The sequence below is a fragment of the Gopherus flavomarginatus genome, chromosome 20 (genome assembly GCF_025201925.1).
Source record: "Gopherus flavomarginatus isolate rGopFla2 chromosome 20, rGopFla2.mat.asm, whole genome shotgun sequence".
In the NCBI taxonomy this organism is placed as follows: domain Eukaryota; kingdom Metazoa; phylum Chordata; order Testudines; family Testudinidae; genus Gopherus; species Gopherus flavomarginatus.
Window position 1 is genome coordinate 31,142 of NC_066636.1, and position 121,896 is coordinate 153,037.

Sequence of the window (121,896 nt, forward strand, 5' to 3'; positions counted from 1 at the left end):
AAGAAGAACAGGAGTACTTGTGGCATCTTAGAGACTAACAAATTTATTTGTTACCATACACAATCAGTTAAGGTGAGCTATTACCAGCAGGAGAGAAAAAAAATTTTGTCATGGTAATCAAAATGGTCCATTTGCAGCAGTTGGGTTGTGAGGAACAGTGTGTGCATGTGGGGGGGAAATAAACATGTGGAAATAGCTTTGATAGAGCATTTTGACCCACTTCTAGCATACAGGCCTTTGGGGCTTATAATATATTACTCAGCAAACTGCCCACACACATCCATGTTAGTAACCGCTTGCTCATACACTTGGTATTGCAATGAAATGTTCTCTTCTTTGATATGTGTCACTTAACTGACAGTGAGCATGTTGGGATACTAGTATGGCTGGGATGTAGTAGCCTGACACCAGCAGAATAACACTTAGAGACTGGTATCATGGTGGGAGTCAGAGGTTTATAATGTTCTTGCATTTTAGTATTTGCATTGTTGTGAGGAAATGATAAGGTTTGTGTGTGCATATGTGTAATCTTACTACATGTAAAGTTGGACATTAGGAAAAAGGTCCTAACTGTCAGGGTGGTTAAACACTGGAATAAATTGCCTAGGGAGGTTGTGGAATCTCCATCTCTGGAGATATTTAAGAGTAGGTTAGATAAATGTCTATCCAGGATGGTCTAGCCAGAATTTGGTCCTGCCATGAGGGCAGGGGACTGGACTCGATGACCTCTCGAGGTCCCTTCCAGTTCTAGAATCTATGTTCCATATAGTGATTATTGCTAACTGACAATAGACGATTATCTGCTTTCTCCTGCCCCAGTGTAAACAGAAACAGTCACCTGAAGCCACTTGGGAAATTTTCAAACTACATACATGTTTACAAGCCATTTGTGACTTTGAAAATCTCCCCAACAGAGATACTGCAGCTTTACATCATTGCACCTCAAAGCAGAATTTGGCCTGCCATAACAGTGAATCAAACATCCAGGTGCTGCACATATTAAAGCAAAGAGCTGCCCTACTTCAGATCCTTCCTTAAAACTCTCTTCTGCAAAAACAGCTACAAAACACTCAGCCCCAATAAAGCAACTGAGCAGCTGAGACCACTGCCCATCATGCTGACCAGTTCCCTCGTGCTCCCCCATCTGTCTGTCTGTATTTATCTGCTGTCGCTTAGATTGAATGCTCTCTGGGGCAAGGATTGTCTTTTTTGTTCTGTGTTTCGACAGCATCTAGTACAATGGGATCCTGGTCCAGGACTGGAGCCTCTAGTTATAAAAATAATAAATAATCTTTGAGTATTTACTTATACAGCTCAAAGAAACATTCATTAAATGAATCACCAATGTAACAGTCTTAATGTCCTGGAAAAGTTAATTCATTCTGTAACCCAGACAAGTCCATCATTCATGTAACTAAAGCTATAGTTAACTTTACTTATCAATTACAAACCTGCTTGAGACAGGAGATTTGAGAGGATCACAGCCCTAGCAGGGATGATGGGGTTTTGTTTTCTCCAAGGCAATTATACACAGAAAACCAAGCCTCCATCTCAATGGCACCATCCCCAATCTCAGGTTCCCTCAGTGCTACCCTTACCCCTCAGGCAAAGAGTTTTGGCTGTGTCTGGTCTGCAGTCAAGTGAATTACAAATATTTTATTCACATTTTTGTCTTCCCTTAGAAAAGGGAAGTTGCTAACAGTTCTGGCCTGGCCTTTTTTTAAGGTGTGCTGGTGTTGCCACAGCTCACTTCTTTGTCATTTAGCAGATAGTGAAACGCAAATCACAAACCACAAAGAGGAAAAAACAAAAGCTCAGCAGCCGTGTCTGCACAAAGGTGTGAAAATAATACTGGTATGCCTGCTCTGCAGCTTTCCTGCTGACTGCCTGCAACTGGAAAGGAGGCCTCAACAGGTGCTAAGATGAGATGATAACAAGCCACATATCGATAAAGTAAAAACATTTCACGCTCTGAGGTTAGAGTCGGCGCTTCTGACTCTGCTGCCAGCAGTGTTCCTATTATTAGTGAGTTCTAGCACTGGGAGTTGGCGCTTTTTGGCAGTTAAGTAAAACCAGTCCGCGCTCTGTGTCAGGGCTGATCTTAGACACTCTCAACCCGAAAATTACATAGCTACCTCAATATTGATACCTACTCAAGCTACCAGTAGCAGCTGCAACCCTCAAAACTGAAAGGAGTTTATTTTACATTGTGACTGCCCATTTCTTTCTAAAAGCTCTGCTCTCACTCAACCACAGTTATTGAGCTGCATGTAGGCATTGCTGGCTGTGACGCTCTGGCCTGGGTTATGATGGACTATTGATTAGATGGACAGAATGGTCCCTTCTGGCCTTCACATCTAGGGGAATTTATTTCTGTAGATTTTTGGTCTACTATTTTGCCGATGGCCCATCTGTTAGTTTCATTTACTTACTTTCAGACCCTGTAAACCACCAGTGCAGTGCCGACTGGATGCCTCTCCCCCACTCAATACAGTGCCATCATTGCCCTCTGGTTTATTGTGCTTCAGTTCACATAACACCTCTTTATAAAAGCATATACTGCACCACAGCCACAAGCATGCAGGATGCAGGAATCATTGAGTGCGAGTCACTGGGCTGGACAATGCATGAAGTCAGATTAGATGATGCTAATGGTCCCATCTGGTCTTAATATCTGTGCAGGAGCAGTTTCCAAACCTGTCTGACTCATTTTGACAGTGGAAATTTCCTGAGACACTATTCACATGAAGATTTCTATGTTTTGAGACCAGAAGGGATCGTACTACCATCTAGACTGATCTCCTTTGTAACCCAGGCCAGAGAACCACACACAGCACCTTCTGCAACCAGTCCGATAATTCATGGTTTAACTCAAACATGTCTTGTAGCAAGAGACGTCTGAGCTAGATTTAGAAACCATGACTGTTGCAGAATTCACCACCGACCTGGATAATAACTGAAGCACTTTATTATCCTCCCTGTTAACAATCTGCATTTCACTTCCACTTTCCTCTTTGCTGACTTCAACTTCTGGCTGTGAGATCTCACACTGCTTTTGTCCGCGAGAGTAAAGAGCCCTCTGCTCTCCCCATGTCAGTACCTATAGATGGGGGTAAAGTCAGCTTTGAACCATCTCACTGAAAAACTAGATGATAATCTACTGGTTTATACCTCATCTGTAAACTCCTGGGGCAAGGGTTGTTTTTAGGGGGGGAGAGGAAGTGCATACCATAATAGGGCCCTGATTTCTGTTTGCTGCTGCTAGGTGCTACTATTAGTCAAATTAATAACAACTGCTGAGAGGTGTGGTCCCAAGACCTTGAATCATCACTTTCATTATGAGATTTATTATAATCCCAAGAGATGGCTGTAGCAGGTTATCTTCAGTCACTAATGCTTAATTCATACCATTGCCTCTGATTCACTATCCCCGGGCAAGGGACAGAAGTAATAGCATATTAAACAGTTTGGGCCAAGTCCTGCCTTTACAGCACAGCCATGAGACAGCGTGAGTGTGGAGGGGGGTGGGGGCTGCACCACTCTACAGGAGAAGGCAGGGTTTGGGTTAGGGTGGGGGCAGTCCCTGTAGACAGGAATGTGCAGTGACTGCAAATGTGGCTGTGCAAGGCAGAGACAGGCTCAGGGCAGGAGGTGGTAGTGGTGAAGGCTCCTTCCTCCTTCCACTCCTACTCCCCACATACTAACTAAGAGCAGCTACACTCCATCCCCGGACTAGCCTTTGTGCAAGGCTGGACAATGGGGGAGGTTCCTCATCTATTTGTAAGGGCTGTCCCAATCTCTACACCTGTTCCAGCTTGAATTAATTTTTCTTAAATATAGGAGATCAGAATTGTACACAGTATTCCACATGAGGGCTTACCAGACAGAGCCTTTTATAACAGTACTAACACTTCCCTGTCTCTCCTGGAAATACCTCACCTGATGCACCACAGCCACATCACATTGGTGGCTCATAGTCATCCTGTGATCAACCAATACACCTAGGTCTTTCTCCTCTTCTGTCATCCTCTGGATGAAGATTGGGAAATATCCCCTGGCAGCAAGAGTTATCAAGCTGGCAGCAGGGAGTTCTGGGAGCTTCATTGCTTTGGACACTTGAACAAAGCACTAATAAATCCACATGAAGGAACAATCCTTCACTGCTCCCTGGGAGACTACTTAGAAGGGACTCAACAGCTACCTCCCAAAATCTTGTGCTTCTACAACTCACACAAAGAGGTTATATTCAGTCAATCACTCTGCCCCCGCACCTCACATTTCAAACAGAAAGTGCCATGGGTAGCTTGCATGTTCCATTAGCCATGGAAACACCATCATGACAGCTGAGTAATGCTAACTCTCAAGCAATAGTCACGGTGCCACTGGTTCTGTTCTGCAGACACTGTCCTGGAAAACTAGTGAACAACTTCACTAGAAGGGCACTCAGAGCAGTGATTTAGTTAGTCACACAGCAACAATTACGCAGCTGACTAAGGAAGAGAAACCTGTGCTTCACAGAAATGGCATTTCATTTCCCTTCAAATTAAGAGTTTTATCCTCTTGATAAATTATACAGTCAACTGCTTCACCACACCTTGGTTCATTATGAAATATATTCAAGAGACCAATTAACCAATATGTCAGCCAAGTTTACTGCTATAAGTCAATAATAATAATAATAATAAAGTATAGGAAAAAGGTTCAGTACTATACCAGTCTCTGAGGAGCTGTCCCGTGCAGCACTGTTACATGCATAAAAGGGTCTTCAGCTGGATAAAAAGGGAGCCTCTCCACCTCCAAAGATACCTGAAAGAAACTGGAACAAAGGACAGTGACTGCAGGGGGGACAACCTGCCAACCTGAAACATATTCTCACCAGTAACTGCACACCGCACCATAATAACTCTAGCTCAGGAACCAATCCATGCAACAAACCTCGATGCCAACTCTGCCCACATATCTACACCAGCGACACCATCACAGGACCTAACCAGATCAGCCACACCATCACTGGTTCATTCACCTGCACATCCACCAATGTAATATACGCCATCATATGCCAGCAATGCCCCTCTGCTATGTACATCGGCCAAACTGGACAGTCTCTACGGAAAAGGATAAATGGACACAAATCAGACATTAGGAATGGCAATATACAAAAATCTGTAGGACAGCACTTCAACCTCCCTGGCCACACTATAGCAGACCTTAAGGTGGCCACCCTGCAGCAAAAAAACTTCAGGACCAGACTTCAAAGAGAAAATGCTGAGCTTCAGTTCATCTGCAAATTTGACACCATCAGCTCAGGATTGAACAAAGACTGTGAATGGCTTGCCAACTACAGAACCAGTTTCTCCTCTCTTGGTTTTCACACCTCAACTGCTAGAACAGGGCCTCATCCACCCTGATTAAACTGACCTCGTTATCTCTAGCTTGCTTGCTAGCATATATATACCTGCCCCTGGAAATTTCCACCACATGCATCTGAAGAAGTGGGTATTCACCCACGAAAGCTCATGCTCCAAAACGTCTGTTAGTCTATAAGGTGCCACAGGATTCTCTGCTGCTTATACACAAAAGGGGTGGTCCCAAAGTTATGCCCCTAAAGCCATCTGTTTATAGCCTACCTGTTTATATGAACAAGAAACGGTGTAAATCAGTTGAAATTACAGTTTACAAATCAGATTTCTACCTTGTTTTTCTGTTACCATGGTGAACAACATATCACTGTGTTCTGAACATATGCATTCCAAAAACCAAGGGGTGTAAGGGCACCTCCTGGCTTTGTATTAAGGTAAAGCAATCCTGTCTTATCCTCTTCCTTTGAGACATTCTAGTACTGGCCTGGGAGAACTCCCTAGCTCTTGCTATGATAAAATAATCATATGTCCTAATCCTGTCATCTTTCCTATTTACTTAATGTAAAATCTACTTCAGCTAATTCAAGGGATTATGGGACACTTAGCATAAGTGAACAGGATTAATGATCAAGTTGTAGTCCAGTTTACGCTCTACAACTGCTAAAAATTGTGCTTAATGCTATTTGTACTAATGCATGCTAATATGTATAGGTGTGGATAATACACATTTTATATAGATATAAATGTGTATTATTCACACCTATACATATTAGCCCAATTGGCCCCAGCACCAGGCTAAGCTGTGAAGACCCCCCGAGTGCTGGGTCAGCCCCAGCACCAGGCCGAGCCATTGTCCCCCCTTCCCTAAAGGCCCTCCCTTGCCTGACCTGCTGGACCCCACCGCCAGCACAGGGGCGAGCCACCAGCCCCTCAAGCGCCCGGCTGGCCCAGCACCAGGTCAGACCTGCCTCCTGCCAGCCTCTGCCTTCCCCAGACAAGCTGCTGGCCACCAGTGCAGGGCCAACCACCAATCCCCCAAGGGCCAGGCCAGCAACCCCAGAGACATCAGCCCCTCCTGGCCCTGAAGACCCTCTCCTGTCAGAACTGCTGCCCCCCTTCCCCCCAGCACTGAAAGCACTCACTCCTCCCACTCTTGAAGGCCCCACTCACCCCACCGAGCCACCAGCCCCAAAGCACCCAGCTGAGTCTTCTCACTCCATCAGCTGCTGGCTCTCCCCGTCCCAAGGAGGAGGGACATGGCAAGCAGCGGGGACTGGGGGGCAGAGTGCGGGAGGCAGTGGAGGTCTCATGGAATGGGCAGGGCCACTGCGGCAGCAGGTCAGCGGCAGCACCAGGGAAGGCTACGGCTAAACCTTCCCTGGCCTATTATACCCGCAGACCATGAACACATCCCTAGGAAAGGCCCAACATGCATTGTATGAAATTCAATTTATGACAAATTTAGGCCCCAGTCCTGCAAACCCTGATGTACATATTTCACTTTATGCACATGACCACCATCTGCTCCAATCAAATGCACTGGAAAATTCATGGGTACAGCAGGGTCTGCAGAATTCGTGGCTTTGACATTCTCCAGACTGACATCTGCCTCTTTAGTCTCTTTTCTCTCTGTAATGGAACACTAAACTGTATTATATGTTTCTGCCACTATGTGGCACTATGTAAAATAATGTATTTGAAGCTAATTTAGCAATACCTGGCAAAGCACTAAAGGATCTTATGAGGAACGCATTTGGTGTGTGTATAAGCAATCTCTGCGCCAGTCCATAGCTGGTACAGCCGGAAATGATACACTAAGGCAAGCTCTATGATTTTGGCCTCTCTTGCTCAGTGGGAGGGTTCACCTCTGAGTTTGTCACATCATCTCACACCCCAGAGTTGCCTCTTCTGCACCTGGCAAAAAAGTTTCACCAAGTGGCAGAGAAACCAGCTTAAAGCAAAAGGGTATCTCATTCCCCTCCCACCCAGGTCAGGAAAAAAGAACTGCTTCCCAAGCCTAGGCAGATCTTGTTCAACCAGGAGCAAAGTTTAATTGTCATTAGTGATACTAAATAACTGGGAGCTTACCTGGTTTCCATGAGTGAGATCAAAAATCTGCTCTTGATGAAGTCAGTGGACTTACAGAGCGGATGGACTGATTTAAATCACTGATTTTAATCAAGTTTTAAATCAGTTAGCTGGAAACTTTGATTTAAATCACTGCATTTAATCTTATTTTGCATTTGTACTTTTAATTATTTTTCTTAAAAAGTCATTGGTCACCATTAAAATATGTTGATTTCCAAGTAAATACAGTCTTTTCACTAAATTTAATACGTCTTTTGGGGCTGATAGTCTAAGCCATACAATGCCCAGGTGAAGTTGCAAGTCTGGAAACAGAGCAGAGAAATAAAGCCAAACCCAGCGTTTTCTAGCTAACCTGGCAGCTGAGGTCTGTTGCATTGGACTCCACTGGATTACATCAGGCTCCTTCCTGCGGTCCCTCCCCACTGTAGGGGGCATTGCCAAAGGATGCTGCATTTTGGCAATCCACAGCTACTCTAAACCAGCCGTTCTCAAACTGTGGTCCGTGGACCCAAGGGCACTCCAGTGAGTCTGCGAGTCATATCTGGGGCCACCGGCCCTGCTGATCAACTCCTCCCCCTCCCTCCCTGCATGCTGTGGAACAGCTGTTCAGTGGCGTACAGGAGGTGCTGAGAGGGAGGGGGAGGAGCGGGCAAGGGGCATGCTCAGGGGGAGGGGGTGGAAAGAGGCAGGGAAGAGAAGGGGCAGGGGTGGAACGGGGGCAGGAAGAGGTGGAGCAGGGGTGGGGCCTTGCGGGAAAGGATGGAGTTGGGGCAGGGCCTGGGGCTGAACGGGTTTGAGCTCTCCCAGGGAAAATTAGAAGCCGATTTGGGTGTCCATGAAAAATTTTAAATCAAAATGGGGGTCCTCGGGTTACTAAAGTTTCAGTACCACTGCTCTAGACTATACAGGGGCCAAACCTGCGACTGGGGGTGGCTTAAAGTAATATCCTCAGCCTTCTGACTCATCTTCCCAAAGCGCCAGGCCTAGCTGTGAAAGCCTCCCTGTAAGCCTTAACATGAACCTGGGTGAATGTACTTCTCAGGAGCACTGCCAGCTTTTTTGCCGGCCTAGGCAGTGGAAGGTCCCACCCCTGAAATGCCAACGACGACCGGGGCAGCCGAAGATCCGTCTGCCACGGTCGCCGCCCCCCAAATGTTAGTGCCCTAGGTGACCGCCTAGGTCATCTAATGGGTTGCGCCGGCCCTGGTACTTCTTAGGAAGGCTAAATGCCACAGCTTGTGCTGCTTGTCTGGGGATGAATGTTTGCTTCGACAATTTGGGTCATATAAACAGCGTTGCTTACAATGGAAAACCAGAGAGGGTTGCAGTTGTTACAGAGTTCAGGAGATGGGGATTATTTTGCACAATACCACTTGCTATATTTGTGCATTTTCAGAGATTCTAGAGTGTTTGCAACAATATAGACTCGAAGCTCAGGCAAGCACAGAACTGTGGAGTGTCTGAGAGAAATGGTCATGTCTGTCTCAGTGCTCCCCGTATTTCCCAGTACACCTCAGCAAGGGGATTAATTTGTAACTAATACAAGGACTGCAGTCAGGGCCAGCTTTAGGAAGCACGGGGCCCCAGCAGGGACAACTAAAAAAAAAAATGCAAAAAAAAGCCTTTCATTTCTTAGCAACCAGTTCCCTATAAAAAGTTCTGATTTAAGGGCTGTGCCACAGTATGTATTTTTTGTACCAATAGAGTTACCGTATGTCTGTATTTTCCCAGGAAGAATCCTGGATGGCGATCCAAAAAGCCTGACATGTCTGGGAAAATACAGATGTATGTTAATTCTACCTAAAGTTCTTTTTTAAAAAGATGGGCCTGAACTAGAAATGGGCTCCGTTTCACATGTGTGGATCCCCACCATGCTCTGGGGGTGTGCTAGGGTGACCAGATGTCCTGATTTTATAGGGACAGTCCCAATTTTTGGTTCTTTTTCTTATATAGGATCCTAATACCCCCCACCCCCGTCCCGATTTTTCACACTTGCTGTCTGGTCACCCTAGGGTGTGCACATGTGTGGGTCCCAGCCGCTCCATGCCCCCCTCATTGAAGCAGGTGTGCAGGGTTACTGCCCTGGGAACTGCAGGGCACCAGTGGACATGGGGCTGGCTGGAGGCAGGGGCTGGCTGCAGGCAGGGCAAGGGGTGCAGGACTGGCTGGAGACAGGGGTGTGGGGTGGGCTGGCTGGCTTCAGGCAGGGTTGCAGGAGGGTGCAGCATGGGTTGGCAGGGCTGGAGACACAGAAGTGCAGGACTGGCTGGCTTCGGGCAGGGGGGTGCAGCAGGGGTTGTCTGGAGACAGGGCAGGGGGTGCGGGGCTGGTGTGGGCAGGGCAGGAGATGTGGGACTGGTGTGGGCAAGACAGGGGGTGCAGGGCTGGTGCAGGCAAGGCAGGGAGTGCAAAGCTGGTGCAGGAAGGGCAGGGGTGGGGGCAGGGGCTAGCTGGAGATGGGCTGGCTGCGGGCAGGGGGTGCAGGGCTGGCTGGAGACAGGGCAGAGGGTGTGGGGCTGGCTGGAGACAGGGGCTGGCAGCGGGTAGGGGGTGCAAGGCTGGCTGCAGGCAGGGCACGGGGGTGCGGGGCTGGTGTGGGCAGGGGGTGCAGCAGGGGCTGGCTACGGGCTGGGGGTGCGGGTACAGGGGGTACAGCCCATCCTGTATAGTGAGTGCCCCCTCCTCCTCCCTCCCCCACCAGGGTAGCAGCAGCAGCCTGGGGTTAGGGGGCTCCAGCTGCCTAACCCCGGTCCTTTAAATAGCCGCAGGAGCCCTGGGAAAGCGGCGGGGCTCCTGCGGCTATTTAAAGGATCAGGGCGTCAGAGGCAGCTGGAGCCCGCCCACTACCCCAGGGCTCTGGGGGCTATTTAAAGGGCCCGTGGCTCCCCTGCTTCTACCGCCCTGGCCCTTTAAATTGCCGCAGGAGCCCTGGGGAAGCAATGGGAGCCCCAGACTTTTTAAATAGCCGCCAGAGCCCCGCAGCCCTACGCCAGGGCGCCAGCAGTGGGGCTCTGGTGGCAATTTAAAGGGTCCCTGCTGGGAGCCCCAGGCCGTTTAAATTGCCCCCTGGGGAAGACAGGTCACCCCGGTACAGTGCACCGGCTCTTGCCCATACACAGTACTGGGGCTTGGGCGCGGGGCCCTCTTAGGGGCAGGGCCCGATTCAGGGGAATTGGCTGAATTGACCTAAAGCCGGCCCTGACTGCAGTGATCTCAGAGAGTTTCATTTACCATACTGTTGAGGCTCGCCGGGACATTCCTTTGCCTCTCCCTAGCACCTCACCCATGTACTAAGAGGAAGGAAATACAGTTCAAAGTTAAAGTTCCATCACAAGTGATGCAGCATTTGCATTAAAATTACAACTTCCAGCATTGTATTTTTGCTTCAGAAATCCTTCCAAGCACAGGCTCTGATGCAAACAGACCAGATGGCAGCTCACGCCAAGCCCCCTAGGTCTCAACTGAACAGTGACAAATACAAAGCTGGAACCAGTCTGGCTCACCAGTCTGTTATTATTGTTAAAATAGGTTCTAAAGTTATAAAAATGTGCTTATAGTCTTTAAACTTTATGGAATGCTTGTAAATTGCTACATGCATTAATCTCACAGACTTTAAGATCAGCAGGGACCATCATGATCATTTAGTTCAGGTGTGGGCAAACTTTTTGGCCCAAGGGCCACAACTGGGTATGGAAATTGTATGGTACACCACAAATACTCATGAAATTGGGGGTTGGGGAGGGGGTGAGAGCTCTGGCTAGGGGTGTGGGCTTGGGGGTGGGACCAGAAATTAGGAGTTCAGGATGTGGGTGGGGGCTCCAGGCTGGGGCAGGGGACTGCGGTGCGAGGGGAGTGAGGACTCTGGCTAGAGGTGTGGGCTGTGGGGTGGGGCTGGAGATAAGGGATTTTGGGTTCAGGAAGATGCTTCAGGCTGGGATCGAGGGGTTCAGAGGGTGGGAAAGGGATCGAGGTGTTGGAGCATGTGAGGAGGTCAGGGGTGTAGGCTTTATGCGGCACTTACTTCAAGCAGCTCCTGGAAGCAGCGGCATGTCCCCTCTCCAGCTCCTATGCAGAGGCACGGTGCTGGCCAGGCAGCTATGCGCACTGCCCTGTCCACAGGAGCTGCCCCTGCAGCTCCCATTGGCCGTGGTTCCCAGCCAATGGGAGCTGTGAGGGCAGTGCTTGGGGCTGGGGCAGTGTGCGGAGCCTCCTGGATGACCCTACACGTAGAAGCCGGAGTGGGGACATGCCACTGCTTCCGGTAGCCGTGCGCCATAGTGTGGAAGTCCCAGACCATCCTCTCCATAAATTTATCAAGCTCAGTCTGAAGCCAGTTAGATTTTTTGCCCCCACTGCTCCCCTTGGAAGGTTGTTTCAGAACTTCACTCCTCTGATGGTTAGAAACCTTCGTCTAATTTCAAGCCTAAACTTGGTGATGGCCACTTTATATCCATTTGTTCTTCTGTCCACACTGGCACATAACTTAAATAACTCCTCTCTGTCCCTGGTATTTATCCCTCTGATGTATTTATAGAGAGTGATCATAGCTCCCCTCAGCCTTCATTTGGTTAGGCTAAACAAGTCAAGCTCTTTGAATCTCCTCTCATAAAGTACAGTTTCCATTCCTTTGATTATCCTAGTAGCCCCATCTCTGCACCTGTTCCAGTTTGAATTAATTTTTCTTAAATATGGGAGATCAGAATTGCACACAGTATTCCACACGAGGGCTTACCAGAGCCTTTTATAACAGTACTAACACTTCCCTGTCTCTCCTGGAAATACCTCACCTGATGCATCACAGCCACATCACATCCTGTGATCAATCAATACACCTAGGTCTTTCTCCTCTTCTGTCACTTCCAACTGATACATCCTCATTTTATAGCAAAAATTCTTGTTGTTAATCACTAAATGAATGACCTTGTGCTTTGCACTATTAAATTTCATCTTATTTCTATTACTCTAGTTTACAAGATTGTCCAGATCATCTTGCATGATATTCCAGTCCTCCTCGATATTGGCAATACCTCCTAACTTTGTGTCCGCTGCAAATTTTATTAGCACACTCCCACTTTTTGTGCAAAGATCATTAATAAAAGTGTCAAAGAAGATTGGTCCCAAGACTGATCTCTGAGGACCTCCATGGGTAACCTCCCTCCAGCCTGTCAGTTCACCTTTCAGTATGACCCATTGTAGTCTCCCTTTTTACTAGTTTCTTATTCACCTTTCGAGTCTCATATTAATCCTCACCTTCTCAATTTACCTAATAATTCCCCATGTGGAACTGTACCAAATGCCTTACTGAAATCTAGGGAGTTTAGATTTACGACATCTCTTTTGACTAAAAAAATCAGTTATTTTCTCAAAGAAGATCAGATTACCTTTTATAAAACCATGCTGTATTTTAACCCTATTACCATTCATCACTATGTCCTTAACTATTTTCTGTTAATTTGTTCCAAAATCTTGCATACAATTGAGGTCACACTAACAGATCATGCTTTTCCCAGATCATACTTTTCCCCTTTTTTAAAAATTAGGAACTATCTTAGCACTTCTCCAGTCATAGGGTATAACCTCTGAGTTTACAGATTCATTAAAAATCCTTGCTGTATCCCATGTTATAAGATAGTATTTAAGGATTTGTTCTGTAACTGTAAATCACCAGGCAGGAAAGAATCATTAACTACTGTAAAATATTACTTTGCCACAGGAAGTGTTATTTCCTGCTCAACATGTGACCCTCTATACCTCAAAGTAGGATCCTGGAACCCCCATATTCACCAATGTCATATGATTATATGTTTTGTACAATACATGCCTTGTGAGGTACCATTTTAAAAGTCTTGGTCTATTGAACCTTAATATCCTGGTGAATTGTATGTGCTATCATTGTATGTGAAGTCATGAAGTACTGCTACTTACGTTACTAAAATATGTTGTGAGGTTGGGAGATGCCCACAGCTGGCCTTTCAGGAACAACAAAGGGGAACCATCCCTGGCCAGACAGGTGTTGATGGCCCATTACGAAGAATCCATGCTCACAGAGGCTCCTTAGAGAAGGCATGTACGCAATGAGGACTGTCTGACATGCCCCCACATCACAGCAAGGGTCTTTCTAGAAGCTGGAAGAAAGTATAAAAAAGAGGAACAGTGTCATCATCACTTGGCCCCTCTCTCCCCCCCATTTCAACACCTGGAAGATTGTCTGGAAGACACAGATTTTGAACTCAAGAGATTGGTCCCAGGCTGGAAGGCAGGTCAGTCTAAGGCCCATCTACACTGGCAAGTTATGTGCAGTAAAGCAGCTTTGACTGCTGTAACTCCCAAGATGTACACACTGCCAAGCCACTTAGTGTGCAGAAACTGCGCAGATGCAGCACTCTAAAAAAACCACCCCAACGAGAGGTGTACAGCTTTCTGCACCAGGGCTATAGTGCTGTGGTGCCAGTGGTGATTACAGAGCTGTGATTGGCCTCCAGGAAGTCCCACAGTGCCTGTTCTCACCTCTCTGGCCATCAGTTTGAACTCCACTGCCCTGTCCTCAGGTGACCAACCGTCAGCCCCACCCCATACATTTCTTTGCAAATTTGAAAGTCCTTGCCAGAAGCAGGCAATCTTGGATGAAGAGTAGGAGGGGCAACCAGAGGCAGAGGATGACTCGGAGGCCAGAGATGCATGCGGTCAGGAGCTCTTTTCTACCCTGGAGGAGCCTAGCCAGTCACAGCAGTCGAATCTTGGCAAAGCACAAACAGGAGAGGAGGCCCCTGGTAAGTGGATCTGATTTAAGGAATTGTTGAAGAGAGTTGTTGGGGGCAGGAGGGTAGCAGAAAGCAGGCTTGTCTCCCACCTCATGCCTAGTTTGAGCGGCAGACCAGGCTGTTGATACATTCCCTCACTTCCTGGTCATCTCTCTCAGAGATTTCCAGGAAACTCTCATGGAGATACTGGGCAATTCTCTGCCGCAGGTTCCTCGGCAGAGCTGCTTTGTTTCTTGCTCCATTAAAGGTAACTTTCCCATGCCGCTGTGCTGTCAGGGCTTGGGGGCGGGACAACCATTGCTGCACACAGGTGAGCCGCATAGGGGCCAAGGTGGAAGCCGCAGGCCTGGAGAAAACACTCCCTTGATTCCCTGCTCACCTTCAGCAGCAAGATATCCTCCATAATGATCACCTCCTGTGGAAAGTGTGGAATGATTATCAGGCCCATCCTACAGCGCTGGCTCTCCCCAAGTGCCCAAGAGCCATGTGCCCAGTGTACAGCAGGGTCCGGGAACAATGATTTACCCTGCCCCTGAGGCTACTCACCATTTTGGGGGTCTTGTGGCTTATGTCTGCTTGCCTGGGGTCAGCCAGTTAGTGACACTGGTTAGTAACACCAATTAGTGTGAATATTGGCTGTGTTTTAAAGCACTGAAACCCAGTTGTCTGTGTTGTAAACAATTCGGCTTCTGTAAAATGTTGCATTTAAACTTCATAGAGATGACCTTGGAAGCACAGCCTACCTCTTTGTTATTGGTGGCAGAACGGTTGCGAAGAGTTAGGAAACATCCAAGAAGAACTGAGGAGGACTTTATGCGTGAGGTTCTGATGCACTCCGCCGCTGAGAAAAAGGAATTGAAGGAGTGGCAAGACAGCGAGAAGAGAGAACAAAAGGAGAACACGGCACACCAGAAAGAAGCCACAGAGCGGCTCTAAACAGTTATGGAATGTCAAGCGGACACGCTCCAGGTGATATTAGCTCTTCAAACTGACCAGCTCTGTGCCCACCCTCCCCTGCAGCCGCTGTCACAAAACTTTTTCCCATGTGCCCCCACACACACATACACAGCCAACACACTCTTATCAACCTCCTGGCTCCACTCTCTACATGCAGCATTCCACTCCTCTTTCCTCACAGTTCAGCAGTGTGGACTCCCAATACCCACTGCACTCAACACTCATCCCTCTGCAGTTTGGCCCTGCTGAAGTACAGCACCTGCTGCATCGGACTCCAAAGGAGAAGGTTGGGTATAATCCTTGGACATGCACAAATCTATAGCCATCCCAAGACCCCTCCTCCTCTTGAGAGCTTCCATTCCCCCATCCCCCTCCCGGCTGATTATTTTTTTAATTTGACTCTCCCCTCTGGTTGTTGTCTTTCAATAAAATAATTGTGTTTGTTTGAAATCAATCTTTATTTTATTAAGCGAAAGCCAAAAAAGCACTGGAAAGCAACATACAATTATGTTAAGGCCCCGTCTTGCATCATGTGCACCAATCACCTCCTAGCGTTACAAGCACTGCAATCCTGAGCATAGCAACAAATACTAGTGGCTTTTAGCTTCAAATTGCTGATCCGTATGGCCCCACATTGTGCCCCTCTAATAGCCCTGGTCTCTGGCTGTTCAAACTCAGTCTCCAGGCACTGAGCCTCTGTGGTCGAGCTCTGAGTGAGGCTTTGACCCTTCCCTTCACAAATATTATGGAGCGTACAGCCCACGGCTATAAGCATAGGAATATTGTCATCGGTCATGGCCAGCTTCCCATACAGGTAACGCCAGTGGGTTTTTAAACGGCCAAATGCACACTCCACAGTCATTCAGCACCTGCTCAGCCTGTTGCTGGACCACTCCTTGCTGCTGTCAAGTTGCCCCGTGTATGGCTACATGTGCCATGGCATTAATGGGTAAGTGGGGTCTCCCAGGATCACAGTGGGCATTTCGACTTCCCCTACGGTGATCTTCTGGTCTGGGAAAAAAGTCCCTGCTTGCAGCTTCTTGAACAGGTCAGTGTTCCAAAAGATGCGTGTGTCATGCACCTTTCCAGACCAGCCTGTGTTAATGTCTGTGAAATGTCCATGGTGATCCACAAGCACCTGGAGAATCATTGAGAAATTCCCCTTGTGATTAATGTACTCGGTGGCTAGGTCGGCTGGTGCTAGAATTGGAATATGTGTGCCATCTATCACCCCTCCACAGTTAAGGAAACCCATTTGTGCAAAGCCATCCACAATCTCATGCACGTTGCCCAGAGTCATGGTCTTTCAGAGCAGTATGCGATTAATGGCCCTGCACACTTCCATCAACACGACTCCAGTGGTCCATCTTCCCACTCCAAACTGGTTAGCGACCAAGTGGTAGCACTCTGGAGTAGCCAGCTTCTACAGTGCAATTGCCACATGCTTCTCCAGCGACCGGGCAGCTCTCATTCTTGTGTCCTTGCACCGCAGGGCTGGGGCAAGCTCATCACACAGTCCCATGAATGTGGCTTTTCTCATGAGAAAGTTCTTCAGCCACTGCTCATCATCCCAGATGTGCATCACAATGCTATCCCACCATTCAGTGCTTGTTTCCTGAGCCCAAAAGTGGCGTTCCACTGTGGTCAGCACGTCTGTGAATGCCACAAGCATTCTCGTGTCACAGCTACAATGCGTGGTGAGATCAATGTCGCATTCCTCTTGCCTTTGTAGTTTAAGGAATACTTCCACTGCCATTCGTGACGTGTTGGTCAGTGCAAGCAGCATTCAGGTCAACAGCTTGGGATCCATTCCTGCAGCCAGAAAAAGGTAGGGCAGGGTGCGCAGTACACAAACCATTGAAAGATGGTGCCAAATGCGGACGGTAGCACAGGGATTGTAAAGCAATACATTACAGGGCATTGGGACAGGACCCAGAATGCCATACGACTCCTTCCACCTTCCCACAAGTCTCAGCGGCAAAAGAAAAAGAGGTGCTCTGTGGGGATAGCTGCCCAGAGTGCACCAAGTGTGAACATGCTTTTGTGCAGGCAGCTGTCAGTGTGAACACACAATAGCAGTTTTCCGTCAGCACTCTCTGAGCCGCGCTGTAACTGCCAGTGCTGTAACTTTGCAAGTGTAGACATGCCCTAAGCATTGAGAACTGTGAGTTACCTGTACCATCTAGTAGGGTGAGAGAACACTTGATTCAAATCTTGCTTAATCTGTAGAATTTAGGCTGTGAGTTTATTCTTATTTTTTATGTAACCAACTCTGAACTCTATGCCTGCTATTTGTAATCGCTTCAAATCCATCTTTCTGTAGTTAATAAATCTGTTTTATATTTTAGCTAAAACAGTGTGGTTTTGGTTGAAGTTCTTGGGGAATCTCAGCTCAGGTTAACAAGGACTATTTTATGTCCACTACTCTTTTGTAGGAGCGGGGAACCAATGAATGAGCAAGGAAGTCTTGAGCAGTGTAAGATGGTATATTTCTGGAGTGCGAGGCTGAGGACTCGGGTGATTTGCTGGTGCCTCTCTCTGCATGACTCTTGAGTGGCTTAGGGAGCATTCATACAATTTAGCTGGGTGTGGGGCTCCACATGCCGATGGCTGCGTGATCACAGTACCTGGAGGGGTTTTTCTGCTTACCACCGGCATTGCATTGTGTGAGATAACCCAGGCTGGAGAGGTAAGTGAGTACAGTGGTCCCACAGTTCCAGGTTGTACGCCAGGGATCCCATCACAGCCACAGTAGGTGTTATCCCCTGCTCAACTAAAGAAAGCCCATCAACTCCAAACAAACAACTGTGGAACATCAGAGGACAAAAGACTTTGTTGATTGCTCTTTTTCCCCTGGGCCCCATGAAGAGAAGACGCGCAACTGAATTCCTCCCAACTGCTGAATTTGCAACTTGAAGCAGAACAGGGGAAGGAACAAAAAACCCTAAACAAGGAGAAACTATCTTTTATGGTGCTTGGACTTTGAGGGGCAAGAATTATTGAGCATAAGCAGAAGATCCCCAGGGCTTGGCCTGGTTAGCCCTAAAAGACATATAAAGCTTGCTTATGAGAGAAGCTTCTATTACTTTTTGAAACTTAAGATTGTAATCTTGGCATATATATATACTTCTATATGGGTGGGTTTCTAGACCAGGAAGGGACACTTCTGGGGGCCAGCAGACATGTCAAGTCTCACTTCTTTGGTGAGACACCCTCATTAGCATGCTATCTCACTCTCGCGCACATTCTTAAGCTTCTCTCACCCATTTTGTGTAAACATAAAGATTTAAAATAATTTTACTCAGGTGCTGAAATGGACAACAATATATCCAAGGCCTCAGCCATAGGACTTAGAGCTTGGAAAGCTGCTTCCCAAGCTTGTGTACTGTGGTACCCATGGAGATTACAGATCTGTGTTCTATACACTCATGAGCAATATGAGGACTTTTGTGTCTGTGTGTGTGTGAATACTTGATAGTCAAAAAAAATATGAGTTTGCCCGAAAAATGAGGAGGACTTGACTGAAAGTTTGCAGATTCTGCAAAATACAGTTCAAAATTATAACCACACTGGACAAAATTCATGGTCCTTCATTGTCCTGGTAGCAGGCAAGAAACCTTCTTTCAAATATACACTGTTGCTGGGAGCTGTCCTAGTTTGCTTTGCATAGAGAATTCTCACATGCCCTAGACTTTAGCTCAGATTGGAACATTTAAATGTTGCATATGCAATATTAAGCAGTGTACATTTTAAAACAAACTATTAAGTGCTAGTTGGATTAAAAACCTGGACTACTGGATGTCACCAAGGACCAAAGAGGAGAGTCTCTATGTTAAGCAATGACTAACACACCACCTGGAAAGTCTCACTCTTTAGCCTTGCATCTCACTCTTTGGAGCTGTAACTGTTACTTTTGAGGATGGCCAACCTTGGAATCTCTGGGCCAGTGCAATTGGCATTTACATGGGCTGCTGTCCATCCTATTCCTCTGTGGTGGAGTGAAAGCCCCCATGCTCCTTGACCATCAATCCAGCAATCTTCCTGAGCACTACAAATGTCCGGCACCACCTACCCAAGGGCTTGAAAGCGTTTTAGCAATGCTCACAATCCACACTGGCCATTCTTATCCAAGGCACACTATGGCACAAGGAGCAGTGGCCCATCTCTGCCAGGGTATGTATCACAGAGCAGGGCAAAAACCCCAGCTCTCTGGATGGTCACTTCTGAGCTCATCTGCATCTGTCACTGAACAGCGGAGACATTGAGAACGAGTGTGCTGCTTCCTTTCAGCCACTCCGAGAAAGAAAGACTGTGTCACTCAAACTTCAAACCACAGATACTTAAAGTCTACGCAGAATCAAAGACCACTGCAGTTCTCTCAGAAGCCCGACCCATCCAGCACTTTATGCTAGAAAGGTGCCACATCCACAACCATGAGTGAATTGGTGAGTTTCCATTTGATAAAATCATTGGGAAAGGTCTTTATTTTATTTACAAATGTGGGGGGTGACAGGGGGCAGTTTAAAACCTCAAGAGAATATGGAGGGGCTTGTACTAGAAGAGACACTTATGTCAGAAATGTTGTGTTATGTCAAGTTATCAGTAAGATTTGCTCAAAAAGTCTAATTCCAAAAGTGAAAAAATGCATTTAAAATCCTTATCCTTCAGCTAAATAACAAAATATAAGCACCTAGAGTAGATAATTTAATCTAATAAAGATTTGATTACACAGACAAGTCAATTAAGTGTTGGAATTAACTTTTGAAAATATCCCAAACTGAGGTTATTACAAAAGAGAATAAATGTATAAATCCTTTTAAACTGTGCATCCTTGGCGTGGTTGGAAATATTAACATTCATACATAGAAGAAAAATGTTCTTAATTAATTTCATTCTTCTAAACACTAATTTTGACCAACTGAAGTCTCTGAACAGAGAAGTTAAAGTGAAAGGCATAAATGTGAGTAAAAGCAAAGATTCTAACTCCACTTTTCACTGACTTGTCAGAAAGTTTCCTTTCGGGCTGAAATTTTCTGTGCTTGTTACCTGAAATCTGGGGTGATTTTTTGTTTTGTTTTGCTTTTTGAAAGTTTGAGGAAAATCCCTTTGCTGTTTCTGAATTATGAAATGAGAAATTAAGTTTCTCAATCCTTCAGAAAATGAATTTAGCTCGTTCTCTGTAATTCCAAGCAGATGAACCTCTAAAGAACCACCACAGTGGGTAAAATGACCCATCTAGAAAAGAAATCACTTTAGCTATGGGCAGTTTGAATTCTAGATGTCTGGAACATCTGAAAGTGCCTTAACCAAGCACAGGACACAATTCAGTATGACTCACCCCTGTGCTGCGAGGCAGTGCAAGGATTGCGCTTGGGGCGACATTCATCCTTGCTGTTAAAGTCAGTGAGACATCAGACTCTGATAGCACTTAGGTGCGTTTGAAAAGCAACAAGTCCAAAAGCACAAATGGCAGAGCTGAGAACTGAGTCCCAAGCTAGCACACCGGCACTTCTTGGCAGAGTCACCATAGACTAAAGGGCTTTGGATACAGCATTCTCTTTCCCATCCCCACGGGCCAAGCCTATGGGAGGACGGGTTGGGAGGGGTGCTTGTGCTGCCACAGGCCAGGCTGCAGATGAACAGAGGACTTTAGGGCTCTCAATCTGGCATCTTTTGGGAGCACTGTATTTGCATTATTTCCTGGAGGCTGAAACGCCAGCGGCTGCATGAAAGCAAAGGCTAAGGGAAGGCTCTCCTGTCGCATTGTCATTGTTCACTACTGGGGAGATAGTAAACATTAACTGCTGGACAGGCACCATGAGCACGAGCCATGGCAATGAGTGACAGTCCCAGTGTCAGCAGAACAACCTGGGCTTTCACCTTCCCCGCAGCCTCTAGCTTGCAGGGCTCCTGGCGAACAGGCATCAGACTATTATACCCAGACATGCACATTGCTCTTTAATAACAATAAAAACAGGTGTTTCTGCAAGGACACACAGCTTTGTGTATCCCAACTCAGGCAACACCAGCATTCCTGCCAGGCAGGGTATTCCCTCACCATCTGCTTCCAGCTCATTCTCCCAGGGAATGCTTTGTACACTTGAGGACACTGGGTAAAGGACAGGGGCTGTAACCTGGGCTCCTTATCAGCCAAGACAAACTCTCTGAAGTTACAAACACAGCACCTGGGCTTTGTGGTCACCATGCACACCCATCAGCAAGGAGAGACAGCTAAGACTGAATTCAAATCATAGCGGGAGTGGGGGTAGCAGGACTGAGCAGCAACTCCATGGAGGAGGCAGTAAAGAAATCTGCTGATTCGGGTCAGGTATCAGGCTGTGTCGAGACAATAATTGTTAATCCAGGCCAGGGATGGTCTGCAGGGTGTCTGAAGGTTCGGGGGTCATGCAGTTAAAGAGGGAATTTGTTGAAGAGTGTGGCGAATAAGGACATTGGCTCTATTGCTGAAACCAAATGTGCAAGTGGGGAAGCATTCAGGCCTCTGTGTTATTGGGAGGGTGATTTGTAGGGAAACGGAGTGTACAGTTCTGGGATGCAAAAGTCAGTAACAAACAGTGGCCTGAAGGAGGAGAGCTTGGCTACAGAGCACATTCAGGACCTGGTGCCATCATTAACAATTTCTTCCCTCAGTGACTAGGCTTTAAGAGGAAGTGTCATTCTGAGAAGTTAAATTGCTGGGATCTGAGCCATCAAAGTCAATGCAGAGCACAAGGTGCTGGTTTTCACACCATGTGCCAGGGCAGCGTCTGCCCAACCTCACCAGCCAAGAGAAAAGCAAACATCTGGGGTCAGATTTTCCAAAGTGCTCTGCACCCCAGCAGTTCCCAGAGGGGCAAGGGGAAAGGGAGCAGCTAGTGGGGGAAGAACTGCCTGGCTCTCAACAGGGGCAGAGGTGGGAACTCTCCCCAGATCTCAGCAGGACATGGGGCAATGGGGGAGAATTGCATCCTGCTCCCACTGGGAGCTAACATCTCTTCATATCTATAGAAAAAAAAAACATCTCGTTTATACAAACACAAGGCAACAGCGCAGATTATGCCTTCCACTGCCCCTGGGGCGGGCGTGTGTGTGCATGCGTGCGCACAACGCAACCACCTTAAAGTGGATGATGTTCAGATGCTCCCTGGGGGATGGTTTTTCAGTCACCTTTGCACCCGGTATTTCCATTTTGCAGAGCCTTCTGACTTTTTGAAAAATTTCCATTCCAAATCTGAACCAAAAGCTGAAATTTCAACATTTCTTATTAAACAAAAATTATGAAAAATATCCATTTGGGACAGTCAGCATGGTTTGTACGATATTAACATTTTAAATATTATATGCCTATGTAATATTTTAATACAAAAGTCAAAACAAAATGTTTAGACTTTTTCCTGTCAAAAATAATTCATGGAAATCAAAAGGTTCCTGCGACACCTTTAGATTTCAATGAAACTGCATTTTTGACAGCAACTGTTCCATCAGAAAAACGCTGACTGCCTTTAGTGACTTTACATCGTCTCAACGAACCCATCCAACTCCCAGCGACACCACTGGCCAAACTCCCACTGAAAGCAGGACTGGCCCCTGAGTTCACAGCCCCTTACCTTAACCCTCTCTCCCTGTAACCCTTTCCTCAACCCTCACCCAAGCAATTACCCCCTTCCACACTAGTCTTGCAACTAGAATTACATTGCAGATCCCCTTCACTCCCCGCGGGCTCTGTGGCCCTGGAAAAATAATAAACACAATAACAACATGCTTTGTGTCATTATATCCAGCATGTAACTTGAATACCTCACTGGGCACTAAGACATACCTGGGACTGAGTGCAAATACCCCTCTGCAAATAGTTCATTCCCAAAAAACTGCAAGTGGGTTTCAGAGTGACAGCCGTGTTAGCCTGTATCAGCAAAAAGAATGAGGCGTACTTGTGGCACCTTAGAGACTGACAAATTTATTTGAGCAAAAGCTTTCGTGGGCTAAAGCCCACTTCATCAGCTGCATGCAGTGGAAAATACAGTAGCAAGATATATATATCCGGAGAACATGAAAAAATGGGGGTTGCCATACCAATTCTAATGAGACTAATGGATTAAGGTGGGATATTAGCAGCAGGAGAAAAAATACTTTTGTAGTGATAATCAGGATGGCCCATTTCAAACAGTTGGCAAGATTGTCACATTGATGGGGGTAACGTTACGGTAGCAGCTAGAGGCCTTGACAGAGATCAGGGCAACCAGGCACTGCACAGAGTGAGATGGTTGCTGCCCCAAAGAACTTACAAGCTTCACAGCAAGGCAGGGAAAGGGCAGTAGGGGAAGCAGATCCAAACAGAGGGGGAGATGATTTGCCCAAGGTCCAGCAGGAAGTCAATGGCAGGCCGGAAATAGAACCCAGGAGTCCTGCTTCCAGTCCACTGTCTGAGCAATTGGACCTTGTTGCACAGATAACGTTAAGTGGTACTTGTACACCAAGAGCGCTGCAGATTTCACTTTTGCCCAGTGTGCCCAGGGAATAAGCTGAAGTATCCCAAAGGCTGCAGCCCTAAGGAGTCCAACCCCTCGCAGACCAGCTGCAGAGAAGAGAGCTGCTGTAGGCAGCCCCAGACACCCCCAGCCAGTAACAGAGAAACCAAGGGTGCAGAGTGAGAATAACCCTTTGACTTTCACATGTCTCCTTTCCTGTCTAGGGTAACAGTGCACTTACCTTCAGCGGAGATGATTTCTCCTACCTGTTGGAGAACATCAGCTTCTCCCCCGACTACTACAACGAGAGTGACACCTGCTGCTCTGTGCCACCCTGCACCTCCAAGAGTATCCAGGCCTTTGACAGGGTCTTCCTGCCAGTCCTCTACAGCCTGCTATTCCCACTGGGGCTATGTGGGAACTGCATGGTGATGGCTGTGCTACTGCAGTGCAAGAGGTCTCTGGCTGGGACCGACGTGTTCATCCTCAACCTGGCGCTCGCCGACGTACTGCTGGTGGTGACACTCCCCTTTTGGGCAGTTCAGGCTGTGCACGGCTGGGTCTTCAGCACTGGCACCTGCAAACTGGTCGGCTCCATCTTCAAGATAAATTTCTACTCCAGCATCTTCTTCCTGGTGTGCATCAGCTTCGACCGGTACCTCTCCATTGTCCATGCCGTGCACATGTACAAGAGGAACAAGTCACATCTGATGGTGGCCAGCTGCCTGGTGGTCTGGGGCATCTGCGTCCTCTTAACCATGCCAGATTTCCTGTACCTGGAAGTCAAGAAGGACTATCGCCTCAACATCACTTTGTGCTCGCACAACTTTTCCATCAACACCTCCCGGCACTGGAAAACGGCCCTGAGCATGTGCTACCACGTGTTGGGCTTCTTCCTGCCCCTGGGAGCCATGCTGTACAGCTACACCTGCATTATTCACACTCTGCTGCGCTCCCAGGGCTTCCACAAGCACAAGGCCATGCGGGTCATCCTGACAGTGGTGGTGGTTTTCTTCGTGTGCTGGACACCTTACCACCTGGCGCTGCTGGCAAACACGCTGATCGACCTGCAGGTGGTGGGGCGGGACTGTGCCAGGGAGGCCAGCCTGGACATCGTCATGTCTGTCACTGCCAGCCTGGGCTACTTCCACTGCTGCCTCAACCCGCTGCTCTACGCCTTCGTTGGCATCAAGTTCCGCAACAAGTTCCTGGAGCTACTGGGCCACGTGGGCTGTGTGAGCCATGAGTTCCTGCGCAGACACGTACAGACACCGAGCCAGCGCAAGGACTCCACCTGGTCGGAGACCACTGAAGCATCCTACTCAGGGCTCTAGGGGCGAGCTGGGGCTGCAAGGGGCAAACAGCTCCCCAAGGGGGCAGGGAAGGGGAGAAGGGGCGGCAAGGAGTGAAACATTCCCCAAGGGGCAGGGAAGGGGAGACAAGCAGTCACTATAATCATAGCCAGACATCTGTGGTTACTCAGCCTCCTGTGCAGCTCACCCACAAGCAGGAGTGCAGGAGCTGAGAGACTCAGAATGAGCTGGGAAGAAACAGTAGATTTCTGATGGGCTGGTGCGATCACCAAATCTCTGTGGATTGTAGGTGCAGATGCCAGAGGTTGTACATGTGGTTTCCGAGCAGGCCATGGGTCTGTCCCTTCCCCTAAATCAGTTACCAGGTGCCAAGTGCTGAGCCATGTCAGTCAATGCAGCAAGGTTGCATTTTCAGGACCTTCAGATCATCATAACAAGAGAATCTGGAAGTTTCCTACTGAAGATATTAGTCTGGCTGGAACAGATGGGGCCAGGTCCTGCAGCACAGGCAAGCCAATGCTGCAATGTAACATCCCCGGTACATACTGGCTGCACACACCAAAGGGACTCAGTGACCTCCCCCCAAAACAGCACTTGGATCAGAGTCCCCGACTCTCAGCCTAGTGTTCACTCCTCCAACACCGTCCCTGCTCTCTGCATCACTTATGCTTACAACAGCCCCACTAGGTGTCTAACCGTAGCATCTAGGAGCTCTAATCATGGACACACTGTACAAACACAGAACAAAAACAGTCCCTGCCCCACTGGCCAATGACTTTCCTCTTCCAATTCAAGTCCTTGCTGAGGTGCTCACAATCAACAACACACCCAGGCCTACATAACCTCCCCAAAACACACACACTCCTCACAGCCCCACATCTCCCCTAAACACATTCATCTCCCCCAACTCCCACTCCCCACTGCCCCCAGTAGGCACACCCAAATAATGGCAAGAGGCAATCCCCATGCTGCTTGTTGGCGCAACAGCCTTTGGTGCGTTAGACCCATCCTGTCTAACTGAGAGGGTGAGCTCTGTGGAGCCAAAACACCTTCTGCATTTGTGCAGCTCCCCAACCCCCCCAATCAAGGTGTCTTGGCACAGCCTCCTCAGACTGCTCCGCCACTGGCAAGTGCTGCATTAACACTTAAGCGAAGCTTTTTGCTGCAAGAATAGTTTACGTTCTCTAGCCAAACTCAGCATTACTGAGAGAACATTCTGCACCCTTCCCTTCTCTGTCCCTCATCCCATGGGACTGGGTTACTCTGCACAGGCCCCTGGCAGTACTGAGAGTAGAAGCATCAGCTTGTAGCCCAGACAACAGTGACTTTGCTCCCGGTTCAGACTGTTTGTATTTCATTAACAAATGCAAACAGGCTTCAGCCTGAGCTGAGCAAAGGAGCCCCTGCAGGTGACTCCCTCCTGCACGCCCCTGGGGTGAACAGGGATGATTCTCACTGGCTGTTTGCCCAGTCTTAGGAAGGATACCCTATAGGCAGGCAAAGATGACTCAGGGCTGCTATTCTGTGCAAACTTCTCCAGCTGTAGCGAAAGGATCCAGGAATGGCAAGTGTCAGGGACTCTGCATCTCCCAAGGACGTGGGAACGCTCCAGGAGAGCATGATGCTGCAATAGCATGAACACAGGCACATTGGCAATGTAAGGAGAGCAGTGGGGTGAAGGTGAAGCAGCATAAGAAATTCCGCAGCCACCCAAAGCCCAGCAGGGGTCCCCTCTCCTATCAGGAGCAATCACTTTATATTCTAGTGCTTTGTAGCATGTGTTCCTGCTTGAAAGGTTATTTCATACGACTCTTATGTTTCACTTTCACAGAGGTTTATAGTGTCTTGTGCATTTTATTCCCAATAAAAATAATAACCATTCTCATCTGAGACAGAGATTGTTTGTTTTCTAAAACGCATTTATCAGCGAACTTGTTTGAGCAATGCAAGGAGCAATGGTCTACAGGTGCTTTCAGGCAGGAAAGAGTGAGTTATCCTGTTTCTCACTTAGGGGTTATTGCAGAGAGTGGAGTCTGCACGTTACACCTCTGTGTGCTGCTGGAATAGAAACAAGAGCTTGTGACAGAGTGGCTAAAACACCGGCAGTCCCCTGGAGCTGTCTCAGCGCATGCTCCCAGCAGTGCCATCAGGAACAATGCTGAGCTGTGAAATCAACGGGGGACAACTTTAGCCAAGAAAGTCATAGAGGGAACAGTGACCCTGAGCTGCAGCTTGTCTCCCCAATTCGTCCCCTGCTCAGGAACCAGCACAATCTCTGGCCAGATATTCCTCAGTTCCCAAATTGCTCCTAAAGAGAGTCAACAAGAGCCAGGATTAGCCCCAGTGTTAATCCCATTATGGCAGGCAGGGATCAGAGACAGGCCTCCTTTTCTGGGCTACTTTAGTACCATCTTATGGGCTGCATCAGGCCCTGCCGGTCCCTAAGCCATATTATCTATCGTGTCCCCTGGGTGCCTCAGTGCTCTGCAGAAAGAGGAAACCACTGCCCGCCCCAGGGAGATTTCACTAGTACATCAGCATGTGCTGCACAAGTCAAAGTGCATTACTGACAGGAGTGTCTTGAGACTCAAAACCACAGACAGCCCCAGGGGGAAGAGTTCATCAGGACAGCAGCCGTTTTGGTAGGTAACGGCAGGAACTTTATGGTTTGTTTCAGGTTTTTAACTGAAATGTTAACAGATTCATTAAAAATGTCAAAATAAACCATGGGCAGCCTGGGTGAGCAGCACATGCTGGAGCCAATGGCAGGGTCTGTGGGGCAGACAGGGGTCCACGGGCTGTGAGACAAGGTGGGGTGAGCGGGGTCTGTAGGGCACAGGACCCAGAGACATGCGTCAGGTGGGAAGCAGGGTCCATGGGGCACAGAACACTGAGACAGGCTGGGGGAAGGGGGAGGGAGCCATATGACATGCTCCCCTGAGCTTCTGACAGTCCCTCTGGGTGACCAGTTTGTGACTTCATAGGAGGATGGCAGTGCAGCCAAGCTGCTGAGACAGGGAGGAGTGTGGGCACCCTCTTCCCACCACAAAGGTTAGCGCTGGCTCGGTAACATTAACCACATGATCCACACCCACCACCCCTGGAGTGTGGTATGGGGACAACAGCAACCCAGCCTGAGCTCGTGCCTCTGCAGGCACAGACAGTAGGCTCCTGACAGCTTTGTACTTTCCCTGGTGGGCAGGACGATGGCAGAAAGTGACAAGTGAAGCCAGCAAGGCTCAAACATTCTCCAGGCCATTATTGCCAAACCGTTCACAAACGACATTTGCCCTGGGAAGCATCCTGAAAACGGATGTAACACGACTCTTGCTAGCATGCATGATCTAACTACTTGACCATGCTAGCCACAACTAGCTGTTCTGTAGTTAACACCCAGCCCATGTGCCTCACATTTCCCCAAGAAACCAGTGTGATGGTCATATCAGCATGTGACCATATCAGCATGAACATTTCCTCTCCCATGGTTTAAACCTGTTGACAAATGACCTAGCCTGGAGTGGGGGGGAAGGGAGAGGAGCGGGTTATCACTCCACCTTCTCTTCAGGGGTAACCTCTGAAACAGGAACTAGTGAGGGGGAAACAGCAGCAAAGAGAGAGAAAAGCCGCTATATCAGCTTGAGGGGAAAGCGAGTGCCAGGCAGAAAGGTGACATCCCACATTCCACCTAGACTAGGGATTTCACCTACAGGCTAGGGACCTGGATGCAGCCTGCAGCTGACTGTCCACCTAGGACATGTGCAGCACCTGGACACTATGGGAAGGCTGTGATGGCTCAGCAGGCTACACAAAGCATGTGGTGCCTCATCCTAACTCCTACTGAGTTGCCCTAACATAAGATCCAACATTGGGCCATTCCTTCCCAGCCTGTCACCCGCGATGGGGCTCTTCCCACTCAACCTATCATGTCTCAAACAGGGCCCTCCCACAGATCCTAACATGTCCTCAATCACACATGAGCAGCATCCCCAATGGGGCCCTCCCACAGATCCCAATATGTCCTCGATGACACATGAGCAGCATCCGCAGTGGGGCCTTTCCACTGATCCCAACAATTCCTCAGTGACACATGAGCAGCATCCTCAATGGGGACTTCCCACCGATCCCAGCACATTCCCAACAACTCGCCAGCAGCATCCCCAAGGGGGCCTTCTTGCTGAACCCAACACATCCCTAATGGGCTCTTCACACTGGACCTAACATGCCCACTATGATGCGCAAGCAGCGACTCCAGTGGGCTTTCCCGCCAAGCCCAGCAATGCATACAAGTAACAATATTCACATGCACAAACCTTTGCAAGCTCTTTGGGGCAGGGACTGTCTCTGTCTGTGCAGCACCCAGGACAACAGGACCCCAGTCTGTCCTAGAGCCTGCACAGCAATCTGCAATGCCATCCTCCCTGGCACAATGTGGGCTGAATCTCACCTGGGGTTTGTGCAACACCCAGTGCAATTTCCCCTTCCCTCCTCCAATCTCAGCATCTATATGATGCCCAGTGCAGTAGGGGGGTCTTCAATTGGTACTGGGACCCTCGAGGCACATCCATAACCCAAATTATTAAATCCCAAATTGATCCAGCCCTAGATCTACCCAGCCTAGCACTGCATTAGCCCACAAAGATGAAAGTGGAGGTGTGTACAGCAAGGATGATGTGCCTTCCATGAGACATGCTGATAACGAGAGTGTGCTCAGGGCTGATTGCTTGTAAAACAAAAGCACACCACAGTTTCGGAATCAGAGCTGCTCGGTGTTTAGGTTGGCATTTTGAACAGTTACACTGACACACACTGAGGCAAAGCCAAGCCAGCTCAGTCAATGGTGAGTGATATTATACTGACAGCTCAGGAATTCCTGCTAGAGACCTCCAGTGGCAGCATGCTGCAAATCCTATTTTGGGACCTGCTCCCTTGCTATTGAATGATCATCAGTAAGGTCCAGTCTTTCCTTATGTGCCCTAAAGACAGCGATGTGGCCTATGCCTCTAGCTCCACAGCCCTGCAATGGAGGCATCTGCCTCATTCAGACAAGAAAACAAACAACTGCTGGCAGCACATCAGAAACACACATCATCAGGAATCAAGACTGCAGCTCCCATTGCCACCAGAGCAGCAGGGTTCACAGAGTGCATCAAACTGCACAAGAGGCCGCTTCTTGGGGAGAATAGGTTATGGCCTGTTGTCCAATGCATGCCACCTCCAGGCACAGATGCCCCAGATCAAATCTTTCTTCCCCTCCACCTAGTACAGCCTTGCAAATTAAAGCTTTCCTGTCCCCTACCCCTTCCTCCAAAGATCTTATTCTCCAAGCAGACATCCTACTTCCAGTTTGGTGGAAAAACAGATTCCTTCATTAAAACAGTCATAGGGCAGCCAGGACTCTAGGAATCAACCTCACCTACATGGACCAGAGATTTAATCATTTACCAGACACACAGACGCTGGTGTAAGTTATGGGAGACAGAAGGCATTCCCTAAAATCTTTGCAATAGGGGGGCCCTGCTAGTCTGCACCAAGCCTCATAGTTCTGCCTATCTGTAGTTTCTTTCCCTGACACAAACAGTTCTTTCATCACTGGAAGCTTTTCTATTAGTTACAAGATTACTTGCTGGACAGTTCTGCTTTTTGCTACAGGTCTCACCTTTAGTTTCAGTGCATGATCAGGGAGAGTCTGGGCAGCAGCAGAATCAAGTCCATGGGAAACATGGGCCTCACCACAGTGTATGACAATTTTTCTGAGGTAAGTGTTTTCCAAAGCTCAATTTACTGTCTATAAATTTGTCACAGGCAGGGGGTCTGTGACAGAAAGTTCCCTGAGCCCATACCCTATACATTATTGCAATAATATTCGTACAAGGTATGTCTTGTAAGATATCATTTGAAAACTCATAATTTGCTGTCAATATTGTCCTGATAAAAAGTATGTGGCAACCTTGGATGTGAAGTTATGACAACATCCTTCAGGGAAATCGTATAACCATAAAGGGAAGGGTAACAACTCTCCTGTATACAATTCTATAAAATCCCTCCTGACCAGAAGCACCAAAATTCTTTTACCTGTAAAGGGTTAAGAAGCTCAGGTAACCTGCCTGACACCTGACCCAAAGGACCAATATGGGGACAATATACTTTCAAATCTTGGGGCAAGGGTGGGGGAGGCTTTTGTTTGTGCTCTTTGTTTTGGGTGGTGTTCTCTCTTGGGACTAAGAGGGACCAGACATCAATGCATGTTCTCCAAATCTTTCTGCACAAGTCTCTCATATTTCAAACTTGTAAGAAACAGCCAGGCAAGACGTGTTAGTTTTATTTTTGTTTTCTCAACTTGTAAATGTTCCTTTGCTAGAGGGAGCATTTTCCTGTTTTGCTGTAACTTTGAAACTAAGGCTAGAGAGGGTTCCTCTGGGCTCTTTGAATCTTATTACACTGTAAAGTTATTTCCATCCTGATTTTACGAGATAAACTTTACCCTTTTTTTTTAATAAAATCCTTCTTTTAAGAATCTGATTGATTTTTCATTGTTTTAAGATCCAACGGGTTTGGAACTGTGTTCACCAGGACTAATTGGTGAGGGTATACTCTCAAGCCGACCCAGGAAAAGGGGTGTAAGGACTGAGGGGGAGTAATTAGTCTCAAATCTGCCCAGGAAAGGGGGGGTTAGGGACTTGGGAAATATTTGGGGGAAGGCAGAGTTCCAAGTGGCTCTCCCCTAAAATTTGGAACATGCTTGGTGGTGGCAGCTTACTGTTAACCTAAGCTGGTAAATAAGCTTAGGGGGTCTTTCATGTGGGTCCCTACATCTGTACCCTAAAGTTTAGAGTGGGGAAGGAACTCTGACAGATGTTATTAACATGTGTTCCAAACTGAGGTTTGTCTCAAACAAAGGAATGTGTGCTGTGCTTAATTTGCATATAAGCAGTAAACAGAGTCATTAAGCACAAAGGGAGACAAAGGGAGTTCAAACAGGGGGAAACCAGCAGAGAAATACTTACCTATGGGCACGCTCTTCTGAATCTCATCTGGAAATGTTTTCCAAGAGGTGCCCTGACTCTCTAAAAAGGTGGACAAAAACCACAAAACACCTCCTCCTCCCTCTCTTTCTGTCCATTGATTCATTGTGCAAGAAGGGGCAAAGGAAGAAGCCATTAAACAGAAGAAGGGGTCCTGGTCTAAGAAGTTTGGTCAGTAAGACTGTTGAGGACGCGTGGTAAGAAAAACTTTGCTTTGAATTTAACATAGTTTGTTACGTGCGGCACCAGTTGCATTTTAATCTTTATTTTTCTTGTAACCATTTCTGACTTTCATGCCTCATGACTTGTATTCACTTAAAATCTCTCTTTATAGTTAATAAATTTCTTTTACTGTTTTATCTAATCCCATGGCTGTAAATGGAAGAGTCTGAAGAACTCTGAAATAATATGCTGGCATATGATTATCTTAAAGAAATAACAGAGACTTAACATATTTGCATGGTCCAGGAGAGAGCTGGGCAGTACAGGACCAAGATTTCTAGAGGAAAATCTGGGAATGAGTTGGGATCCAGTTCTATAACCAAGGCGGGTGAGAGCCCAGGGGTGGCTGGCTGGCTTCAGCACGCACAGACATAGCCGGGAGCGACTTGCAGGCTAGAGTGTAAAGGGCACCCCAAGTCAGAGGGCAGGGTGACACTGCTATTTATTGGTCTAAATTGTACAGGGTCACTGGCAGAAAGAATGCTGGAATCCAAATGTATCATTTCTGAACCAGAGGGGTTAAAGGCATTAGTAATAGCCATTCACCCAAGAAGTCAGACAGTGTCATGGGGACCATGGCCACAGAGTCCAGACTCTGACTGAGGGGGCCTTCTATTAGACACATTTCCCCGGTGTGATATTTTAGCCTTGGGGAATGCTAATTAGGCTGACTGGGAGTTCAGAGGCTGGCTTCCAGGTTACATTCTTCAAACCTGACCCTAATGTGTTTAATAGTAAGTGAAGGGGGGGAGGGATAGCTCAGTGGTGTGAGCATTGGCCTGCTAAAGCCAGGGATATGAGTTCAATCCTTGAGGGGGCCATCTGGGGAACTGGGGCAAAAAATCTGTCTGGGGATTGGTCCTGCATTGAGCAGGGGGTAGGACTAGATAGCCTCCTGAGGTCCCTTCCAACCCTAACATTCTATGATTCTAAGGCACATTCCTGCTGTGCAGTGAATGAGACTTGATCATTCCTCATTTGAAGCTGATAAAGGCAGCCTTGGAGGGTACAGATAGGATACAGAGGGACCTAGATAAATAAGAGGATTGGGCCAAAAGAAATCTGATGAGGGTCAACAAGGACAAGTGCAGAGTCCTGCACTTAGCATGGAAGAATCCCATACACCACTAGGGACTGAGTGGCTAGGCAGCAGTTCTGAAGAAAAGGACCTAGGGGTTACAGTGGACAAGAAGCTGGATATGAGTCAACAGTGTTCCCTTGTTGTTAAGAAGGCTAATGGCATTTTGGGCCATATAAGTAGGAGCATTGCCAGCAGATCAAGGGACATGATCATTCCCCTCTATTCGGCATTGGTGAGGCCTCATCTGGAGTACTGTGTCCAGTTTTGGGCCCCCCACTACAAGGATGTGGAAAAATTGGAAAGAGTCCAGCAGAGGGCACAAAAATGATTAGGAGGCTGCAGCACATGACTTATGAGGAGAGGCTGAGGAAACTGGGATTATTTAGTCTGCAGAAGAGAAGAATGAGGGGTGATTTGATAGCTGCTTTCAACTACCTGAAAGGGGGTTCCAAAGAGGAAGGGATCTAGACTGTTCTCAGTGGCAGCAGATGACAGAACAAGCAGTACTGATCTCAAGTTGCAGTGAGGGAGGTTTAGGTTGGATATTAGGAAAAACTTTTTCACTAGGAGGGTGGTGAAGCTCTGGAATGAGTTACGTAGGGAGGTGGTGGAATCTCCTTCCTTAGAGGTTTTTATGGTCAGGCTTGACAAAGCCCTGATTGGGATGATTTAGTTGGGGAATGGTCCTGCTCAAAGCAGGGGGTTGGACTAGATACCTCCTGAGGTCCCTTCCAACCCTTATATTCTATGATTTATGGCCCATAACTTAGAGCCAGAATGAGAAGGCAACAGATGTGCACTGCGAAGCCAAAATGACTGTACAAAGCTCCAGAGATGTTTTAAACAGGACAATAACTGAAACACACTGAGTTTTCACATTCAAAGCAGCAAGAACGAAGGGCAAATGTATCCTATAGGGACCCTACCATAATACCAGCAGCATATGCCCCATAGGTAAAACTTTCACCAACACCGAGTGATTTAGAAATCAAAGTGCCATTTTCAAGGATCTCAAATCCCTACATCTCTTGAAAATGGGATTTAGGAGGCTAAGGACCTGGAATGTCTGAAACGTCTACCCATCATCCATTTCCATTTCTGCGGGTGTGGCCCCTTCAGGGCCCATGCAAGGCTTGGGGCCCCATTGTGCTCAGGGCTGTACAAGAGTCCCTGCCCCCCCAAATACTGAGGTAACAGATGGGGGAGGCCAGGGGTACCAAGGAGACTATCATGATGTTTGATTGCTAATGCTGCCAGCTGCCCCCTTGCCATAACTAGGTCCAAATCATTATTATTCAGCTGACTCTCCAGCATCCTCCTCCAACGGCAAGCACGTGGAAGAAAATAAAAGCTGTCCACAGAGAGCCCCACTCCACATGGCTCAGCAAGGTTTGGCAGGTGATGTCACTGGTGGGTCTGTCATTCCCCTCTAATTCCCCATTCCAGGTTATGCTGATGTCAGCACAGGCGCCCCTGCCTGGCAAGGTCACAAAGGCTATGGATGGCATGTAAACTGCATGGCATGGATGGCACGTAAACTGACTTCTCTGTCTGGCATCCCCTGTAAGCCCTCCTCGCTCTCTCTCCCCCTCCTAAGATTACAGCGGCTACCCGGACATAAGCGAGGACACTGCCCCCTGCAGGCTGGATGCAGTCAGCAAGTTTGGACGGTACTTCGTCCCTCTAGTCTTCACCCTGGTCTTTGTGGTGGGGCTGGCAGGGAATGGGCTGGTGCTGGGACAGCGACAATGCCCCTGGCACATCACTGACTGGTATCTCTTCCAGCTGGCGCTGGCTGACATATTGCTGGTGCTAGGGCTGCCCTTCTAGGCTACACAGTTTGCCCATGGCTGAGTGTTCGGGGAGGTGCTCTGCAAGCTGGTGGGGGCACTGCTGGCAGTAAACAGCTAGAGCAGCATTCTGCTTCTCGCTGACATCAGCATCGACCGGTATCTGGCCATCGTGCATGCCGTGCAGCTGTACCGGCGCCTGCAAGCCCTGCACCTGCACCTGGCCTGCGCCCTCCTCTGGGCCATCTGCCTGGCCCTCTCTGTCCCGGAGCTGCACTTCCGCACCGTGCCCTTCCAGCCCCAGGGCCAGGCCTCCATCTGCCACTGGGGCTTCAAAGCCCAGGAGGCCCAGGCTTGGCGGGTGAGGCTGCACCTCACCACCTTCTTCCTAGGCTTCCTGTTGCCACTGCTGGTGATGCTCTTCTGCTATGGCCGCATTTTCTGCACCCTGCATTGGGCACAGCTGCTGGCCAGGCACCGCTCACTGCGGCTGGTGCTGCTGCTGCTGGCACTCTTCGTGCTTTGCTGGGCCCCCTTCCACATCTTCCTGCTGCTGGACAGTCTGCAGCGCCTGGGCTACATTGGCCGCCACTGCGCTCTGGAGCGGGTGTTGGACTTTGGGCTGCTGGTGATGGAGGGGCTGGGCCTGCTGCACTGCTGCCTCAACCCCCTGGTCTATGCCTTCGCTGGTGTCAAATTCCGCAGGGAGCTCTCCAAGCTGTGCTGGAAGGGCCAGCGCCACAGCCACCACTCCAGCCAAAGACAGATCCTCTCCACCCAGGAGCACAGCCACCCCAGAGGGGGACACAGACCACGGCTACTCAATCATGCTGTGAGAGTGGCTGGGGACAGTGCGTGCCCTGCTCCAAAAGGCTGGGACAGGGCCTCTCTGTTCAGGATCATACCGATCGGGGACACCAGTGAGGACACTGCACACCCTAGTTCCCATCCCTCCCTCCCCCAGGGACACTAGAACTGGCTCCTACACAGAGAAACCCTTTCATCTGTGGATCCCACCTCCCAGCAGCCCCCTCCAAGAAAGGATGAGGGGTACTGCAACAGCCTCAGGCTGGTTACAAAATGCCAAGGATTTAACATCCTGCCCTGCTGCACATTCGACTGGGATTTACCCTCCAGGGTTCATTTGTCTGTCTGGGCTCCATGCTAGCACCCAGGGCCAAGGGCCCAAGCACTAAGAGACACCAAACCACCAGCTACACCTGCAGGGCCCTCACATGGAGGGCTCGGGAGTCAACTGCCAAAACAGCTACCCCTTGGAGAACACTGCTCCTCCCAGCTCAGAAACCAAACCAGTAAGGGCCTAGCCACTCTAGGTGCGGCAATTTAAATCACAGGAACTCAGCATTCAGAAACATCCAGACATGGCCATGCCCTGCACCAGAGTCAGCAGCAGCTCTGACCATGCAGCATGATTCCAAGCTGTACAGCACACCTGTACAGCATGGGGGCCAGACTTGGGGCTCTGCACAATAATGCAAAGCTCAGCTAGGCTTGCACCCTACTACACATCCTCCCACACTCCAGCAACCCAGTTCCATCCAGTGAGCAGTGGGACTAGCATGCCCGTCCCCAGCCAGCACAACACAGCAGCAGTGACCAGAGGCCATGGCTTGCTACCAAGTTGAAGATACAGACGCTGTTCTGCTGGAACCAGTGGTGCTGGAACAATTTTTAGAGTGAGCTTTCCCATGTTGACTCTGAGCAGTCTGGGGCAGGGACTGCCCTGTCACCACCCAGCCAGGCTTCTCAGCCCTGCTGCAAAGCACATGACAGTAGAGAGCTCTGCAGCCACTAAGGCCTTGTATGAATACATGGTCATTGGGGTTCCCAGTCTGTGTTCATCCCATGTTGGCATCTCAGACTGGCCAGTCACCAGGTCCTTTAGCAGCCAGGGGAGCTTTGCCCAGCGAGCAGGCCTGGGGAAGCCACAGGAGCTGCAAGACGTGTCTGTACCTGAACACATTAGTTATGCTGGGGAACAATGCCTATAGCTTCAGCTGTAGGCTCTGCACCCCACGGGAGCTCCATCCTCTCCCTCTGCAACAAGACCAGAATCCTCCCTCTCCCAGCCCAGATCTCATGTAGTAGTAGGATTTTATGTTTGTAATTTGTATAATTTAGAATGAAGGATAAAGAATAATAATGTCGCATGCATTAAATGTATTGATGTATGATTTGACCATATCCTGCCAGCCACCCTTTCTGAAAGTAGAAAGTAATCGCCTAGTGTATGATTTGTAAAGATGCATCAGCCAGAATCTTGTGTCTGAAGCTACTTTTCAAGGTAGTGACAGACCTTTATGGTCACCACCTTGCTGTAGGTTTAGCATTTTTTAAATGAATAAGAATGTCAACTGTTGAGAATAGCCCACTTCCACCTTAATTGAATTGGCTTGTTAGCACTGACCCCCAGTTGGTAAGGCAACTCCTATCTTTTCATGTGCTGTGTATTTATACCTGCCTCTGTATTTGATCAAGTGGGTTTTAGCCCACGAAAGCTTATGCCCAAATAAATTTGTTAGTCTCTAAGGTGCCACAAGGACTCATTGTCTTAAAAGGTTTCAGAGTGGTAGCCATGTTAGTCTGTATCAGCAAAAACAGAGTCTCTGAGCTGCTGATGGCTTTGGATCCAAAAGCAAGCCAAAAAATCTCTGTGTTGATGCAAATTACCTAACTGACAGAGGAAGGAGAGAACAGCCCATAAATGGCAGCACAAAGAAGCCGCAGATAAAGGACATACCTGGTCAGCAAACTACCTGAGGCTCAAATTCTGACCCTCCATAGGAAGGTGGAAAAAGGAGTCAAACCTAAGAATAAGAGAGGGATAAGGTTACACACACACACACACACACACACTTTTTTTTGTGTATGCAGTGCTGCAAGTTAAAGATAGGTACCAAAGGGGTCTGCTTATATGCAGGACATCCCTACTTTTTAATTCACCAAAAAGCCAAGGATATGATTAAGTTAAAAAGCCTATGAAAACAATTTCAAGAGAACATTGAACACACTGGCCTCAAAAACAAATTGTCAAAATAAAAAGCATGGTATAACAAGACACTTTTAATAGATTTGATTTTAATATTAAACATTGGGATAAACATCATGTTAAATAAGTACCCCTATGACAATGTATAGTGTGTATGATTTTTGGAAAAACCTTGAAGGTCATATGGTAAAGATGCTTCTCAGCTATTACCTGTGAATAAACAAAGCTTAGCAGAGAGAAAAAAACATTACAACTTGGTCTGCTGTATAAGAAGAAAAGCTGAGGTACATCTCCTCATGAATTTAATAACTGAACAGTGAGATAGTTTCCCCTTAACCCTTAAAAGCTAAAAATCATAGAAAACTGGCCTCCCTATAGAACAGAAGCCCAAAAAACTATGGGGGTAACTCCTCTGTTTTGCCTGCAATCAGCAAGGATATTTGTAAAAGGAAGGGATATTTTTAAGCCACCTCAAAAGGGGAAGAAAAATACTCTTTTTGTCTTTCAGAATTTCAGGAAAAGCTGGTACCATCCGAAGAGCAACCAAGAATACCATGAATCTACTTTTGTGACAAAAATTGTGTTTTGTGTTTTATGTTTTGTCTTGTGCTGTTTGTCTTGTTGCTAGCATTGTTGTGTATTGTGTTACACAAAAAAACCCTACTGCATTAGGCAGAAAAGGATTAATAAAAATTTTAACTGTATTTATTATTTAACTCAAATTATTGTTAAAATTGCTCACTGTCAGTCTGTGGAGACAGAAATATGGAAAGTGAGCCCACTCTCAAAATTGACCATGGGATCCTTTTGGCTACCCTAGGTTATGGGCCAGTGGGCTGAAATAGAGGAGAAATTATTGGACACCCGAGGGTGTATGGAGTGGAGCCCTCAGAAATGTCCCTACTGGTCACCACAGAACCATGTAGTAGGAATACATCACTGGGAACATGTTTGTGGGACAAACTAGAAAATGTGATGTATTTTGTACAACAGACAATGTATATGTGTTACATGATGGAAAACAGTATTTTGGGAAGATGCAAGTATCAGCCAACCCCCAGTGGATGAAGATAGATGTAATGCCAGCATATTATATACTAGCAATCACATGTACTATTTGCCAAAGATAGAAAAAGCGCAGAGCACTATAACTGCTACCCTGGTTAATCTCTCTGTTACCCTTGGTCTGGATTGGCACGATTTAACTGATCACTTGTCAGAAACAAAGGTGACTCCGTTTTTACAACAGACACAGAAGGATATAGGGAAGCATGTAATTCAAATATCACATGCAAATGGAGACATGCTCAAAATTGCTAGGTCTGAAAAAGAACTGACAGCCTATCACTGGTATGATGTTTTTACAGGCTGGTCCCCAACCTCTAAGGGCATATCGCCTATCATGTTTCACCCATTGCTAGTTGTATTATTATTGTCCTGTGTTTGCTTGCTAGGAATGTGTTGTATGTGCTGTTGGACCAAAAAAATGTTTGTTAAATTACAACCACAAGCTCAAATGGCCTCTCAGTATATTGCTATGAAACAGTTGTATAAAATATGACCCACTCAAGAATTGTTCTTGAGGAGTCAAAAGGGGAATACGTAGTAGTAGAATTTTATTTGAATTTTGTATAATTTAGGCTAAAGGATAAAGAATAATGTTGCATGTATTAAATGTATTGATGTATGTTTTGTGGGACCCCACAATTTGTGGGACCCCATATCCTGCCAGCCACCCTTTCTGAAAGCAGAAAGGAATGGCCTGGTGTGCCATTGGTAAAGATGCATCAGCCAGATTCTTGAGTCTGAAGCTGATTTCAAGATGTTCCTGTTCAAATGCTTTGTGTAAATGTGATGGAGCAGGGAGCGGGGCGGATTTGACCTGGGAATAGTGCCAGGGAGTTACATTGGGGATGAGAAGGAAGCTATCTGAACTATAACCTGAGCCAGGAGGGGGATGGGAAGAAGTGACACCTTCTGCCCGAGAGACTGAACAAAGGAGAGGAGAAGCAGAGGGGAGGGGGGGAGAAAGCTGCTGGAGGGATTTTTAGAGTCAGTTTAGGCTGGGTGGTGCAATGCAGGGAACCCCAAGCTGGGGTCTAAGCTCCCTGAACCCCCCAGAAGGACTCAATTGAGGGGTTCTGATTGTACTTACATGCTCTGCTTGGGACTGTGTTCCTGTCATTTAATAAACCTTCTGTTTTACTGGCTGGTTGAGAGTCAGTGAATCTCAGGAAGAGGGGTACCGGGCCCCGACTCCCCCACATTTCATAACAGTAAATTAATCCTGTTTTGTGTGTGAATGAGGAATGTTTGTGAAAGCTAAGGGACCTGGCTGGCCTTAGTGTGGCACAGACCATGGGGAGAGGTTGCCGGAAAAAGTTCCTGTGGGAGAAGGGGTTCCTGTACCGAGAATGGGCTCCCCCCAGGGAAATGGAGTTGTGGGGGATCCAGAGGCACCTGGTGGTCCCCCAGAAGTATTGCTGCAAGCTCCTGTACCTGGCTCATGACATCCCTTTCACAGGGCACCAGGGAATCCGGCACACCAGGCAGAGGCTGCTACAGAACTTTTACTGGCCTAGGGTCTTTACTACTGCCCAACAGTGCTGCCAATCCTGTGACCCCATCAGAGGATGGGGAAGGCCTCGGACAAGGGGAAAGTGGTTTTGATACCTCTGCCCATTATAGAGGAGCCTTTCCAGAAGGTGGCCATGGACATAGTGGGACCTCTCAGCAATACGACCCGGTCGGGGAAAAAATACATTCTGGTGGTGGTAGATTTCGCCACCCGCTACCCCAAGGCAGTGGCCTTGTCCTCTATCAAAGCAGACACTGTGGCAGATGCACTGTTGACCATTTTCAGCTGAGTGGGGGTTTCCCAAAGAAGTCTGGACAGACCAAGGATCCAACTTCATTTAGCCTCACTCTGGTGCTTGTGGGAGAAATGTGGGGTCCCACACATCTGTATCTAATTTTTTGGACTCTAAGGTTCAGATTGGGGAAATATACTATGACATGGTGAGCAGCGTTGGGATAAGAAAGCAAAAGCCAGTAGGATTATTATTTTTCTTCTTTCCCTCTGCTAGCTGTTTGTAAGCAGGGCAGAGGGTTTAAAAATACAGGCAGAAATTTTTTTTTCTTTTCTCCTTTCTGGTTGTGCAGAGAGATTGCCTGAAGGCAAGGCAATTAAGTTTAACAAGGGTCTTTTGTTAAACAAAAGAGACTCCAACTGTGAGTCAACAGGAACTCCAGCAAAACACATATGCAAATGAAAAAGTTTTTATTTCTTTTTACTTTAGTGGGAAAGGCTACTTAGAAAAAGTTAAAAAAGACTCTGTTGCTAAGCAACCCTAAGAAGGGAACAGAGGAACAGCATTTCAGGCAATAAACACCAGAGGGCACCCCAACACAAGACATCAGAAACCATGAGTACCAAGGACACCCTAAAACAGGAATGGGCAAGGCAACAAGCCATAGAAAAAGAAAAACAACATAGGAGACGGATAGAACTAATTAATGCAGAAATAGCCAAGGAAGAGGCGGTCCACATAAGAGAACAAGCAGCCAAAGAAGAGGCCCACAAAAGAGAACAAGAAGCAAAAGAGGCAGATCACCGAAGACAGATGGAACTCCAGAGGGAAGCCCACCAGCAGGCCCTGGCATTAGAACAGGCTAAGCAACAGAATACAGCCAATCCTAATAGCACTTCACCAGTTGTTGTTCCACATCCCCAAAAATTTCCCACCTACAAGGCAGGTGATGACACTGAAGCCTTCTTAGAAAATTTTGAAAGGACCTGCCATGGATACAGCATCTCTGAAAACCAGTACATGGTAGAATTGAGGCCACTGCTTAGTGGACCCTTAGCAGAGGTGGCGGCTGAAATGCCTAAGGAGAACATGAACGATTATAAACTTTTTCAAACCAAGGTCAGATACAGAATGGGGATAACACCTGAGCATGCCCGTCAGCGGTTCAGAGCCCTAAAATGGAAACCAGATGTGTCATTCCCCCGACACGCCTACCACATTGCCAAGAATTATGAGGCCTGGATATCAGGAACAAAGGTTAACACTCTGGACGAGCTGCACCTCCAGATACAAATGGAGCAGTTCTTAGATGGTGTCCCCGAGGAAATAGAGAGGTACATCCTAGATGGGAAACCCAAAACGGTAACCAAGGCATGGGAGATTGGAGCCAAATGGATGGAAGTGGCAGAAAAGAAAAAAGCTACTGTCAAGGGAAGCGAATACCCCAAGGGTCACACCGACAATAAACCCTATAACCGAGGGCAGCCCAAGACCCCACCTACAACCTAAGGAAAGCCACAGACGCCCTATTCTCCCACCTCACCAGTCTCCAGTAACCCACCTCGGCCCAGTGACCAGTCAGCTGGACGATGCTTAAAATGTAATGAACTGGGACATATAAATGCCAGCTGCCCCAAGAACCCCAACGGAGTGCAGTTCATTACACCACCATCACACCAAAGATCCCCAGGCCCAGATGCCTCTCAAATACCCTTGGAGCGAAGGGAAATTTTGAGAGTGGGTGAAAAGAAGGTTACTGCATGGAGAGACACGGGGGCACAAGTGTCAGCTTTCCACCAATCCTTCGTCAACCCCAAATTCATCAACCCAAAGGCCCAAGTGACAATTTACCCCTTCATGTTACAAGCTGTAGACTTGCCTACAGCTAAACTACCTGTCCAGTACAAAGGTTGGTCAGGAATATGGACGTTTGCAATCTATGACAATTATCCCATCCCCATGCTGCTGGGGGAAGACTTGGCCAACCAGGTGAAGCGGGCCAAGAGAGTGGGAATGGTTACACGTAGCCAAACCAGGCAAGCTTCCAGACCCATTCCTGTTCCTGAGCCATCCATAGGGACCCCGTCTGTGTTACCAGAGACCCAGACAGAGGTAGGGGACCCGAATCCCCTACCAATGAATGAAATAGCCACAGTGCCTCCAGTCCCAGACCAGGAACTGGAAAAGCAGCCAGCACCAGAACCGTTGCCAGCCCTGACGCCAGCGCTTGCAAACCCATCTTCAACCCCAAAGCCAGAGGGTGCCAGCGAGCCTGAACTGGCAGAAGCGGGAGACAACCATACCCAAGAGGCTCAGCCAGAGCCTGGAATACCACCGGGTGCACCAGCAGAGAGCGGTTCACCAGCAACAAAAACAACCCCATCACCTACACCGCTTCCAGAGGGACCAAGCCCAAGTCCACAGTCTAAGGAAGAACTGGTGTCTCCAGCTTCAAGGGAACAGTTCCAGACTGAGCAGGAAGCAGATGACAGCCTTCAGAAAGCTTGGGCAGCGGCATGGAGCACCCCACCGCCTCTCAGCTCTTCTAATCAATCCCGGTTTGTTGTAGAACAAGGACTTTTATACAAGGAGACTCTTTCTGGTGGACACCAGGAAGACTGGCATCCGCAAAAACAGTTGATGGTTCCAACTAAGTACCGGGAAAAGCTCTTAAGCTTGGCCCATGATCATCCCAGTGGCCGTGCTGAGATGAACAGAACTAAAGACCGGTTGGGGAAGTCCTTCCACTGGGAGGGGATGGGCAAGGACGTTGCCAAGTATGTCCGGTCTTGTGAGGTGTGCCAAAGAGTGGGGAAGCCCCAAGACCAGGTCAAGGCCCCTCTCCAGCCACTCCCCATAATTGAGGTCCCATTTCAGCGAGTAGTTGTGGATATTCTGGGTCCTTTCCCAAAAAAGACACCCAGAGGAAAGCAGTACATACTGACTTTCGTGGACTTTGCTACCCGATGGCGGGAAGCAGTTGCTCTAGGCAACACTAGGGCTAAAGCTGTGTGCCAGGCCCTAATAGACATTTTTGCCAGGGTAGGTTGGCCCTCCGACATCCTTACAGATTCAGGATCTAATTTCCTGGCAGGAACCATGAAAGAACTGTGGGAAATTCATGGGGTGAATCACTTGGTTACCACCCCTTACCACCATCAAACCAATGGCCTGGTGGAAAGGTTTAATGGAACTTTGGGGGCCATGATATGTAAATTCGTGAATGAACACTCCAATGACTGAGACCTAGTGTTGCAGCAGTTGCTTTTTGCCTACAGGGCTGTACCACATCCCAGTTTACGGTTTTCACCGTTTGAGCTTGTGTATGGCCACGAGGTTAAAGGGCCATTACAGTTGGTGAAACAGCAATGGGAGGGGTCTACGCCTTCTCCAGGAACTAACATTCTAGACTTTGTAAGCAATCTACAAAACACCCTCCGACACTCTTTAGCCCTTGCTAAAGAAAACCTAAAGGATGCTCAGGAAGAGCAAAAGGCCTGGTATGATAAACATACCAGGGAGCGTTCCTTCAAGGTAGGAGACCAGGTTATGGTCCTGAAGGTGCAACAGGCCCATAAGATGGAAGCATAATGGGAAGGGCCATTCACGGTCCAAGAGCGCTTCGGAGCTGCTAACTACCTCATAGCATTTCCCAATTCCTGCCTAAAGCCCAGAGTTTACCATGTTAATTCTCTCAAGCCCTTTTATTCCAGAGACTTACAGGTTTGCCAGTTTACAGCCCAGGGAGGAGATGATGCCGATTGGCCTGAAGGTGTCTACTACAAAGGAAAAAGTGACGGTGGCGTGGAAGAGGTGAACCTCTCCACCACCCAGGAACGTCTGCAGCGGCAACAAATCAAGGAGCTTGCACTAGCTTCGCCCCATTGTTCTCACCCACCCCAGGACGGACTGAACGGGCATACCACTCCATTGACACAGGTAATGCTCACCCAATTAGAATCCCACCCTACCGAGTGTCTCCTCACACCCAAGCTGCTATAGAACGGGAGATTCAGAACATGCTACAGATGGGTATAATACGCTCATCTACCAGCGCATGGGCATCTCCAGTGGTTCTGCTACCCAAACCAGATGGGGAAATATGCTTTTGCGTGGACTACCGTAAGCTAAATGCGGTAACTCGTCCAGACAACTATCCAATGCCACGCACCAATGAGCTATTGGAGAAGTTGGGAAGTGCCCAATTCATATCTACAATAGACTTAACCAAGGGGTACTGGCAAGTACCGCTAGACGAACCTGCCAAGGAAAGGTCAGCATTCATCACCCATGCGGGGGTGTATGAATTTAATGTGCTTCCTTTCGGGCTGCGAAATGTACCCGTCACCTTCCGAAGGCTGGTAGATGGTCTACTAGCAGGATTGGGAGAATATGCAGTTGCCTACCTCGATGATGTGGCCATTTTTTCTGACTCCTGGCCTGAACACCTAGAACACCTGGAAAAAGTCTTTGAGCGCATCAGGCAGGCAGGACTAACTGTTAAGGCCAAAAAGTGTCTAATAGGCCAAAACAGAGTGACTTACCTGGGACACCAGGGGGGTTGAGGAACCATAAACTCCCTACAGGCCAAGGTGGATGCTATCCAAAAGTGGCCTGTCCCAAAGTCCAAGAAACAGGTCCAATCCTTCTTAGGCTTGGCCGGGTACTACAGGCGATTTGTACCACACTACAGCCAAATCGCTGCCCCACTGACCGACCTGACCAAAAAGACCCAGCCGAATGCACTTAAGTGGACTAATGAGTGTCAAAAGGCCTTTACACAGCTTAAGGCGACGCTCATGTCTGACCCTGTGCTAAGGGCCCCGGATTTTGACAAACCATTCCTAGTAACCACAGATGCATCTGAGAGTGGTATAGGAGCAGCTGTCATGCAGGAAAGACCGGATCACAACTTCCATCCTGTCGTGTTTCTCAGCAAGAAACTGTCTGAGGGAAAGTCACTAGTCAGTCAGTGAAAAGGAATGCTACACCATTGTGTACGCCCTGGAAAAGCTACGCCCATACGTTTGGGGACGGCGGTTCCAGCTACAAACCAACCATGCTGCGCTAAAGTGGCTTCATACTGCCAAGGGGAACAACAAAAAACTGCTTCAATGGAGTTTAGCTCTCCAAGATTTTGATTTTGAAATTCAACCCATTTCAGGAGCTTTAACAAAATAGCTGATGCACTCTCTCATGAAAATTTCCCAGAATCCACTGGTTAAAATTTGTCCTTAAAATGTAGAAAGTCTTGTAGTTTACATACTTAGTAGTATATGTAAAGGTGCATGTGTTGTATTAATCTATTTATTCTAAAGTTCTAGAAAGAAATCACCGCCAGTGAGGTTCCCCATTGTCTTCGATTTGGGGGGCGTGTCATAAACAGATAGTTAAGGGTTAATGTCTTTTACCTGTAAAGGGTTAACAAACAGGGAACCAAACACCTGAGCAGGGGACCAATCAGGAGAAAAGATACTTTCAAATCTCGTTAGAGGGAAGCCTTTGTTCGTGTTTTTTGGGTTTGGCTTTGTTCTCTCTGGGTCCTGGAAGGGACTGGACGTGCAACCAGGTTTCTTGCCAACCTCCCTGCTACAGTCTTATATATTCAGAATAGTGAGTATTTAGTAGAAAAAACGGTTATAGTCTTTTGATTGTTTTCTGTATTTGCAAATGTGTATTTTGCTGGAAGTATTTTAAATTGCATATTGCTGGAGGGAGGCTTCTTTCTAGTGTCTATAAGCTGTAAGACCCTGTACTTTTACCATCTAAATTGCAGAGATAACTTTTACTTTTTTCTGTCTTTTTATTAAAAGTTTGCTTTTAAGACCTGTCTGATTTTTTCCCCTTGTTGAGGCTCAAGGGAATTGAGTCTGTACTTAACAGAGAAGGGTGGAATCCCTTTGTTTAGATTCATGGAACTTGAATCTGTCTCTCTCTCCAGAATAACCCAGGGAGGGGGAGAGAAGGAGGGGGGAAACCAACCTGATTTCTCTGTGTTGTGATTCAAGGAGTTTGAATCACGGTGTGATCTCCTTGTGTACCCAGGGCATGAAAGATGTGGGAGGAAGAAAGGAGAAGGAGAGGTAAATGGTTTATTCCCTTGTGTTGTAAGACTCAAGGAATTTGGGTCTTGGGGTCCCCAGGGAACATTTTTGGGGGGACCAGAGTGCCCCAAAACACTATATATTTTTGGGTGGTGGTAGTGTATCAGATCTAAGCTAGTAATTAAGCTTAGAGGAATTCATGCTGGTACCCCAATTTTTTGGACTCTAAGGTTCAGATTGGGGAAATATACTATGACATTGGGCTAGTGCGGGGTGGTGCTGCCCCATCACACGGAGTATTATCAAAGATTTGTGCCACACTTTAGTTCCATTGCTGCCCCAATCACTGAGTTATGCAAGAAAGGGAAGCCAGACTAGGTGGTCTGGACCAAGCAGTGCCAGAGGGCTCTCTGTGCGCTGAAGAAGGCTCTGCTCAGTGGCCCACTTCTGGTAAACCCAGACTTTGACAAGCCCTTTATGGTGTTCACTGACTCCTCAGATATGGTGCTGGGTGCAGTGTTAATATAGGCTGATGAAAAGGGGGACAGACACCCCATCGTGTACTTGAGCAAGAAGTTGTTACCTCGGGAGCAAAACTACATGGGCCCCCGGCATAGAGAAGGAATGCCTGGCTATGGTATGGGCCCTTAAACTAGATCCATATCTGTTTGGGCAACACTTCACCGTGTACACTGACCACTCTCCCCTGACCTGGCTGCGCCAGATGAAAGGAGCCAATGCCAAGCTCCTGAGGTGGAGCCTGCTCCTGCAGGATTACAATATGGACGTGGTCAATGTGAGGAGAAGTGCCAACGTGATAGCTGATGTGTTGCCCGAAGAGGGGAGCCTGAACTTCCCCAGGTCACTGGTTAGAGCAGAGGTGGGCAAACATTTTGGGCTGAGGGCCACATCTGGGTGGGGAAATTGTATGCAGGGCCAAGGCAGGGGGTTGGGGTGCAGGAGGGGGTGTGGTGTGCAGGAAGGGGCTCAGGGCAAGGGTTTGGGGCAAAGAAGGGGTGCAAGGTGTATGAGGGAGCTCAGGGAAAGGGGCTGGGGTGCAGACTACAGGAGGTTGGGGTGCAGGAGGAGTGTGAGGTGCAGGAGGGGGCTTAGGGCAGGGAGTTGGGGGGTAGGCTGCAGGAGGGGTTTGGGCTCCAGCCTGGCACCACTTACCTAAAGTGGCTCTGGGGTGGCAGCAGCACACACTAGGGCCAAGACAGGCTCCTTGCATGCCTGCCCTGTCCCCAGCCCTGCACCACTCCAGGAAGCGCTGTGGGCTCTGCATGCACGGCCCTTGCCACACCTCCAGGTACCTCCCCCAAAGCTCCCATTGGCCGTGGTTCCGCATTCCCAGCCAATGGGAGCTGCTGGGAGCGGTGATGAAGGCAAGGGCAATGCACAGAGCCCTCTGTACCCCCGCCTCACACACACACTTGGGGACTGCAAGGAAGTGGTGCCAGCTGCTTCTGAGAGCGGTGTGGGGCCCACAGCACCATGGGGGGCAATTCCGCGGACCAGATCCAAAGCCCTGAGGGGCCATAGTTTGCCCACCCCTGGGTTAGAGTAACCTCACTCAGTTCAGTCTCAAAGTGGGGAGAGAATTGACGGAGTAGGGAGAATTGACCTGGTAATGTTGCGTGGGAGTTTTACTGGTACTATCTGCATTGGTGCTGGAATATCAGGGGGTGGTTTCACTTGTGGGATGATACTTCAGCACGTAACCTAAGCACAGGGGTGGGGGGGGGTTAGGGCCAGGTGACACCTTCTGCTCAGGAAACTGGACAAAGGCTAGAGGAGGAACTGGGGTGTGTGGCTGGGTGAGAGTGTGGGAGGGGGTTTCAGTTTTGGAGCTGGCTAGCAAAATGGAGGGAGGTCTGGCATCAGGGTCTGGGCTCCCTGCCCTCCACTCCCCCCCACCAAGATGGACCAGACTGAGGGGTCCTGGTTTCTGTACCTACAAGCTCTGTTTTGGGCTGTGTTCTTGTCATCTAATAACCCTTCTGTTTTACTGGCTGGCTAAGAGTCTCACTGAATGGCAGGAAGTGGGAGGTGCAGGGCCTTTACTCCCCCATACTCCGTTACACTCCTCATCCCATCCCAATCAACCTACCTACCCCCCTCATCATCCCTTCCCACCCATCTACCTATCCTTCTCATGCAGGGCTACAGACAGCAGGATCGGGCCCTAGTGAAAAAAATTTTTCGGGCCCCCCAGCAAGGGCAGACTGGCTAAACAGGGCTGACAAAGCTGAGGAAGCTGGGCCCTGGGCCCCCTCCCAGACCGTTGGGCCCTGGTAATTTGTACCAGTTTCCTCACCATCTCATCGACCTTGCCCTCATGTCCCCGTCCCCATCCCCCATCCCCATCCATCTCACACCTCCATCCCTTCACACCAAGCTACCTATCATAGAATATCAGGGTTGGAAGAGACCTCAGGAGGTCATCTATTCCAACCCCTGCTCAAAGCCAGACCAATTCCCAACTAAATCATCCCAGCCAGGGCTTTGTCAAGCCTGACTTTAAAAACCGCTAAGGAAGGAGATTCCATCACCTCCATAGATAACCCATTCCAGTGCTTCACCACCCTCCTAGTTAAAAAGTTTTCCCAATATCCAACCTAACACCCCACATCCACCCCCCCCACAACTTGAGATGATTACTCCTTGTTCTGTCATCTGGTACCACTGAAAATAGTCTAGATCCATCTTCTTTGGACCCCCCCTTTCAGATAGTTGAAAGCAGCTATCAAATCCCCCCTCATTTTTCTCTTCTGCAGATTAAACAATCCCATTCCCACCTTACCACCCCCCATCCCTTCCCACCCATCTATCCCCCTCCCATCAATGCCCCCATCCCTTCCCACCAACCTACTTCTCTCCCCATCCCTCCGCACAGACATCATGACCACCACCTCTTTCCCTAGACACACACCTCCAACCCAAGCCTCCCTCAACACACGCAGCTCTTCCATACCCACACACACACACACACACACACACACACACACACACACACACACAGGGTCAGATGTAGAGACAGGCCTGGGAAGGGGGAATAGGGAGGTCTGTCGCTCACTCACCTGGGACAAGTGGCCCCTTGCCAGTACATGCTGCTTTCCCCACAGTCCAGCTCCTGTCTCCTAGCCCATGAGGAGGAGGGGCACAAACTGATAGCCTGTCCCTCATCACCAATAGCACCACTAGTTAAAAACACTAGGAAAGCAAGACTGTAACTCACTGCTGGGACAGCTCTGCCCACAGCATCAGGGGAGTACAACAGGCTCAGGTTACTGTACCATTGGCATGGCTGACTTTCCCAGACTGAGGTCAGGGTCACATCACACAAGACACACCCTGATCCAGAGCTCACAGTCTAAGCAGCCAGCAAGGAGCTTCCCCTGCTCCATAGCCTTGTCTGTACTGGAGAAGAGCCAAGGTCCCCAGTGGCCCCATGCAGGCACAGCCTTAGCAAGAGCTTCTGCAGGAAGGGAGCCATGAGGCAACGACCCTGCCATTCTCACAACTTCCTCCAGGTGCACACTGCATTCCCCTCTCCAAGCTTATTGGGATTTGCTAGGACAGAGGGCGTGAGAATCAGACTACATTGGTCTACAATTTTTGAGAAGTCGTCTGCTTCAGAGATAAAATGTGATATTTATGATGTGCTGAATTCAAATGACAATTAAAACAACTGATTGGCTACTGTTTCTAAGATATTTAAGTTTTTACATTTTATGTCTATGTATATTGTGTAGATAGTAGAGTTTTAATCATAAATTGTAAACCTAGGTCTTGTCATGTGTTTGTGGCTGCTTCACATGATAATATTTCACCTGTCCTGTTTATGTAACACTTCAAAAATCAGCAAAAGGGCTATATAAATAAAATTTATTATGAAACAAAAGGCAAAAATATTATTATGTACATAGTTTAGTCCTATTCAGTGTCTACTCAGCGCTTCTTGGCTTGTCTCTTGTATTCATTAAATGGAGCATCTCTTGTCACTATCCAGCAATAGTCTGCAAGCATTGATGGGCTTCATTTGCCCTGATAGCCTGCCAGGAGATTCCACTGCTGTAGTCTGGAGCCCAACAGCTCTGCCTTACTCTTGGGTAGTTCCAAATCCCTGACAAGGTCATTCAGTTCACCTTGTGTTACGAGGTGTGGTTCAGAGGAGGATGGAGAAAATATGGGTCCTGTGACATTGATGGTTCAGGACCAGAAGTTTCATCTTCTTCCTCTTCCTCATCTGACTCAAGTGAGAATGATTCTCGTGCATCAGGAACCGGCAGTCCTTCTCCGTGGGGTACTGGGCGTATAGCTGATGGAATGTTTGGATAATGCACAGTCCACTTTTTCTTCTTTGATACACCTTTCCCAGCTGGAGGCACCATGCAGAAGTAACAATTGCTGGTATGATCTGTTGGCTCTCTCCAAATCATTGGCACTGCAAAAGGCATAGATTTCCTTTTCCTGTTCAACCACTGGCAAAGATTTGTTGCACAAGTGTTGCAGCATATGTGTGGGGCCCACCTCTTGTCCTGATCTCCAATTTTGCAGCCAAAATAAAGGTGATAGGCTTTCTTAACCATAGTGGTTATACTGCGCTTTTGTGATGCAAAAGTCACTTCACCACAAACATAGCAGAAGTTATCTGCACTGTTCACACAAGTACCAGGCATCTCTGCTCACTTTGGCTAAACAGAAATGTGTCCCTTTGCAAAAATCAAACACTGAAAAATATGAGAGCACGACATTGTATGATTTCTAGAGCTGATATAGGGCAATTTGTTTAGCACAGTGTTGTTAGCTTCGTTATGATTGCATCATCCATGACTTCTAGGAATAACATGATGCTATTCATATCATGTATGATGCAATACCAGCTTCAGATTGCATCATTCATTGTTTTGCCTAAAAATCAAGTGCTGTCCAAACCCAGTCATAGATTTATTCATAGATCCAGTCAAAGATGTATTTTAGTCATTTCTGGTTTAAATTGAGATCCCTTCCCTTTATAACTCACTTATCCTCCACCATTCCCAAGTCAAGGGTCGTATATACTGACCCAATAGCATATCTTGAAAACTAGAGCCAATCAACAATTTTAAGCATCATTTTCATTCTCAGTGACCCAGAATTAGTAAAGTTGGACTACATTTATTTCAGAAGCAATTTGGCTGTAGAGCAGTGCTATCAGGGTTGGAAGGGACATCAGGAGGTATCTAGTCCAACCCCCTGCTCAAAGCAGGACTAATCCTCAGACAGATTTTTACCCCAGTTCCCCAAATGGCCCCCTCAAGGATTGAACTCACAACCCTGGGTTTAGCAGGCCAATACTCAAACCACTGAGCTATGAATGATCTGGACAAATTGGAGAAATGGTCTGAGGTAAACATGATGAAGTTTTACAAAGACAAATGCAAAGTGCTCCACTTAGGAAGGAACAATCAGTTTCACACATACAGAATGGGAAGAGACTGTCTAGGAAGGAGTATGGCAGAAAGAGATCTAGGGGTCATAGTGGACCACAAGCTAAACATGAGTCAACAATGTGATGCTGTTGCAAAAAAAGCAAACGTGACTCTGGGATGCATTAACAGGTGTGTTGTGAGCAAGACACGAGAAGTCATTCTTCCACTGTACTCTGCGCTGGTTAGGCCTTAACTGGAGTATTGTGTCCAGTTCTGGGCACCGCATTTCAAGAAAGATGTGGAGAAACTGGAGAGGGCATTGACTGCAAGGGAAGAGTATCTCTATTGAGCTCCCATCCCACTCCCTGTAGCAACCTGGGTTTTTACTAAGGTCAGCTGTTAGGAACAGTATCCAGAAGTCCAGACACCTGCCATTGGACCACTCCTATGGTGCGGATTGAAGTGTCTAGTATTAGAAAGATAGATCTGGCTAAGAATCAGAAATAAACAAGTCAGTCATACTTTAGCACATGATTCATTGCCCTGTCAGTGGCTCATGTGAAAGAAGCATCTGCTGCCCACCTGGAGAAACCCCCAGCAAGCAGATTAGTAATAAACTTTCCATAACAGCTCCCCTATAAATACCTGAGGGCTGGGGCTTGTTCTTTTCTGTCCAACAGCCTGGAGAGAAGTGTGACAATGTGGCTCGTGCTGGCGTTGCTTGCGGTGGCAGGTAATTATGTTGTATGCAGCGAGGCTAGCTTGTGGAGCTTGGTAGTGACAAGGGCCCAGGACATAGCTGCAAAGTCAGAGTGAAATTAAACAGGCTTCAGCTAAGGATTAAAATGAAATGAAGTGTAATTTCTGCAGAAGCTAGTGCATTAGTAATGGAGCAGCTGAAACCTCTGGGTTCACCTGGGCATCACTGCGTTCATGCTCTGCATTAGGGATGGATGAAGGGCCAGGTCCTCTGCTGTTTCCTGCCTCTGTCCAGCAGGAGTGGAGACATGTGTTAACTAATATATGCTGGGCTAGTGTTTATATGCATCTCACATTATGAATAGGTATATATCAGCAAGAGTAATAGAACAGTAGTTACATAGCCTAGAGTGGCCTATGCTTGTTATAGAACCCTGCTTAGTGTCCCATAACCCCTTCCATTTTCTAAAGAAAGTTTTGGCTTAAGGAAATAAGGAAGCTGTCAAGCCCAGGACAGATGACAGTTTTACCATAGCACCAGATAAGGAGTTGCTCTTATAGACCTATGCTGGAATGTCCCTAAGGAAAAGGACAAGATATGATTGTTCTATCCTCTCTGACCCAGGAGGTGCCTTCATGCTCTTTGGTCCCTGGAATGCAAGTCTTCAGAACAAAGAGAAGGGGTAGGACATGGTACCAGGAAAACAAGGTAGAAAGCTGATTAGTTAAATCTAGCTTCAGATGACAGGCACAGTACCTTGTACTTGTAAACAGACAGGGTATAAAAAGGTGGCTTTAGGGGCATAACTTTGTGAGCTCACCTTCCGTGTTAGGTAACTAACACTGAATGAGATGGCTTCCTGGAGACTGGTATCGTAATGAACCTTTTCCCTGTATGATCTTATTACTGGCTTTTGGCAATAAAGCTCAGTGATCCTGGTTATTTGGTCACTTGAATCTACCTCATAACAAACCGAAGTGTAGTGAAGCAACTGCCTATGCAATTTAACGATCCATGCAGATAAATGGGAACAGAGCAGTGGCCACTGCCGTGCAGGAGAGAGCCCTGTCTATCTAACAGTAGAATTTAAAATGACTATTGCCAAAATAAGGCCCCTAATCCAGCAATTTATAGGGTGCAAACCCAATGGGCTGACTCTCCTGAGTAAGGTCATATGTATGCATGAGTATTTGCAGGATTGGGGCCTAAACAATGAATCCCATAAGCCAAATGGGCATTCTAGACTCGTACCTGCTAGTCTCCACCACCTTGCTAGAGCTCACAAGGGTTTAATGCTCCTGACAGACATGTTCCCTCCCCCTGCAGATTGTAAACAACGCCCTTTATCTCTCTAAGTTTATCCAAATGACATTGGAGGGTCATTTTCAATGTCTAAAATGTTCCCATGTCACTGATCATGGCAGAGACTGGTGCAAAAGCCTGAATTCTACTCACCCTGTATGGGATTTAGTCACCTTCTGCATTTTGCTTGTCTCAGGCAAGTGGAACAAGGCTCAGCAGTTTCATTTCCTGGCTTCTGTCCACATGAATCAAGGCTCTTGTGGTGCGTTTCCAACACAGGAAGAAAATGTAAAAAACCCCAAGGAGAGACAGCAGCAGTCCCCAATCCCACAGTCCAACCTGTATGGAGAGCACTAGCCCATTGGAGTCCCACTGAGAGAACATCTGTGTGGATCCCACTACAGGAGTGGGCTCATGGTCCCATTAAAGCAACACTCCTGCTTTTAGGTTCTCTAAAGTCCTCTACTTACAAAATCAACACCTAAAGATTCAACACACTAACAGCATCCACCCTTGTCAGTGCCAGGGCCCACCACCAGCTCATCAGACCCAAAGAGAGGACAAGAACAAGAGACTAGAGCTTTCCCAGCCCAGCTGCATGCATTGCTGCTTCATTACAGATGTCACCCATGTAATCCAGTGGATGCTTTCTCCCCACAGCTGCTGCACCACAGGGAGTAGACAGGATGGTCGGGGGATACGAGTGCAGCCCCCATTCACAGCCCTGGCAGGTCTCCCTTAATGGGTGGTGGATTTCTGTGGTGGATCCCTCATTACGGACCAGTAGGTGGTGTCAGCTGCCCACTGCTGGTACTAGTAAGTGCAGAACTCAGTGTGTTTGTGTGTGCGCGTGTGTGTCTGTGTGTCACTGCATCTTTATTGCAAAACCAGGTGGGTGGGAGCAGGCTGAGATTTGAGGAGCTGGTGGGGCCTCTCCAGAGGGTCTCTGAGCCACCATTCGTTTCCCAGCCCTGACTCCAAGCAGGTGATCCTGGGAGACCATAACATCCAGGTCTTTGAACACACCGAGCACCTGATGCACATCGAGACCATTGTGTGGCACCCCAGCTATGACTACCAGACACTGGACCACAACATCATGCTCATCAAGTTGGCTCACCCTGTCCAGACTGACGCCTACGTCCAGGCTGTTGCCCTGCTGACTGCCTGCCCAGCTGCCAGCACTTCCTGTGTGGTGTCGGGATGGGGCAATATCCTCAGTGACGATAGTGAGTTTAGCCCTCTGTCTCAGGAGCTCCCAGGCTGCCCAGCACCATCATCTGCTGATGACACTGCCCACAATGTACAGGCATTTGTGGATGTCCATGCCCAGAGAATTCCTAGTCCAAGCACAGACACGGAGAGGCAGGGTTGTGGGGAGGGGCAGCAAACAGGAATTTTATACAAGTGGGGCACTTGACCTGGCCTGCCAAACTCCACTGGAGCCCCCTTCCACAATCCTAGTGATGAGCTCTGAACCCATCTCTGCACACCCTCTGCCCTGTACTGACGCTGCCCAGACCTGGCAAGTTGGCACAGCCCAGAGGTTAGTGTCCGCTGAGGCTGGCTGAGAACTGGTGCCTGAAACGGCAACAGGTGCACGGAGATAGCACAAGTGCCTTGTGTCCAACCTTTGTTTTCTCAGATATGTGAACAAGGTGATGGGTATTGCCAACAGTAACTAAACCATCCTCACATGTGCCCCTTCCCCACCCCACAGGGAGCCCAACCCCATTTTATAGATGGGGAAACTAAGCCAGAGCCTCTCTAGAGCTGTGGACAGAGCCCAGGAGTCCTGGCTCCCCCCAGCCCCCATACACACACACCCTGCTCTAGCCCCTATTCCTCTTTCAGAGTCAGGGGCGGCTCTAGACATTTTGCCACCTTAAGCACGAGGGTCCACAGGAACGCCTGTGGGAGGTCCAACAAAGCTGCGGGACAAGCGGACCCTCCGCAGGCAAGCCGCCGAAGGCACCCTGCCTGCTGCCCTAGCGGCGACCGGCAGAGCGCCCCCCGTGGCTTGCCGCCCCAGGCACGTGCTTGGAGCGCTGGTGCCTGGAGCCACCCCTGTTCAGAGCCAGGATAGGACCCAGGAGTCCTGGATCCCGCCCCCCGGCTCTAATCCACTAGCCCTTACTCCCCTCCCAGAGCCAGGGAGAGAATCCAGGTGCACTCACGTCCACTTTCGCACGCAGTATTCTGCCTCCCTGCCTAGTGCTCAGGATAGTGATTTCATCCCTCCAGGGTGCAGCATGGGAAGGAGGAGAATGCCTAGTGCTAACAATTCCCTTCTACCTTTCAGTGTTCAGCCCCTACAACCTGCAATGCATCAACATCCCCATCCTCAGCAACGCAGAGTGTGAGGGCTCCTACCCCAGGATGATCACCAACACCATGCTGTGCGCTGGCTACCGGGAGGGAGGCAAGGATGCATGCCAGGTGAGAGCTAATGACCATGGCCCCATCAGGCTACTAGAGAGACTCTACCCCTCCTGCCAGCAGACAGGGGGAAGGACCTGTGGAATGCATGAAGTGTAAGGGACTAGGGAGGTACAGTGACTTTAACCACCCACTAATTTGCTGGCATCTCCTTCCTCTCAACTTACACACAGTGAGATTCTGATGGTCCACTGGTCTGCAACGGGGAGCTGCAGGGCATTGTGTCCTGGGGGATCAGCTGTGCCCAGAAGGACCAACCCGGAGTCTACACCAAAGTCTGCTCCCTGCTGCCCTGGATCGAGAGCACCATGGCTGCCAACTAGTTCAGACAGAATGATTCACTTCTGGGAACATGTACACTCTCATTACTCCACTGGACCCAGACCAGGGGAAGAGGGAGGCCATCTCAGTGCAGATTGGTGCAATACCACTGTAATGCATAGCCAGAGCAAGAGCAAGAGACAGTAACAAATCCAGCTGCCCCCACAAGTTATTTCTGTTTGTGTTGTGTTCTGGGTCCTAATGATTACAAACTAGGCTAATTAATAATTAACATAGCAACTAGCTGTTTTAAGGCCAGAAGAGACCTAGTACGATCCCTGGAACAGCACAAGCCAGCGACTCCTGCACTATAGGGAAATGTTCTGCCCTCTTTGGGCCCCTTTTTTAATTCAGTGCTTCTCAAACAGAGTCCCTGAACCTACAATCAGATCTGAACGCACACAGGGTCACCAGGGCCTGACCACGCAGATCCCACCCCACACTCAGTGCCGTGCAGTCACATCAGTAACTCACTCAACACTGCATGTTTCCACCTTCCGTATTAAAGGGCCCTGGTTTAAAAGGGTGTCGTGGCTGGGTACTAGGCACCGCCCCCACCCCCAGACACTGCACACGTCTACCCTGAGAGTAAAGTTCCTCTCCACCAGCCCCCATCTGAGTATTAAGGTTTCCAAGACAGATTGTAGAAACAGGAATGGCCCATAGTCAGGCTGGGGTGTTTCTCATTCACTGTTCCTACAAAAAAAGATGGAAGTCATTTTGGCAAATGATCCAATGCTAAAAGCTCCAGGAGCTTGCAGGGGCAGGCGAGTAACTTTATTGACCACGATGGGTTTGACTCACATGAATAATGTTATGTGCCTGCAGGTGTGCAGGGTCTTGGCCTTTTCAGGACGCAGATTCATTGAGTTTCTAACTGGTGTTAAATGGGGACATTCCAAGCCTGGGGCCAGGAGGGCAAACACCAGAGAGGGATGATTGCTAAACTCTACAGGACATGCAGCAAATGCATGAAACTCACTGAGGTGCTCAGACCTCCCCCCCACCCCCCACCCCACCGTTCAGCTATGTGGAACCAGGCTAGTGCAGTGGTTACCCCTGTGGGCTGCATCCAGAGTTACCTGTATGGTCCTGAGGGTGTCACATGGGCCAAGCTGTGTGTTGATTGGGTGGGACAATTCACAGCCAAAGGGATGGTCAGCTGAGTAGTAGTTTGCAAAAGGACACAGATGATGGCCTGGGCACCATTTAAATACCCAGGACAAACACTGAGAATAACTTCAGGATGTTTGTTGTTTGCTCTCTGTTCTTTGCTCTCACCTAGAGTGGGCAGTACAAGTGGTCATTCGGGAAGAGGGGACTGGAAAGACATGTTTCCACATAAACTGAAGTCCCAGCCAAGCCCAGATTTTCAGCATCTCACACTGAGACTCCCACATCTCTGCCCCAGCCCAGAGTCCCCTCTCATACCCCAAACTCCTCATTTCTTGCCCCATCCCAGAGCTCATGCTTCCAACCAGAGCTCAATTCCCACCCCCCAACATCCCAACCCCCTGCACCAGCACTGATCCCCCTCCTGCCCTCCAAAACCCTCAGTCCCAGCCCGGAGCACCCTCCTGCACCCCAAATCCCTCCTCTCCAGCCCCAGATCAGAGCCTACATTCCCATACAGAGCCCTCATCCCCATCCCCTACCCCATCCTGGAGCCCCCTCCTGCATCCTGAACCCCTCATTTCTGGCCCCACCCCACAACCCACACCCCCAGCCCAGAGCCCATACCTCCTCCCACATGCCAACCCCCTGCCTCAGCCCAGAGCCCCCTCCCATACTCCAAACTCCTTGGTTCCACCCCCCCTAGCCCAGAGCCCCCTCCTGCACCCCAAACCCCTCATCCCTGGCCCCACCCCAGAGCCTGCCTCCCCAGCTGGAACCCTCACCCCATCCTGCCCCACAGCCCCCTGAGCCAACCTAGTGAAAATGAGCAAATGAGTGAGGGTGGAAAGAGTGAGTGATGGGAGAAGGTGGGGGGTGGAGTGAGCAGCAGGTCAGGCCTCAGAGTGGGGCAGGGCAAGGGTGTTTGAATTTGTGTGAGTAGAAAGTTGGCAACCCTAGCAGTAACTTGTCCTGGTCACGGGGTGCATTATAGCAGGACAACTAGAGAGAGAACCCTGGAGTCTGGACACTCTCTACTCTGCCAGCCCTGCTCTCCCTCCATAGCCAGGGAGAGAACCCAGGAGTTCTGGCTCACAGCACATGCCCCATCCTTGACTCACTAGACTTCACCTTCCTTCCAGAGCCGGGGACAGAACCCAGGAGTCCCAATTCTCTAAGGGGCTGCGGGAAGCAGCGCAAGCTGAGGGATGTGCTGGCTACCCCTTCCTGCAGCTCCCATTGGCCTGAAATGGCCAACCATGGCCAGTGGGAGCTGCAGTCGGCCAAACCTGTGGATGCTGTAGGTAAAGAAACCATCCCAGCCTGCCAGCAGATTTCCCTGACAGGCTGTGTGCCAAAGGTTGCCAATCCCTGGGATAGATAAGAAGATATAAAATGTCTTAATGCTACTATTTAAATCCATGATATGCCCACACCTTGAATACTGCATGCAGTTCTGGTCACCCCATCTCAAAAAAAAAAAAATTAGAATTGGAAGAGATACAGAGAAGGGCAACAAAATTGAAAAAAGGTATGGAACAGGTTCCATATGAGGAGAGATTAAAAAGACAGACTTTTCAGCTTGGAAAAGATGACTCATGGGGGAATATGATAGATAAATGGTGTGGAGAAAGCAAATAAGGAGGTGTTTACTCCATATAACACAAGAACCAGGAGTCACTCAATGAAATTAACAGGCAGCAAGTTTAAAACAAGCAAATGGAAGTATTTCTTCACACAATGCAGAGTCAACCAGTGGAACTTGTTGCCAGAGGATGTTGTGCAGGCCAAGAGTATAACTGTGTTCAAAAAAAGAATTAGATAAGCTCCTGGAGGATAGGTCCATCAATGGCTATTAACCGAGATAGTCAGGGATGCAATTCCATGCTCCAGGTGTCCCTAGCCTTTGATTGCCAGAAGCTGGGATTGAATGACATGGGATGGATCACTTGATGATTCCCTATTCTGTTCATTCCCTCTGAAGCACCTGGCATTGGCCACTGTCTGAAGACAGGATACTGGGCCAGACGGACCACTGGTCTGACCTGACCCATTATGGTCATGACTATTGTGACAGGGTCAGGCCACATGACTACAGGAGAGTGATCCTGTTGTGAAAGGATCTCCCCCCAGCCTAAGGGGAGGATCCACAGGTCTGCAATACCAAATAAATATGGGGGACAACCAATGAAAAAAACAGGATCGGGAGTGAGGTCATAGGGCTTACAGGAGAGTAATAGAATGCAGATAAGTAGGTCCCCTTTCCCTGGGTAAGGTAACAGGGAAGGTTCCAGAACAATCAGGAACTTTCTGGAAACAATTAAGGCAGACAGGCTGATTAGAACAGCTGCAGCCAAACAAGCTGCTAGAATCAATTAAGGCAGGCTAATCAGGGCACCTGGGCTTAAAAAGGAGCTCACTTCAGTTTGTGGTGCATGTTTGAGGAGCTGGGAGTGAGAGGGGGTGCTGCTGGAGGACTAAGGAGTACAAGCATTATTAGACACTAGGAGGCAGGTCCTGTGGTGAGGATAAAGAAGGTATTGGAGGAGGCCATAGGGAAGTAGCCCAGGGAGTTGTAGCTGTCATGCAGCTGTTACGGGAGGCACTATAGACAGCTGCAGTCCATGGGGCCCTGGGCTGGAACCCAGAGTAGAGGGTGGGCCTGGGTTCCCTCCAAACCTTCCAACTCCTGATCAGACACAGGAGGAGTTGACCCAGACTGTGGCTTCCACCAAAGGGGAAGATCTGAGGTGAGCAAATCCATCAATAAGTGCAGGACCTACCAAGGTAGAGGAGGAACTTTGTCACACTATGTAGATAATTGTTGCAACCATGATTACATATTTTCAACAAATCTTGTGGAAAATGTGGCATGTAAGATGTCTAGGAAAAGGTTAGAATTATGCTATCTGTATACATGTATCATTTTTATATTTAAAGTTGAGTATTTGCTCTATACCTGTATTTCAAATGTTTGCTCCTGGGGTAACTAATAAGGTAGTTAGCCAGCACATCTTTGAGGGACTATTCAAATTGAGTTGCCCATCAAAAGGACACTTAACTCACAATGGACCATGGGAGATGCCCATTGACACTGAGTGGCTGTGTAGCAAAATGAAGACTCACCGGTGTGGTGCCTCCTGCTGGTCATCCTGGGAATTAGTTCTTCCAGCTCCAGAATGTCCTCTGCAGGCCAGTGTCTCACCTGTTTCAGGCCTCATACCCCTCCTGGACTCTGGTGCCCTTTTCCCTCAGGGTTCTGCCCCAGCAGTACCCCCACACTCTGGGGGTTCCTCTGGGAGGGGAGACCCAACCCTTTAAACTCACCTTCCCTCAGTGACTACTGCCAGTCATCATCTAGCCCCTGCTCACTAGGGCAAACAACAGTCTGTAAAGGCCACTCATCATTGGCAAGGGGGTCAGACCAGCTGCCTCTGCCTAAGCCCAGGCTGCACCTCTGCAACCCCTGTGCCAGCTTTGACCTTTTTAGCAAGGCCCACAACCTGGGGATTTACCAGGCTGGAGCACCACAGTGCTTCCTGCCTTTCCCCAGACCTGCTCTATTCCCTCTACTGTGAGCTCCCAGGCAACAGGTCCTTCTCTCTCTAGCATGTGAAAGAGACTGTCTGACCCAGCTCCTCCCTGAGCCCTTATAACAGGGCCAGGTGTGGCTGCTTCCCCAATCAGCCTGGCCTTTTCTCTAGGACCGGGTAGCTGCCCCACCACAGGCTGGCCTGTAAACATGCTGTCTGGAGTATAAGTAATGGCTTCCTGCAATGACTGTGCAAAACTGGCCATGAACATATGACTTGTTCATGTGACTCAAAACCTGGTCCCCTGTGATTCTCACTAGCAGTGCTGAGGTTTTTGTTTGAAACAATGGGTTTCCCTCCACATGGCAGAGGATATCAATGGCCCTGGAAACACCTCCATTTTGTCTCTATCCTGCTCCAGTCTCTGGACTATGAACTTATACTAATGGGAGCATTCTAACCAATGGACTGAGGACCCTCCAATGATTTGGAAGCAGCCAGAGACTTGACTTAAGCCAGCAGTTTATTTCATCACTGCTACAAGCCTGAACCAAGAACTTTGCAATTACTGTATGTATTTGATTCCTCTAACCAATTTTAACTTTCGCCTTTCTTTCATTTTATGAATGAAACTTTAGATTTTCGATACTAAAGGATTGACATCAGTGTGATTTTTTTGGGAGGTGGGGTGCGGTAAGATCTAAGTTATATATTGACCTGGGTGTGTGACTGGTCCTTTGGGCTCAGAGGAACCTTTATTTGATGAGTCTGGTTGTAAAGAACCACTCACCTTTAAATCTCGTGTTTTCAGTGGTAATACAAGGACTGGGATGCCCAAGGAAACTGCTTTTATGACTTCTTAGCCAGTGTGGTGAAACAGAAGTTTACTTTTGTTGCTGGTTTGGTATATTCTATGGGCAAACAGCCAGTGGTCTTGGGGTGTATCTGCCCTATTTCTCAGCAGTTCATCCTGAATTTGGCATCCTCAGCTGTGACCCACTGAGGCACGGTCACACCCATTATGGCCATTCTTATGTTGTTGTTGTGATGGGTAGCCTTCCACCTTCTGGGGTGCCACCTGATGTAGTGGGGTACAACTGAGCCTGCCTTTTCCACCAGCCTTCCACTGTCAGAAGACAGGATCAATGCGAGGTGCCCCAGAGGGAATGAACAGAACAGGCAATCCTTTCCCAGCTTCTGGCAAACTGAGGCTAGGGACACCTCCCTCACCCTGTCTTGCTGAGCCAGGCCCTCAAGCCTCCTCTGGCACACACAGATAGTGCCCCACCCAGCTGCAGAAAGACAGACACAGAGATCAGCTCTGCCTGGGAAGACAGCTTGGGAATGCCCAGTACTCAAGTGCACTCCCCCTCTGGGGTGTAAACCCAAAACAGTATAGTCCTGCGCTGCACACAGACACCCCACTCCACTATGAGCCATTCCTGTGTTTCCACAATCTGTCTTGAAAGCCTTAATACTCAGATGTTGGCTAGCGGAGAGGATTTTAACTTATGCCCAAATAAATTTGTTAGTGTCTAAGGTTCCACAAGGACTCCTTGTTTGTTTTTTCTGATACAGACTAACACAGCTACCACTCTGAAACTTAACTCTCAGGCTATATGTGTGCAGTGTCTGGGGGTGGGGGTCAGTGTCTAGCATCCAGCCCTGACACCCTTATAAACCAGTGCCCTTTAATACAGAATATGCAAACATGCGGCGTTGGGTGAGTTACTGATGTGACTGTGTGGCACTGAGTGTGCAGCAGGATCTGCGTGGTCAGGCCCTGGTGACCTTCTCTGCATTTGGATCTGATTGCAGGTTCAGGGACTGTTTGTTTGAGAAGCACTGAATAAAAAACGGGCACAAACAGGGCAGAACATTTCCCTATAGTGCAGGAATCACTGGGAGAGATTCTCTGGCTTGTGCTGTTCCGGGGATCGGACTAGGTCTCTTCTGTCTGTAAAACCTAAAAATGGCTAGTTGCTATGACGCAGAGCATGACACAGACAAGAATGACATGTGGTGACAGCTAGATTTATAGCCATCTCTTGCACAGGTCCTAGGTGATTCCGAGTGACCACTATAACATTCCTCCTCAGCTGGGCCCAGCACAGCGATGAGAGTCCATGTTCCCAAGTGGAAAGTGTTGTTCTGTCTGAGCTAGTTAGTGGCCATGGTGCTCTTGATCCAGGACAGCAGGGAGCAGATCTTGGTGTAGATGCTAGGGTGATCCTTTTGTGCCCAGCCAAATCCCCAGGACATGATGCCCTGCAACTCCCTGTTGCAGACCAGAGGTCCACCAGCATCTCCCTGTGTGTGAGTGGAGGGAAAGCAATGCCACCAAATTAATGGCCTGTTAAAGTCACTGAATCCCTCCAGTCCCTTATACTGCATGCATCACCCAGGGCCTGCATTGACAGATCCCTCCTGACCTCTGGTGTGTTCGCAGAAGGGCTAGAGTCTCTGTAAGACCCAGACAGGACCATGGCTGTTAACCTTCACCTGGCATGCATCCTTGCCTCCTTCCAGGTACTCAGTGCACATCATGGTGCTGGTGATCATCCCGGGGTAGGAGCCCTCACACACCTGGTCGCTCACAATGGGAACTTCGACACACTGCAGGTTCTTGGCGCTTAGCACTAAAAGGCAGAGAAGAATTGGCCTTACCAGGGATTCTCCTCCTTCCCACACCACACTGGTATATTCCTTCAGGGGGAGTGACAGTAAGTCATTGAGTTATATCACTATCCTGAATGTTACACACAGCGGCAGCATGCTCTGAGTGAAGCACTTTAGATTCTGTCCCAGTTCTGGGAGGGGAATGTGGTCCTAACGGGTTAAAGCAGGGGAGACCTGAGAGTCAGGCTTGTATAAAATCCCTGTTTGCTGTCCCTATCCCTAGCCTCTGCCCACTTGTGTCTGTGCTTGGACTGTGGGTCTTTGAGCAGGACAGGGCTGCCCCCTCCTGAACATCTGCACCGTGTGGGCTGTGTCATCAGCAAATAATTTATTAAATGGCTGAGTGTGATGTGCTGAGTAGCTTGGGGACTCCTGAGACAGAGGGAACTCACAGCCATCGCTGAAGATGTTACCCCATCCTGACACCATGCAGAGAGACCCAACCTCTGGGCAGACAGTCGGCAGGGGAATGGGTTGCACGTAGGCATCAGGCTGAAGAGCATGATGTCATGGTCCAGTGTCTGGTCGTCCTAGCTGGGGTGCAAGATGTTGGTCTCGATGTGCATCAGATGCTCGGTGTGTTCAAAGACCTGGATGTTGTGGTCTCCCAGGACTGCCAGCATGGAGTCAGGGCTGGGGAAAAAATGGTGGCTCAGAGCCCCTCTGGACAGCACCCACAAGCTCCCTAGCCCCAGCCTGCTCCCACCCTTCTGGGACTGCGATAACAAAAGTGACAAGCACACACACAGATGGTGAGTTCCTCACTTACTAGTACCAGCAGTGGGCAGCTGACAGCACCCACTGGTCTGCGATGAGGGATCCGCCACAGAAAGGATACCCAGTGTTCAGGGAAACCTGCCAGGGCTGTGAGTGGGGGCTGCACTCGTATCCCCCGACCATCCTGTCTACTCCCTGTGCGGCAGCAGCTGTGGGGAGACATTAGTGTGGTTATAGGGATGAGCTGGTAATGAGGGGAGATGCTTGCAGCCCATCTGGGGAAGATCTGGACTTTCATTCCTGTCCCCTATCATCTGGCCTGGCCCAGGATCTGATGGGCTGTCACTGAACTCAGTGGCTGCTGTGACCATGCTGAGTTTCCCCAGGGTACATTTTGTAAATGAGAGACTTTACCAAAACCTAACACCAAGAGTGTTGCTTTAATGGGAACCAGGGTCCCAATCCTGCAGTCGAATCCATACAGACTCCAGATGGGCTGGTGCTTCCCGTGTGGGTTGGACTGTGAGATCGGACAGCAGCTGTCACCTTAGAATTTTTTTAAATTTCCTTGCTGTGTTGGAAACCTAAAGACAAGAGCTTTGGCTCATACAAGTGGGAGCTAGAAAATGCAACTGCTGAGTTTTGTTCCACCTGCCCGAGATGAGCAAAATGCAGAAGGTGAATAAATCCCTGTGACAGAATAGGAAGTAGGGAGTATTAACCTGGTAATGTTGCATAGGAGGTTTACTGTTTGCACTGATACTAGATAGTGATGGGAAATAAGGGTGTGATTTCACTGAGGGATGATGCCTGACGGCCAGCACATAAAGGATGGTGGCGGCCCTGCATAACCTGAGCCCAGGGGGTTGGGGCCAGGTGACACCTTCTGCCCGGGAAACTGGACAAAGGCTGGAGGAGGAGCCAGGGGCTGTGGGTGGGTGAGTCTGCTGGAGATAGTTTCAGTTTGGAGCTGGCTGGAGAGATGTGGGGGAGGCCCAGAACCTGGGTCTGAGCTCTTTTGCCCCCTCCCCACCCCCAAGATGGACCTGACTGAGGGGTCTTGTTTTCTGTACTACAAGCTCTGTCTTAGACTGTGTTCCTGTCGTGTAATAAACCATCTGTTTAACTGGCTGGCTGAGAGTCTTGGTGAATAGCAGGAAGTGGGGGGTGCAGGGCCCTGACTCCCCCACACTCCGTGACAACTAGTGGCAGGGGTGGGATGTACTGTACCCCATGGACAGCGCTTCCTGCAGTAAGTGACTGGGGAGCAGTAAAACAAATGGGGAGTAACGTGAACTAGGTATGCTGACGGTTCAGAGAGGAGTGGTTTCAGGAGGCAGAGGAGCTACATTTAACCCCTGTGAGCGTGTAACCAGCAAGAAGGACTGTTGCAGTAACAGGGTCCCTGAGGACTGCGATAAGCGGTTCCAGAGGTAGAGGAGTCTGCAGCTTGGCCCTGGGAGAGAGAAGGACTGTTGCAGGAACAGGGTCCCCCTGGGGAGTGGGTCCAGGGGTGGAGGAGTCTGCGGCTCGACCCTGGGAGAGAGCTGGTGACTACGAGAAGGGCTGGCACACTAGGGGTTCTTCCTGGAAACCGTGGGGACCTGAGAGCACCCAGGCCTGTGAGTCCACAGCAACTTGGGTACAGCAGGGAGAAGTATAACCATCTCCTTAAGAGGGACCTTGTAGAGCTGTGCAAGCAGAGGAGCCTTTGCAGAGGGAAGGCCACCAAAGCACAGTTGATTGCCCAGCTGGAGGAGGAGGATCACTTGGAGGAGCTGATCTCTGCCCCAAAGGGAAGCAGCCCAGCAGATGCAGTGCTGGCACTGGTGTCTGTCCCAGCTGGGAGGGGTCAGACTGCTGTTGAGGGCATTCCGAGGTCCCTCCTACCTATGGCTAGGGGGGCTGGAAGGAGCCCCGAGAATCCTGGAGGCATCGTGACCCCCACGGCCAGCTGGGGATCCTCATGGCGGAGCTCCCCATCGCTGAAGCTGAGGAGGCTGAAATAGGAGAGGGAGATAAAACTGAAAGAGCTGGAGCTGGAGGATCAGGAGAAACAACGGCAGCATGTACTGGAAGACTGGAAAAGCAGTGGCGTGAACTGGAGTTGGCCAGGCTGAGAAGCAGAGAGCCCCTTGTGGCGGTGAGTGAGGGGGGGATGCAGGACTGCATGGAGCTTTGATAAGCTTATCCTGTCCCAGTTTAAGGAAGGGGAGGACATAGATGAATTCGTGATTGCCATTGAGAAGTCCTGAGAGCTGCACAGGGTTGACCCTGCAAACAGGCTCTGGTTTCTCACCCCCTTACTGGATCCCAAAGCCAAAACGAATGGAAGGGGTGGAGGCAGGGGACTATGAACTGTTCAAAAAAGCCCTTCTATGCACGTTTGGGATGACTCCTGAGACATACCGGAAAAAGTTCTAGAGTCAGCATAAAACCTGAGGGGACATATTTGGAACTGATCCTGCAAATGGAGGGATATGTCCACAAGTGGGCAGATCGGGCCCAGACTAAGGAGGGCATGGTTAAATTGATTTTACTGGAGGACCTGTATGAACATTGCCCATCTGACCTGAGGATATGGTTAGTGGACAAAAAGCCAGAGGACCTGCAGAATGCAGGGCAGCTGGCTGACGAGTTTAATGGAAAGCTGGTCAGGGAGTGGAATGGAGGAGTCCCAAAGAATACGCCCATCATGATGCAGAGAGAGAATCACCCTGGGAATGTGGAGAACTCCTCCCTCTCAAGGGGAACAACGAGCATCAGAACCAACTGTCTGGCTCGAGGGGACTAGCAGAACGTGAATTGTTATTACTGTGGCCAGAGAAGGCCGCACATGGACCCAATGCCCCAACCTCAAGGACAGACTAAGCAAATTGAACCCTTACAGGGTTAGCTGCGTAGGGATCTAGCCAGAGGAGCAGACTTCCCAGGCAGGAGGGGCTGGCAGCTTACCAACTGCTCAGGAGGGGAGAGTTTCCCAGACCAGCTCCTCTAGGGGGGCTGGATGCTCTGGACTCAAGGTTCTCAGTTTACAGGGTGGGCACGGGTCTGTCTCTGCAGAGCGAGTGCCTTGTTCTCCTGGAGGTAGATGGGAGGAAAATCAATGGATACTGGGACATGGGTGCTGATGTGACACTGGCCTGGCCCAAGGTGGTGGCCCCAGATCGGGTGATGCCTGATACCTACCTGACCCTGACATAAGAACGGCCGTACTGGGTCAGACCAAAGGTCCATCTAGCTCAGTATTGTGTCTGTGGCCTGTGGCCAATGTCAGGTGCCCCAGAGGGAGTGAAGCTAACAGGCAATGATCAAGTGATCTCTCCTGCCATCCATCTCCACCTTCTGACAAACAGAGGCTAGGGACACCATTCCTTACCCATCCTGGCTAATACTCATTAATGGACTTAACCTCCATGAATTTATCCAGTTCTCTTTTAAACCTTGTTATAGTCCAGCCTTCACAACCTCCTCAGGCAAGGAGTTCCACAAGTTGGCTGTGCCTTGTGTGAAGAACTTCCTTTTCTTTGTTTTAAACCTGATGCCCATTAATTTCCTTTAAACTGACAGTGTGGACGGGACCCCATTCAAGGTGCCCATGGTGAGACTACATCTGAAATGAGAGGTGAAGAAGGACCCCCAAGGATGTGGGGATGCACCATCATTTGCCCACTGAGGTGTTGATGGGGAGCGTCCTAGAGGATTGGCCAAGCAATCCCCAGAATGCCCTAGTCATGACCCAGAGCCGGTGAGGGGCACTATGCCCTGACATCAGGGATGGTACCTCACCGGAGGCGGAGGACCCTACCCTAACAGGGAAGAAGTGCCCAGGGACACAGCTCAGAGGGGCTGCGGCTTCAGACCCAACCAGCAAGAGGAAGCAGGTTCCCCATCCCTTCCCCAGCTGCTGAGTTCCAGGCCAAGTTGCAGAAAGATCCCTCCTTGTGGAAGCTAAAGGACCTGGCTGGCCTCAGTTTGGCACAAACCCTAGGGAAAGGCTGCCAGGAGAGGTTCCTGTGGGAGAAGGGATTTGTGGACCAAGATTGGGCTCCCCCAGAGGAAGTGGAGTTGTGGAGGATCCAGAGGCAGCTGGTGGTACCCCAGAAGTATCACCGCAAGCTACTGTACCTGGCCCATGACATCCCTCTTGGAGGGCACCAGGGAATCCGGCGCACCAGGCAGAGGCTGCTACAGAACTTTTACTGGCCTGGGGTCTTTACCCATGTCCGACAGTACTGCCAATCCTGTGACCCCTGCCAGAGGGTGGGGAAGGCCCGGGACAAGGGGAAAGCAACTTTGAGACCTTTGCCCATCATAGAGGAACCTTTCCAGAAGGTGGCTGTGGACATAGTGATGCCTCTCAGCAAGATGACCCAGTCAGGGAAAAAATACATTCTGGTGGTGGTAAATTTCACTACCCATTACCCAGAGGCAGTGGCCTTGTCTTCTATCGAAGCAGACACAGTGGCAGATGCACTGTTGACCATTTTCAGCCGAGTGAGGTTCCCCAAGTCTTGATAGACCAAGGATCCAACTTCATGTCAGCCCCACTCCGGTGCTTGTGGGAGAAATGTGGGGTCCAGTACATCTGGGCCTCAGCATATCACCCCTAGTCCAATGGGCTAGTGGAGAGGTTCAATGGAACTCTAAAGATGATGCTGAAAACCTTTATGAACCAGCACCCACAGGATTGGGACAAGTATTTACCTCACCTGCTGTTCACGTACAGGGAAGTGCCCCAGGAATCTACTGGGTTTTCACCTTTTCAAACTGTTATATGGCCGGCGAGTAAGGGGGCCAAGGGAAATCTGGCCAGAGCCCAGAGGAAACTGAAGGTCTGGTATGACCGCACGGCATAGGCCCGTGCCTTCGCCACTGGAGACCAGGTGATGCAAGCTGCCTGGGAAGGCCCTTTCAAGGTTGTCAAGCAACTAAATGAGGTAAACTATGTGGTGGAACTGTCTAACTGGGTCCACTGCCACAAGGTGTACCCTGTTAATATGATGAAGCCATATTATGACGAGGACTGTGGTGTTGGCCGTGTGTGGACATTGGGAGGAGCAGGGAGATGACTCTTTAGTAGATCTATTCTCTGGGACAAAAGCTGGCACCCCTGCCCAGCAAGCTGAGATCAGAGGGGTGCTGCATTTGTGCCAACAGCTGTTTTCGAACTAGCCTGGACTCTCATTGTCCACCGGGTGGAGACAGGAGCACATCCTCCTATAAAATGCTCCCCCTTCTGAGTCACAAGGAAAACTGCTCAGGACCTGGAAAGAGAGGTCAGTGACATGCTGCCTTTGGGGGTGATCCAGCCATCTACTAGCCCTTGGGTCTCACTGATGGTGCTGGTCCTCAAGAAGGACAGGTCAATCTGGTTCTGTGGGGAAGGGAGGGATAGCTCAGTGGGTTTGAGCATTAGCCTGCTAAACCCAGGGTTGTGAGTTCAAGCCTTGAGGTGACCATTTAGGGATCTGGGGCAAAAATCAGTACATGGTCCTGCTAGTGAAGGCAGAGGTCTGGACTTGATGACTTTTCAAGGTCTCTTCCAGCTCTGGGAGATAGGTATCTCCAATTATAAAATAAATATAACATGACAGCTGATCTATTATCATAGAATATCAGCATTGGGAGAGACTTCAGGAGGTCATCTAGTCCAACCCCCCTGCCCAAAGCAGGACTAATCCCCAACTAAATCATCTCAGCCAGGGCTTTGTCAAGCCTGACCTTAAAAACCTCTAAGGAAGGAGATTCTACCACCTCCCTAGGAAACCCATTCCAGTGCTTCAACATCCTCCTAGTGAGAGAGTTTTTCCCTAATATCCAACCTAAACCTCCCCCACTGCAACTTGAGACCATTACTCCTTGGTCTGTCATCTGCTACCACTGAGAACAGTCTAGATCCCTTCCTCTTTGGAACCCCATTTCAGGTAGTTGAAAGCAGCTATCAAATCCCCCCCTCACTCTTCTCTTCTGCAGACTAAACAATCCCAGTTCCCTCAGCCTCTCCTTACAAGTCATGTGCTCCAGCCCCCTAATCATTTTTGTAGCCCTCACTGGACTCTTTCCAATTTTTCCACATCCTTCTTGTAGTGGGGGGCCCAAAACTGGACACAGTACTCCAGATGAGGCCTCACCAATGTCAAATAGAGGGGAATGATCACATCCCTCAATCTTCTGGCAATGCTCCTACTTATACAGCCCAAAATGCTATTAGCCTTCTTGGCAACAAAGGCACATTGTTGACTCTCATATCCAGCTTCTCGTCCGCCGTAACCCCTAGGACCTTTTCTTTAGAACTGCTACCTAACTACTCGGTCCCTAGTCTGTAGCAGTGCATAGGATTCTTCCTTCCTAAATGCAGAGTCCTGCACTTGTCCTTGTTGAACCTCATCCGATTTCTTTTGGCCTGATCCTCTAATTTGTCTAGGTCCCTCGGTATCCTACCCCTATGCTCCAGCATATCTACCACTCCTCCGAGTTCAGTGCCATCTGCAAACTTGCTCAGGGTGCAGTCCATACTATCCTCCAAATCATTAATGAAGATATTGAACAAAACCGGCCCCAGGACCGACCCTTGGGGCATTCCCGGAGAGGGGGGCCTGAATGTCCCCAGATCACTGGTTAGAGTGACCCCGTTCAGTTCAGTCTCGAAGGGGAGAGAGATGTGACAGAGTAGGGAGTATTAACTTAGTAATGTTGCATGGGAGTTTTACTAGTTTACTGTATGCATTGATACTAGATGATGATGGGAAATAAGGGTGTGACTTCACTAAGGGATGATACTTGATGGCCAGCATGTAAAGGATGAGCAGCCCTTTTTAACATGAGCCTAGGAGGGGGTTGAGGCCAGGTGATACCTTCTGCCAGGAAACTGGACAAAGGCAGGAGGAGGAGCCAGGGGGTGTGGCTGGAGGAGACAGCTGGAGGGAGTTTCAGGTTGGAGCTGACTGGGAAAACAGAGGGAGCCCAGAACCTGGGTCAGGGCTCCCCACTCGCAAGATGGACCTGACTGAGGGGTCCTGTTTTCTGTACCTATAAGCTCTGCCTTAGGCCTTGGCTACCCTCACACTTTACAGCGCTGCAACTGGGGTGTGAAAAAACACCCCCCTGAGCGCTGCAAGATACAGCGCTGTAAAGCGTCAGTGTAACCAGGGCAGCAGCGCTGGGAGCGCGGCTCCCAGTGCTGCACGCTACACCCGTAAGGGATGTGGTTTACATGCAGCACTGGGAGAGCTCTCTCCCAGCGCTGCCGCTCTGACTACACTCACACTTCAAAGCGCTGCCGGGGCAGCTCTCCCGCAGCGCTGCCGGGGCAGCGCTTTGAAATTCCAAATGTAGCCATACCCTTAGACTGTGTTCCTGTCATCTGATCAACCTTCTGTTTTACTGGCTGGCTGAGAGTCACAGTGAATTGCAGTGGGGCAGGGCCCTGACTCCCCCACACTCTGTGACAATTCCATAGGGTGAATAGAACCTGGGCTTTTGCACTAATCTGTGCTGTGATCAATGGCATGGAGGCATTTTATACATAAATTAATTTAATCTTGAAAATAACTCTCCAACATCATTTGCATAAAATTCTTAGGAAGATAAAGGGCCTGTGTCCTCTGCAGGGGGAAGGAACATGTCGGTTGTTGGGAGCATTAACCTCTTGCAAGCACTGACAAGGTGGTGCAGACTTAGCACATGCTTAAGTTTGGCTTATGGGATTCATTTCATTGGCCCCTGAGCCTGCAAAGACACATGCATTTGTAAAACCTTATTCAGGGTTTGCACCTGTGAGTGAAATTTTGTACCCAGTTTGCTGGATAGGGACTTATTTCTGTAACAGTCACCAGTTAGATAGACACGACTCCATCTTACGCTGAAATGGGCCAACACACTGTTCCCATTTATCGGTATGTCACTACTGCTGCTAGGCAGAGGCAGGATTCACCGCAGCACTTGGCCTTTCATCCATCACTAATGCTTCACACTGATCTAGGAATCCTCAGGCAAAGGCAGAGGTTTCAGCTGCTGTGTCACTAATGCAGTAGCTTGTGCAGAAATTTATATTAGTTTAATTCTAACAGGCTTAGCTAGAACCTCTTTAATTTCACTCTGAGTGTGGAGCTATGTCCTGGCCCCGCATCACTACCAAGCTCCACAAGCTAGCCTTGCTGCATATGACATAATTACCTGCCACCACCAGCACGAGCCACATTGTCACACTTCTCTCCAGGCTGTTGGACAGAAAAGAACAAGCCCCGGCTCTCAGGTATTTAGAGGGGAGCTGTTATGGAAAGTGTATTACTAATCTGCAGCAGATGCAGCTTTCACGTGAGCCACTGACAGGGCAATTAATAACACCGTAAAATACAGCTGACCTCTTTATTTCTGATTCTTAGCAGACTTATTCTTCTAATACCAGACCCCTCTATATGCACCATAAGAGCAGTACAATGGCAGGAGTTCCAGAGACCTCTTAACAGCTGTCTTCAGGGAGTGGGATAGGACCTCAGCAGGGATGGGATCTCTCAGTTAGTGCTGATACTAATGCCCCAGTTCTGTGCTAGGGGGTGGTGGGAGCTCAATGGGGGGACTCTCTCTCTCTCTCTCTCCTCATGGAGCTGACCACATTCCCCCACCCAGAACTCACGGGTGCTGTACTGCAGGGAGCAAGGTGGGTATGAGTTGGGTAGAGCTGACCGCAGGACCCTGGCATGGCATATGGGGGTGCTGTGCTACCAGAGGTACTATTCTGGGGATGAGACATGTTGCACTGGTTTTGTTCTTGCTTAAGGCACCGCTCTAAGTCGGTGGTTCTCAAACTGTGGGTTGGGACCCCTGTTTTAATGGGGTTGCCAGGGCTGGCTTAGACTTTCGGGGCCAAATCCAAAGCCCGAGCACCACCGCCCAGGGCAAGAGCTGAGGACTACGGGCTTCAGCCAGCAGCGGCAAGGCTCAGGTTACAGCCCCCCGCCTGTATTCTATAGAGGCTTTCCAATGGATGCCCTAATCATCTCTTCCCGTATCTTCCCAGGTATTGAAGTTAGACTGACCTGAGTTGCTGAAGCATTTTGTGTGCGCCTGGGATGGGTCAGAGGCTGGCGGGCTGCATCACTGGCTTAAAAAACAACAGCAGAGCAGCCTTTGCTCTGAGAGGCTGGCTTACAGCTTAGCTCCACATCAGCCCAGCTCAGGTCACCAGGTTTTCCACATATGCTATGGCACAAGGGCTCCCTCTGTTTATTGTGGTGGCCAGTTGCTAACCCTGCTCCCTCTGTGTCTGCCAATAACCTGAGACCCTAGGCCTTGGTTACCCCGGCCTGTGGCCCTGCCAAATCCTGGGGCTGACAGTGGGGCCAATCACTGTTGAGGGGAGGCTCACCATGCTCTCACATGGGCGTGAGGGGCAGAGGTGCTGGATCTGCAGGTGCCCTCCTGGTGCCCTAGTTCCATGAGCTCCACCAGCAGGGTCGACCTGCAGCATGTGTTGCTGTTGCATGTGAGGTCTGTGGATGCTTGAGGGGGTTGTGTTGAGGGGTGCAGAGCTGATCATGGTCTCTGGGTATTTCCTCATCCCTGTGCTTCCCCCACACTAGCTGGCTGCTCCCAGCCAGGTTGCCTGTCTCCCTCTCACCAATCAGGGGAAAGAACCCAGCCCTGCTGGGATTCTCAGGCTGGTGTCCCCTCCCACAAATGTAGCGAGTGCTGGGTCTGACTCTGAGGTCAGTGCATGAGAGCACAGAGGGAAGTAACCCCTCAGCTGTTTCACCCCAGGATGAGGTCATGTGGCAGCTGGCTGGTTTCTCAGAGTTACAGAGGAGTGCCAAATGGGGGCCTGCACCAAGGTCACCATCTTCTGGGAGCTTCTCCATGGAATAAACCCAACCTGCCCAGCCTCTCTGATGCCTCCCAATCGCCACAGCCCTTCTACTGTCTTTGATCCCACAGAGGATGGAGCGGGGTAGAGGATTAGGGGGAAGCTGCAGTGGAGACAAGCTGAGAGGCTAGTGTGTGACTCAAACAGGGTGTGGATGAGATGTGAGTGGGAGAGAGGGAGGATTCTGTCTCGTTGCAGAAGGAGAAGGTGGAATTCCCGTCGGTGGAGGGTCTGGGGGTTAGGGTTAGCATAACTAACATGTTCAGATTCGGATGCACCTATGCAGCCACTCGGGCTCCCCTAGACTTGTTGGGCCATACTTACGGACAAGGGAGAAATGCAGACTGGGAACTGCAATATCCACGAGTTCATAGGACACCTTGCATGGCCACAGAGCCATTTATTTTCAGGTGCTTTGCAGTAGGGCCAAGAAGCCTTAGCCTGGGGACAAGGCCCTGCTATGCCAGCCCCTGCTGTAAGATAACAAGGTAGTTCCTGCCGTGAGAGCTCACAATCTGCATGGGAATACTTATGGAGCACTCAGCCAGGAGCCCTAGCTGGAGGAAGGCCATCTTTCACAGCTGCTGCAGTTCTGTGATATAGGACTTCACGCCTCCACCAGGGAGGCTCCCCTCCTCCACACACCCCCCTCTTGAATGCACCTGTGCCCAGTTGCCATCCGTGGTGACTGCTATTTGTAAAACACTTTTACAACACTTCTGCAAAGAAGAGCTGGTGACTCCTTGAGGAAGCTGGGGCTAGAACCCAGGAGTCATGGTAGAACCCAGGCGAAGGCATTCCTGAAGTGGATGAGATGCTCAGTGACTTGCACATTAGGGACATGCTATATATTGCCAGCCTCCTAGGGTGTTCCCCATGAGTCCTAGCCCCTCACCCCACTCAAACCCATACAACTTAGGGATCTGGGGCAAAAATCAATAGTTGGTCCTGCTAATGATGGCAGGACTCAATGACCTTTGGGGGGAGGGAGAGCTCAGTGGTTTGAGCATTGGCCTGCTATATCCAGGGTCGTGAGCTCAATCCTTGAGGAGGCATTGAGGGAACTGGGGTAAAAATCTGTCTGGGAATTGGTCCTGCTCTGAGCAGGACATTGGACTAGAATAAATGACCTCCTGAGGTCCCTTCCAACTCTGATAGTCTCTGATTTAATGCAGCAGGGGCATCTGCTGGAACTACAGCTACCTGCAGCCAATTCACAGCTCAGACCCCCTTAGGGCAAGTCCCTGAATCTCAATTCCCCAGCTATAGAATGGGGACCTGGCGTTGTCAGTTCTGGCTGGGGGTGTCTGTGCAACACCAAGCCCAGCAGGCACCTCCTGAGGCATCCGCTTGCTACCATAATATTCATCTAATTATAACAATACCAGTGTGGAATGCAAGTGCTGATCTGAGCTAAAAATGCCAAGAATTCAGCAGGATGTAGGAACTGAGTTTTACTGATGAGTTGGGATTTCATAGCCACATTTGATGCTCCTCTCATAAGCATTTTAGGTCTTCCCTACTGGGTTTCTTGCTGTCACGGCAGCCCCCCTGTTTTACTGAGAAGGTTTCAATCACTTTTATCCAGGCAGCAGGCAAAGTGGGATGGGGAGCGCATGTCAGTTGTTGGCAATGACCTCCTCAATCCAGGATACGTAGTTACACGCTGTGGTATAGACGCCAGGGTAGTTCTTCTGGGCACACCCTATGCCCCAGGACACCACCCCCATCAGCTCTCCATTATAGACCACTGGCCCACCGGAGTCTCCCTGCAGGAAACCAAGAGTTGTGCAGGCATGGCATTAGAACAGAGGTGGGAAAACTATGGACAAGGGCCACATCCAGCCCATGGGACCATCTTGCCCAGCCCCTGAGCTCCTGGCTGGGGAGGCTACCACCGGCTCCTCCCCTGCTGTCCCCCCTGCTATGCTGCCATGCAGGCCGTGCTCTGGGTGGCAGAATTACACGCTCCTGGAGAGCGGTGTGGCAGCATGTCTGGCTCCTGCCAGACATGCTGTTCTGAGCAGCATGGTCAGGGGGCCAGCACTGGGGGGGTTGGGGGAGAGGTGGTCAGGGGCCAGGGATGGAGAACGGGGTGGGAGTTGGATAAGCGTGGGAGTCCCAGGGGGCCTGTCAGGGGGTGGGAGTGTGATTAGAGGTCGGGGGGCAGTCAGGGGACTGGGAGCAGGGGGGTTGGCTGGGTCGGGGACAGGAAGTGGGAGGGGCGGATGGGGGCAGGGGCCAGGCTGTTTGAGGAGGCACAGCCTTCCCTACACAGCCCTCCATACAGCTTTGCACCCCCAATGTGACCTCAGGCCAAAACGTTTCCCCCCTACATCTCATTAGAATCTGGCAAGAGAACTGTGCCCAAGCGACTAGGAGTCACCACCTAGGGCTGGACATGGCTGTCAGCCCAGGTCCAGCGGATGTTGGTAACAGAGGGAAGACCAGACCAGCCCAGGTCCCACATCCTTCTCCCTCACACATCCCAGAACCAGAAAAGTGCTAGGGTGGGAATTGCCAGACCACGTCACAGGAATCGACAAGGTCAAAGCAACTCAGGAGACTGAATCAACTTGCCCGAGGCACAGGGGCCCATGCACAGCCCAGGGTTTGTGTACATTAGGGGGTTCGTCGGAGTTCTTTGGTGCCTAGGCCCTGGCCGGGAGCAGAATTTCAGGACTTGCTTTGCCTAGGTCTGACATTACTGTTGATGTGGATTTATTGTCTAGCAAGTGATCGTGACCTCTCCTGCAGAGCTGCAAGCTGGGGTGAGATGTCCTCTTTGGAACGGACGTAACCTCCTGTGTATATTCATGCACATACACATCCCTGTGCATGCACTAACACCCCCTTCTGCAGGCGCTAGTAATACACATATGTATACTAACACACAGACACCCCTGTGCACACACACTTACACACACCGCCTTCTGTAAATAGTAATGTGTACAAACCCCTTGACATATACACCTCTCTGCACAAACCCGCCCCTATGCCTCTGCACACATGAACACGCACACAGAGACTCCTGACTCCACTGAGAGGAAATATTCCAGAAACATGCAGTGCATCCTATAATGATGCCAATGACATCATGATCATCCAATCCTGACATCCTTAGGACACATGTCTAGAGCTCATTGTCCTTGTACTTGCAAAACCCAAGCACGGTGATTGCTTGCCACGTACTGAGGAAACAGCATTTGCTTTGAACCCCAGGGCAGTTGAATGAAAGACAACCTCCCCACACACCACAAACCGAACCAGATGCTCCCTCCACACCTGGCAAGAGTCCTTGCCCCCCTCTATGTAGCCAGCACAGAACATGTTCTTGGTGATGCGACCGGGGTAGACGGCACGGCAGGCAGAGTCAGAGAGGATGGGCACATTCAGACATTATAGGACATCTGGGTACTGAACTGGGGAGGAGAGAGAATGGGGAGAAATGGAGATCTAATGCCACAGACTATTCAATGCAGGGAAGCACCCATCATATGGGGCCTGATTCCCCATCACCCATGCTGGTGTAAATCAGGAGTAACCCCATTGGAGTTGATGTAAGTCAGGATTATTGCTGATGACCCCTTCTCCCTTGCAGATACTCCCTGAGCTGAAGTTGTCTCCACTATAACTTACCCCCAGATGTGAGGATGTTCCCCCAGCCAGAGACCAGGTACTCCATCCCTGCCACAGGGCAGCTCCTGGAGATGGGAATGGGCTGCACGTAGGCACTGAACCGGGCCGGTTGGGCTAGCTTCACCAGCATGATGTCATTATCCGTGTTGTATTGGTTGTACTGGGGGAACTGGATGGCTTTGGCCACCTGGATATGCTGCTCAGTGCCCTCGTCTGCACTGGTGTCATGCTCCCCGAGATGAGCCACCAGGGTGCTGGGCCTGCAGGGAACAGCCACAGAGTCACAGAAATGCTGGGTTGGAAGAGACCTTGAGAAGTCATCACATCCAGCCTCTTGCACTGAGGCAAGATCAAGTAACCCGAAACCAGCCCTGACTTGTGTTTGTTCAGCCTGTTCTTAAACCTTCCATTGATGGGGACCCCACACTCCCCCTTGGAGTCTGTTCCAGTGCCTAACTACCCTGAGAGTTAGAAGGTTTTCATAATATCTAAGATAAATCTGCCTTGCTGCTGATTACACCCATTGCTCCTTGTCCTACCTTCAGCGGGACAGGGAGAACAACTGATCACTGGCTTCTTTATAACACCCCTTTTTGTTATCAGGCGCCTCCCTTAGGCTTCTTTTCTCAAACCTAAACATGCCCAGTTGTTCTAGCCTCTCCTCAGAAGTCCTTTGATCCTCTGGACTCTCTCCAGCTTGTCTACATCTTTCCTAAAGTGCAACACCCAGCTTTGGGCCATGACATCAGCTGAGGCCTATCCGGTTCCTTTGTCTGACATGCAACACTACTGCTAATACACCCTAGAATTATATTAGCCTTTTTTGCAACTGCACCACAGTGTTTCCCATAATTCAGTTGCTTGGGAAATACAACTTAGGCCTTGTGGGTGTTATGTGGGGGCCTGGGTCCCACTGATAACTTGCTTCCTACCCAAAGGGGCCTGTGCCTTGTGCTAGGACAGGGATGAATCCTCCCAAACTGCTCTACTGATGCACCCGTCTACTCACCTTTTGTAGCAATGAGCTGCTGAGATGATCCACCACTCATTGATGAGTGACCCCCCACACCAGCGGTAGTCTAAGCTATATGTGAAATAGACCTGCCAGGGCTGGGAATGGGGCGAGCACTCATAGCCACCTATTATCTTATCATCATCCTCCAGCTGTGAGGCTGCTGCAAGCAAAGGGGACGGATGGAGATTAGCCTGGGGGAGTTAGAACAAGAGAAAGGAGAGGCTAATAAGGAGAGCAGTTACCTGTGGCACTCAGCAGAAGAGTGAACAAGATGATCTTCATGGTGCCAGGCTGAGCTGGGCACAAGAATGGTGTGGGTTTATACAAGATGAACTGTCCACGTGATTCAACAGCTGTCAGTGATTAGGGACTGAATTTAGAAACAAAACCACATCTGTCTCCCCAGGTAAATAACTGTCTGTTCCACCTGCTGTATTCCCTTGGGGAGGGGTTTGCTGCAGAGGAGGCAAATGGGGCCAAAATTCGTTCAGGACAGGACCTGCTTCCTATGCCATTTGGGTTAAATTCGCCCAGTGCAACTCAACTTTTAACATGGGCTGGAAGTGATAAATAGGCATTGGGCATGTCAACTCCACCAGCCCAAGGCTCGGCAGCCCGCATAAGGCCTCCGAATAGGGGACTTCCATGGGAATGAATGAATGGGCTTTTTCATTAATGTGCTGGACTGGGACTCAGTGCTCCTGGGTAGAGCTGGTCAGGAATTTTCCAATTCAACTTTTGTTGTTGGAAAATGCCAATTGATCAAAACAGAAACTGTTTGTGAAACAGTGTTGGGTTTAATGGAACACTCACTGTGACAGGTTCAGTCACAGAGAACCCCTTGGGACTGTCACCTGATGTGCTGAGACTACCTCTGAGCCCATTTCCCCTGCCAGCTTGGGACTCCAGAACCCTGCCTTGTTGAGCCAGACACGCCAGCCTGCTGCATCACAGACCTAGGGTCTGAACCATGTCCCCAAAGCTGCAGACTTAACTGAAAACAGTTCAGCAAGTACTCCTGTCTCCAGCACCCAGACATCCAGTTCCCAATGGGATCCAAACCCCAAATAAATCCGTTTTACTCCGTATAAAGCATATACAGGGTGGGTAAACTCATAAATTGTTCGCCCTCTATAACACTGATAGAGAGAGATGGACAGTTGTTTGCTCCCCCAGGTATTAATCATTTACTCTGGGTTAATTAAACAAAAGTGATGTTATTAAGTATAAAAAGTAGGATTTAAGTGGTTTCAAGTAATAAGACAGAACAAAGTAAATTACCAAGCAAAATAAAACAAAACCTGCAAGTCTAAGCCTAATACATTAAGAAACTGAGTACAGGTAAATCTCACCCTCAGAGATGTTCCAATAAGCTTCTTTCACAGACTAGACACCTTCCTAGTCTGAGCCCAATCCTTGCCTTTTGTCTCTCTGGGTCCCCACCCCTCCTTCTAAATGGAAAAGCACTAGGTTTAAGATGGATTCCAGTACCACGTGACATGGTTATATGTCCTGTGAGACCTCCAGTCTCCATTCTTCCAGGGCTGCCCGGCACTTACTCCTGAAGGTTTACAAATAAACAGAGCCATTTACAGATGATTGATTCTGAAGCACCCTTAATGGCTTCCATTTCACATGTTTACATCAGTAATACAAGTTTATATCTTATTCTCCTAACTCCAGACATAGAGATAATACATACAAACAAATGGGATGAATACACTCAGTAGATCATAAGCTTTGTAATGATACCTTATAAGAGACCTTTCACATAAAGCATATTCCAATTACATCATATTCACACTTATAAACATATTTTTATAAAGCATAAGGAGTGCAACGTCACACTCAACTTGAAACATTTTTGGCTAAAACAATTTCAAAACTGTAGACCCAGTAAGTTTCAGCTTTTTGAGTCAAACTAACTTTCTGTTTTGAAGGGATGGTACATTTTCACTAAAAAAGATAAATGAAAATAAGGTAAATTGAAACACAATGTTCTAGATTTACTAAAACAAAACCTTTGTGTCATGGGTTGGATCACAGAAACCCCCTTGGGGCTGCCAACTGATGTGACAAGACTACTTCTGCCTTGCTTTTCCTGCCAGCCTGGGAGTCCAGCACCATCTTGCTGAGCCAGACATGCCCGTCTGCTCCAACACAGACCCATGGTCTGAACCACATGCCCCAAAGCTGCAGACTTAACTGAAAGCAACTTAAGAAGTGTTCCTGTCTTTAATACTCAGATGCCCAACTCCCAATGGGGTCCAAACCCCAAATAAATCTGTTTTATCCTGTATAAACTTTATACAGGGTAAACTCAAATTGTTCACCCTCTATAACGCTGATAGAGAGATATGCGCAGCTGTTTGCCCCCTCTCCCCCCGGTATTAATATATACTCTGGGTTAATTAATAAGTAAAAAGTGATTTTATTAAATACAGAAAGTAGGATTTAAGTGGTTCCAAGTAATAGCAGAGAGAACAAAGTGAATTACCAAGCAAAATAAAATAAAATATGCAAGTCTAAGCCTAATCCAGTAATAAAACTGAATACAGACAAAATCTCACCCTCAGAGATGTTTCAATAAGTTTCTTTCTCAGACTTGATGCCTTCCTAGTCTGGGCACAATCCTTTCCCCTGGTACAGCCCTTGTTCCAGCTCAGGTGGTAGCTAGGGGATTTCTCATGATGGTTCCCCTTTTGTTCTGTCCCACCCCTTTATATATCTTTTGCATAAGGCAGGAATCCTTTGTCCTTCTCTGGGTTCCCACCACCTCTTCTAAATGGAAAGACACCAGGTTAAAGATGGATTCCAGTTCAGGTGACATGATCAGTCACTGCAAGACTTCATTACCCACTTGCCAGCACACAGTACACAGGAAGACTTACAGATAAAACACACCCATCTGCAGTCAATTGTCCTGGTTAATGGGAGCCATCAAGATTCCAAACCACCATTAACGGCCCACACTTAGCATAACTACAATGGGACCTCAGAGTTATAGGGCTTGACTACACTGGAGAGTTGCAGCGCTGGTGGTGGGTTTACAGCGCTGCAACTTACTCACCGTCCACACATGCAAGGCACATACAGCGCTGCATCTCCCTGGCTGCAGCGCTGGCTGTACTCCTTCTCTGCCTGGGGTATAACGATTGCAGCGCTGGTGATGCAGCGCTGCTCCGCCAGTGTGGCCACCAAAAGCACTGTAATTGGCCTCCAGAGGTATTCGGAGGTATCCCAGAATGCCTGCTCAGCCAGTCTGCTTATCAGTTCGCACTCTACTGCCCTGGCCTCAGGTGACCCCCCTTTAAATGCCCCGGGAATTTTAAAAATCCCCTTCCTGTTTGCTCAGCCAGGTGTGGAGTGCAATCAGTGAATCTTTCCAGGTGACCATGCCTCCACGTGTCAAACGAGCCCCAGCATGGTGCAATGGCAAGTTGCTGGACCTCATCAGTGTTTGGGGTGAGGAAGCTGTGCAGTCACAGCTGCGCTCCAGCTGTAGGAATTACGATACCTATGGGCAGATCTCAAGGGCCATGCTGGAAAGGGGCCATGACCAGGACGCGGTGCAGTGCAGGGTTAAAGTGAAGGAGCTGCGGAGTGCCTATTGCAAAGCCCGTGAGGGAAACCGCCGCTCCAGCGCTGCCCCCACGACCTGCCATTTTTACAAGGAGCTGGACGCGATACTTGGGGGTGACCCCACTGCCAATCCAACAACCACGATGGACACTTCAGAGCGGGGGGGGGAGGGTAGGGGAAAGGAGAAGGGGGGGAGGAAACCGAGACCTAGGGTACTGGGGTGGGGGGAGACACCCCGGAGTCCCAGGAGGCATGCAGCCAGGAGCCCTTCTCAAGCTAGGAGGAAGGTAGCCAGTCGCAGCAGCCAGTACTTGGTGAAGGACAAGCAGAGGAGCGGGTTACTGGTAAGCGGCTTTTATTTTCAGGATGGAAATGTTTCAAGAGAGGAGCGGGGGTTAGGGCTGCATGCATTCATGCCTAGATGTGGACTAGCCCATTGATGTTGCCTATCACGTCGCGGTAATCGGCCTTGGTAATCTCTTCAAAAGTTTCAGCCAGAGCGTGGGCAATGCGCTTCTGCAAGTTTATAGGGAGAGCCACTGTGGTCCTTGTCCCAGTCAGGCTAACGCGTCCGCGCCACTGTGCCGCGAGGGGTGGGGGGACCATTGCTGCACACAGGCAAGCTGCATAGGGGCCAGGGCGGAATCCGCATTGCTGTAGAAGACCCTCCCGCTCTTCCCAGGTGACCCACAACAGCGAGATATCTTCCAGGATTAACTCCTGTGGAAAATGTTGGGAGACTGTTCAGTGTAGATGCCCCCTGCAGCAGTTTGCTTTCCCCAACGCACAGAAACCCCTGCACATCCCTGAAGCAATCAGTCCCCCTTACTCACCATTTCGTGGCTCCTGTGGGTTATGTGCGCTCTGTTTGGTATGGGAAAAGTATGTTAAAGTGAAGACTGTAAACTCCTTCACTCTGTGGGAATAACTATCTGGGTGAGATTATAAACAATGCTGCCTCTGTTAATTGTTGCCATTTTTGCCTTTTGAAAAGTGTCCTTGACTACCCGAGTGCCGGTATCATCGACTGCTCAGAGGCTACAAAACCTCAGGAAGAAGCCGCAAAAAAGCAAAGACATGCTGAAAGCAGTTATGGATCACTCTGCCAGAGAGAGTAAAAAACTGCAGGACTGGAGGAAAAGGGAAAGCAGGATCTGCCAGAGAAACACAGCGGCTAAGAAGAAAAGCACAAAGCAGCTGATAAGCATGCTGGCACGCCAAGCGGACTCTATCCAGTCACTCGTAGCCATGCAGGCAGAGCACTACCATGCCAGCCCCCTCGTCCCAAAGCTCTTTACCTTGTGCCCCAATGTCAGCTCCAAACCCCCTTCCCCAGCATCCAGGTTCTTACCACCACCAGCTGCCCCCAACACCTGTACGTTCACCAACCAGCCCTGAGAACTACGACCCTTACCCTCTGCACTCAACCACCATCACCATGCAGTATTTTCATTGAAGTGCAGCAGTCATTGCACAGCACTCCAGACAGGACATATTCAAACCTGTGACTGTACAGTTCACCACTCCACCCCCCTGCCCTTTTAGGTTCCCAAAATGTTGTGTGTCTGTCAAGAAAGTTATTTTCTTTTCAATAAATGAATTCTTGGCTTTGAAAACAGTCTTTTATTATTGCAGAAAGTGAAAGATACCATAGCCCAGGAAAGAAACAGGCACTGCAAATCATTTTAGGAAAAACAGATTCCTACTAACATTGTAACCACTGCACTTCACTCCAGTGCAAGGCACCAAACAATACTGTTGGTTTTCAACCTCAAATTCCTCCCTCAAGGCATCCCTAATCCTTGTAGCCCTGTGCTGGGCCTCTCTAGTAGCCCTGCTCTCTGGCTGTGCAAATTCAGCCTCCAGGCGTTGAACCTCAGAGGTCCATTCCTGACTGAATGTTTCACCCTTCCCTTCACAAATATTATGGAGGGTACAGCAAGCAGATATAACCGCAGGGATGCTGCTTTCCCCCAAGTCTAGCTTCCCATACAGAGATCGCCAGAGCCCTTTTAAACAGCCAAAAGCACACTCCACAGTCATTCGGCACCAGTTCAGCCTGTAGTTGAACCGGTCCTTGCTCCTGTCAAGCTTCCCTGTATACGGTTTCATGAGCCAAGGCATTAACGGGTAAGCGGGGTTTCCAAGGATCACAATGGGCATTTCAACGTCCCCTACTGTGATCTTCCGGTCTGGGAAAAAAGTCCTGGCCTGCAGTTTCCTGAACAGGTCACTGCACCTTTCCAGGCCAGCCTGTGTTAAGTCAATGAAACGCCCACGGTGATCCACAAGCGCCTGGAGAACCATAGAGAAATACTCCTTCCAATTAATGTACTTGGATGCTAGGTGGGGTGGTGCTAGAATAGGAATATGTGTCCAATCTAAACCCATTTGTGCAAAGCCATCCACAATGTCCTGCACGTTCCCCAGAGTCACGGTTCTTCTTAGCAGGACGCGATTAATGGTCTGCAAACTTGCATCAACACAATTCCAATGGTCGACTTTCTCACTCCAAACTGGTTCGTGACCGATGGTAGCTGTCTGGAGTTGCCAGCTTCTGGATTGCAATAGCCACCTGCTTCTCCACCGGCAGGGCAGCTCTCAATCTTGTGTCCTTGCGCCGCAGGGTGGGGGCGAGCTCAGCACACAATCCCATGAAAGTGGCTTTTCTGATCCGAAAGTTCTGCAGCCACTGCTCGTCATCCCAGACTTCCATGATGATGTGATCCCCCCACTCAGTGCTTGTTTATAGACTCATAGACTCTAGGACTAGAAGGGACCTCGAGAGGTCATCGAGTCCAGTCCCCTGCCCTCATGGCAGGACCAAATACTGTCTAGACCATCCCTAATAGACATTTATCTAACCTACTCTTAAATATCTCCAGAGATGGAGATTCCACAACTTCCCTAGGCAATCTATTCCAGTGTTTAACTACCCTGACAGTTAGGAACTTTTTCCTAATGTCCAACCTAAATCTCCCTTGCTGCAGTTTAAGCCCATTGCTTCTTGTTCTATCATTGGAGGCTAAGGTGAACAAGTTTTCTCCCTCCTCCTGATGACACCCTTTTAGATACCTGAAAACTGCTATCATGTCCCCTCTCAGTCTTCTCTTTTCCAAACTAAACAAACCCAATTCCCTCAGCCTTCCTTCATAGGTCATGTTCTCAAGACCTTTAATCATTCTTGTTGCTCTTCTCTGGACCCTCTCCAATTTCTCCACATCTTTCTTGAAATGCGGTGCCCAGAACTGGACACAATACTCCAGTTGAGGCCTAACCAGCGCAGAGTAAAGCGGAAGAATGACTTCTCGTGTCTTGTTTACAACACACCTGTTAATGCATCCCAGAATCACGTTTGCTTTTTTTGCAACAGTATCAGTTTCCCAAGCCCAAAAGCGGCGTTCCACGGTACTGAGCATTTCTGTGAATGCCACAAGCAATTTAGTGTCATACACGTCAGGCGACTCGATATCATCGTCGGACTCCTCACTGTCACTTTGGAGCTGAAGGAATAGCTCAACTGCCAAATGTGATGTGCTGGTGAGACTCATCAGCATACTCCTCAGCAGTTCAGGCTCCATTTCCCACAGAAATCGCCCTGCACAGAAACCATTGGGAGAGTCACAATGGCGCCAAACATGGACGGAAAAACAGTGACTGCTGGGATGTGAAGTGATGCATCACGGGGCGTTGGGACAGGAAGCGGAATGACCCGCACCCTTCCGTCCCCTTCCCACAACCCATGGTGCCAAAATGGGACAAGATGCTCTGTGGGATAGCTGCCCATAATGCACCACTTCCAACACTGCTGCAAATGTGGCCACACTGCAGCGCTGGTAGCTGTCAGTGTGGCCACACTGCAGCGCGGCCACACTGCAGCGCTTTCCCTACTCAGCTGTACGAAGACAGCTGTAACACCCAGTGCTGCACACCTGCAAGTGTAGTCATACCCATATTTCATATTTCTAGTTTTAGATACAAGAGTGACAGGGTGTGATACAGTTTTAGATACAAGAGTGTGGGAGACTGACCAGGCGCCTAGCTTCACTGGCCTTTTATACAGGCCAGCTGTGGCCTGATTAGGATGTGGTCCACCAGTGGCTGCTTCCCCAATCAGCCCAGCTTTTAGAGCTGCAGCTTACAAGCCCTCCCAGGCCACTTTTTAAACCCCTCAGGGCAGGAGTGGGTAACCACCCCGCGACAGGCCACAGAAGGACCTAGCTAGACAGACCTGAAAAGTACATAAGAACAGCCGTACCAGGTCAGACCAAAGGTCCATCTAGCCCAGTATCCTGTCTACCGACAGTGGCCAATGCCAGGTGCCCCAGAGGGAGTGAAGCTAACAGGCAATGATCAAGTGATCTCTCTCCTGCCATCCATCTCTACCATCTGACAAACAGAGGCTAAGGACACCATTCCTTGCCCATCCTGGCTAATAGCCATTAATGGACTTAGCCACCGTGAATTTATCCAGTTCCCTTTTAAACACTGTTATAGTCCAGCCTTCACAACCTCCTCAGGTAAGTAGTTCCACAGGTTGACACTGCCCTGCGTGAAGAAGAACTTTCTTTTATTTGTTTTAAACCTGCTGCCTATTAATTTCATTTGGTGACCCCTAGTTCTTGTATTATGGGAATAAGTAAATAACTTTTCCCGATGTAAGCAGAGTCAGGATGAGCTCTACCCTGACATCTGGTGGTGAATTATGGGAAGTGTGAAAAGAGTTTCAGGAAGTGTGAAATCTCAGGTATTTGCATGGGCACACCCAGCATAGCCCAAGGCAGCCTGGGATGGTTATTTTGACAGCTCAGGGATCCCCAATTTCTTTGTTATTGGGGCAGGATAAATAAAGTGTTGCCACCTGATTATGTGAATGAGGAACTACGAGACTGCTTTATGACAGAGATGTCTCAATATAAATTTAGTGACACTTGCTAGACAAGGATTCCAAAACCCAGTGAATTGAGAGAGGTTGGGGGCTGGTGTGTGTACCTGATGGTATGGGCCCCTTTTGAGGGACTGGAACACCAACTGCACATCCTCCTCTCTTCACTGTTAAAGAGTAGAGCTAATTTTGTTTCCATTATGAGTCCATCTAGAGACTGCTGAGCTGAATTCATGTTGGGCCAATGGTGCACCAGCACCAGGGCTCCTCTATGCTGAGCTGAGCTGAGTGCTGTGTTAACTAGTGGGGGAGCCTGAAGAGCTATTGTTAAGTGGCTGGCAGAGTGGAGCAGTTTGCAGCATGTTGGAGCAGCCCATGGAACAGAGAGTGGAGTGAAGCGGTTTGCAGGGATGGCTGGAGGAGCGGCACAGCTGGTGTAGTAGAGCTGGTCGTAGTGAAGGCTGCAGCAGAACTCCACGGAGAGGCGGAGCAATTGGCTCTGGCCCACGTAAGGTGCCCCTTAACACCTTGTGTGGATTCTCCCCCAGCCCCCATTTCCACCCAGGCTAGGAGGATAAAACTCTGCAGATAAACCTTTGAATTCTGGGGTGGCACTGACCAGAGACTTTCGGGTTGTTGGACTTTGGGGTGATTGGGCTTAAGACCCTAAGGGGAAAGGACATTACCAAACATACTTGGAGGTGGATTTTTGCTTATGGTTTGTGTTATAATCGTGTTTGTGGTGTTTCTCCAATGGGATGCTGCACTGTTTCCTTCCTTTAGCAAAAGGATTTTGCTACACTCATACTCTGTGCTTGTGAGAGGGGAAGTATTGCCTCCTAAAGGCGCCCAGGGGGTGTGGTATGTAAGTGTCCCAGGTCACTGGGTGGGGGCTCGAGCCGGTTATGCATTGTGTTATTGAAACGGAACCCCTGGATACTGAACCTGGCCCTTGTTGCTGCCAACTCAGAGGGGCAGAAGGGTTACACTTATCCACTTTCTCCACATCACTCATGTTTTTATATACCTCTATCATATCCCCTCTTAGTCTCTTCTTTTCCAAGCTGAAGAGTCCTAGACTCTTTAATCTTTCCTCATATGGGACCCTCCCCAAACCCCTAATCATTTTAGTTGCCCTTTTCTGAACCTTTTCTAATGCCAGTATATCTTTTTTGAGATGAGGAGACCACATCTGTACACAGTATTCGAGATGTGGGCGTACCATGGATTTATATAAGGGCAATAATATATTCTCAGTCTTATTCTCTATCTCCTTCTTACTGATTCCTAACATCCTGTTTGCTTTTTTGACCGCCTCTGCGCACTGCATGGTCATCTTCAGAGAACTATCCACGATGACACCAAGATCTTTTTCCTGACTCGTTGTAGCTAAATTAGCTCCCATCATATTGTATGCATAGTTGGGGTTATTTTTTCCAATGTGCATTACTTTACATTTATCCACATTAAATTTCATTTGCCATTTTGTTGCCCAATCACTTAGTTTTGTGAGATCTTTTTGAAGTTCTTCACAATTTGCTTTGGTCTTAACTATCTTGAGCAGTTTAGTATCATCTGCAAACTTTGCTACCTCACTGTTTACCCCTTTCTCCAGATCATTTATGAATAAATTGAAAAGGATTGGTCCGAGGACTGACCCTTGGGGAACACCACTAGTTACCCCTCTCCATTCTGAGAATTTACCATTAATTCCTACCCTTCGTTCCCTGTCTTTTAACCATTTCTCAGTCCATAAAAGGACCTTCCCTTTTATCCCATGACAGCTTTATTTACATAAGAGCCTTTGGTGAGGGACCTTGTCAAAGGCTTTCTGGAAATCTAAGTACACTATGTCCACTGGATCCCCCTTGTCCACATGTTTGTTGACCCCTTCAAAGAACTCTAATAGATTAGTAAGGCACGATTTCCCTTTACAGAAACCATGTTGACTATTGCTCAACAGTTTATGTTTTTCTATGTGTCTGACAATTTTATTCTTAACTATTGTTTTGACTAATTTGCCAGGTACCAACATTAGACTTACCAGTCTGTAATTTCTGGGATCACCTCCAGAACCTTTTTTAAATATTGGCGTTACATTAGCTAACTTCCAGTCATTGGGTACCAAAGCCGATTTAAAGGACAGGTTACAAAGCTTAGTTAATAGTTCTGCAACTTCACATTTGAGTTCCTTCAGAACTCTTGGGTGAATGCCATCTGGTCCCGGTGACTTGTTAATGTTGAGTTTATCAATTAATTCCAAAACCTCCTCTAGTGACACTTCAATCTGTGACAGTTCCTCAGATTTGTCACCTACAAAAGCCAGCTCAGGTTTGGGAATCTCCCTAACATCCTCAGCCGTGAAGACTGAAGCAAAGAATCCATTTAGTTTCTCCGCAATGACTTTATCATCTTTAAACGCTCCTTTTGTATCTCGATCGTCAAGGGGCCCCACTGGTTGTTTAGCAGGCTTCCTGCTTCTGAAATACTTAAAAAACATTTTATTACCCCCTTTGGAGTTTTTGGCTAACTGTTCTTCAAACTCCTCTTTGGCTTTTCTTATTACACTCTTGCACTTAATTTGGCAGTGTTTATGCTCCTTTCTATTTGCCTCACTAGGATATGACTTCCACTTTTTAAAGGAAGTCTTTTTCTCTCACTGCTTCGTTTACATGGTTGTTAAGCCATGGTGGCTCTTTTTTGGTTCTTTTACTGTGTTTCTTAATTTGGGGTGTACACTGAAGTTGGGCCTCTATTATGGTGTCTTTAAAAAGGGCCCATGCAACTTGCAGGGATTTCACTTTAGTCACTGTACCTTTTAACTTTTGTTTAACTAACCCCCTCATTTTTGCATAGTTCTCCCTTTTGAAATCAAATGCCATAGTGTTGGGCTGTTGAGGTGTTCTTCCCCCCACAGGGATGTTGAATGCTGTTGTATTATGGTCATTATTTCCAAGCAGTCCTGTTATAGTTACCTCTTGGACCAGCTCCTGCGCTCCACTCAGGAATAATCTAGAGTTGCCTCTCCCCTTGTGGGTTCCCGTACCAGCTGCTCCATGAAGCAATCATTTAAGGTATCGAGAAATTTTATCTCTGCATTTTGTCCTGAAGTGAAATGTTCCCAGTCAATATGGGGATAATTGAAATCCCCCACTATTATTGGGTTCTTAATTTTGATAGCCTCTCTAATTTCCCTTAGCATTTCATCATCACTGTCACTGTCCTGGTCAGGTGGTCGATTATAGATCCCTAACGTTATATTCTTATTAGAGCATGAAAGTACTATCCATAGAGATTCTATGGAACATGTAGATTCGCTTAAGATTTTTACTTCATTTGATTCTACATTTTCTTTCACATATAGTGCCACTCCCCGCCCCCCCCCCCCACACACGACCCGTTCTGTCCTTCCGATATATTTTGTACCAGAATGATTGTGTCCCACTGACTGCTCTGAGTCCACCAGGTTTCTGTGATGCCTTTATCGCAAGGCACTCTAGTTCACCCATCTTATTATTTAGACTTCTAGCATTTGTGTACATGCACTTTAAAAACTTGTCACTGTTTATTTGTCTGCCCTTTTCTGATGTGCCAGATTCTTTTTTATGTGACTGTTTATCATCTGATCCGGCCCTTACATTATCCTCTTCTGTCCTCTGCTCCTGACTATAACCTGGAGATTCCCTATCATCAGACTCTCCCCTAAGAGAAGACTGTATCCGATCCACATGCTCCTCTGCAGCAGTTGGCTTTCCCCCATCTCCTAGTTTAAAAACTGCTCTACAACCTTTATAATGTTTAGTGCCAGCAGTCTGCTTCCACTTTGGTTTAGATGGAGCCCATCTCTCCTGTATAGGCTCCCCCCCATCCCAAAAGTTTCTCCAGTTCCTAATGAATGTAAACCCCTCCTCTCTATACCATCGTCTCATCCAGGCATTGAGACTCTGAAGCTCTGCCTGCCTACCTGGCCCTGCGCATGGAACTGGGAGCATTTATAAGAATGCCACCATAGAGGTCCTGGATTTTAGTCTCTTACCTAGCAGCCTAAATTTGACCTCCAGGACGTCTCTCCTATCCTTCCCTATGTCATTGGTACCTACATGTACCACGACCACCGGCTCCTCCCCAGCACTACACATAAGTCTGTCTAGATGCCTCGAGAGATCCGCAACCTTCGCACCAGGCAGGCAAGTCACCCTACGGTTCTCCCAGTCATCACAAACCCAGCTATTTACGTTTCTAATGATCGAATCTCCCATTACTAACACCTGTCTTTTCCTAGCAACTGGAGTTCCCTCCCCGGGAGAGGCAACCTCAGTGTGAGAGGCAACCCCAGCACCATCTGGGAGGAGGGTCCCAACTATGGGAAGGTTTCCCTCTGTTCCCATTAACTGCTCTGTTTCCCTGGGCCTTTCATCCTCCTCAACAGCGCAGGGGCTGTCTGACCGGAGGTGGGACAATTCTACAGTGTCCCGGAAAGCCTCATCAACATACCTCTCTGGAGGTACATCTGCTCTGAGCTGCCTGCTGAACTGGAGTGACTTTCCTTGTGCTGAACAGGCAACTGCAGATACAACTCTCCCTCTACCCCTCTGTTGCTATAAGAATGGGGTAGTTCATGTCCTAATATGATTGTAACTCTGCATTTCTAGCAAGCCCACAATCTTGAATGGCCAGTGGTCATTGTTCACCCTCCTCAGACCCCAGGACTGAACCCCAACCCTGGTGCCACCTGGTTCTGAGAGCACATTGGACATGTAGTCGTTGTCTTTGCTCTGATAAGGGAAAGTAACTAACACCAGTAGGCAGAACGAGCTCTAATCAGGGTTTGATTTTCCAGTGAGTGACCCTGGTGATGGTGGTATTATCGGGATTATTGGGCCACCTTCTCTTTCATTTAATTGTTAGCATATTAAACATTGTTAAATGCATCTCCAAAGGGCTGACATCAACCACCCTTCTCCTACATGGGGAAAACAAACACCAAACGGACATGGGCACAAACCGACCCACTATGCAAGAATTCACCATCTCTTGTGACTTAAGGTACATCTTCACTACTGGCTGCATCAGCGGGTAGCAATCGATTTCTCGGGGATCGATTTCGTGTCTAGATGAGAAGCAATATATCGATCCCTGAACGTGCTCCTGTCAACTCCAGAACTCCACCAACCCGAACGGCGGTAGCGGAGTCGACAGGGGGAGTCGCAGACGTTGATCCCGTGCTGTGAGGACGATAGGTAACTCAATCTAAGATACTTCGACTTCAGCTATGCTAGTCACTTAGCTGAAGTTGTGTATCTTAGATCGATCCCCTCCCCTGTAGTGTAGACCAGCCCTCACAGAGCAAAGCGTGTTCCTTTCGGCATTGCTATGGAATGAGGCTTGTAAATTGCCATTCAGTGCAGAGTGCACTGTGCTCATGCAGCTAGTCCTAGTCAGATGCTTTAATTTACAAGGCACTGTTGTTTTGTAGTGCACAAGCACCTACAGATCCCACCTAGGTGGACAGCCCTTTGTGCTGGGTGCTGTACAAGTGCAATCAGTAAGGCACAGTCAAGGGGTGAGTGAGAGAGGGATCATGCCAGGCTAAACAAACTCTTTCAACCCTATTGAAATGAAACATTTTACACTTTACTTTAAAAAGCATCCTTTTCCAGTTTCCAAACTGGAATATTTCAGAATACTTCATTCCATGAAAAATGTAGAGTTAGACTTTTTGTCCCAATTTGAGACAGAAATTCCCATGTATACCCCAGGAGGCATCCCCGTTTGAGTCACAGACACAGAGTCACTGCATCACTTCACAGTGCCATGTTTGTTCCAGTTACATACCTCCAGAAGCTGCAGGGGGCCCACAGACCCAGTAGCCAGTGCCAGCAGGCACCCAACGGTGTACACCAAAGTCTACAATTACAAATCCCTGGATACACCAGGTCATGTCTTATAAGTAGGAGCAAGACAACTCCCAGGGTGGTAATGTTGGGCAAAGTGCAGTGTAGATGGGCAGACTCACCCCTGCAGCGCCTCCTGCTGGTAACTCCTGGGAATTAGCTCAGTTCCAGAGCACCCTCTGCAGGCCAGTGATCTGCCTGTCCTCTTGGCCCCTGTGTCCCTCCCTGGACCTGGAGCCCTTTTACATAGGGTACTGCTCCCTGGCAGTAACCCCTCTCTCTCAGAGTCTCCCCTCCCCATGGAACCCCCACCCACTATCCCCACCTTGCCTCAGTATATGGCTACTGCCAGTAATTGTCTAGCCCCACACCCTGTGGCAGGCTGCAGTATCAGCCTACTCATCACTGGCAAGGAGGGTTTGGACCTGCTGCCTTGGCCTATCCCTGGGCTGCCCTCTGCAACCCCCAGTACCTGTTAGCCCAATGCTAGGCCACAGCCTGGGGCTTTCCAGGCTACAGCTCCCCAGCTTCTCTGCCTTTCCCCAGCTCTGCTTCACTCAAGTACCTTGTCTCTAGTTCCCAGCAGCTAGGCCCATCTCCCTCTACAGGCAGAAGCTGATTCACTGGACTTCTTGCTTCCCTGGCTTTCCTACAAGGCCCTGTTGCTCAGTTTGGGGCATGGCCCCAGCTGCAGCCACTTCCCCCAATCAGCCCAGCCTAAAAGCTGCTTTCTCCAGCCACAGCCCCTTCCCAGGGTTGTTTTTAATCCCTTCGGGGCAGGAGCAGGGGTCCATCCTGCTACATGCAGTGAATCCTTAAAAGTAATTTAAACAACAGTAAGTGTTCCGAGCACGTGCATCCATCATGTCTCATGTGAATCCCTGCATAACTTCAGACCCACATAGAAAGGGTCAACACAGAAGATGCTGCCTCTGCTAAGGACTTCATCAGCTTGCCATTTACGCAACATGTAGAGGAATGAGGCAGTTCATGCCTACACCCCCCTCCCCACACTATTCATGCATGCAGCACAGATACGGACTCACCCACATCCACACCCTGCCGATATATCAGCCACGTGTGCATTGTGTGTACATGTGTGCATGCACGCACACACATGATGCTCCCTTATCTAAGCACACTGGCACAGAGGCACACTAGGGAAAAGTGCAGAGCTGTTTGCATGCAAACCTTGCCCCATCGTCCAGCACAGGAGAGAGGCTGAGAACACAACCCTTCTCCCCAAGGGATAGAGGGCTTGGATGGAGCGGGAGGCCTGGCAGTACTATGCATTGGCACCTGTCCTACGCTGCATCTTGCTCTCCTAAGCATCAGAGCTGCTCTGCTTGTGCAGGAAACTTAAATCTGCATAAATGATGGCCTGGGGCTGTGGCTGGGGTGGAGAGGTGCCCAAAATAAAGACTGGGTTAGGGCTGGGTCACATCTGCTGGAGTCTTGCTCACTGGGTGCAAAATCCGCAGAAGTCCCTACCTCCCTTTCCCCACACCTGAAGTCTCTGACGTCTAATTATCCTGGTGTGTTACAACCTAAATCTACCTACCAGACCCGTATGTTACATCCTAAATCTTCCCTCTGTTCTCCACATGTTGCAGTTTAAATCTCCCCCCACTCAGTCACCTGTGTTACACCCTAAAGCTTCCCTATTTATCACTTTGTGAGTCACCCAGAATCATCCTCCCATTCACAAGAGGGACTTGTATACAAAAAAAAGTGTTGGAGGAAGGGTCTGGGTGTTTATGTGTATGTATCGCTCTGTGTAGATATTGAGATGTGTATGTATTGTTCTGTGTGGATATTGAGATTGGATGTGTATGTGTAAGACTGCCTGGGGTGAGTGTGCAGGTGGGGGTGAGTGTTTGGGTATTTGTGGATGAGTTTTTATGGGCATGTATGTGGGGATGTATGGCTCTGGGTGTGCAAGGCTTTGTGTGTACAGCTCAATATGCCTTTGCAGGTTTAGTGTGGATAAATCTCTGCATTAAGCATCTTCATATAACTTTCATATGACTTTGTCATACAACTTTGTATCAGTTCCTTATATAGAAAACTTTGTATTGAGCCTTAGTATAATGTTATAGCCCCTAAGGATAGTTAAAGTAGAAGAAAAATGTCTTTTTGCTAGTAGAACAAGATATACCCCACCCCCCTATTGAATGAATGAGGTGTGACTGAGCAAGGCATGGAAGGCAGCATCTCCAGACAGCTGCAACAGTTGGAGAGGGGACGGAAGCCAGACCCAAGGACAATAAAACTTGTCAAGTGGGCTCACTAAAGAAGACTAGACATATTGACGGCCTCAGGGGGAGGGGAGGGGAGGGGCGTTAGAAGCGAGCACCTTCTTTTGAAAACACCCTCTTTGAACAGCATTGGGACGACACCCAGAGAGAAGCAGCACAAAGGACCAATGGACACAAACATGGATTTTGAATCTGGTACAGATTTGCATGAGAGGGAAGCCACTACAAATGTGAGGTGTCTTGCAGAGGACCCCGGGTCTCATCAACATGGGAGCATCGATCCGGATCAGCAGAAGCCCGGCTCCACCCCCTCCCCCATCTAACTCACCTGGCCAGTGAAGTTAAGGGGAGCAACTAGTTGGTAACAACAACAAGACAGAGAGTGTGTGTGTGTGTGTGTGTGTGTGTGTGTGTGTGTGTGTAAGTAAGTGCATAAGTGTAATATATCTCATATGCATATGATACAGTGTTGATGGATACATGTGTTACCAATAAATGTGGCGCATTGCCTTATTTCCCCTGAAAAGATCCTGTGTAGTACTTTAAGTACTTCAAGTACAACATTAGCACTGATCACTCAACCCCTTAATGTAACAGACAGGCCCACCCCAAACCCCTCAGTGGCAGCTAGCTTCACACAGGGAGGAAACTTAGGTGCTAGAACAAGTTTGCAGTATGACCTTTTCCACTCCCAGCTCTTGGAGGGAGTGGGGTCCAGTCAGTCAGAACAGGAGGGGGCTGGGAGGTAGGATGCCTGGGTTCTGTGCCTGATGCTTGGGTGGAGTGGGTTCTAATGGTTAGAGTGAAGGGGGCTGGGAGCCAGGACGCCTGTGTTCTATTCTCAACTTGGTGGAGAATGAGGGGGGGGAGTCAGGAGTTGTGGGTTCTGTTCCTCTGTCTGCACCTTACTCCTTCTCACGTGCCATCACTGTGCCTCAGTTTCCTCACCATATCTGAAAACAGGGGTAATGGGATGGGAGGTGCAGTTATAGTTAAGACTCTGAGTGAGCCCCATACACGCCAAGTTCTGTGTCACTCACAGATCCACACACGCAGCAGTGAAAATGGAGCTAGGCAAGGGAATTTTCTTTATTGACTCTATAAGCAGAAAAGCGTCAGCACATGAACAAATATGAACACAGAGGAACCTGCTCGCTATCCTGGCTTGTCCCTGTAGGAATGGCAGCGGGGAGGGGATGGGGTGAACAGTAGCATATGTTACTGCTCCCCATGCCACCAATGGTAAACCTGGTCCTTCAGGATTTCTGTATAGGTCTCTGCAGCCGATGTGGTTTTTTCATAGATTTCCCTGGGAAGAAAGTGGAGGGAATGAGGAGACGCCACGTGAGAGGGCTGGACCCTGGTCCCTGTGGGATGGTCTGTGCTGTCAGCATCGTTATTAAATACAGCCCATGGTTAGAGTAAAACCAGCACCAAATCCAGCCATGGAACCCTGAAAAATCACTGACACATGGGACCTGCTTCCTATGCACCCTAGGGCCCTTTCATGCCATTTGGGCAGCATAGAGGGGCTTCAGATAGGTAGGGACAGCTGTCTGTTAATGTGCCCTGCTTAGAGAACCTTCCCAAATGGGATAGAATGCCATGTTGGAGCCATAGCATCCATCTCTGCTTCCCAGGGCCCAGAGAGAGCCATGAAAAGCAGAGCATAAGAACGGCCATACTGGGTCAGAGCAAAGGTCCATCTAGCCCAATGTCCTGTCTTCCAACAGTGGCCAATGCCAGGTACACCAAAGGGACTGAACAGACAGATGATCATCATGTGATCCATCCCCTGTTGCCCATTCCCAGCTTCTGGCAAACAAAGGCTAGGGACACCATCCCTGCCCATCCTGGCTAATAGCCATTGATGGACCTATCCTCCATGAACTTATCTAGTTCTTTTTTTAACCTTGTTATAGTCTTGGCCTTCACAACCTCCTCTGGCAAGAAGTTCCACAGGTTGACTGTGCGTTGTGTGAAAAAATACTTCCTCTTGTTTGTTTTAAAACTGCTGCCTATTAATTTCATTTGTTAACTCCTAGTTCTTGTGTTATGAGAAGGAGTAAATAACACTTCCTTATTTACTTTCTCCACACCAGTCATGATTTTATAGACCTCCATCATATTCTCCTCTTAGTCATCTCTTTTCTAAGCTGAAAAGTCCCAGTCTTATTAATCTCTCCTTTTATGGCAGCCATTCCATACCCTTAATCATTTTTGTTGTCCTTTTCTGAACCTTTTCCAATTCCAAAATATCTTTTTTGAGATGGGGCGACCACATCTGCATGCAGTATTCAAGATGTGGGTGTAACATGGATTTATATAGAGACAATATATTTTCTGTCTTATTATCTCTCTCTTTCTTAATGATTCCCAACATTTTGACTGCCGCTGCACATTGAGTGGATGTTTTCAGAGAACTATCCACAATGACTCCAATATCTTTCTTGAGTGGTAACAGCTAAATTAGACCCCATTATTTTATATGTATAGTTGGGATTATATTTTCCAATGTGCATTACTTTGCACTTGTCAACATTGAATTTCATCTGCCATTTTGTTGCCCAATCACCCAATTTTGTGAGATCCCTTTGTAGCTCTTCGCAGTCTGCTTGAGACTTAACTATCTTGAGTAGTTTTGTATCAACTGCATATGGGGGGAGGGATAGCTCAGTGGTTTGAACATTGGCCTGCTAAACCCAAGTTGTGAGTTCAGCCCTTGAGGGGGCCACTTAGGGATCTGGGGCAAAATCAGTACTTGGTCCTGCTAGTGAAGGCAGGGGGCTGGACTCAATGACATTTCAAGGTTCCTTCCAGTTCTAGGAGACAGGATATCTCCATTAATTTAAGACAGCCACACCAGGGCCTGAGCTGGACCCTGCAGAGTTTCAAACTTCAAGAACCAGAAAGGCAGCTTTAACCCACCTACCAGAGGGCCTGCCCCAATCACAGGAAGGAAAGAAATTGGGAATCAGTCCCCAGGAATGGGGAAGGGCCATTAGGTCACAACTAGTGCATGCTCTTTGCATCTCTGCATGCCCAGGATTGTAACCCATATGGGATTCTCCAGGGCTTTATGTCACCAACAGAGCAAACCCTTTGTCTGCAGGGAGTCAGAGACTACCAGCTCCCAAACCACTCCCTTTGCAGGGTATACTTGTTCCAGGTAACACTGCCTGGAAAGACCAACCATGTTGGTGGCTTCCTCCAGATTTAATCTCTGCTTGTGTAATACTGACAGACCCCAGTCATCAGTGGGCGGGATCAAACCTGGTACCTCTGGAACTTAGTGCATGAGTCTCTATCTACCATATGAGCTAAAAGCCAACTGACTCTTAGCTAAGGCTGTAGGGCAGACTCATTGTATCTCTCTTTAAGTGGTCTTGGTGCCACTCCATGGGACAGAACCCCACACCCAGGAGGGGCGTGGGTTACACTTGCACTCTGCCTACCCCTTACCAAGATTTGACACTGTCCAGCCAGCCCTTGACCACTGAATTCAGCCGCTCCCAGTAACTCTTGGCAACCTCCTGGATCTGGGAGAATGAGTCCTGAGCCTCTCGCTTCTGCAGCCGATAACTGGCAGCCTCTGCAGAGACAGAAAATGGGGTTCAGGTCTCTCTAGGGGAGGAGGGGCCATGCCCACGGAGGTAGCTGCTTTTACACTGGTATTGAAAAGACAGGAGACAAACATTGGCCAGACTGGACAGTCTCTATGTGACAGAATAAATGGACACAAATCAGACAACAGGAATGGTAACATGCAAAAGCCAGTAGGAGGGCACTTCAATCTCCCTGGACATTCAATAACAGATCTAAAAGTAGCCATCCTACAACAAAAATACTTCAAAAACAGACTTAAAAGAAAAACTGCAGAGCTACAATTCATTTGCAAACATAACACCATTAATTTGAGCTTGAATAGGGACTGGGAGTGGCTGGCTCACTACAAAAGCAGTTTTCCCTCTCTTGGTATTGACACCTCCTCCTCAGTTATTGGGAGTGGACCACATCCACCCTGACTGAATTGGCCTTGTTAACACTGGTTCTCCACTTATAAGGTAACTCCCTCTGCTTCATGTGTCAGTATATTTATGCCGCATCTGTAATTTTCACTCCATGCATCTGAAGAAGTGGGTTTTTTACCCATGAAAGCTTATGCCCAAATAAATCTGTTAGTCTTTAAGGTGCCACCGGACTCCTCGTTGTTTTTGTGGATACAGACTAACATGGCTACTCCCCCCTCCACTCCCCCCGATACATGAGACAGACTGGAAAAGCTGAATCCTTGTGATCCCTTGATATGCAAAGCACCTGTCACAAATATCCCCGTACCATTATTGCACCACAGACATCCATTCCACGCAAGATGCTGTTCATGCACCAATATGCAACAGCAAACACTGGCTGGAAGGACGTTTGTGTTTAATGCAGAAAGGAATCAGCCTATTTCCAGCCGGACAGATGAAAGCCTCCACTTTTGGTGTATGAATGACATGCTAAACACAAGCTAGGAGAGGCAGCCATTGCTCAGATGCACCATAAATTCTAACACAGTGTTTATCAATGCGTGGGTTGCAAACCCCAGAAGGGTCTTGAAAGGCAAACGAGGGGGGCTGTGGAGCACTGAAAATTGTATTACAATTCTAAATTCTGTTGTAGTGCGGTACAATTGTATCACAATTCTAAAGCAAAGTAGCATTTCCAGAATAACTTCATGCTAGCCAAAACTACCGACGTGTAAGGTCAAATGTAGCCATTGCATTTTTAACTCCCACTTTTGTACCAGTAGGGGATCACTTTTATTTTGAATAAGGGGTCACTGCTGAGAAAAGGCTGAGAGATGCTTCCCTAACAGACTCCCAGGATGAGAATCAGCCAATGCTTTAGGGCAACTCATTCTGGAGTTAGCAGAGAACAGGCATTTGTTCTCATGAAAAAAATTGATTCCAACAAAGATGTTTTCATTTTTTTTTTACCCTCATTCTCCTGTTTTTCATTTTTTAACTGCAACTTTGTTGTTACTGGTTTTTGGCTTTCAGTTGCCAGAGACCAAAGAAGGTTCCATTTTGGGCAAAAATCCAAGAAATGTCATTGAAATTGGACATTTCCTTGGAAATTTCAGTTCTGGTGAAAAAAACATTGGGGGGACTTTTTTTTGAGGAAAACCACAAAGAGGAAGTCCAGGGCTGAGCAGCCCCTAACTCCAGTGAAAGCTGGGGGAGCGCCAGGAGCTCAGCAGCTCTGAAAATCAGGCCCTAAAATCAGCAGCCACTTTGACAAATATTGGGCTGCATCCTCAGGTTTTCCCTGGTCCTGGATACAACCTCTCAACTGGAAATGGGGAGGAGGAATAACGTGCTCTGGAGTAGGGGAATGCGAGGAGACATCGTCTCTCTAGACATCATCTGGAGGAATTTAACCTGCATCTCCGGGTTCAGGGAATCTACCACTCACCAACATCTCTTACCAGTGCAGAGAAACAGCAGCAGGACGAAGGCCACTGCAATTTTCAGATCCATCCGCCCCATATTTGCTGGAAAATGAAACCCTCAGGTTAATGCCGCTTTCTCCCTGTGCACTGGGTGTGTGCGCGGAAACTCAGAGTGGGCAGGGCTGAGCCTAGCCCCTTCCTCCCACCCTCACTTATCACACTGGGGACGAGCTCACACCAGCGAACATCAAGAACGGGAAATATGGTAGCTCCCATCCAGCCCACATCCCAGGCCCACAAAGCTGGCTCAGGGTTGTTCCGTACAGCATAGTTCCTGAAACACTGTTGGAATTCCCAACCTGAGTCACATCCATCCAGCCCAGCCCCCTGCCTCTATCAGCAGCACGCACCTGGTGGGCATCCCAGCCTGACTCTGTGAGAGAGGGGGTGGCTCGTGCCCCATAGCAGGGCGGTGCCAAGCCCCCCATTTTTTAAATCCTTATCACAGCTCTGGATATTCATGTTCTCCATAGGAATGTCCCATCCTTGTCAGAATCCTGCTGAGCAATTGTCCTCAGTGCCCTTTTGTGTCACGGGTTCCACAGGCTGATTGTGCACCCAGTAGTTCCCTGTCTCATAGAGTTTAAGGCTAAAAGAGACCATTAGATCATCCAATCTGACCTCCTGTATATCATGCTCCATTCAGTTTAATCCGGACACTTGTCTATTGAGTCCAGAGAATTTAGTTAAACCAAAGCATTTCAGTCCTCAGGAGACTAAACTGTTGTGTGCTCAAAGCAGTGACCAGGAGAGACCAAGGTGCCAGCATCTTCCTGGGAGCTGATTCCTTGTGCTGCCCTGCATCCAGTCCTGCCATTTGGGATGGGAGCTGCTGACCCTGCTGACTTGGGTGGGAGCTTTGCACACACACTTTGCACACCTGTAAAGCACAACACAGGGCATGGGGTGCAGATTCAGACATTCATTGATGTGAAATCCTGCATAACCTCGGCCAGAGCCGCTCCCAGTGACTCCTGCATCCTCCTGGCCCTGGGTAAGCGAGAGCAGATGGTTTAGCTGAGATGCCTGTGCTCTGTTTACAGACACCAAGGGAGGGAGAGCCCCACATCTGTCCCCAGTCCCTCTCGCTGTATGGTTACTGGCCTGAATGTATCTAGCTTCCACTTCCATTGGGCTGGCAGTGGGATCCAGGCCCTGGGGTGACTAGGGATCATACCTGTCGTAGAGAACGTGGCTCCTTCCTGAGACTCGAGCAAGGTACAGAAACCTACAAACCAAATAAAACATGTACAGCTGGTAAAGGAGAAACAGAACCTTGGGCTCACAGGCCAGGGAAGCCACGCAAACCCCTCGGGGCTGCCTGTTCCTAGGAAAATCCCCTGTCGGGCCCCAGGCTCCCAGCCTTGAGCGTCAGCTGCTTCCCTCGTGGCTTTTCCAAGTCAGGGTGCAGGGATCAGGGGGAGATATCAATCCAGAGAGGGAAGCCTGCGTGAGGTTGCTCCAGCCCCGAGGCACTCTGGGAGCCAGGGCATTACGGCCCAGCTGAGAGGCAGGCAGGCTGTGTGACCCCGCCACAGGAGTGGTACTCACGGGTGGCTGGAGGCTGCTGCTCACTGTGGCTCCAAGGTCCTGGCCAGCTCATTTATAGAGTGTTTGTGAAATCTCTTAACCCCCCTTTCCCAAAAACGGCTCCATCGACACAACCTCACCGTCCCAGGTCAAACTCCAAGCAAACACAGCCAGGCCTGGCCCTTTGATCTGAGAGCAACTGATTGACCAAGGTCACACAACTCCCACCCCCCCCCACCTCCCCATGTCCCTAAGGGTGGGACTGAGTCAGAATTATACTGACTCAGTGAGTGGGGAAACCCCCCACCACTCAGCAGGCAGCCTGTGGGACCTGTCCCTCTCTCACTCCCCCCAAGTCCATCACCCTACTTCCCCACCCCCTCTGCCTGCCTTTCACCCGCACCTTGCCCCCCCAAGACCCTACTCCAGGCCTCTTCAATGGAACGTCAGAGACCCCCAGGCCCCTCAGTGGAGCAAAAGAGCCCCCAGGCCCCTCCACCCCAGCTCCTTCTCCCTGGCCCCTCAATGAAACATCAGAGACACCCCCCAGGCTCTTCAGTGGAAGCACAGAGTTTCCTACACTCTCCTGGAGGGGCTCTGAGCCAGCCTGGCTCAAACAGCACAGATTCCAGCCCCCAGGGACTGCAGCCCAAGGATGATCCAGCCAGGTCTTCCATGGTGAAATTCACCCTGGTGCAAGGGAGCAGCCTAGGCCACAATTAACTCTCATACGGTCTAGGAAATCCTTATGTCCCACTTTCAGCCCCATGTGCTGGGCCTCTGCCCTGGGTGGGGTGTCACCATTCCCGCTTGCTGTGTGAGGCTGAGGCTATTTGGTTCCCACACCACGTCGCCCAATTAGGGGATTTCCTTGGCACGGACGTTATGGACGTGCAGATGCTGCTTGTGTGCACAGATGGCTGACTTAGAGCACGTCTTCACTGGCACAGGGTCGCCCGGGGCAGGGGGAGGAGGGCAGGGGGAAAATTTGCCCCAGGCCCCGCAGGGGCCCCCACAAGAATATAATATTCTATAGTTTTGCAACTTTTTTTAATGGAAGGGGCCCCCAAAATTGCTTTGCCCCAGGCCCCCTGAATCCTCTGGGTGGCTCTGCACTGGCAACGTTAAAGCACTCTAAAAAAACCACCTCCACAGGGGAAAAGCTCCCAGCGCTGGGGCACTGGCTACACTAGCACTTTACAGCCCTGAAACTTGCAGTGCTCAAGGGGTGTTTTTTCACACACACCTCCCCGAGTGAGAAAGTTGCAGCGCTGTAAAGTGCCAGTGTAAACAAGCCCTTAGTAATGCATCCCGCCTCATGGCATGGGCTGGGGGCCAGGACTCCTGGGTTCTATCCCCAGCTTTGGGAGGGAAGTGGGATCTAGTGGGTTAGAGTGGGGGAGGGGGCTGGCCTGGCTCACTCTGTGACCTTGAGAGAGACAGAGTGGGTGAAGTAAGTGATCTGGGCACGCTCGAAAGCTTGTCTCTTTCACTAGCAGAAGTTGGTCCAATAAAAGGCACTACCTCACCCACCCAGTGTCTCTAAGAGTCTGGACCAACATGGCTATAGCAATGCTGCATGATCCTAAGAGAGTCATTCCAGCTTCCTGTTTCTCAGGGTCCCTGTGAAATTAAACTCTAGCGAGAAAGGCTGCACAGATGGTGGGCATGCTCATTGTTTTTAAAGGACATCTTTGACAGTTAAGGATCTGGGCTTTTCTTTGCCTCAGGTAGGCATAGCCAGCCTAGCTAGCATTAGCTACAAGATGCAGTGAGGGGCTTCAGCCTGAGCTGTAGGGTGCAGGCTTCAGTGGGGGCCCCGGGTACAGTGTCATGTTTGTAGCGCACATGGCTGCTTCTCCGGTGCTAGTTGAGCTGGGCTAGCTGGATGAAAGCTCGTGCAGTTAGCTCTACCAGAGCAGCAGCGACACCTCTGAGTGTAGTGTAGGCATTCCCCGAAACCAGTAGCCAGAGCCATCAGGAGAGGCCAGGTGGGGCTGTGGAAGCCCATTGTGCCAGAGGCGAAGCTGCAGAGAAGAGGGGGTGTCCTGGAACCTTCAGGCTCTTCCCCAGCTTCTAAACCTGGAATAATAATAATCATGCAACACAAACACTCTCAGGGCCAGATCAGTGTCATTATATGGGGGGGGCATGGATCAGAGACGGCACCAATGCCACTGGAAGGGTGAGGGCATGGAAAGGTACAGCTTAACAGGAATGATCCATCCACACACACCTCCACCTCCCATCTATCTACCTACCTATCTGTCTGTCTCGCTAGCTAGCTACCTCCCTCCCTCTCTGGCTGCGTCGCATCATATTATCAGATATCTGCTCAGGAAGGGACTTTGTTTCCCCCTCCCCATTGAGCATTGCAGGGAATCCCCCACTGGTCTGTCCTTGTTGAGAACAGTGGGTACTCCTGGGAACTGCTGTGCACCTTTGTAAATCTGTCCCTTTTACTGCTTCCCAGCTGCTGCCAGCCATGTGCAGAGCCAGAGTTTGTGTTATGACAAGCAGCTAGTCTCCCTTCTGTGTCCCAGTCATGTTGCTGTATCGCCTTATGCCTCCAATGCCTTCCTCTTATGCCTCTGCTCCAAAGAGCCCCAGGGCCATCATCTCAGTGGACACCACTCCAGCGAAGCCAGGAGCCAAGCAAACGGGAAGGGTGATGATAACAAGCTCCTTTGTAAAGCACAGTGAGATTTACTGGTGAAAAATGCCACAGAACAGCGAGATATTATTGGTCTCTCTCTCTCCCCCTGCAAGGCTGTTCCTCCCGCCATCCCATCCTAGAGCTTCCTCTATGCATGGGGCTTTCACCCATCAACCATCCCTGTGCTGCATACAAGAGTGGCCTCTCACACAAACACCATCAGGATTCATGCTCCCACCACCCCCGCCCCACAGCTCCCTCCTGTAGCCAAAGGGGCAATTCAAAACAGCATGCTCAGTACAGCCCAACTCCTGTTATCTGCATTGCCCGTGTGCGGGGGAGTGGCAGTCATGGGCCAGGACGCCCTCCACACCCAGACCAGGATGACCGGCCCACCCCAAAGAGCTGACAATCCATCAGCTGCTCTGAGCCTTCCTCTGCACACACAAGTTCTACCACTTGAAATCTGCCTGTATATGGAAAGTGGCACTACTCCCCTGCCCTGAAGGCAGGTCTGGCAGCATAAAGGAGCCTGTATAGCTGTTCCATTAGGGAAGGGAAATAAGCCAACCCAGGACAAGGCACTGTTATATTGATATAACTGCACCCACATTAGGGGTTGTACTGGTGTAACTATCTCATTAAAAACCCCAAATTAAAGCTACTGGTGCAGAATCTGTGTGTGGAACAGGAACTCCAAGCAGAGACAGCGAGGTCAGCTGCTTTCTGACAGGCTGCTGACCTCTGGGGGGTACAAAGAGCTGTTTATTTAAGTGTCCCAAAGGATAAGGTTGCTGGGAGCTAAACACCTGATCCCAAGGTCACTTTGCTCAGAGCTTTTGCAATATTTGCTCCTGGTAATTTATCAACCAGCTTTTCTGGAGCAGTTTAAAACACAATCGGGTGGGTCACACAGTGATTTACAGCAGCTGAGGAGCTGACCCTCCGAAAGGAGCCCTGTGATCATCTCTCCAGCCCTGCTTAACCCAGGCCACCATCAGCGACTTGTGGTTAGGAGTGCCAACACTATATTGCCAAAATAAGGGACTGTTTTCTTAGCCCGCTCCCTGCACTCCTGATATTATCATCATTATTATTAATAATAATACTAAGCACGGCTCACCTCCATTCGCCAGGGGTTTCTTGCTGCTTTTTGCAGCACCCAGCAACTCCCAATCTTGTTGGACAGAAATGGAAAAATAAGGGCTGCCCCTTGTAATGAGGAAGTGTTGAGAGCCCGCCTTGGGGGTGAACTGAAGGCTGCTGCAAAGTGCAAACCCAAACTCATTTCCCTGTAGTCAATGCTTGCAGCAGGGCAATGGAGACGAGATGTTGGGGCTGGATCTCAGGGCTTGTCTACACCTGCACTGCTGCAGCGCTTAGCAGCTTCTATACTACCTACGCCAGCGGCAATGCAGGGACACCACCTCCCAGGATGGGAGAAACTCTCCTGACAACATAGTCTACACCAGGGATTAGGCCAGTCTAACTATGTGATAGCAGCAAAGAGTCCTGTGGCACCTTATAGACTAATAGATGTATTGGAGCATGAGCTTTCATGGGTGACTTCAACATCCCTCTGGGGGGAAGAACACCTCAACAGCCCAACACTGTGGCCTTTAATTTCAAAAGAGGGAACTATACAAAAATGAGGGGGTTAGTTAAACAGAAGTTAAAAGGTACAGTGACTAAAGTGAAATCCCTGCAAGTTGCATGGGCCCTTTTTAAAGACACCATAATAGAGGCCCAACTTCAGTGTTTACCCCAAATTAAGAAACACAGTAGAAGAACTGAAAAAGAGCCACCATGGCTTAACAACCATGTAAAAGAAGCAGTGAGAGATTGTCATAAACAGATAGTTAAGGGTTAATAAAACAAGAGTACTTCATATCTCTTTTGACTGTAAAGGGTTAACAAGTTCGGTGAGCCTGGCTGTCACCTGACCAGAGAGCCAATCAGGAGACAGGATACTTTCAAATCTTGAGGGAGGGAAGTTTGTGTGTGTGCTGCTAGTGTTTGGTTGTTGTTCTTTCTGGGTTCTGAGAGTGACCAGACGTGCAACCAGGTTTCTCTCCAATCTCTCTGATACAGGCTCTTATGTACTCAGAATAGTAAGTACTAGGTAGATAAGGCGAGTTAGGCTTATGTTTGTTTTCTTTATTTGCAAATGTGTATTTGGCTGGAAGGAGTTCAAATTTGTATTTTGCTGAAAGGATTTTAATTTGTACTTGTATACTTAGGCTGGGAGGGTATTCCCAGTGTCTATAGCTGAAAGACCCTGTAACATATTCCACCTTAAATTTACAAAGATCATTTTTACTATTTTTCTTATTTTATTAAAAGCTTTTCTTGTTTAAGAACCTGATTTTTTTTATTATTATTCTGATGTGAGATCCCAGGGGACGGGGTCTGGATTCACCAGGGAATTGGTGGGGAGAAAGGAGGGAAGGGGGAGAGAAAGGTTAATTTTCTCTCTGTGTTAGGATTACTTTCTCTCTCAGGGAGAGTCTGGGAGGGGGAGAGAGAAGGAGGGGGGAAGGTGGATTTTCCTCTCTGTTTTAAGATTCAAGGAGTTTGAATCACAGTGATCTTCCAGGGTAACCCAGGGAGGGGAAGCCTGGGAGAGGCAACGGTGAGGGAAAGGGTTTACTTTCCTTGTGTTAAGATCCAGAGGGACTGGGTCTTGGGGATCCCCGGGCAAGGTTTTGGCTGGGACCAGAATGTACCAGGCACTGGAATTCCTGATTGGTGGCAGCGCTGCAAGTACTAAGCTGGTAATTGAGCTTAGAGGAATTCATGCTGGTACCCCAGCTTTTGGACGCTAAGATTCAGAGTAGGGGTTTGTACCATGACAGAGATAAAAAGACTTCCGTTAAAAAGTGGAAGTCAAAACCTAGTGAGGCAAATAGAAAGGAGCACAAACACTGCCAGCTTAAGTGCAAGAGTATAATAAGAAAAGCCAAAGAGGAGTTTGAAGAACGGCTAGTCAAAAACTCCAAAGGTAATAACAAAAGGTTTTTTAAGTACATCAGAAGCAGGAAGCCTGCTAAACAACCGGTGGGGCCCCTTGACGATCGAAATACAAAAGGAGTGCTTAAAGACAATAAAGTCATTGCGGAGAAACTAAATGGATTCTTTGCTTCAGTCTTCATGGCTGAGGATGTTAGGGAGATTCCAAAACCTGAGCCGGCTTTTGTAGGTGACAAATCTGAGGAACTGTCACAGGCTGAAGTGTCACTAGAGGAGGTTTTGGAATTAATTGATAAACTCAACATTAACAAGTCACCGGGACCAGATGGCATTCACCCAAGAGTTCTGAAAGAATTCAAATGTGAAGTTGCGGAACTATTAACTAAGGTTTGTAACATGTCCTTTAAATCGGCTTCAGTACCTGTGATGCAGTAGGGACTGTCTGTGTGGGGAGTGGGAGAGCAGGGGAGGACTTTAGGGGATGGAGGATGCCAGGGCCTGTAACCTGAGCTAGGTAAGGGAGGGGAAAGGTCAACACCTTTGCCCGGGAAGGAAAAAAGGAAGGGAGTGGCAGGAGGGAAGCAGTTTGAGTTTGGGCTTGGGGCTGGGTGGGTGGAATTCAGGGTATCCTAGCTAGGATCCAAGCACCCTGAAAGCCCAGAAGGACTCGATGGAGGGGTCCTGACTGTGCCTGCAAGCCCTGCTGTAACCTGTGTTCCTGTTGTCCAATAAACCTTCTGTTTTACTGGCTGGCTAAGAGTAACTGTGGGTCCCAGGAAGAGGGGTGCAGGGCCGGACTCCCCCACACTCCGTGACAGTACCCAATGACTGGAAGTTAGCTGATGTAATGCCAATATTTAAAAAGGGCTCTAGAGGTGATCCTGGCAATTACAGACCAGTATGTCTAACGTCAGTACCAGGCAAATTAATCGAAACAATAGTTAAGAATAAAATTGTCAGACACATAGAAAAACATAAACTGTTGAGCAATAGTCAACATGGTTTCTGTAAAGAGAAATCGTGCCTTACTAATCTACTAGAGTTCTTTGAAGGGGTCAACAAACATGTGGACAAGGGGGATCCAGCGGACATAGTGTACTTAGATTTCCAGAAAGCCTTTGACAAGGTCCCTCACCAAAGGCTCTTACGTAAATTAAGCTGTCATGGGATAAAAGGGAAGGTCCTTTCATGGACTGAGAACTGGTTAAAAGACAGGGAACAAAGGGTAGGAATTAATGGTAAATTCTCAGAATGGAGAGGGGTAACTAGTGGTGTTCCCCAAGGGTCAGTCCTAGAACCAATCCTATTCAATTTATTCATAAATGATCTGGAGAAAGGGGTAAACAGTGAGGTGGCAAAGTTTGCAGATGATACTAAACTGCTCAAGATAGTTAAGACCAAAGCAGATTGTGAAGAGCTTCAAAAAGATCTCACAAAACTAAGTGATTGGGCAACAAAATGGCAAATGAAATTTAATGTGGATAAATGTAAAGTAATGCACATTGGAAAAAATAACCCCAATTATGCATACAATATGATGGGGGCTAATTTAGCTACAACGAGTCAGGAAAAAGATCTTGGCATCATCGTGGATAGTTCTCTGAAGATGTCCATGCAGTGCGCAGAGGTGGTCAAAAAAGCAAACAGGATGTTAGGAATCATTAAAAAGGGGATAGAGAATAAGACTGTGAATATATTATTGCCCTTATGTAAAGCCATGGTACGCCCACATCTCGAATACTGTGTACAGATGTGGTCTCCTCACCTCAAAAATGATATACAGGCACTAGAAAAGGTTCAGAAAAGGGCAACTAAAATGATTAGGGGTTTGGAGAGGGCCCCATAAGAGGAAAGATTAAAGAGGCTAGGGCTCTTCAGCTTGGAAAAGAGGAGACTAAGGGGGGATATGATAGAGGTATATAAAATTATGAGTGATGTGGAGAAAGTGAATAAGGAAAAGTTTTTTACTTATTCCCATAATACAAGAACTAGGGGTCACCAAATGAAATTAATAGGTAGCAGGTTTAAAACAAATAAAAGGAAGTTCTTCTTCACGCAGCTCACAGTCAACCTGTGGAACTCCTTGCCTGAGGAGGTTGTGAAGGCTGGGACTATAACAATGTTTAAAAGGGAACTGGATAAATTCATGGTGGCTAAGTCCATAAATGGCTATTAGCCAGGAAGGGTAAGGAATGGTGTCCCTAGCCTCTGTTCAGAGGATGGAGATGGATGGCAGGAGAGAGATCACTTGATCATTGCCTGTTAGCTTCACTCCCTCTGGGGCACCTGGCACTGGCCACTGTCGGTAGACAGATACTGGGCTAGACGGACCTTTGGTCTAACCTGGTACGGCCGTTCTTATATTCTTATGACGAAGTGAGTATTCACCCACTAAAGCTCATGCTCCAATACATCTGTTAGTCTGTAAGGTACCACACCACTCTTTGCTGCTTTCACAGATCCAGACTAAAACGGCTACCCCTCTGATACTTAACTATGTGATGTGGCTCATAAGTAGAGGTGAAAGTAAGCCGGTACAGTCCAGTACGGCGTACTGGCAAGAGCCAGTACACCGTGCTGGACCACACCGGCTTCCGCAGCGGGGATTTAAAGGGCTCTGGGCTCTCCGCCGCAGCAGGCAGCCCAGAGCCCTTTGAATCCCGTCCGTGGCTCAGGTGGCCAGGCTGGGGCCGGGATTTAAAGGGCTCAGAGCTCCCGTGGCTGCGGGGAGCCCAGAGCCCTTTGAATCCCACCCGCGGCTCCAGCGGCTGGGCTGGGGCCGGGATTTAAAGGGCTCAGGGCTCCCCGCAGCGGCAGGAGCTCCAGGACCTTTAAATCCCAGCCCCAGCTCGGCAAGGCTCGGGGTTCCCCTCAGCCGCGGGAGCTCTGGGCCCTTTAAATCCTGCCTGCAACTCCGGCAGCCTTTTAATTTGCCCCTGAGCCGTGGGGGCTCCCAGCCACCTCTGCAGCTGGGAGCCCCAGGTTGATTTAAAGGCCTTGGGGCTCCCAGCCACAGCCAGTGCCCCACGGCCTTTAAATCTTGAGGCCAGGCCTCTTCTGGCTGAGGCCACGCCCCCTTGGGACTCCGGCAGTACCTGTAAGTCCTGTAAGTTACTTTCACCCCTGCTCATAAGTTTGCAGTGCAGATCAGGGCTAAGAAAGACCCTTCCCCACCCCCGTCTTGATTTAAAGTGACACCCCGGATAGGTTGTTCCAGTGGCTATTTCCTCACACGGTTACCAATCCAGGCTGTGTTTCCAGTTTGAAATTTTCCCACCTTGACTCTCTGCCATTAGAGCTTGTTCTGCCTTTGGTGGTGGGTTTAGAGAGCCCCCTAGTGGCCAGTCTCTGCCTTTAGTGTCAGTATTTATTGTGTTAACGATTCTCCTGTGAGATTCACACACCAACTCCTCCCTTAACATGGTAGTTACGTTCTTGAAACATGCTACTTTAAGTAAAACAATGTTGAGCTAATCCCATTTCCCCATAAGAATTAATATAAATGGGGGGGTTAGGTTCCAGGGAATTTTTTTTCAGGAAAACAGGTACGTTAGCCCTAGAATGCTAAAGGCCCTTTTTCCTACAGACTGGGAAAGGGGTTACTTCAGGCCAGTTAGGGACACCGGAGTCTAAGTAAGGGCTGCCTGAAACCTGTTAAAACCTCTTTCCTCGGGGAGGGCAACAAACAGCTGCAAGGCTGGAGGCAGCAGGGAGCTCGGCTTCTCCAGTGTGAGACTGCGCTCCTCCCCATATGGAAGACACCCAAAACCCAGTGCCTGTTTAGGGGAGGGACTGACACCCTGAGGCCAGCGACAGGACAACACCTGACCCAGTGAGGGGGCCAGGGAAAGGTATTCCCCTTTTGTTCAGTGCATTATAGACTTTTCCCCTTTGTTTGGCAGAGGAGCACTCCTCAGGCCTGCCCCGAGGCCTACCCGAAGGCTCTGAGAAACAAACCCTGAAGAGGGAAGACAGACATGCTCCAGAGTGGGGCCAATTTACCCCGGGCCCTGTCCCTGCCAGAGGAGGGAGCACTAAATCCGGCGAGGCAGAAGGGTTGCCTGGCTACACATGGCATCAGGGGTGGGATAGCATTGGCACTGAGAACCATCCCAAGGCAAGGTAAATCACACACACACATCCCGTAAAAATATAGGCGACCACTGGTGCAGGCCACGGCAGCACAACTAGAGGCTATCAGGGCCCAGATGACCGCCCAACAGAAGTCGGTATGAATACAACAGGAGACAAAGCAGCTGCTGATAAGCCACCCTGCAGGAGGTCATGAGCCAGCTGAAGACCCTGACCACTCTGACACATGGCCTTAATGAGACGCGACCCCTAAGAGTCAGCAGTTACCTGCAAAAGAAGACAATGGAAGATGATGTGGAGGTGTGCCTTCTCACCTTTGAGAAAACGGCCCTACACGAGGCCTGGCCCCAAGACCAGTGAGCCAGAATCCTTGCCCCTTTCCTGTGTGGGGAAGCCCAGAAGGCCTACTGCAACATGGCAGCAGAAGCAGCCACAGATTATCCCCAGCTGAAGGCAGAGATCCTGATGAGATCCCGAGTGATGACAGCTATAAGGGCCCAGAGGTTCCATGAGTGGAGGTACTAGGACAGCAAGGTGCCGAGGTCACAACTGTTCGATCTGATCCATCTAACACGGAAGTGGCTGCACCCTGAGATCCACAGAGTGGAGAAGATTATAGAAATCATAGTGCTGGACATGTTCATGAGAGGATTACCACCAGACCTACGAGGATGGTTAGCCAAAATGACCCCTCCTCTTATTATGATGTAGTTGCCCTCATAGAAAGACAGTTAATAGCCAAGGAACTTTCTCGAATGACCAGGAAGAAATGCGCCAAATCAAGAGATCAGTCCCTGTTCCGAAGGACCGGACTCGTGAAAGGTCAGGCAGAACTTTGTTAGGGAGAAAGGATGCTGAAGAACGGTCGGAGTCTGCAAAGGGATTTGGGGGACTGGGGAGAGAGGGTCATGGGGTAAGACTCAATAGCCCAAAGAATAGGGGAATATCCTGAGTGGGATATAGGTGTTATGCTTGTGGAGAACTAGGGCATACAGCTGCCCAATGTCCTAACACTGAGGAGCCCATGGAATGCAACCTGGATGATCATGCAGGCCAATGTGGCTTAATCAACCTGTGGGGGTTGTGATGACCCCACATATGTACACACATAGGTACAGGTTAAGATGAATGGCATAAAGACTATTGCATTGGTGGACTCCGGGAGTGCTGTCATGCTGGTCTCAAGGAAACTAGTGAGACAGGACCAGTTGTCTTGGGCCAAACACACAGGGATAAGCTGTGTACATGACATTGTCAACTACTATCCAACCATCCCTGTACAAATTGAAGTTCAGGGGAGTACCACACAGGTGACAGTGGGGGTGGTCCCTAAACTCCCATATCCAGTCCTCATAGGACAAGACTTCCCAGGGTCTGGGAATCTACTTCTGGGGGGTGGCCGCAAGGAGGATAGTGACCTCAGGAGTGATACTGTGGCCTCGGTAGGTAGTCGTCTCCCATTTTTCTCTGAATTTGCCCAGGACTTGTTCTCTGAAACTGGGAAGCCCTGGAAAACTAGGCAAGAGAGGAGGGTGGACAAAAGGTTGGGAACCAGGATCTTGGCTAGGAACTAGAAGGTTGCGTTCGTAAGGAGGCAATCTTCTCCAGCTGTCATGGAGGCAACTCAGGTTGTTGACGAACCAGAAGCTGGACCCAGTTCGGCTGAGGCCAACCCTGGAGGGGAAACAGAAATAGGTCCCCTTGGTTTCGAGCATATTGGGCCCTCATTTAGAAATTTTAAGTACAACCAAGCCAATGATCCGCTATATGACAATATTAGAAGGGTGGTAGTTGAAGTGAATGGAGTTCCAGTGGAGGGGAAACACAAAGGCCCAGGGCCATACTTCGTGATAGGAAGGGATCTGTTATATAGAGTAGTCCAAATGCAAGAGCAAGAAGTGAAGCAGCTCCTGGTGCCTCGAAGACACCAGGGAGCAGTGTTGGACCTAGCTCATAACCATTTGTTTGGAGGACATCTAGGGAAAGATAAAACCCTCGACCAAATCCTACGAAGGTTCTTTTGACCAGGAGTGTATATGGAGGTCGGACGATATTGCACCTCCTGCCCAGAATGCCAATACACAGCCTATGACTGCACTAAGGGCCCCTCTAGTACCTCTGCCAATTATTGAAGTCACGTTTGAAAGGATAGCCATGGACCTGATAGGCCCACTGGAGAAGGCGGCCTGAGGCCATCAGTGTGTGCTTGTTGGTCTGGACTATACCACCTGATACCCAGAAGCCATACCCCTACATAACACAATGTCCAAGGTCATAGTGAAGGAATTAATTCAAATTTTCTCTAGGGTAGGGATCCCCAAAGAGATCTTAACGGATCAAGGAACCCGCTTTGTGTCAAACATGATGAAGGACCTGTGTGCAATGCTCCACATATGGGCCCTTGGAACCTCAGCCTACCATCCACAGACTGATGGCCTCATGGAACCCACAGACTGACAGCCTCATCGAACACTAATTGATCAGCAACGTAATGGGACGACGTTAAGTGAAGAGTTACTGTACACCCCAACCCTCACTCTCAAGACACTCGCCCCTTGCCACTTCCACCTGAATGTCAGTCTTTAAAAAAATAACCCTCTGGCTCAATTAATAAATACTGAGCCCAAAGGGACCATTAGATCATCTACTCTGACTTCCTGCATAACACAGGCCAGAGAACTGCACCCAGTTCCCTTCCACTGAGCTCAATAACTTGCATTGGACTAAAACATCTTCCACCAAGGCACCATCAAGGGATGGAGAATCCACCACGTCCCTTGGGAGTTTGTGCCAAAGGGTAACTACCTTCACTGTTCAAATTTGCGCCTGGTTTCTAATTTAAATGTGTCTGCCTTTAACTTCCAACTGCTGGGTCTTGGTCTGTCTTTATCCGCTATTTTCTCCCTGCTGCCTCTGTGAATGTGCTTTTATACCTCAATCAAGTCACCCGTTGCTAGTCTTTTTAATCAGTGAAACAGATCGGCCCCATCAGTCGCTCCCTGTGAGGCTTTTATTCTAGGAAGTTTTTTGTGTATTCGGATAATTTTTGCAGCTATTTTTCACACCCTCTACAATTTTTCTGCATCCTTTACCAGAGCTGGAGAACGGTGGCCACACATGTATATGGATCTATTTTCTGTAGGCCAGAACTATATAAGCCGCACATGCAATAAAGGTTGTGACAGTGACAGGGATGTGCAGGAAAGGTCCCAAATCCTCTGCTGTGTCCTGCAGTTAGAATCCTGGTCTCAGGCCCAAAGCGGTGACAAACTGGAGGGAATTCAGAACAGTGGCACAGAAATCACTGGGCTTGGGCTGTTAGGAGAGACTCAAAAGGCAAAACCTGCTCAGTTTGGATAAGGGACAGGTAAGGGGCAGGGGAGCTGACATGAGAGGCAACGTGAACTGCATGAACACCAGGTACCAGAGAATGATTTCAGGTGATCCATGGGACAAGCGAGAGGGGGCGCTGAGACTAACAGGACAGAAAAAGCAAAGTGAGGCTGAGACATAATGAGCATGTTCTGTGCAGGAACGACCAAGCAACCCCTGGATACAAACCCAGCACTAAGGCAATGAGCATTTATTCATGGCTACAACAAAAGCAATAGAAAACCAGAACTTGGGTGTCAACTCTGGGTTCCCCTCCCAGCATGATCTCTTCAAGGGGACCAGTACCCCAGGAATTGCCTGTGCGCTTTGCAGAAAAACCGTCTCAGTCAGATCAGTCACTGGAAAACTTCTCATTGAACTTCTCCTTTAAGTTCTGGAACTGCTCAGAGAACCAGTTCCTGTAAGACATGGGGAGGCAGAGGCAACATCAGCCAGTGGTATTAGGACGCTGCACTTCCTTCCCCACCCCCACCCCCATAGATGCTGCTACGGGGATGACTGGGCGCTTTGTAAAGGGGCTGGCTGAGAAGCCCTGGGCTTTCCCGTTGTGAACAGTGCAAAGCTGCCCTGATTTCTGACACTAGGTGCGGCTCATAGAACCAGCATCCCTCTGGGGACAGACCCTGGTAGCTGCTGGGAAATCTCGGCAGCCACCTGGTCATTATAGTTCATTACACTGATTTTCACACATGGCTAAGGAATGGGTGTTTCCTTTCTAGTGTAGCCACCTCTCCTGGGAGCTGTGAGGATAATGAGGCCAGCTCAGTCCCAACTGTGAACTAAATCATACTAGTTTATCTGCTGCGCCTTTCAGCCAGCAGGATTTCACAGCACTTCCCATGGGATTGCTTCACATGATACATTATTCATATTTCACTAGCTATTGGGCCCCATAGTGCCACCAAGGGCTGCACAGACCCTGACCAAGATCAAGCTCCCATCCTGCCAGCACCGCATGGCCCTGTCCGAGATCAGGTGCTCCTGTTGTGCCAGGTGCTGCACACACAGAGTGAGCGCCAGTCCTTGCCTCAGCTCCAAGAGAGGGGATCTGTCCCAAGCGTGACCAATGCAGTGACATCTGCCTGAGTCTGCAGAGAGCCTGAAGGGGATCTCACTGAGGAGTTAACTCTGATGCTCAGCAATGCTAATTTAAATGTCAACATCATTTACAATGTCATCTGTCCTGTGAGACCAGAGAAGGGGGTCATGGCACTGCACAATTGACTATAGCTGATTGTGTGGGTGGGGCTGGGAAGAGGGTCTTCAACAGCACCTTCCCTCCCCCAGTACAAACCCTGCCTGAAGCATCCTCAGTGCACCACTTCAGTCTCCCAGCCAATCCTGGAACAGGCCCCACCTCTGCTTAGCTCCAGGGGACAGTCTCAGTGTCACTGGTTTCTGCAGGAGCCCTGCCTCCCCACTGAGGCCCCAGTGACTCACCGGGCCTTTTCGCTGAACTCCCTGTGATGCAGTTCTTGGAAGGCAGCTTTGGTTTTATCTGCAATGCTCTCAGCAAAGGCCTGCAGCTTGTTCTGGAACTTCTCAAACTTTTGGGTCAGGGTTGGCTCTGTCGGTTCAACCTGAGCAGAGTCTGAAAGGGAGACGGAGAACAACGATTGCCTACTGCCCAAACTCAACCCACCACACCCGTGCAATGTGCCAGGGCATGTGTTTGTGTGCGTGCACGTACAATGTTCCATGTGTGCATGTGTGTGCAATGTGCTGGAGGAGGAGGGGTGTTTGTGTGAGTGCATGTACAATGTGTGTGTGCATGTGTGTGCAATGTGCCAGGGGCATGTGTGCGTGTACATGCTCAGCTCTTTGCCTGGGTCAGTACAGTGCCCAGCATGGTGGGGCCCTGATCTCGTCATTCTGTGCCTTGGAGGTGTTTCTCCACAGTCTCTGAATCATGCTTGTCACAGGGCGAACTCTCAGCCCTCTTCAGTTAGCTTCTCTGCTTCTGGTACCGGGCTCTGGACCCCTTGCGAGACTTTGTGTTACTTGAGATTAATGACCCTTGACCGTCTTTAAATGCCAGACCAGGCATCGCACTCTCTTAGCCCTGCCCCCTAGACTCCGCACAGATACTGGGGTGCTTGGAGCTGCATTGCTGAGTAGCAGCCTGTGGAGGTTTTTGCTTTTGCCAGATGTCTCAGGGCTACTGTTTGGTTCTGGCAGCTCAGAGATGTAATTTGCCTCAGATGTGGAGCTGCTCCTATTTGTGGTTTTACACACACACACACACACACACACACACAAACACACACGGCACAGTGTACATGCACACACACACAGAGTACACTGTACATCCACGCACACCCTGGCACATCGCACTCATGTGCGCACACACCTGGCACGCTGCAGGCACAAAATGCATGGCCCTGGTTTCAATGAGCCCAGCTGTTGCAGACAAGATCCCAGGCATCCCTGAGCCACGTTTATTTATAACCTCTAGCCCTAGGGCAGCTGTTGGTCCCATGGTGGCGGGAGCTGCATGAACACGCAGCAAAGATCAGTCCTGCCCACCATGGGTGAGGCAGAGACAGGATAGACTGGTCTGACATGCTCTCTGCTCCCCTCTCGCCCTGGCCCACACCCTTCCCCGGCCTCTCCCTCCCCTCTCACATGCAGGATCTCCTCCCCCAGGCTCTGAGATCCCCGCTCCCCCAGCGCTGTTTCCCTGAGGAATCGGGGCTCTTACCTGCCAGGACCGTCAAAGCCACAAGGATCAGAGCGATGGACACTGTGGGCCGCATGGTCACTGGGCTTGGCGTGTCCCTGTGCGGTGGGGCGGGGAAGGTGGATGTGACCTCGAGACTGGTCCCAAATGCACCGACCTACCCTGGGAAAGGGACCCAGCCAGTGCCTCTGGCTGGGGGTTATACAGCCCTCGCTGAGACACTCGCCCAACCCCACATGGACCCCACTGCCCCTCATACTCCACTTCCTCCCCTGATCCTGCAATGCCCCCCGCCATGGACACCTCCTCCAGCACCACATGCACCCCACTGTCTTCCCAATCCTACATTCCCCCCCCCATGGACATCTCCCCCAGCCCCACATGGACCCCACTGCCTTCCCTCCCCGCAGACCCCACTTCCTCCCCGATCCTACAGTGCCCACACACACATGGACACCCCTCCACCCCACATGTACCCAACTGCCTCCTCCCCACAGACCCCACTTCCTCGCCTGATCCTACAGTGCCCCCCCATGGACACCCCCCCAGCCCCGCATGGACCCCACTGCCTTCCCTCCCCGCAGTCCCCACTTCCTCCCCTGATCCTACAGTGCCCCCCCATGGACACCCCCCCAGTGCCACATGGACCCCACTGCCTCACCCCACACAGACCCCATTTCCTCCCCTGATTCTACAGTGCCCCCCCATGGACACCCCCCCAGTGCCACATGGACCCCACTGCCTCGCCCCACACAGACCCCACTTCCTCCCCTGATTCTACAGTGCCCCCCCATGGACATCCCCCCAGCGCCACATGGACCCCACTGCCTCGCCCCACACAGACCCCACTTCCTCCCCTGATCCTACAGTGCCCCCACACACACAACCCCCTACCCCACATGGACTCCTCCCCCAGCCCCATATGGACCCCACTGCCTTCCCTCTACACAGATCCCACTTCCTCCCCAATCCTACAGTGCCCCCCCATGGACATCTCCTTCAGCCCCACATGGACCCCACTGCCTTCCCTCCCCGAAGACTCCACTTCCTCCTCTGATCCTACAGTGCCCCCACACACATGGACACCCCTCCACCCCACATGTACCCAACTGCCTCCTCCCCACAGACCCCACTTCCTCGCCTGATCCTACAGTGCGCACAAACACACAACCCCCCACCCCACATGTACCCCTCCCCCAGCCCCACATCGACCCCACTGCCTTCCCTCTACACAGACCCCACTTCCTCGCCTGATCCTACAGTGCCCCCCATGGACACCCCCCCAGCCCCACATGGACCCCACTGCCTTCCCTCCCCGCAGTCCCCACTTCCTCCCCTGATCCTACAGTGCCCCCCCATGGACACCCCCCCAGCGCCACATGGACCCCACTGCCTCACCCCACACAGACCCCATTTCCTCCCCTGATTCTACAGTGCCCCCCCATGGACACCCCCCCAGTGCCACATGGACCCCACTGCCTCGCCCCACACAGACCCCACTTCCTCCCCGATCCTACAGTGCCCCCACACACGGACACCTCCCCACCCCACATGGACTCCACTGCATCGCCCCACAGACCCTCACTTGATCTCCTGATCCTACAGTGGTCCCCGTCTAGGTGCTAGATCTAGGGGTGCTGCTGCACCCCCTGGCTTGAAGTGGTTTCCATTATATCCAGTGTTTGCAGTTTGGTTCAATGTCTCTCAGCAAGCCCAGTATAAAAATTGTTCCAGCACCCCTGATCCTACCCCCCACACACAGACACCCCTCCCACGGCGCCCACTGCCTCCTCTCTACAGAGACCCCACTTCCACCACTCAGGGAGTTTGAGCCCCAAGCCTGTAATCTACTCAAATGTATACCCCAGACCCCTCTCCCCACCTCACCCCAACAAGCCACCTCCTCTCCACACCAGGTCCCCCAGACTTCCCTCCCAACCCCCCGCCTCTGCACACTAGGTCCCCCATCTTGGTCAACGAGCCCCCACTCTCCTCTTTGCACACCGCTCCAGTCCCACTGCCTCCCCACGCCACCCCAGCCCCACTGAGCCACAAACACCAGCCCAGCCCCACTCACTGCAGCTGGAATTAAGCAATCTCTGCAGCTGGGATGCAGCTTCCTGAGCTCCAGCTCCCTATAAACCATCCTGCCTCTGTCATCCGCCCCCTCTGCCTGGTGGGGGGGAACCTGAGCTCTCCCGTCCCTCCCTCCCTGCCCTTCCAAGGCCTCTTAATTATTAGTCTGTGCCATGGGGAAATGAAATCCCAGCTGGGGCGCAGCCTGGGGTGGGGGAAGAGCTGTTATTACAAGTCAAGGGCCTTATGGCCATACCTAAGGACCCCCAAGACCAGGAGTGCGGGCTCTGCACAAACAGCATGAGGGACAGGCCCTGCCAGACAGCCACAGGGCGTGGGAAGGGGATTGAACAGCCTAGCCCCATGACCAAGGCACTCGCCGCAAATGGCAAGTTTTGGTGTCTCGGCTTGGCTGGATTTAGTAGGAGGAGATCAACTAAATGAGAAGAAAAGGGAAGGGGGGAGGTGAGGGGCAGGGGACAGGGAGCAGGGGCAGAGTGAAGCTGGGAAGGTGGCGGGGGCCTCGGGGGTGTGGTGTGGAGCAAACAGACAATGAGCATGGAGCAGGGAAGGGGCAGTGTGCCCCTCCGGCACCTTGTTTGGGGCGCAGATCCAGCTACTCCCCTCCCAGGTGCAGCAGGGTGTGGGGGGGGGTCACACCCAGTGTGTCAGCTGGGACTCTCTGTTATTATCCTCCAGAAGCGCCCATTTAGCTGGAGG

The 121,896-nt window shown here is 49.3% G+C and overlaps 3 protein-coding genes and 3 pseudogenes across 5 annotated transcripts; 3 read left to right on the plus strand and 3 right to left on the minus strand.

The window, feature by feature from the left end:
• Positions 1-19,541: 19,541 nt before the first annotated feature.
• Positions 19,542-25,772, plus strand: LOC127038313 (C-X-C chemokine receptor type 3-like). The gene is made up of 2 exons (XM_050930892.1): positions 19,542-19,611; positions 23,859-25,772. The coding sequence occupies exons 1-2, from the start codon at positions 19,600-19,602 to the stop codon at positions 24,966-24,968; spliced, it is 1,122 nt and encodes a 373-aa protein (XP_050786849.1). The 5' UTR covers positions 19,542-19,599; the 3' UTR covers positions 24,969-25,772.
• A 3,394-nt stretch (positions 25,773-29,166) lies between these two features.
• On the plus strand, positions 29,167-36,109 carry LOC127038326 (C-X-C chemokine receptor type 3-2-like). Its single transcript, XM_050930912.1, is given in 4 exon segments — positions 29,167-29,233; positions 34,870-35,081; positions 35,139-35,913; positions 36,027-36,109. Coding segments are annotated over 4 exon segments (1,137 nt in total).
• An 11,598-nt stretch (positions 36,110-47,707) lies between these two features.
• On the plus strand, positions 47,708-57,104 carry LOC127038327 (serine protease 1-like; annotated as a pseudogene).
• A 6,804-nt stretch (positions 57,105-63,908) lies between these two features.
• LOC127038328 (trypsin-2-like) lies at positions 63,909-69,631 on the minus strand (annotated as a pseudogene).
• A 6,997-nt stretch (positions 69,632-76,628) lies between these two features.
• LOC127038294 (trypsin-like) lies at positions 76,629-79,945 on the minus strand (annotated as a pseudogene).
• Positions 79,946-116,595: 36,650 nt separating this feature from the next.
• On the minus strand, positions 116,596-121,283 carry LOC127038296 (apolipoprotein C-I-like). 3 transcript variants are annotated; one of them, XM_050930852.1, is made up of 4 exons: positions 121,178-121,283; positions 119,122-119,198; positions 117,861-118,011; positions 116,596-116,818 (listed from the first exon to the last, which is right to left on the minus strand). In XM_050930852.1, exons 2-4 carry the CDS (start codon positions 119,174-119,176, stop codon positions 116,752-116,754), a joined length of 273 nt encoding a protein of 90 aa, XP_050786809.1. In that variant the 5' UTR covers positions 119,177-119,198; positions 121,178-121,283; the 3' UTR covers positions 116,596-116,751. The 3 variants fall into 3 exon arrangements, with proteins under 3 accessions (XP_050786809.1, XP_050786810.1, XP_050786812.1); XM_050930853.1 differs by having other exon boundaries at positions 119,122-119,292; positions 121,178-121,268; XM_050930855.1 differs by having other exon boundaries at positions 119,122-119,262; positions 121,178-121,239.
• Between the last annotated feature and the right edge of the window lie 613 nt (positions 121,284-121,896).

Excerpts from the sequence above, each read along its gene's own strand:
- LOC127038296 (XM_050930852.1), bottom strand. The coding sequence starts at position 119,176 with ATGCGGCCCACAGTGTCCATCGCTCTGATCCTTGTGGCTTTGACGGTC. Across the intron at positions 118,012-119,121 it reads GGCTTTGACGGTCCTGGCAG|ACTCTGCTCAGGTTGAACCG; the intron begins GTAAGAGCCCCG and ends TCTCCCTTTCAG. Across the intron at positions 116,819-117,860 it reads GAGTTCAGCGAAAAGGCCCG|GAACTGGTTCTCTGAGCAGT; the intron begins GTGAGTCACTGG and ends CATGTCTTACAG.